This window comes from Barbus barbus (genome assembly GCF_936440315.1).
Source record: "Barbus barbus genome assembly, chromosome: 33".
Lineage (NCBI taxonomy): Eukaryota > Metazoa > Chordata > Actinopteri > Cypriniformes > Cyprinidae > Barbus > Barbus barbus.
The window spans coordinates 4,242,564-4,386,742 of record NC_136761.1 but is presented as its reverse complement, the minus strand read 5'-3'; the positions used below and the strand labels follow the sequence as shown (position 1 = coordinate 4,386,742).

Genomic DNA, 144,179 nt, shown 5'->3' with positions numbered 1-144,179 from the left:
GGGTGAAGGTTAACAGGTTAAGTCCCACGCCGTGCCCACTGCTGCTTTGCCCTTAACCTATTACTATACCTTAAAAAAAAAACAAAGTATACAAACAGACAAAAAAAAAGAAAGAAAAAAAAAAGACACGTCTCTGTAACGGTCCGGTGGTTGTGGAAAAAGGCGCTCGACAAAAGCATTAACAAAAGTAGGAATCCTTTAATAAACTGCATCAACACACCTTAGGCACATTGTTAACTCAAGATCGGACAAACATAATGGCAAAACTGAGGACTTATAAAGGGAGAGTAGCAAACAAGGAAACAAGGTAATTAATTAAACACAGGTGATGACGATCAATAATTAACAGAACTAGGTCAGAACCTAAAACAGGAAGAACCAAATAAGGACAAAAAGGAAACTAAAACAGTTCTGTTACAGATATCGCCCCCCTTCCGGAAGGTGTGTCCCGCACCGTAACATCGGGGAGGGGGGGGCGGGCGTCCTGAAGGCTGGAGCAGGACCAGGATAGGACAGGGAAGCCTCCAGGACGGATCAGGAGCCTTGGGAGACCATGTCAGGACTGGAGATTCGGGAGGCCATGGCGGATCTGGAGACTCGGGAGTCCATGGTGGATCCGGAGCCTTAGGAGGCCATGGCAGGACTGGAGATTCGGGAGACCATGGCGGATCTGGAGACTCGGGAGTCCATGGCGGATCAGGGGCCTTGGAAGGCCATGATGGATCTGGGTCCTTGGATGACCATGGCGGATCAGGGTCCTCGGGCGACCAAGGCGGATCTGTGTCCTCGGGCGGCCTTGGCGGATCGGGGTCCTTGGGCGGCCATGGCAGGTCGGGGTCCTCGGGAGGCCATGGCGGATCGGGGTCCTCGGGAGGTCTCGGCGGATCTGGATCCTTGGGCGGCCATGGCAGGTCGGGGTCCTCGGGAGGCCATGGCAGATCGGGGTCCTCGGGCGGCCTTGGCGGATCGGGGTCCTTGGGAGGCCATGATGGATCTGGGTCCTTTGTGGCCTTGGCCTTTGGCCTGGCCACATAAACTGCGGCTATATGGCCCCCCCCCCAAAATTTCTTTGGGAAAGTTCCCCTCTGGGGGCCACATTGGAGGAGCAGGTTCTTGGGGGCGCTCTGGAGGAGCGGGCGCTGGAGGGCGCTCTGGAGGAGCGGGCGCTGGAGGGCGCTCTGGAGGAGCGGGCGCTGGAGGGCGCTCTGGAGGAGCGGACTCTTGGGGGCGCTCGGGAGGAGCGGACTCTTGGGGGCGCTCTGGAGGAGCGGGCACTTGGGGGCGCTCTGGAGGAGCGGGCACTTGGGGGCGCTCTTGCAGCGCGAACACTTGAGGGCGCACGGGAGGCGCGAAGCTGGATAGACCCAGCGGAGACGAAGGAGAGCTGGACGGGACCAGCGGAGACGCAGGAGGGCGCTCTTGCAGCGCGGACACTTGGGGGCGCTCTTGCAGCGCGGATTCAAAGGGGCGCTCTTGTAGCGCGGACATTAGAGGGCGCTCTTGCAGCGCAGACATTAGAGGGCGCTCTTGCAGCGCGGATATTAGAGGGCGCTCTTGCAGCGCGGATATTAGAGGGCGCTCTTGCAGCACGGACATTAGAGGGCGCACGGGAGGCGCGGGGCTGGACGGGACCCGCGGGAACTCAGGTGGGCTGGACGGGACCAGCGGGGACTCAGGTGGGCTGGACGGGACCAGCGGGGACTCAGGTGGGCTGGACGGGACCAGCATCGCCGTCCTGGGCGGTGGGACCATCATCGCCGTCAATGGCGCAACGTTCATCGCCGGTTGCGGCGGTTTCCTCATCGCCGCGGGCGGAACATTCTTCGCCATGGGCGGCGCGATCATCCTCGCAGCGGACGGCGGATAAGTTCCGACTCGGGCCCGGACAGTTCCCAGACACTGGAAAATCCCCATTCTCCAACATAATCCTGTAGTGTCTGGGAGGTCCATGGGATAGAAGTAACTGGCCCCGAGCCGGAACAGGTGGAGGATGGCTTCATCGTGCAGGTCCACTGCCATTGCGAGCTTGCAGAACTCCTCAACATACCCATAGAAAGAGGGGTTCTGCTGAATTAATGAGATGAAGCGGTTGATAAACTCCATCTACCTCTGTGGTGGTCCGATCTTCTGTAACGGTCCGGTGGTTGTGGAAAAAGGCGCTCGACAAAAGCATAAACAAAAGTAGGAATCCTTTAATAAACTGCATCAACACACCTTAGGCACATTGTTAACTCAAGATCGGACAAACATAATGGCAAAACTGAGGACTTATAAAGGGAGAGTAGCAAACAAGGAAACAAGGTAATTAAACACAGGTGATGACGATCAATAATTAACAGAACTAGGTCAGAACCTAAAACAGGAAGAACCAAATAAGGACAAAAAGGAAACTAAACAAACAGTTCTGTTACAGTCTCTGTGTGCAAGAAATCCTGCCGACTACGCCACTTTGTGGCCTATGGGAACTTTGACCAGATCTAGGTTTAAAGGTTCTTGACTACGCCACCTGGTGCCTCTCACACCAGGATATACTTTGTACCTTAACTGCTAAATACCCAATCTAAGGCAAGCAGGTTCGCAGAAATACACCAAAGATGAACTAGACAGAGACGTGCTTTCAGTAGAAAAACAATAACAAAACTTTATTGTACAATGGTATAATTAAAAGAGACACACCGTCATACTAGAGGCACAGTACTAAAGCGAGGGACCAGACCTGGTATTGGCTGTTACAAGAGACAATACGATTAACAATTTAACTGTAAAATACTGATTCACAATCAAGGCAGGTTACCTGTCCGGGATAAGCGTGACATTCACCGCCCGTGCTCTGGAATCTGGCACCCACGATCACATGCAGTTACACACGCACGCACACACACACACACACACACAAACACTACAAACCAACGATTCAATCAATATTGTGAAGTGCAGTTTACCACTACAATACGTGATACAGTGCGCGGGGACGGAACCAGGAACCTCTCTTGTGAGCAGCTACTCTAGTATTCTAGAAAAAGGACAAAAAGGACAAGAAAGTTATCACTAGCAAAGTGGATAGAGAATGTAAAACTATACACTACTAGAACAGCCAATACCACATCAGTCAGACAGAACATTAGACGGAAGCTACGGCAAAATAACCACAATAAAAAGAAAAGATATATATAATTTAGGCAAGGCAGCAGGAGCAATCTGCCTGCAGACGCAGAATCATTAAGATTAGTGCTTGATATACACACATGCACAAATAGTCATGTAGCATCGCAAACATTTCATAAAACATTATTCTCTTTTATCTCAATGTTAACATACGAACTGACACAATGGAAAAACAGCCCGTTGCACCAGTCTTCACAATTCTACATAACAATTGTTACATGCATATGTCCCAACAATGACACCCACATTATAATTGACAGTAAAATGCACAAATAATACCTTCAGTAATACACCGCACGATTACCCGGAAGCGTCTGGCAATCAGTCAAACACCTATTTTCCAATAGCCCAATATTAGATTCACTATAAGTGCTCAGCTTGCTATCGTATAAACATTTACCATACCTTCGTTGCACAGGAAAACCGCATACCCCAGCAGTAACAAGGCTGAAAATGTATCTGGACACCAGAGAATCCAATTAGTTGTTTAGCCACTCACGGCTAGCTGGGTGACATCAGAGGGGTACCGTAGCTGCAGAGGAACAAACTTCAACCAGACAGACTACTCTGCCGGTTACATAAGTATTTTTCATTCTAGGTTTATGTTAAGTAATGTTATTAAATGAAATCTTATTTTGAAGTTTTACTGAAGCCATAAATGCATCAGTAACATAAAAAAGTAATTGCTCACTTCTGTTTAACAAGCCATGTGTTTGAGATAACAGAATAGAAATTTTCAGAAATAGTCAGAAATTCTAATATAAATTGTATAAATTGCATGTCTGTAGCACAGGTCAAATAAGTAAAGAAACATACAGAAAGATATATATAAATATATAAAGATATATAAGAAACGTGACCTGTGCTACGGACATGGAATTTATACAATTTATATTAGAATTTCTGACTATTTCTGAAAAATTATATTTTTTTATTATCTACTGTGAATAGTTAAGGGGGTTCACCTAAAAATGGGTTCTTTCAAATCATTAACTCCAAAGCAAAGTCCTACTGTGTTCTGCAAACAGCTCATGTTCAGTAAGGGCTCTGTTGGCCCCTTGTGGCCCTTGAGACAACAGCCAGAGTTGTAATAATCTTACCTTGATGCTTGACTCTTGCAACACCATGTTAATAATACCATGTAATACATTCTGATATCGCTTCAGTATGAAACCTGCTACATGGTATTAATTTCACTGGCTGTGGCATCCTGTGACCTGTGCCTGCAGTTATTGCATAGAAACCTACAGCAGCATGCTCACTGCAGACACTGTGGGCACAGGCACCATTACTTTAATAATGAATAGCTCTTAGATTTTGGTTTCAGCTCTGTGTTTTCACGTATCCAGTCAGTGTGTGTCAGTCTGTATAAATGTATTGCATGTGCATGCCACCATTTCAGAGGTCTCTCACATGACAGCGAGTGTGGAGGACTCAGGGTCAAGTGATTTGCCCCCGGGTCAATTGACTGCAGCTCTTCTAACTTCCAGCCATTAGCTGGAGTCTGCTGGCAGCAGGACCCTCCGCTTTGATGAGATTTAGCTGGACTCATTCTTAATGTGATATGAAGACCCTAAAATTTGTTTGTTATGAAAGCTCCTCCTTTAAAGTCAATTTATTAGCACACTAAGCAGGCTGGTTTTGGGCCTGTCTATTGAAAGACTGCATCTGCTGTTCTCCTGTATGGATTTTCTCTCATGTTGTGTTTTTCTCTGTAGACTCATAAATAGCACAAGGGTCGGTATTCTGTATTTTCTTCATTTCAGTAGCCTTAATACACAGAGAATAAATTAATTATTATATATATATATATATATATACTGAAATAAGTACATTGCATAAATATTCCCTCAACTCAGTACTTTGCTGAAGCACCTTTACAGCCTCAAGTACTTTTGGGAATGATACGACAAGATTTACACATCAGAATTTGTCAATTATCTGCCATTCTTTTCCTCACCTCTTCACCTCTGCTCTGTCAGTTTGGATGGGGGCAGACACACATTTTCAGGGTTCTCCAGAAATATTTGATCGTGTTCAATCCTAGGCTGTGGCTGGGCTACTCAAGGACTTTCACAGAGTTGTTTATAAGCCACTCTTGCTGTGTGCTTAGGGTCATTGTCCTGTTGGACGGTGAACCTTCTGTCCAGTTTGAGGTTCTGAATACTCTGGAAAACAGCCCCACGAGATGAGGCTGCTACAACCACAATTTACTTTTGGGATGTTACTCTGCAGGTGATGAGCAGTGCCTGGTTTCCTTCAAAGATTATGCTTGAAAATTAGGTTCATCAGACCAGAGTGTAACAGAACTGTTTGTTTAGTTTCCTTTTTTGTCCTTATTTGTTCTTCCTGTTTTAGTTTCTGACCTAGTTTTGTTAATTAGTTATATTCATCACCTGTGTTTGATTCAATTACCTTGTTTCCTCGTTTGTTCCAGCCCCTTTATAAGTCCTCAGTTTTGCCTTTGTGTTTGTCTGATCTTAAGTTAACTAATGTCTTACGTGTGTTGATGCCATTGATTAAAGAATATTCCTTTTTGTTTACTCCTTCGTATTGCGCCTCTATTGCTACAACCACCGACGCATAACAGAAGATCAGACCTCTAACTGAAGACGAGATCAACGCTCGGAATGCTGGAGCTGGTTCCCGTCGTTTGCGGGGGTTCTCGCCGCCGTTCGCGGCTCGCCCCTGCCCGTTCTGCGTGGGATGTTGGGCTGCCTGTCGCGGCTTGCCCAGGCCACCCGTTTTGGGGAGAACGGGTCGCCATTCGCCGCACACCCTTACCCACCGCCTCAATGAAATTCGCTCCGCCTGAGACGGCGAGGAATGTTCCGCCCGCGGCGAGGAGGATTCCGCCGCAAGGGGCGATGAACGTTGCGCCGTCGGCAACGAAGAGGATCCCGCCGTACACGGCGATGAATGTTCCGCCCGCGGCGAGGAGGATTCCGCCGCGAGGGGCGATGAACGTTGTGCCGTCCGCGGAGAAAAGGGATTCCGCCGCCAATAACGGTTCCCCCGAACCACCGAGGGGGGAAAAACAGGTGCCGGTGGGGATTTTAGTTGAGTTTGAGGGCATGTCATTCCCTCCAGTGCCTGCTCCTCGCCAGTGCCCTCCAGTGCCTGCCCCTCGCCAGTGCCATCCAGTGCCTGCTCCTCGCCAGTGCCATCCAGTACCTGCTCCTCGCAAGCGCCCTCCAGTGCCAGCTCCTCGCCAGTGCCTTCCTGTGCCTGCTCCTCGTCTGAGCCCACCAATTCCTGCACCTCGCAAGTGCCCACCTGAGTTCCCGCTGGTTCCGTCCAGCCCACCTGAGTTCCCGCTGGTTCCGTCCAGCCCACCTGAGTTCCCGCTGGTCCCGTCCAGCCCACCTGAGTTCCCGCTGGTCCCGTCCAGCCCACCTGAGTTCCCGCTGGTCCCGTCCAGCCCACCTGAGTTCCCGCTGGTCCCGTCCAGCCCACCTGAGTTCCCGCTGGTCCCGTCCAGCCCACCTTCGTCTCCGCTGGTTCTATCCAGCTTCGCGCCTCCCGTGCGCCCTCAAGTGTCCGCGCTGCAAGAGCGCCCTCAAGTGTCCGCGCTGCAAGAGCGCCCTCAAGTGTCCGCGCTGCAAGAGCGCCCTCAAGTGTCCGCGCTGCAAGAGCGCCCTCAAGTGTCCGCGCTGCAAGAGCGCCCTCAAGCGTCTCCGCTGGTCCCATCCAGCCCTCCTTCGTCTCCGCTGGTTCTATCCAGCTTCGCGCCTCCCGTGCGCCCTCAAGTGTCCGCGCTGCAAGAGCGCCCTCAAGTGTCCGCGCTGCAAGAGCGCCCTCCTGCACCTACGCTGGTCCCGTCCAGCTCTCCTTCGTCTCCGCTGGTTCCTTCCAGCTCCGCTCCTCCAGAGCGCCCTCAAGTGCCCGCTCCTCCAGAGCGCCCTCAAGTGCCCGCTCCTCCAGAGCGCCCTCAAGTGCCCGCTCCTCCAGAGCGCCCCCAGGAGTCCGTTCCTCCAGAGCGCCCTCAAGAACCCTCTCCTCCAATGTGGCCCCCAGAGGGGAGCTTTCCCAAAGAAATTTTGGGGGGGGGCCATATAGTCTCAGTCTGTGTGGCCAGGCCAAGGGCCAAGGCCACGGAGGACCCTGATCCGCCATGGCCGTCCGAGGATCCCGATCCACCGAGGCCTCCCGAGGATCCAGACCCGCCAGGGCCGCCCGAGGATCCAGATCCACCATGGTCGCCCGAGGACCCCGATCCGCCAAGGCCGCCCGAGGATCCAGATCCGCCATGGCCCCCCGAGGACCCTGATCCGCCATGGCCGTCCGAGGACCCCGATCCGCCGAGGCCGCCCAAGGACCCCGATCCGCCAAGGCCGCCCAAGGACCCCGATCCGCCAAGGCCGCCCAAGGACCCCGACCCGCCATGGCCGCCCGAGGATCCAGATCCGCCATGGTCGCCCGAGGACCCTGATCCACCATGGTCGTCCAAGGACCCGAGTCCATCTTGGCCTTCCAAGGCCCCAGATCCGCCATGGTCTCCCGAATCTCCAGTCCTGCCATGGCCTCCTAAGGCTCCGGATCCACCAGGGATTCCCAAGTCTCCAGTTCCGCCATGGCCTCCCGAATCTCCAGTCCTGACATGGTCTCCCAAGGCTCCTGATCCGTCCTGGAGGCTTCACTGTCCTAGCCTGGTTCTGCTCCAGCCTCCAGGACGCCCGCCGCCCCCTCCCTGATGTTACTGTTACGGTGCGGGACGCACCTTCCGGGAGGGGGGCGATATCTGTAACAGAACTGTTTGTTTAGTTTCCTTTTTTGTCCTTATTTGGTTCTTCCTGTTTTAGTTTCTGACCTAGTTTTGTTAATTAGTTATATTCATCACCTGTGTTTGATTCAATTACCTTGTTTCCTCGTTTGTTCCAGCCCCTTTATAAGTCCTCAGTTTTGCCTTTGTGTTTGTCTGATCTTAAGTTAACTAATGTCTTATGTGTGTTGATGCCATTGATTAAAGAATATTCCTTTTTGTTTACTCCTTCGTATTGCGCCTCTATTGCTACAACCACCGACGCATAACACAGAGAATCTTGTTCTTCTATGGCATTGTGAAGCAACTTTATTTTTAAGAGTGTAATGTGTTGAAGATCATTACTTTACACACACATATTAACATTCGCACAAACACAAAGATAGATGCAAACACGAACAGCACATAGCTGTATTACCAATACATAAATCATAATGTTTCAACAAAAGCTAAGGTTCATTTCCTCCACTGAGCTTTTATCTTGGTTTGATGGTATATAAGACACTTTGGCTGAGTCATTTATTACTTTTGCTGAATGGATAATAGCAGACTTAGTCTATTACCCATAACAAATGTGTGCGGCTTTCTTTCTTTTTCAAACCACAAAGTATGTTTTTCTATACATTGAATGTCTGGGGGGTCCAAAACAACACTGGACACCAGTTACTTTCCTTGTATGGACAAAAAAAATAAAACACACACACACACACACACACACACACTCTCTCACACACACACACACACGTTTACTTAGCTATCTAAATGGGGACATCCCATAGGCGTAATGGTTTTTATACTGTACAAACTGTATATGCTATTGCCCCTACACCAACCCTACACCTAAACTTAGCCCTCACAGGAGACTTTCTACATTTTTACAATTTCAAAAAAACTTTGTTTAGTTTATTTTTAAACCCGTTTTACAAATGAGGACGTCCTCAAAGGGAGGTTTTTGGAGATTTTGTCAGGTTTACCTCACTTTTGGGTACATGGTTAAGTAGGTACACACACAAACACTCTCACACACACACTCACACACACACACACACACATAAATGTGGGCATTAAAAGAGGTAATGACAATAAAAATTAAAATCTATCTAATATTTCCTTTGTGGTAAATGGAATATAAGGTTTACAGAACTTTATTGAGAAAGGTTTTAACAAAGCTTGTTCAATGAACCGTAAGCAGTTGTTGCACATGTACAATCATAAACAATTATTGCACAAGACACTTTACAGGCAGCAGACAATTAAGGTCACAGTTGCAATAACTTAGGACATTAAAGAGACCTTTTACTGACTCTGAAAAACACCAGAAGATGACCAATTAAGGTCCCTGCTCATCTACATGAACATGACATAGTCCTGCTCTGGCTTGAGGAATGCAGAATGGCCAGAGCATTAAACAGCAATGTCCGTAATGTAAGAAGCCTAGGATAGTGCTACAGAGAGACAGGAAGGACAGCTAATCATCCTTGTAGGCCATGAAGATGAGATGCACTTTAGTACTTAAAGCTGCTGGTGGCCGCACCAGATACTGGCTTCTACTTTTGATCCTTTTGTTCAGTCACATTATTCCATTTCTGCTTGTCAAATGCCTGTGTAAATTGTTAAGTTCACATTTCGGTGAATCCATTTATGTTACTGTAATACAAATATCTGCAGATGTTAGTTAAATGTGAGAGGACATTTATTTTTTTGCTAAATTTATTTCAAAATGTAATTGCATGCCTGTAATGGCATGGTTACATTTTCAATGCAATGGGACTGATTCTTGCCTTAGCAAACACTAACAATTATGTGATTAGATGAAACTTCTGCAGTCTTTATGACATTGTCACTTTGTTGGTTTGTGTGCATCTCTGGGGGGCCTGGCGGCAGCAGGGTTTGTTCAGCTTGAGAGACGAAGGTCATTCCGGGCCATCAACAGGACACAAGGTCCTCCTTCTGACCACTGACCACATCACTCCTGAGAAACTATCAGATTTCTCTCATGTTGCGCTTTCCAGTTCAGAAGCTGAACTAAAAGAAGGCAGCCAAGCATGCTCTTTTACAGCCATATCCAAGTAAATTTACTGCGAGATTAAAGTTTCAGTCTCTGAAAAAAAGAAAAGCTATTACACGGCTCTTCTTTTGTTGGTAATATCAATGCGACATGCTCGCTGTAGGCTTTTAAGTTCCTGGTGTGGCAAAGAAATCCTTTTAAATGCAGATATGTAATTAATTCTTCATGTTTAGGGAATTAAACATATCTTAGAATGCAGAGGCCGGTGTGTAAGCGCGGTAATTTTATTATGTGGCAGATAAAAGAATGCCATTGACCCCCACCTCCCTGCTACGCTGTATGCTAGCGCCATCACAAAACACTCTGCGCCACTACAAATTCATTTCAGACAGCGAAAATGCAAAGTCCATCCTATGATAATAGAGAACAATCACAATCAGGGGCGCTTATTCTCCAGGGTACAGTCTGCAGTCAGCATAATGCGCCCAGGCGGGCGCAGTGAACATAAAGTGGTTTTCAGAAACAAAGAGAAGGAGCAAGGGTGCATGCCAACACTTATACATCACAGACATATTATTAACCTTCACACAGCAAGGTGCTCAGAGAGAAACAGTCTACAGAGCATTCTGGCCTGTTGCGAACAGCTGTGTCATTCACTCAAGCAATATTCCACCTGAGCTAAATTGAACACTGAAGAAGAATGCAGTTGCGATAATTGTTGCATGTCTTATGCAGGTGTAGCTGGAGCTCAGTGTCTTTTTTTAATTAATAAAAACCAAATGAAAGGGTGAAGGTCCCCCCCCCCAATTGCTAGCTCCAGCTAATGTCTTGTAATTGACTCTGCAATTTTCTAATTGTGATTGCCATTTTAATTTTACTCTTGACTGTGCAACTGTATAATAATTAAAACGGATTGCATACGGTGTACCTGTATGATTCAGCCAGGCTTGAACTTAAACCATAAGTTAACTATTAGGAAACTAAGAGGCTGTGATCATTTTTCACAGAGTTAGAAACCTTTAGATGAACTGTAAATGGGTAGTTAAAAAGGATTTTAGGTTAAATTATACAAGGGAAAGTTTCTTCATTTTTCCCACTGTTTTTGCTTTCACAAATTTTTTAGATGACAAATGAATTTTTAGAAGTACAAATATTCTGTGTATTTCTGTGTATGTCTCTCAGATTATCGTGTGGTTATCATGCATGCATAATAATTATAAAATAATTTGCAAAGAGCTATTTAAAATAGTTTTAGATGAAGCAGAGTATTTTACACTGCAAGACAATATATCAATATACAGTATGTAGATTTGTTTATTTCAATATTAGTTATGCTAGCTATTTTAACACTATAAAACCTACTGTATTGTAATTTCATAGTTTTTGGATGACGTATTGTTGTTGTTTTTTCAAATATCTGGCTATATGCACTATATACACTATATCTTTCTTTTTTGTTGTGTTTTCCTCAGTGGCAAATACCTTTTTTCCTTGGATCCCCTTGGGATGTGTGCCTCTGTAATGAAAAAGGTTCCTGCTCAGATTTTTAAGTGTATGTTCCAAGTGAGGCAGACACTTTCTAATTTAGAGGAAATTTGGTAAAATGGCTAGATTCTTTTTTTTCACCACTCAGCTTGAAGCATCTCGTTGCGGTTTGTGTTTTCCACCCTCGAGTGCAGACAAATGTGGGTCGTTTCCAACCCAACTGTAGAAATTAGCTGATAGACATCAAGGCAGATAACTGAGACCTGCAGCATTAGAACGGGAAAGGACATTAATCTTTCCAAAATTAAAATCTGCGCTGCTGCATATAGGATTGAGGCCACCACCATACGCCAGCCGCCCGACCGCCAGTTTTGATAAAACTGTTTAAGGAGAGGAGAGATTTAGATAAATTGCCCATGGTGCTACTATAAGTGCAGTGGAACAGAGGAGGGGTCCCTGTTAACCACGAACACGTGGATATGAGCAGGCTGTTTACAGCAACCCCAGTGAGGCCGTCAAGACCACCAAACTGATAACCTGCTGTTATTGATGTCAGGGAGCCAAAAGCCAATACTATCTGCATGTGTTGCATACAATGTAGTGTTTGTGAATGATGGGGTGGGTGTATGTTTGTGCTTTGAAAGTGCATGGGGGATTCTTGGCTTTCTTGTTGGAGGTCAGCACTACTGGTATATGTTCCGGCACAGCCATGTATTGCTTCAGTTGCTTAGGGCTTCGGAGAACACAAAGTATTCCTTGCTTTGAATGATCCCTAAGAGCCCAGAACTCCAGCAGCGAGATCACAGGGGGCCGGACTGCTTCACGCTCCAGCAAACGCATGAAGAGTGTATATGTCAATGTAGCCAGCCATCGGGTTGTTTGGGATTAGAGATCTCTCATGCAGCTATCTGCAGCTAATGTGCCGAGGCTCGTATTGGTATGGTATCAGTGCTGAAATGAACAATTAGAAAATATACACAGTCACCATGTTTTATTCCTTGCTGCATATGTTTTTTTTTATGTTGGTTCCTAAATGGATGCCGATGAGCTGGTGTTCAAAATTTTTACTTGTCCTGTCAAAATGGTTACTGCATGGCCCCGGTACAAAAAAAGTTGTTGTTTTCATTGCTTACCATTGTTACCCATGAAACCTTGCATTCTAATATTAGATAAAGACAAATAAACAGTGCCAAATTGAGTTCACAAGTACAAAAAAAGTATAATTGCAGGGTATTTTTATTAAGGACATAAATATGTAAATGTATTTGTAGTATATATGTAATGTAGAATAGCATGATATGATAGCATAATATAAATGTATTTCAAATATATTTTAGTATATTTATTTTCTCTAGGTTAATAGCTCACATTTCAGTTTGTTTATCATACAAAGTTATTGTGTTACTTCAAAAGAAGTGTACAAATAATTTCTAATTCTAGAAATGACTAGAATAGACTAGCGTACTAACCACTAAGATTTCCTTGGTCTGCCAGCCTTTAGTATTATAACGATGAACTATAAACCACACTAATACTATATAGCTTTAACCATCCTAGACCAGCATGGAAATTTATAAGGTGTATATTTTCAGTAGGTTCGACTCAAAAAGTTGGAACTTACAACCTGGAAGCTTCTAAATTATCTTCTCTGTTGAAAACCGTGCTAGTATTACAGTTTCTTTGCACCTCATTTTCTGAGCATCAAATGCTTTTGTGATCCAATATCTGACCAAAAGATATTAATTATGAATTTCCCAATTTCCACTTTGGATGGACCGCAGTATAAGTGTCCTTGTCTAAAAACACCTAATTATCTAACTATCCTTGCTTATAGGCAGAAAAATACATGGATGCTTCGTCTATCTGCTCCCATGTAATCATAATCTCCCCAACAGACCTCCATGAAATTGGCATTTAGGAATAACTGGACAAGTGGAAAATAATGCAATTCTGCAAGGTATATTTCAGGTGTACAGACAGTATTTGTGGCCAGTGTTTGTCTGGATGTTAGGGGTGGGTTACGATGCCGATGGCAAAAACGGCAGATTACCAGACTTATGGCGGTGAGATAGAGCCACCAACCCAGCTGAGTGGCTTATCTCCGACGGCCAGCTCTGGTCTGGGACCTGTCTGCCAGCCCTCCACACCTGTCCCGCAGCCCACCGTTGACCGGCTCCCCTCTCCTCCAATAAACAAGCAATTACTGACCCAAACAACTGTCAGGGACTATGATCAAATAATTTAGCCAGAGTGAGAGGACCTTAATACAGGTCAATTTCACTCTGTTAGGCATGGTAGCTGAGGAAAACCGAGGGACAGTGTTTCCAGCCTGTCAGGGGAATGCTATTGCTGCTGCCGAATTTAAAGGTTACGATCTGCGGTCCTGAAATATTCTGTTCCACACTAGGGCTGGAAATTTCATCAGAACCAAAAGCCACTGCACCAGACCTTCATTATGTGGTTTTGTATATATAAATAACATTAATAGCTAACACAAGTATATAATATGAAGTTCATTGTTACAGTTATTGTTAAAATATTTAAAATATATTTTCTTGGGGAAACTTGTTTCAGTACGTCGTATTTACTATAGCAGTCTTGGACCAAAAGTCTTAGACCACTGAGAAACATGAATTTTAGGATTTCTTAGTTTTTATTGTCTTCTTGTTTTTTATTGTCTTGTTTTTTTATTGTCTCTCTTTAGCTTTAATAAAGCACAACCTTATGACATTGTTTTAAATCAAGCTTACATTTAGTGACCAATAGTGACCTATAGAAAATGCAGAATATTAAATTATTTCTTCTTTATTTCTGAACCAATATTTATTATTATTTTACATTTTTCAAAACTCTAAACCATTGCTTATAGAAAGATCTCAACATTTTTCTCAGACTTTTGGACTCTAAAACACTGTTTTTATTTTCACCCTCTAAATAAGACTGCCAAGCTGTTTATGATGCCCCATCAAATTTCTTTGTTTCTGCAGGTGTTGTGAGTGAGGAGGACAAACATTAGCTTTGTCCAGATTCAACTAATCTTGCTCAGCCTTCTCCAAAGTACAATCTCAGCTGCCATCTAACCTTGGTCCAGACTATTATCAGATCTGGATCTAATTGAACCTTCATGGAATAAACCTTGTCCAGTCACAGGGCACAGAAATCTTGATATACTCCGCAAGAGTCGTCCATGACATGGGGTCTCCAGCTCCTAACTTTATATCTTTACAGTTTACCACTTTCTCTGTGGTCTACACCAATGTTTGTGTGCACAATACCAAACACTGTAAAATGTTGTTGTGTGGTAAAAGGTACCAAACCAATTTTATAGGCTTAAAAAAAAGAAGAAATAAAAATATTTTGATAGTAAATAGTTTTGTAAGCTCTTGTTGATGGCTTTATCCTCCTCTTCCTCCTGGTGATTTCTCTTTAAATAGAAAAGACAAGGCCTGGAGACTTTCGCAAGCTTATTATGGTAATAATTAGGAGACTGATTTTATCTCAGCCTGTACAATCACAGTGAGAGGCAATGGCTAAATAAACAGCCAAAGTCCTTGTGTCCCCAAGGGCTGTTCAGTGTAATTAAAATCAATAGGTTCTTCCTCCCAGGGCCTCTTTAACCCAGCCAGCTAAGCCAAGGTTCTTTTATTGTTAAGCAGTTCTCATTCAGTTCTTCCACTATGACATAGAGCTTCCATTACATTAAATTGATGTATTAAGACTTAAAAATGAGAATGTTGTTGCAGATCCATGGTAGGCAACCATGGGATAAGTGAGATGGCTTTATCAACAATAATTGTCCAGTTACCTTGGTAAAGATGGACAAGGTTTGGTGACCTTGACTGGGAATCACCACTAATGCAAGGATTTGCTGTATCTTATTATTTTTAACCCAAGTTTGTAACTCCGGCTACAAACCTACACATATAATTCACTGCAAATGAACACCTGTGGCAGTAAACCAACAACTTTTGTTTATTTTCTTGCCAGTGTAAAGCATCCCGATCAGTATCACACCTTGGAGAAGGAGAACTGGTCCTCTGACTGAGCCTGGTTTTTCCCAAGGTTTTTTCCTCTCCATTTCTGTCATCTTATGAAGTATGGGGTTCTTGCCACAGTAGCCTTTGGCTTGCTTAGTTGGAATCTAAAAGAAACTTAATATTCAGTATTATCATCGATTTGACGATACTGACAATATCGGATGAGAACAAAACTTGTATTTATTTGAGCTGAAAGACACTATTGACTTCTGTTGAGCTGCTTTATAGCTGAATTCATTCATAATTTATTAATTTTGAAAAATCAACACTATTATTGAACCGAAATGCATCAACACTGAACTGACTTGAGCTGAAAAATGACACTGTTGTCTTGCTACAGCTAACTTTAAAACAATCTGTGTTGTTTAAAGCGTTATAAAGATCCAGGTGACTTGATTAATTATGATTACGGGGCAGATTATCAATTAATAAAGAACCATTTTCATGCAGTTTCTTGCACAATGCAACGTTAAGATCATTAAATGTCTTCAACCATTTTGATTTCTTAACATAAACTCCATACTGCCACAGTCACGTTTAACTGTTTCGGAGATTGTATATGCTTTTTAGCGGCAGTCACTGTCATAAAATACACTATAAGCAACGTAGTATTGTTTTACAGAATACCCACAAGCAGAGAACTGAGAACTGACTCTGTAGAACTGAGTCTCCTAAATGATGGTCCTTCTCCAAAAAATAGCTTTCACTGTTTTGGGCCGTACACATCGGTTACATGGGTTTTGTGAGCAGCACATTTCATCAAATGTCTTTAGACGATCATTTGCCATCGGTTAGCAGAAACGCTAGCGAGCGATTTTGGCGAAACGATTTCCTGCTTGACAAATGAGACATCATCAGTTGTATGAAGCTCAACGCGAGCCGTCCTTCCTGTTCTATGCACATCAGTCCGCTGATGCAGTTGTTGCACAGATGACAACATGGCACCCGAGCAGTGCCAGATCCTCTAATAGCCCTCTGCCTGACAGAATCTGTCGTGATGAATCGCACAGCTCTTCCCTGGCTTTTCAGACTTAATTTTCTGAAGATTGCTTGCCCATTCAAGAGGAGAGGGACCTGATTCGCACTCCTGTCCAGGAGCCTGGGGCCCTGATGAGATGTCACTATTGTTCAGCAGAGCTTTTGGCATGGAGGCTTAACTACAAGTGGCTGCTTTTAAGACATTGGCCCGAATTACTTGACTGGTGAAGCTAAATAGCAATTAGACAGTTCGCCCACCAAACGGAAATTAGAAATTTGCCAGTGGTCTTAAGATGGGACTGAGTTTTGCTGCCTGCACAAACACTTTCAGACCACCTACAGGAGCAACTATCGCCACCAAATGGCTTCATAGCTCTTTGTAACGTGCCATCCAAATGGTATTTCTTTCTCCCAAATCTACTCCGGAGCAGCTGAAATTTCTTTGTTAAATTCTCCAGTGGAGCATGTTTGCTGCCTATATTGGATCGCGCTGAAACATTTCCATCAACGTGCTAGGTTGTGTGTCACAATGCATGTCATAGATTGTCAATCAAACATTAGGTTATGATAGCCTCTCATCTCATTTGCACCGTCTTTATGACAGCATTCATGATTGTCTCAACACATGAGATTCTCATTTTAGGCTGAGGTAATATTTGATAAACAGATGCAATAGGACAAGAGCAGTTTAGTAAATCTCAATGGATTAGAAACAGAGCATCCTGTTGCCCACAGTGAATGAGATGAGACGCAAAGATAAGACCCAACAATATTGAACTCATTTTGGACTGACATATTTGCATGAACATTATTTTATCTACGTTTGATGCTTAACTTTTTACAGATTGTTGGGTTCAGTGTTTTTCATCCACGTTTGACGCTTAACATTTTATCGATTTTTGAGTTCCATGTTTTTCATCCAGGTTAAAATTAATAAAATGTGTAAAGGAAATTGTATTTTTTTTATATATATAATAAAATAGAAATATACTGGAAATAATTGATAACGGGTGTTTGAATTGATAACGGGTGTTTGAATACTGAAAATGAATATGGTATGTGGCCACAAGTTGTTACATTTGTGTCTTTGTCAGTTATTCCTGTGGTGTGTGCTGTAGATATAGTGAAGTCACGATGAAAAGGAAGCGGTGAAAGACTACTTTTCTTCCATTTTTATAGTATAACAGAATACTGAAAAAAGGAAAAATGTAGTGTTTCTGTATTGCTTGGATCTGTGCATCATTTGTTGATTGAATGTTGAATTGAATGGGTGTGTCACTCAAAAGTTGAAACAGATTCAAAACAACAAACTCAAGTCCTGTATACATCACAACAATGAAAGAAAACACGTTGAACATAAAACATTATGGAGCCAAAATATTCATTTAAAAAAGAAAGAAAAAGAAAAAGAAAAAGAAAAAGAAAAAGAAAAGAAAAGAAACATGATCCGATTAATAGTTCACAGTGAGATCTATAACCTGCATTCAGAAAATAGACAGCACAAATTTTCATTTCACGTTGACTTCAGGGAGAAGCTATGACTTGGAAATGTGTGACTTGTTCAAACAGCTATCAGACTCTCTGTTTCTCTTTTCATACTGAAGGTAGAGTGAAATGCAGTTGGAGAATGAATCAGATGGACGGAAAGAAATCCTGCCGTGAAAGACTAACAGATCTGTTCCTGAGAGCTCTAATCCACTTGTACTCACTTATCTTGTGTGACAATGAGGCTTCCTCTCAGACTACAGAACTTTCCTGTTGTACTTTGTCTTCCTAAAGCAAATTTGTCTTGTCTAAGTGTCTTATACCTCCAAGACAAACAGTTTACCTCTGGCAGATACAGATTTTGTCAATGCTTGAATGTTGACTGTCAGCTAATCTCCTCTTGCTGTTAAAAGAGAACAGACTTCCCCTGACAGATTTCTGCATGTCTGTCCTCAAATGCAGGAGACTCCATAAGTGATGACTACAACAGATACCATAAAAATCATTTGCCTAACGCCCTCAAGCATCAAATGACATTTCTGCACTATAAACGTGGTAACCTGCAACTGTGACCTTAAAGAGCTATTTGTACCTGATCTAACCCATAAAATTTGTTTTGTTGGTATACATTTGTTGGTATTTTTAGGTTTATTCAGCAATATAAATAATATTTTTGGCTTGATTAAAACCAGTTAATTTAAATGTTTCTGTTTTTAGATCACCATTTTTTCATGGCCAGTAGAGTATAAAGCAGTGGGTGGAGGGGGGTAGAATAAAACTTTTTGTTTCTTTGATCACACTTCTACAGAAACAATTCACCTGAAAATGACAACTCTGTCAATATTTAGTCACCCAAAAGTGTTTCCAAACTGGTATGCTGTTTTTTTTTTTTTCTGTGTAACACAAAATGAAAATATTTGAATAATCTTCATAAAATGGCAACTCTTCATAAAACATCAGTTTTATGCCAATTGCTTTGTGATCAGGGGTTTGGACGCTATGATCTTGGTAGGTTTTACAATTTACAATTTATGCTGTATGGTGGAAAGGATTTTTCACATGGTGTGCTGGGCATCTTAAAAGAAAGTGTCCTGGTTAGAAAGTGACAGGGAAAACATAGCCATGGCAGTCACTTGCATGCTTTTACAAAGTACAGCCATTATGCTAACGTGACAGTATTTCTCTGAGGGCAATTTCTAAAAATTATTTCAACAGTGTAACGAGTAAAATGTCACCACTTGCTAATTATGTTTATGCTAATTGTTAATTAGGCTCTCAATGAGCATTGTCTTAATTAACAATGCCTGTGAAAATATGTGCAGGGCAGTAGAACCATAAATGAATCCAGTAATTACCAGCCTCCAGTGATTAACACAGATATACTGGGATTTTACTGCTTCTGTTACAATTAAATTTTATTTTCATTTTTGATAATAATTCGCCTGTCTACTTAGGGTGTCGCTAGGGTTGGTAGAACAAAAGTTTTTAGCAAGCATTTTGGTTGCAAAGATAATGTAATCAACTTGATTCAAAGCATTTTAAAAATCATTACCCAATTCAGTCTTTTTTTTTTAAATCGATGCTGTTTTATTCTGTATGTAAGTGTCTATGAACCTTTTTTGACTAGCTTTTCCTTCTCAAATGCTTGACAGGGTCACATGAATAACATAATATTCCTCTCATCCAGTAGAATGAAATGAATTCATGCATTAATGAATTATGATGATACAGATGCTAATTTTAGACAATATTTTATAACTCTATTGTGCTTTGAGCTAGTGGACAACAGTTTAGTTCAGTATGTTTAACAGCATATTTTTCTTCAGAAGATCATTAAGTGTGGTACTGTTTTGGCTCAAGGTCTGCATATAAAGTCACACCAGAGGTGTTCAGCTGGGATTAGGACTTGGCTTTCTGCAGATCAGTCAAGTTCTTCCACACTGACTCAATCAATCATGTCTTTCTGAACCGTGCGTCATTCACAGAGGCACTGTCATGTTAGAATAGAAAAGAGTCCTGTCCAAACTGTTGCTATAAAAGTAGAAGCACACAATTCCCTAGAATATCATTATATGCTTTAACATTAAGATTTGTACACATAGAAATTACTAAAGTAGTCAAACCTGTTCATTAGAAGGGGGTGACCCAATACTTTTGGCAATATAGTGTATAATGCATTATAAATATATCAGCACATTGTAATGCATTAGGTTATGATGGGAGAAGAACAATGTGGATTTACTTTCAAATTGTAACATATTTAAGTTTAAAATGTGCAGGATGATAATGCATCAACCAATGTGTTATATTGGTTATAGATAATAGTATATAGATAAAAGGCCACTGGGGCACTGTAGTGATATAATGTATGTAAGGCTTATATAATAAAATGTTGGGAATATGTACTGTATGTAACTGTCTGTAAATTATTTATTTGCCAGAACGCCAGCAATTTTCTGTATATCTGTGCCAGTTAAGGAGGGATTCAGGTGAGCAGATTGATACTGGCTTTGGCACCTCTGTTACTTACAGTATGAATTGTCATTATTGTTCTGTGTTTTGAGTGGAATGTTGGCATGGGGGGTGATATCATGCAAGAAAAGGCAGAAAAATATACCAGATCTCAATTACCAAAAATCACATCTTATTTTATGCAAAACGATGATGAATCTTTGCAAAAAACAAAAATTCAGCCATTGTTCATGGGTGCAGTTGATAGATATTACAATCACCATTGTCATCATTTTTGCTTTCATGATCCCCATTGCCAGTTATTCTGCAATGCTTAATCAACTCATCCAAATGAGTTGATAACCATAGGAGCTACTATTGACTTGAGCCCATGTACAAGTTCAGAGTATTATACAGTTGCTCCAGAGTGGCTTGTCTTAATTATCAATACTGAGGCCATGGATAGAGCTATTCAGAAGCTTGATTGAATTTGACATGAACAGAGAGAGCATTTGTGAATGATTACAACAGTGCAATACTAATGACTATTCAAAAATATGAATTTCCATACTCTGGTTTTAACAGCCCATGCTCTGTATGTGTTGTACAGCGCAGAGGAACCCATTATTTAGTTCTGTATTCTCGTACACACATTTTATTTACTAGTCTCTCCTTACACCATAAGTTATACATCTGTTTCACTGGTTTTAAAGTAAACTGCACTTCAAATGTCATTTTGCTGACAACAGTAAATCTGTGCTTTACAGGTTGTAACACTGTAGCCAAATAAAAGGGGATTAATGGTAGTTGAAGCTGGCAGGGACAATAAAAGTGGAAACCAATTATTTGAAAGCAGAAAAGCTGTGAAGACAACTTATTTTTGTTGGCTGTTTTCCTTTGCAATAGTCCAGATTCCATCCACTGAAAATAATGTATATTTTTTTCCTCTGTCTTTGATGACTTTTAGATATCTCTAGAATTGGAGATAATGATAATATGCCTCTTTAAAGAGACAATCTGGAAATGTTTCACCTCTCCATGCATGGTCTGAAGATATTACAGTTCATCTGCCATGGTTTAACTGCTGTGTATTATAATATTCAAAAAATCAGCTAACAGTTTTAGTAAACTATACATGAACAGTGGCTGTACAGTATATATGTAGAAATTTAAGTTTAATTTATTAATGTGATTGGTTTTTGAAAGCCATAGAAAATAAAGAAAAGTCACAAATAATATCTAATAATTGTTTCTCCAATGAAATTAAATGGAAAGCAAATGACTATTAATTAATTCTCCTGCTTCTCACATTTTCTTCATGAGAAAAAGACCCCAATAATCTCACGTGTCTCCTCTGAAGTTTCAGATGAAATCTCAGTTTGCCCAGATCAAGATTATTATCATTAACTAAAACTAAAACCATAAAAATATTTCCATTACTTAAATTTTTTTATAAAATTAAATTAAATTATATTAGGTGGCAAGGCAACATTTCTCATTTCCATTTAGTTCAAGTTGAAGTGAAAAAAAAATAAAAATACACAGAACTACATATATATAAAAACTATAATATACAATAGTATGTCAAAGATACTAAAATTAGACTGGTCCAGATAGTAGTGTCTTCAATCAAAACTTACATTTAATTTATTGTTTTTTTTCTTCACTTAAGGCATTTTAGGAGAAAAATCTATGATGGTGTTTATATATAAATTTAGCATGACTTGAAATTGTGTCTTGTAGTTCTTGTAGTATGTTAGCTGTGTTCATGATGTGGTAGATATAGTGATGATTTGAAATGCACTCCTAATTTATGATTTGAAATGCACCCCTAAGGTTAGAAGTGTTAATAGGTTGCTAGTGTAAATCCTGCCCGTGTAAATCACACATTCAAATTTTCTTCTAGAGTACTTTTATAATTCTCATCTACAACCAGGGCCACAGAGGCCCCTGAATCACAGTCACTTGCAGTCCAGGCCCCCCTTAAGCCCCGGCCCAGGACAGAAGGTCCAGTTGTGTGTTTCTGCAGTTTCTGCTCTTTGAAACTGTGTGATCAAATGAATACTGATTGATTGACCAAGTGATCAAGAGAAGCCCCAGAATGCTGTCCTTTCACCTCTGTTTGGTGTATGTGTATGTATGCTTGATTTACAGCCAACATTCTGTGTGTTAATTTAGCTTATAGAACTCCTAGTTTCAATGCATTTAAACAGCTTCTGTCTGCTGTGATGCACAATTTAGAGCACCATCTGCAAGTGCAGCAGGAGATACCAGCCCACCCTTGCATAAATCCCCACAAACAGTCTCTCACCAAGTAGAGAAATAAGAGGCCTGCAAAGGTAAGAAAAATTCAGATGGCCATCAATATGTCCCCTTGCCTCACTCGCCAGGGAATGTTTATCAGTGAGTCAAACGGCTGTATTGCTTATTGACTGAGGCACTATAACCTCAACGTGACACAATAGCAGAGGCCTCTAACCTGAAACGATTGCCCCCAGCGTACGTTTTTCTCATGGTTTCAAAGTGTTCTTTATTTATAGATCCTAAATTTTTTTGCTAGTTGTGTCCTTTTTTTGGCCTCACAGTAGATATCAGTAAATGCACCTATTGGTTAAAAATAAAAAAGAAGAATGAACCATAATTATATAGAGAAAATGTATTATTGGCTAATGAAAATGAAGCACATTTTAGAAATATGACTTTTTGCATTGTGACATAATTTTTTTGTCACAATTAATCAAATAATCCCCAAATTCCCATTACCATAATTGCAAACATTTTACTTTTAATTATTATTATTTTTTTTTTGGTAATTCCAATTAATCTTGATTTTTCTTATTATTGTAAAAATGTTGTAACACAGTGGTTTTTTCATAATTTATAAACAAATAATTTGTTCTGCATTACAGAAATTATTTTATGTTTACATTAAGCTAATGAGAATTGTGTGGAAAACTTGAATAATTGTCAGAAATGTCATTGAAAATGTCATAATATATAATATTAATGGTAATTAAATTGGTCAAAACTGACGGTAAAGACTTGTATCACAAATATAATAATAAAAATAATAAAATAAAGAATCCTGAAAACCTTTTTTTTTTTAAGATTGATAATAATAAATGTTTCTTGAGCACAAAATCAGCATATGAGAATGACTTTTGAAGGATCAAGTGACACTGAGGCATGGAGTAATGGCTGCTAAAAAAGTCAGCTTTGCTGAATTACATTTTAAAATAGAAAACAGATATTTAAAAAATTGCAATAATATTTTACAATAGTACTGTATTTTTGATAAGTAAAAAAAATGCAGCCTTGGTGTGCATGAAAGACTTTAATTCAAAAACATTTAAAACAAATCTTACAGACCCCAAACTTCTGAACAGTGGCTTATTTTTCATCTTATTTTGGTGTAAATAAATTAGACTAATCATTTTGTTCCTTCAAATATAGGTCAAATTATTTGTAATGATCCAGGTAAAATATAATTCCAGCAATTTGATAAATAAAATGCTACAATTTCCAGTTTTGCTGGTAGATTCTCTTCTATGCATTTTGACTGTGAGTTGTGAGATTGAAGAGAAGCGCGCCCCCCTCTGCTCAGTTAACATATTGCATAGCAGCAGCTGCTTGCTACTTGCAGATGTCCCCATGTTTAATTATCATTAAGATTTTAGAATTTAAAAAAAAATGTAGAAATTATAACCACCCACCAAAGCATTTTTTTTTTATCACTAATATGGATTTTCACAATAAGAGTTAAAACAATACTTCACAAGATCATGGGAACTGCTTATAAAATTAGATTATGCACTCATTATACAAGACCCTGTCTGTATTGTAATGTTTCATTTTTTTTATGGGTGCAAAAAAACATCCCTCTACTTAAACATGAATGCACCACAATTTATAAGAGATGGTATTAAACCTCAGTTGTTATTTTTTCATTCTCTCCTAATTTCTCCTCTTGTTTCTCCTCTCTCGTTCCCTCCGCTGTGTTTGAAACAGTCGGGTGTATATTTGTCCGTTCACAAACCCTGGGCGCTAAGACTGGAATTCTCCTTTCTCATTACCAGTCTTAATAGACCCCCTCGACCTCATCCCAGACCGAGATACTATCTGATCCATAGAATTAATTAATTATAGCCCAAATATTATATATTATTAAAAATAGCATAAGTAATAGTGTAATATCTCAAGCTGTCGACTTTAATAGTCAACATTGTCTTGGCACCTCTTATCAGTGGGAGACACCCGGTCAGAATATTGATTTCTAGTCGTTTTAACCATCATCTGCTGTTGTGATGGAGAATTGTCAGGCTTTTACTACTCTGTGCTCATTTAAAATCATTAGATTGCTTCTGACGCTTTGACTAAAGCTGTCTTCCTCCCCAGAGCACTAGAACAGCACAATATTTTATATTGTGTAAACTGACTTGTGCTGTCTCAGCAGAAAAAAAATATATATATATTATTATTATTTATTTATTTTAAGAGGACTGTTATTTAGAGCTGAAAAACCCCCACATAATTTAGTGTCTTAAATATCACTCATCTACCCCAGCTTCCCTGAATCAGCAGTCATATTTGCATTAAATGATCTGTTTCTCAATATCATAGATTTTTCAACTTAGGATCTGTGGTTTCACGGATATTATTCTGGTCAGTTTTAGCTTTTGATGTTATTTCATGCATTCAAAACAATAGAGACCTGTGAATTTTGAATTATTGTCTGGTCAAATGATCTGGAATAGGTAACTGATTTGAGCTAACATGACAGAAAGGGTGTGCTCATGCACAATGGTTTGGGACGCTGTTGTAGGGGTGTCTTGGTTATTAAATTGTCAATAATGAATATGCTATTGTCAATGATTTTCTCACATGATCTAGGCTGAAATAATAAGGAAGATTGTTCGATCCGTGTCTTATGTGTAGACTTGGGGGTCTGTGAATAGGACAATTGTGACAACATGCAAATTATTGTGCATAATATGATTAAATTGACTAAATCATTCAGTGAGCTACTGGGAGAATTTTCTAATTACAGCAATTCCCCAATCAGCTAGCAAAACAGCCTGGCTGACTCAACAGCCAATTATGTGTTTTCATGGATAGACAAATTGTGCTTTCATGGATAACATATCTGAGGTCTACATCAAGGTGCAAATGCAAGGATTTGCACTGTAAAATGTACTTTATTTAATCAGCTTGTTAAAATTTGGATGATAGTCTATACAGACATATGCACAAATTTAGGCTACAAAATTGAGAAACACACATGGGAAAGCCTATTATAATGGCTATTATTTGGCCCCTCGATAGATCAGATTAAAAGTTGAATGTCATGGCCCATGATGCTGCAGTCTCTTTGCAGGGGCTTATATCGTGACTCCCATGGGACCGGTCTTGATGGGATAATCATGTTCATCCTTACAGCTGATTGTTTTACCCATTTTTGTGCAACTTTTAATTTCTTGCTTATAAAGGATCATTGCCTTTGGTAATTGCAAAGGACTGACCTTGTTTGTGTTGCCCATCTGAACCAAACAAAAGAAAATTCCATTTTGTTACACTTCTGTGGCGCTTTTTCATCTGAACTACACCATTAGGACTTTGCTCTCAAGGTTCTTATCAGTTTAAAATCTGCTTTTTGGTCACTTGTTTGTTGTAAACTAATAAATAGCAATCATTTTTCATTTCAGTTTTATTTTCATTAGGGTGATCATTTGTGATTAATATGGTGATGTGTATATATATATATATATATATATATATATATATATACATACAGCCAATTAACAATTAAAAATATGTGTTTCTGTTTTGTCGTCAAATGAAAAAGACTCACTGCTAACCACTCCAAGACATCATTGCTTTCAAGTGGCCCATTTTCTCACTAATTTCTCTGGAAACAATGATTATTGTAACCTTAACCCAGCGCGGGAGATGGGAGAGAGAAAGTAGGGAAAAATAAGCCTATTTAGTGTGTTTCCAGTCCAGTGCGCTCACGTTGGGTGTGAGTTGACAGCTGTGTATATCAGAGGCCACATCATCGCTCACTCTCCTGTGGTGCTTCTCATACTCAGACGGAGATAATAGGCTATTAGAGGCATGGGATTAATTTGTAGCCAATTACCACTCACAATGGTATATGAATGCATAAATAAGCCACGGCTTGTGTCTAAGTTTTGGAGATGATCAGAGCTGTGTAAAGGGGAGGGTAGCCAGCTGGGCGCGCGCGCGTGTGTGTGTATGTGACATAAACGACGGGGTGTCCTGAGGGGACGGTTCAAACCCAAAAAGGACCTGAGCAGGGGGACATCAGCATCACCATCCAGAGACCGGCTGGATCAACTCCTGACCAAAATCATCTTAAGTAGCAGACTGCACTTATTTGTTGTATTTTCACCAGTATGCGTCCTGTTGAATAAAGAACGGCAAAAGAGAACAGAAGTCAGACGGCTGTGCTGCTCTCTGGAGAGCTATGAACCGGGAAAAAGTGCAGGTTGGCGACTCCATCGTACCTGCCGCTGCCGGCGTGATCGTGGTCGCTCCGCAGGACGGCATGGACGACAAGCGCCTCGCTGCCGGGGAGTTGCCAGTGTTTAACTGCGCCGGAGGGAGAGACGCTTTACCGGCGGAGAGTCGAGAAACCTCACCGAGACACGAGCCCTCACCCGCGGGCGCGCCTCCTACCGTCCACCGGACAACCTCGTTCTCGGTTCTGGACATTTTGGACCCCAATAAATTTACTAGTAAGAGGCAAACACCTAACAGGACAGGTTGTGATTTCACGTTTGGTGCAGAAAACAGAAGCGATGACTCAAATCATACGATCGAGCACAAGTCTTATCAAGAGGACTACGACTGTAAAAAAACATCAGGGAGTTTAAGTAAGTTACCATTGTTTCTCCCTTGTCATTGTGTGTATGTTCAAAATGATGTTTAACATGACAGCGCGAAAGTACATACAAATAATATGGACAAGCATTTGTTTCAACATCGTGGCCTATAAATTAAAATTATATAATTGAAATGTGGGCACGTTTTTTTTTTTTCTGCAATAAAACATCTTAATGCAAAATGTACATGGAGGTATAAGGGAGTAAAAAGGTGCTGTGATTGGTCACCGTTTTGGAAAAAAAGTTTTTCACGATTATAATTCACTTTTCACTTAAAATGATACTGTGGTGTGTCAAATTAATTAATAAAAGTTCGAATATTCAATGTAGTCTCATAATTATTTAGGTCATAAAAATAAATGTAGAATAATGTTTAAAATACTTTTAAAACTTGTTTAAAATACAGGACACTGCTTGAATGCCCATATTTAGACCAGTTTTTTGTTTTGTTTTTGTGTTTGTTATAAGAAAAATCAAGTTTTATAACAAAATAATTTATTTATTGTTAAATGCAAGTAGACCTTAAATCACATTTTCTGCACCTGGAAGAGCCATAACGATGGATTTTAACTAAAGTTTATTTACAGAAGGAATTGTATTAGTTTTTTTTTTTTTTTATCATTAAAATCCTTGTAAATGGACATGTTAAATATTTTAATTGAGTGGTTGTGGAGTGAAATGAGGAATTATTAGGATTGCAATTAGATTTTACAGTTACTCTTGAGACTGGTGGAAACAAATTTTAAAATGTAGCCTATGACCCTTGGAATTTTTAATTGTCAAGTAAATACATTGAAACAAATCTTCAGATAATTCTTACGTTTAAGAATGATTTTGGAGCACTACAGTCGTGCTGTCCGACCACTTTTTGCACTTTTTTTTTTGAGACCCATGATCGATAACTGCTTTAATAAGTATAATAGGTTTTAATGTTGTAATTATCCGAATTTGGGTGCTATAATTTAAATGTTGAGAGAGTTTGCAAGCTGTCTGAAAGAGATATACTCATTTCTATAATAGGATATCGACCCAGTCTGGAACAGATCCTCCACATTATCAGCGTCTTTACGCAGAAAGTTGCGTTAAATTAAACGCAATCGAATGGGTTTAATTGTTTTTTTGTTTTTGTTGTTGTTGTTTTTCTTCAGATATATTAGTGCTTTGTATCGAGTCTAAACAGTGAAAACAGAAAGCGCGCTCTTCATGTGATCATCTTATCTTCTGTGCCGTCATTTGCAAGGACAAATATGTGTCAACCTCTATGATTGATTGGAGGCAGCGCGCGAAAGCAATTTTCAATAAACAGTAATTGTAGGCTGCAATAATTTGATAAGGTTTGTGTTGTTTTTAACAGCCGCTTTAAATGGATGAGTAAATTGAGAGTTATCGATTAGACGACCGTGCTGTGATTTAAGATGTCAAGATGAATTGACACGCCAAAAGAAGTGCCATCTACTCTGTCTCCACTTTATATAAAGAGGATAAAGAACGACTAGAACAGAAATTTCGGTTTAATTTCAAGTGTAAAAATGTTGTCATTCTCTGTTGTTGTTGTTGTTGAAATATTTAAACTTTAAACAAGTAAACAAAGTGCTATAACATAATTAGGCATCTGTGCTGAAGTTTATTTCAGACAATTAAAGTAGAAAACAATTTCTACTTTAGTCGAAATCACATAACAGGATGTGTTACATATTTAAATGAGAAAATTAAGGATATTATTTTAGAAAAAAAAGAAAAATAGATGAGAAAAATAGATAGAGTAAGAAACAACTGAATGTACTTACTGAAATGCTTTTCTTCCCTCCCGTTGGTGCTACCTCATATCAACGTGTGTTAAACTGTAAATTCACCTGTGCATTCAGGTAATTGGTGTCAAGCTGGTTTTTGACAACAGTGTTTTGTGTTTCCACAGAAGACGGATTTGTGTTCCGATCAGAGGAATGTGAGGCTGATTTTACCCGAGGGAATCAGTCGGACAGCGAGATGCAGGAGGATCTGTGCAGTGAGGAGAGCAGCGCCCTGCTTGGAAACAACGACGCCGAATTTGGGCAGCACGAGGACGACGACTCACTAAACAAAAGTCCAGAAGGACAGCAGACTCAACAGTCCTCATCAAACGGACAGAATCACCTGGTGAAACCCAAGCGTAAGCGCTCCGGTTCGGACTCGAAGTCTGGCAAACCCAGAAGGGCCCGGACTGCGTTCACGTACGAGCAGCTGGTGGCTCTGGAGAACAAATTTAAGTCGACGCGATACCTGTCCGTGTGCGAACGCCTCAACCTGGCGCTGTCTTTGAGCTTGACAGAGACTCAGGTGAAAATATGGTTTCAGAACCGCCGGACCAAGTGGAAGAAACAGAACCCGGGCGCGGACACGAGCGCGCCGACCAGCGGGAGCGGAGGTGGACCGAGCAACGGGCTGGGCAGCCTGAGTCCTCTGAGCCCGTCTCCTCCTATGAGCGGTCATCTGTCCATGCACACCAGCTATCCGGGTCACGCGCCAGGAGGACTCGTATGCACCGCTCAGTTACCCTTTCTGCCGGGTCACGCGGTACTGTCACCCTTCATGCTCGGCTCTCAGACTTACGGAGCTCCCACATTTTACGCGCCGCACTTATAAGAAGAAATCTTTAGGAGATGTCCTGGATCGGAAGAAACAGAGTGTCCGGTCAACTCTGCACAGGAACATTTTTTAACATGAAGCACTATGCTGTCTCACACACTTGCAAAGACATTTGATAGGTTTGTCTTAAAAACCGAGATGTAGCAACCATTCTGCACTGTGGCAAACCCAGAATTAAGTTTAGGAATCATTTTCCCCATGGTCGGGAATACATGCTAATATTAGATTTGATTTCAATTTGCTTAATTTTGATCAACTGTGAATATTTCTCAAGGTCAAACTGTATATATTTAGTTATTATGAAATGTGTTTAGACATTAACTTTGAATGCACATGTAGTAGGGAATTAAACAGTATGTACTGAAACAAAGAATGAGATTGGACTAAAATCGTGTAAACAAGCCTAATGAAAAGTTTTTAAAATTTTTATTTTTTACTGTGGGCCATATTATTTAATTCTGACGTTGCATAGACTACGCTATTATTTAATTGTTTGTCTCACAATTAAATGGTTGAAATAAAATGACAAAGATCAGTTGTCAAACATTTTGCTGGCTTTATGAACTAATTTTAAAACCAAGTTTTACATGATCTTGCACTATATGCTAATGCCTGATTTGAAATTGAATTGTATAAACTGAGAAACCGCTTTCTTGGACGAAAAGCTGGAATTAATCGCGGTCAATTTCGTTCAATGAAGCGCGAACAGGTTGGTAATCGTTTACTTTACTTTTTTAGGAATATAGAAAGGTTCCTCTCTTTGAAACCCTTGTGTTTAATGACTGAAATAGATTATTGCTGCGTTAATTTACTTGAACATTAGCCTACATATTTACCTATATCTACGAATATATCATGTAGAAAATGATCATTTTACATTTATAAATATTTAAAATAAGATAATTAATTTTCCTTTCAAATTTACTTATTGTTTTGCTAGTTGCTTAAATATTAATAACGTAAATGTCAGCTGAGGATTACAGAAAGGTAATTGAAAAGTAGGCTATTAGAATATTTCGATTGCAATTTAGTTTTGTTCGTTCAAAATATTTTTTGTCTATTATTGTTAGATTTCCGTTTGATACTGAAAGTAAAGACTGCGTCAGGACCTATCGTTTCTGAAATTTGCGTGCTTTAAGTACTATTAATATTAAGTAATACTAAGGAGTCCAACGCCTTAAAACGCATTAGTTGCTATAATGCTGCTAAAATTCGCACGGTTTTCTACCTTCCTGGTGCTATTGTTTTTGATGCATGCTTTGTATGCTGCTTAAACTTCGAATGGCATAAACTATTACATTAAACCTATATAGCCTAAGCAAACTTTTCTTTTACGCGATATTCAACGGGATAATGTTAGTGATTTATTTTTTTTTTGTATAAAATGGGGGTTTAAAACAATTAAAAACTAATATATTTTTAAACAATTGCTAAATTCGTTTCCTGCCTGCCAAAGTATGATCTTGTTTCGTGTCCAGACATATGAATACACAATAAAATGGGTGCAAAAGGTACATTTCACGTTTACAGCATTATTAACTACGTATTGTTATCATAATTGTTACAATTAGAATGTATTAAATACTTTAAATATTTTTCTCTAATTTTGCAAGTGAATAAAATATTTACGTATGGGGGACATTATAATCGTTATGTTGAACACGTGTGAAAAGACGGACCATGACGATCTTTTTTAATACATTATTATTGTCATATTCTTCGTCGTCCGTTCGAAATCATCATACTTATTTGCACATTTAGGGAAGTAGGTTTCTTTATTAGTTTTTAAAGTTTGCTTTCCAAGACTTGCTGCCAATAGCGTCCTATCAGTGTGAGGAATCCATATTCGTTACCAATGGATGGATGGATGGAGAGGGGAAAAAAAATAACTTTTTTATTTTTATTTTACATATTTATTTATTTGTTGGTGGAATAAGACCACGAGCTACACCAATGTTAATTAACACTAATTCTGTAACAGCGAAATCACTTTCCCAATTAACAGCTTTAGGCTGATTCAAAAGCATTGCTTCCTTATTAACAATGCCATAGTTTTCTGCAATATAGAGTCAACTTCATTTAGCTAGCCTCATATAAAATTGTAAGCCATTCTTCATTTGTTGTAATGAAAAGCTGTTTTTAATATAATTGATACAAAAAAATATATATTAATAAAAATGTGTACTTACTGTTTCAGCAGATCTAATCGATTAAGGTAAACTGCAAGCCTATCCTGGGACTATGTTACTTAAAGAACATGCAAACATTAATAAATCAGATTTTATGTAAAAGTCTTGAAATGAAAAAAATCCTGCCTTGCCTTTGCCTTCATGTTGCTGTGGTGTGTCTTTAATTTTGACAACAAAGAAACCCCTTAAATGACTAAAGACAAAGTCATGTCTTATAAAATCAGTAGAAAGTTGCTTAGTAATTTAATCAGTAGAGACTTACACCGACAACATATTTCTTCTGTTCATCTGTACTGTTATATTTTAAATTCTGGATCACAAATAGGTCTACTACAATGTAGCAAAGACAAAAGTTTTGAAATTACAATGTTGAAAATACAAAATTGAATAAAATTCCATTTTAAATTAAGATTTAAAAGGACTTAGCCTAACTTTTAGATATATACCACTCAGATTTTTTTTTTTTTTAATAAATTAAATTATTCAGGCATTACAAATGACAATACAAAGTTGACAATACAAAGATAATAGTTCATTTGAGGCACAGTATTAACGATGCACTTTTGTTCTGCATAATGTGTGGCAGTACGGCTGTATCCTTCAATTCAGTGCATAGTTAAATTGATTTGAAAATTTCTCATGTTTCCTCTTGTCCATCTTATTCATGACCTCCGTAACTCGTCTCATGGAGCTCCTATGAGGAAACAATGTGGTTGAGATTCAAATGATTAATTTACCCATCACTTGTAAAATATGTTCACCAGTATTCAATACAAATATACTTGACTTGAGTTATCTCCAAATATAGCCAAAAGTATGAGGCCAATTTAGTGAGTTTCTATTTAATATTGCACATCTATTATTACTTACTTGTTAAAGACTTTCTTCTCTAGTCTTGAACGAGATGTACTGGCATTTTGCTTTAAATCTGTAAGGTTTGGGTACTTTTTCTTTGACTTTCCTTTGTTGCCCTTCTTTCCCTTCCCGTACGTCTTTGAGGAGCCCAGATCTTCTCCAGTTGCAGCTTCGATCTCCCTCATGAGCTCTGGGTCTCGCCAATCTAAGCCAATAAGAGAAAGGTTGCCAGAATAGAGATCAATGCACCATACATTTATACACATTTTCACAACTTATTCAAATTTGAACAATGTTTCATCTATGTTAAATAATTTATCCCAATAGGGATAAATTGGGATGAATAGAAAGATCAAAAGAATAGCATTTAACAATGTTAAAGTTTTTACTGTCACTTCTGTTCAATTATTAATTTCTTTAAAAAAAATAACTGATCGTACACTTTGTACAGTAGTGCAGATAGATCAAAATCATCAACTTTTCATTAAGCATGTCCCCTACTGTTGATACATGCATATCTTGCAATGATAAAACGGTAGCTGTTAAATTATTTACAATCTCCAAAGTGTTTAATTGCACAGAGTACTGCGCTTCATCAGTCTGTAGTGAAACGCATGCATGCAACAAACAGCTTTTTCAAATGCCTTTTAAATGAATATGGAGGAGTTGGTCGTCCCTATAAGGATTTATGAAGGTGAAAGGCCCCCGTTACGAGTGCTACAATCCGTCCTCGCTTAAGTCAAGCCTTTAGGGGCTTCATCCCTGTGAGGATGATGGGGGGCCCTGCATTTAGCTTAAGCTGTGCAGCAGGACTGACTACTCTGTCAACAGCTCGCATCTGCATAAGTCAGGCACACATGAGCATCACAGGCAACAGCTGCAGTCAGCTTATTTGATTATCTATAGAAAACACATTTAAACACAAAAATTCCATGAAAAGATGGTTGTGAAGTGCACAGTAATATTGCTCTTTTGGGTTTGCACCAGTCCAGACTATTTTGGGTTAAATATAAGCTAAGATATAATTGACTGCAAAAAGGTTATGGTGAGGCAGAAATGTAAAGCTTATAATTTTATAAAAGACTTCACAATATTTTTTCCAGTTAAAATTTGTATTATTTCAGCTACAAATCTGTTCTCTGCAATTTTACAGCCATTTTATGGTTTATCACAGGGGTACCCAATCCTGTTCCTGCAGATCTATCAGAGCTCAGTGCAAACCTTGCTCCAACACACCTGTCTTTAATTATCAAGTGTCCCTGAGATCTTAATTAGCTGGTTCATATGTGTTTGATTAAGGTGTGAGTAGAGTTTTCATGTCATGAAATTGTCCCCATTCAATTTTAAGTGTCTCAGTATGACACATATTTTTGCTTTTTTTAATAGAAATGGAGGAAAATTGTTGTGTTATGCTGAATTATGCCACAAATACGGTGAACTGTTAACCTATTTTGAACCTGGAATATTCCTTAAAGACAACAGACAGCAGCTCTAAAGCCAGAAACAAATGCTTGGCCGATACTTTCCTTCAAAAGTATTTGCCACTGACATGGGATGTGTAATTGGTGACAGTTCAACTAACTTTCAAGTAGTTGATCTTAAAAGGCAAAACTGACCATAGCTGTAACATATTTTTAGTGCAAGGCTCCACAGTGCCCACTGTCATAATGATGAGAACACAACATATGTTTGTTTCCTTTTGTTAAAAGTGAGACTATATATTAAATGTTATATGTCCTATTGTTTAATACGGGGGAAAAAACATTTTGTCTTTATAGAAAGATTTCAAAGTAGTCAGTCATCCCATATTATCACTTTGAAGAACAAAATGTTTCACAGTTTTAATAAAGCATCCCCCTTCTTTTATAGCAATAATGCAACTTAAAGGTGCCATGAGCTGTCCACTTGTAATGTTAAGATTTTTACATCAAAAATCATCATAATTTAGAAGTAATAGGCTATCCTGTTTTGACCCCCCTCATCAGAACGCTCTGTTTGAAGTCGGCACAGCCTCCTCTTTTAGTTTCAATCTTTCTGAAAATCCTGCATCAAATTGTGTCTTGTTTGTAAATGAAACCACCGTAAAATGAAGTGAACAAAGGACATGGTTCTTACTGACATGGTCTGGCATTTCATTAAAAATAAAGTTCATCAAATAAAGTTTATCATTTGGTTTCAACATAGACCTGTGTTTGCTTCTTGTTATTTACACTACATGCGTGAATCGGTGGGCGGGGCTAAACTGGCAGCAATGTAGAAGCAAGCATTGATCTTCCTCAGCGGAGATGGTGTTTAGCCACACTATTACGTCATAGAGTGACATTCCACAACCTGTCGTTTGGCAAATTGGCTTCAATATAAAACTAACAAGAAAGTTTTAAGTTATGAAAATTACAGAATCTTTTTATAGCACAATGACCTCTTATATATCAATTAGATCAAGCAAATTTGGATTTCTCAGTCCATGACCCCTTTACACTGGGTGTTATGCAGGGGATGCCAGGGCATCACTATGCAGTTACTATAGAGTTCTGAATGGTTGTTAGTCTGTTGCTATGCTGTTGTTAGAGTCTTGCACCCTCACGCCTCTACACTCTCTGAAGACAAAAAAAAAAATAATGGTACAAAACTTGCCACAGGGTGGTACAATTTCCAAAACTACACCTTTGTACTTTATTTAGCCTTCATATTAGTATCTCAAACGTAATATTAGATAAATGGTCCCTTTTGAAACGGTACTGTCCCAGTGACATATTCCATTTGACAGTGTATGACATTCTTGTCTCTAGTTATGGATACGGCCCCTCCTTCATTGTAAATCAAAGGGAATTTTTTTCACTCGCTTTATCAAATTTCAAGTCTGAGCGCTAAGAAAAGCAACAGTACAGGTGTTAGATTTGACTTCACACTTAGAAGTATGAGCAGCATCATAATGACACAAATGACAGATTTACGTTAGACACACCGAAACACATACAGTGTTCAGAATCACGTGCGACTGAAATATTTTGGGAAGGCTGAAGCTTGAAGCAGAAATCAATGGCACAGCAGGGGAGCAAGTGTTCAGTCAGTGAACTGATGGACATCATGAGCACACCGGCAGCGCAGGAGAACAGGTGGGGTGTCCTGTGGTTACCCTGACAACCGGCATGTCGACGGGGAGAGGGCGTGATGGAGTCGCAAGGATCGATAGCTTACTTAGTTACAAAAGATGTTATTTCACAAGCCAGTGGTCAGCAGGCCCCCGAAGTCAGTTGCCTCAGATAACTGTTTGTTAACAAGTAAACTGTGGCCAAAGAAAGCACATCCGACGCTCCAGTGACAGCATGGAGGCGCTACTTAATTGGCTTTTAGCACCCGACTCCACAAGAAAAGAAACCAGAACGAGAAGGAGAAAAGTGAAAAGCTGAGAGGCAGAGTGAGATGCAGCCTGTCCTATTATCTGAGTATTGATGATGACTTGGATGGGATTCCATCAGTTCATCTCTTCCTAGAGTCTCACAACCACCTGATTGGACTGTTGTGTTATAAGGAAGGAAATGTGGGTAATGGAGGTCTAGTATTTCGCCTGGCTACCGGTTACTAAAGGGCTTTTGACAGTGTAGAAAAGGCCTTGGGGTCTTCAGCACTGGGTTGACAAAACATGAAAGAAGATTATCGAGCTTTCAGGTTGGTGTGCGATATTAATTTGGCAAGAGTGCATGATCCTAAACTTAAGAGTTTCAGAATTTACTCATTTTGTGTCCACAGATGTAAGTATTACACCTGCAAAAACATGAGATAGTTTGAAGAATTCTCATGCTGCTCTTTTCCATACAATTACATGCAGCCAAATAATCCATTTGCATTGGGATTGCTGGCTTAATTGGACTGAAAGACATGTAAACCTATCAGTTGATCATATCACATTCAAAAATATTACTGGCATGACTGTTGAGTTGAATATTGTTAAATAGGTTGCATGAATGATCTAACCTGGCTGCTCCTCCTCGCGCTTCCACTTTTCCTTCTCCAATCGCAGTGCATCTTCTGGGTTAACAGGCCTGCCCAGCTCATCCCGAGGGATAATACGCCCATGGAATGGGCACTGAAATTACATCTCATTTAATTCAGCTTAATTCAGCAGTTTATTCAATCAGTGTCCTGCTCATATCTATTTATTTACACAATGAAATAAGAATACATTTCTACCATTCTACCAAACACAGCTAAATATGGGCAAAAATATTCAGTATTACATCTCTTCTGTGTATTTTTTAGGGCATCATAATTGTTACTTTTCTGACCTTTACTCTATCTTGGCGTTCACACAAAGATCCATTTGGCATTGGTGTTTTGCACTTGTGCTCCACAGGTTTAAATTTCCCAGCAAAGGTGATATATCTAGACTTCATCTCTGCAGACAGTTCCTCATTTTCTACTTCCTCCTCCACCTCATGAGGCACCCAGAACTGGTGCTGTGATGTGTTCCTAAAAACCAGTGAGGACAGGGTCTTAGTAAAGGAACTGCACAAAATCTATCAATGTGTGATCTTTGACTATTTTTAAAAACCATCATATAGTGATTTTTTTGCTGGGGAAATATTTTAGGGGTGAGCATAACTTGTAAAATGTACTTTTAGTATAGAAATCATGGAATTTCTATAGCATAGAAAAGTATGGATTTTCTCAGGACTTTTGTAGAGTTCCATGACTTTTCCAGGCCTTAAAATTACAATTTACAGGTCTTCCATGACAGCAGAAAAACCTATATTGTATATCTTGTATTAGGATGTAAAAAAGTTAAACCTCCAGATCAACCTTTTCATCATTTAATTTTAAGGAATAGGAGTTGATCTGAAGTCAGTGAGCATACAATGGTGCTCTCTAGTGGCTACATCACATAACACAATCCATTTATACTTCAAAAAGAGACTGATAAATGTGTTATGTAAAACATTCTCAGTGTTTCTAATGAATGAGACTGTACTTGATGATTTTGCCAGCAGTGGGCTGCTCCTCTCCCCAGTAGTAAAGATCAACACCAAACGGAACAACAGGGGCCTTAACAGAGGCTTTGTCTTTGTTAATGTCCCCCTGGTCACTGCTGTACACTGCGACCTCAGTAGAGCCCCCAGACATACTGAAACAACCAGAACACACTTCAATCTCAAAAAACAACAATAATAATAATAAATAAATAAATATATATATATATATATATATTGTATTTGAAATACTATATGAAATATATTTCTTATGAATACTTCCATATTTCCATATAAAAATAAGAAAAACATTTAAAAATGTTTTGTTTTCTCAGATTTCTCTCACTATATTTGAAATATTTGAAAACATTTGATCATTTCCAAATATTTTAGTTCTTTTTCTGCTAACATTCCATTCCTTATTTTTTTTCAGCCCTAGTGTATACCAGTCTGTTACCTGATAAAATAGAGCATGGAAGTACAGATCACCTTGTTGAAGGAGTAGAATGAATCCTCTGTTTGAGCACATGCAGCGTTGCAGCAGCACAGGTGGGGTCCTGCTCTTCATCATACATCTTCCTCTTGAGTCGAGAGAGACTGGAGGACACAAGAGGAACAGGATGTTTGACCACAGGTTTTGATGGCTTGGCTTTGGCCCCAGAGGCTGATGTTGAGGGAGTTTCATCAAGTCCTATTAAAGACAAGAGGAAGAAGGAAACTATATGATGTTATGTAAGGTCAAATATTCAGAACACAACATTCAAACTTGTAGTCTAACGGACTGAGGGGGTTCCAGCAGGAGTGTGCAGGGGCTTAAGGTGGTTTTAGGAGTGACACTTAAGATCTAAGACTCACACTTAAGCTCTCTAGCTTCCAGAATGAGATTAAATTAAAAACACTCTGGTGAATTCCTCATAATTCCTCATAATAAGGGACACCTGACCACTTTTCAAAGACAAATGGCGATTGCGGGTATATGAGGAGCCTGGTCTGCTCTTATTTCTCGTCAACAAATATGGTTTTAAAACTAAAAAAAAAAAATCACTGCTCACTGACAAGGTATTTTTTAGATATGTTTATTTTTTTCATATTTTAAAGTCTTTGAAAAAAATCTAAATATAATTTATGCATTAAACACATTTAGGTTTGGTATTTGTTTATTTATTCAGAAAACATAAAATACATTGTGCCAAACAATCTGTTCATTAGGTTGCAGAAATTTCTTGCACAAAATGATATTCTTTATCTGACTGATGTTTTTTATATTTGAAACTAGAGATTCAATTAAAATTCCTTCATCAAAAAGATAAATTATGCTAATTTCATTCCACAATTTTCACAAAAATGAGTAAATACAGCTGTACATAATAATATTATGCCTTCAAGAACATTAAAACTTATTTTTCAGATATTATATATATCATAAATTTTGTACTTTACAACTGACCAACACTACTGAAAACAGTCTCTATAATCACACATGATCTGTGTTAAAAACGGTTTGTTTGTTTTTTCCAGAAACTATGGAGCTGAACATGGAGTCAATTCTGTCACAATCAGGTCAAAATTTCTGGTAAGTAAGATGTGATGGTTGATTTGATTGTTACAAAAATATATAAAGATATAAAATACTGTATTTGTATTTTTATAATAAATAATTGAGGTACTTTGTTTAATTTTAAATAATTTTCATGTATTTGTGCCCATCTCGGTTCATAAAATTAGTTTGCAGTTCAGAAAAAAAAAAACATACTTGCTTACTAAAGTCTAATATTCTGGTCTCTATATATGGTTCAGGGTGCGTGTTACAGAAAGTTTCTTATCTTAGGTCTTAACTTAAGATGTGATGTGTTAAATTAGGATTTTTCGCAAATTAGTATTACAGAAGCACATCTTAACTTGATTTGGGATTCTTATCCTATCTTACAAAATAGTATCTTATCTCTAGTTAGGAAATCTTAAATGGCATAATCAAGCTCGACAATCCACTCTCAGGTCTGTTACCAAGCAACCAACACTGAGCAAGCTGCTGATGAGGTAAACAAAAGCTACTTCACTTTGAAAATCGCCTTTTGCAAAAAAACGTAAGGCATTAGTCACTTGCACTACAACCAGTAATGCTCTGTGACTCTTTTGTTGGTCTCTATAATGCTGGTTGCAGTTCCTGTGCTAACTGTAATATGTTGTGCGGCAGTCTGTATCATCAAAATATAACACATCTTCAGGGTCCTCCAAGAGTCTTTCTACCATTAAACATCCTAGGTTTCATTTTCAACTATTAATAAATGTAATACCATTGTCGGACAGCACAGTTGTAAGCGTTTTTTTCCGTTAGCTTTCAAATAATTTTGAAGTTAGGAGAGCTATGGGGTTGTCGTAAAGTTAAGACAGTTTTTAGGGTTTTTTTGTCAAGTTAGGAGGTTTCTGTAATACCCCTTTCCTATCTGTAGTTAAGATAGGATAACGCACTTAGGAAATGCTGTTCTGTAATAGCTTTTGTCCTAAATGTGGTCCTAACTGAAATTACCATGGTTACCAAACAGATAAGATAAGATTTTAAAGTTAGGATCTTTCTGTAATACGCCCCCAGGTTCCTCCAATTCATAAACTTACAACTGATTGATTGATTTGCCTATTTTATTGTCCTCCTGCAAATTCAAGTCTGATCACTTATTTCTTTAGCACAATGGCAGGACTAGTTATGTGCTGATTACTTTATCAAATTACTAACCCTAAATATAAGCAAAAGCAACAGTGATGCCTTGGTAATACCAGCAGTTCAGTTCAACAGATGTAGTGGATTACAAAAGAAAATGAATTATGGTCTCAGGACAGGATGAGAATCCTGATTGTAATCGTCTGGTGTATACAGTTAATCCAGGTTCACTCCCTTTCAATGACTTACTGCATCATAGCAGCACTCGGGTGTGCAAAATCATGATATACAACCAAAAGCTTTCTTTTTCTGTTCAAATTGACCAAAATGGTAGCTATTTGTCTGAAGCAATAAAGTTGCAGGTGCTAAAGAGATAAATCAATAAGAGGAAATAGAGAGGCCCAGCAGTAGACATAGAGTTGAGCTGCCAATGGTGGCGTTATTGATTTTCCTGAGTTCAACAGGCCTTGTAATTAAAATGTAAATTTTGAGAGAGATAACGTCCTGACAGGAACGCTGGGATAAAGGAATAGATAAAAGCTCTGTAGTGAAAGGAACGGCGAGAGAGAAAGGAGGAGAGGAACAGACAAAATGCTTTTCAAATTAAAGTGTTTCTCTCTGGATGAGGGAGCCGATGTGATTTTGAAAAAAGAAAGGGAAGGATTAGCCAGGGATGAGCTCGAATCCTGTGACAGGTTGATGTTATATTAAATGAAACTGCTGATGGTAACTTGCACTGATTGATAAATTTGAAATGATGGAGTTAACTTGGCAGTAAATCAGAATTATTTTTTTCTGAGTCCTGTTTTAGGAGTATTATACTGCGAACGGTTGCACTTTCAGTGCACAATTTCCATTTTCAATCTATATTCCTCCACATGTAGAGTGCACCCAAAAATCTTTTCACATTTTTCAAAAGAAAAGAAATGACATGCACGTCTCCAAATGAGCCTCACATCTGATTTACTGTGGTACAACATTACTAGTTTAAGGTAAGCATCAATATTAATATTGCTCATATTTGGGGTTTAAGGACTAGAACAACCATACGTATTAAACTTCAGCACATCCTGCATTCGTTGTGCATATGAAGGATATTTCAGAATGTGCACTGTTAAAGAGAATTATTACTTTTCTAAGTGATCATAAAGACCTGGGCATGGGATCTTTAAAAAAATTTAATAAATAAACCTCACAACCACATAGTAATGCTGTAACAAAGTAAAACAAAATGTTAAACATCTAATTTTTATTGATATTTGTATGATATATGATTAAATTAAGCTCAGAATAATTTGGTTTTAGATGAATACACGGTTTTGTAGGTGAACAATTTAGCGCAAAGAGGCCTGTGAGATGAGCATTGTAAATTACCACTCCAAGCTAATGGGCGCTCATTAACACCATTGCATTGTTAATTTGGCATGGCCAGTGCACTGATCATTACATACTTTACTGCAGAAAGCAGCTTGGCTCTGTGAAGCTGCAGAAATGATATCCTAATGAATCAACAGTTAGCGCCTGTTTAGAGATGCTGAAAGGAAATAAATGAAGAAAGAGAACAGGAGAGTCTGGTGAAATCATATTGCATCTCATAATTACTGTGCGGCGCGGAGCTCATCATACATTACCAGGAAAATCTGGAAATTACTAAACTACTTCCAAAGTGCATGCTGTTCCTACAAGAACTGCATAAATCCCATTAGCCACTGAAATCGATTATTTTCATGACAGTAAATTTAAAATTGGACAGGATTTGAGGTCAAATATAATTGTGTTCTTTAGCTTGTGTCTGACCTATTGCTTGACCTCTGTCTTTTGCCTGTGGCTTCTTGTCAATAGAGCTGTCCTTGCCCAGATGGACAAGAATCTTCTGCATGTACAAATAGTCAGCTGTCAAAACAGATTTCTGTTGGCAGCCCCAGGTTATAATTGATTTAAACCAGGCTCCAAGCAATTTATTACCTTTCACAAAGATATCAGAGTTTTTAAATGAGCAGCTGTTTTTACACTGAATGTGATATTATTTTGCTCCCACATTTGACCCCAAATTATTCTCAAATGGAGATTCTTATTACTGTAATGAAGTAATTCTTTCTTACAATGATTTTTGTACCTATAAATAAATTAAAGGCAGTACAAAAAATACTACCGTGATGTATACATATTTTACAATTTATACTTTAAACAAAGAATCTAGGGGGAAAAAAGAGCTTAATTGTCATCAAATAATGTCACAATGCAAAAATAATAGATTTCATGGTCTTATTTTGTTCATTTTTTCCCCCATTTATTTTGTAGAAAATTGTGACCTAGCAATGTTCTTCCCAGAGTTGATGAGACTCACTTTTACAATAATGTGAATCTGTGATTTTTCCAATTAAATTCACTGTCAACATACCTATTTTTAAAGTAAAACTCATAGCTAAACAGCACAACTACCACAAGTTGTACAATGCTTTGAACACAAACGCTTAATGCTTTACACCTTAACTCTATGAACAAACTTTCCTTTGTGCTTTGAAGCTTTTCAACAGATAACCATTTCTAACTAAACTCACCACTGTGCGTTTAATTCCACATTTAAATATCCTGCTGCTTTAAGCCCAAAACTACAAACAAACTGGAATCCCCAGAGGACATTTCAGCTCATATCTACTTTGAAGCAGCCACTATAAGAGTGTGGCGATATCCTATGAGAGATTATTTGGATTAAGCAAGATCCTATAGAGAAAGCTAGTCCCTTTACTGATGAACAGGTCTGTCTTATTGCATTAGGTTTCAGATCTGCACCTGAACAAACTCACCATACTCTGCACGCAGATGTTCAGGAATGTGAGGTTCATAGCCCTCCTTTTCCGGCACGTCTACAAAATCGTCGTCGTCGTCTTCTCCGTCCTCAGGAGCTCTCATCTAGCTCGGGAAAAACAGAGTCGCTTTAAAGCCATGATAATAAATAACACCTAATAGAGATGGTAACATGTGAGGGAATTAAGTAACTATGAGCCTATTTTTCTTGATTTACTCAAACATTTGCATTTTACTTTGAAAATGCAATAAAAACTACTGTTGCAAAATATTTCCTATTTTTTTGTTATTCTCAAAACCACGCTTGTTTGCTGACAGTTTACAAAGAATGTCTGCAATTCTCTTCTGGCTGATTAACACTCAGATGAGATATTCACTGTGGCCTCAGGATATTCCAGAGATTTACAGCACTATGAACGGCAAACTCTGCAGTAACGTGGGACATCTTAACATTTTAATTCAAAGTCTTAATAGAATTTCCAGTTGACCAAATCCAATTTTTTTTCTAGTGGTAGTCTGAGCATTGTCCCAGCTAACTGTGACCGCATAAAATAATAGTTGTTATGTTAAACAGACTTTTTTCCAGCATCTGTCAGCACGCAAAGGAGACAATAATAATTATTTGCGATGGTTCAGAAAGTAGGGCTACATGGGACTGCTGACAAGCCAAAATAAACTAAAGCTGCTGGTGGATGCCCACTTAATATTGGGTGTCTTAGTCTTGGCTAGAGATGGTGAGGTTGAGTTGTTACTGATTACATCTTTGTGCAGGTTGTTCTACAAAAGAGCAGGGCGAACAAGGTGATACGATTTTTACTCTGAAGTCCCGTGTTCACCATGCAATCACTGTAAGGATATCAAGTCAGCACGAGGCACCGGATAAACCCATCTTAAATGTGATTCAAACCAGATCAAGGCTTTAAGAACCTTTGACAAGAAGAGAAGTTATTCTCTGATCTTATGTGTATCTATGATAAAGGTAAGCTGAAAAGCTTTCATAAATCTCAAGGTCTGGGGAAAGTATCAACAACAAATGCTCAAATTTTACCATGTCATATTATGTTAATGCTAAAACCAATTTTGCAATTTTAACATTTATATAACAGATTTGATTTTTACAAATGTATAATACTCTATGGGGGGATGTTTAACTTGTGTTTCAATGAAATAGTTGGGTATTACTGGATATAATTAAATTTTAAGTAACATTTTTGTAAGTATTATATCAGCCATCAGCCACAATATTCTCAGATACTGGTATTTGTATCAGCCTTTAAAAAACCTACAACTGATAGATCTGAAATATCATCAATGGCCATACCACAATGCAGGGCAGTTAACAACCAACCAAAGTTTAATATCTATAGTTACAAATGCCAAGTATGTTCAATAGTAAAAGTGATGATTAAGCAAACACAACTAATTAAAAAAAATAAAGCATAATCGCATTGTAGATGTCTTTAAGTGCTGAAGACGATGGTGACTGGCTCATGGTTTCAGGAGGCAGGTGAGCTTTATTCTGCTCTCCCTCCGAGCATCTACTGCTGCCATCTGCACCTGCTCATCCATCACGCGCGCTGTAAGTTTTGTTATCACTCTAACACTAATCAAAAGAGAAAACTGTCACCGCCACTGACCTGTGGAACCTCCCAATTATGCTCTTCAAGAGTGACAGCAGCACTTAACTTCCACTGCCGGGTAAATGACCACCATCAATCTAAACAGAATAGCAATGAACCACCGGGCTGCAAATGATTTTTTTTTTTTTTGGTACAGAAATCCCCAGCCTGGAATTTATGAAAGGTGAAAAGCAACTGAAGGCTATTTTACCCCCCTCCTCCTGGGCCCCACTCCTTAGCCGAGGGTGTTCAGACTCGCAGGCCTGGGGAGACGACGTCTGCATTAGTGCTAAACAGAATTTATGCCTTTTAATTTACTCAAAAGGTGCTTAAGCGGCCCGTGCGCTACAATGCATAACAGAATGCCAGTTTTTAAATATGGGGGTCGTTGGTATAAAATGGTATATATAATCTGCGTGCCCTTCCTTTTCGAGGGCAATGCTAAAGTGTACGGCTCTAGCGTGCCTTTCCATTTTTTCTGTCTAATTGTCTCCATGATTACCTCAATATAGCGTACTAAAGATTGTAGCTTGCTTTGCTTTCGTTCATTTTTTTTGTCTTTTTCATTATTGCAGGCAGGCTATGTTGACAATTCCATATTGAGGTATAAACTGTCTTTGCTTGCATGAGGTCTCAATTACGTGCACTGGTGGCGTTGGTTCAGAAATGAGCCCTCTATGGTGAACACAGAACACATCTGTGTGTTTTCAGTGGTTATGAAATTAAATAATCCCTTCATTTCATACTCAAGCCCTATAGTCTCCACCTAAAATTTGTAATGCAATGAAAATTGATACTTTAAATGTCTAAGTAAGTCTAATGTCATTTAAGCTAAATGCATTAAAGGTTTTTTTCACAACACACAAACTGTACTGTTCACCCACTTTCTGTACCACTGTCTACAAGCTACTTTTGACTACTTTTAACTTTAAACTAAGTCTTAGCAATGAATCCGGACCATCTTCAATTGAGACCACACCACCTGCGGGTGATGGATTTATAGATCGGAAACGTCTGAGCCAAGCATGTCTGAAACGTCATATTAGCACATATACAGTGTTTGATTAGCTAAATACATGCGTCTTTTGTAGAAAGAAACATAAACAATGTTCTAGATACTGTTCTCCACAACAACTGCGTATTTGCACGGTCCTCAATGTTTACTCTCCTTTGAACGAGAACTGACAGAGACACTTGATTATGAGATGATCTGCGTGTTTAACCCAAATGCCCGTTGTATATAGTATCAGACTGAGGTAATATTTTACAATAAACTTACTTTAGTTAACCTTAATTAAAGCATTATCTAACATTTGTTTCAAAGTTTATTAACCTTTATTAACATGAGTTAATAAAAATACTGTTCATTGTTATTTTGTGTTAGGTCAGTTACTAATGTTAACAGATACAACTTTTAATTTTAGGCATGTATTAGTAAATGTTAAATTAACATTATTCAATGCATTAGAAGTATCATGTAGAAGTATATTGTTAGTTTAACGTTAACAAATGAAAGCTTATTGTAAAGTGTTATAGGTAACTACAGACATTTTTCCAAACAATAATTCAAATAATGCTTATACTGTCATTATAGTCGTTTTATTGTTTATTTTTTTCAGAGTTGTATATGTTTTGTTATTTTCTGTTTTAAACCTTTGTGCTGCGTTATATTTTCTGTTGGAAATTTGACATGCAGTTTTCATACAGTACACTTTGCCCACCCTGTTTTATGTAGGCCCACCCACTTAAACATTTCTGGCTTTGCCCCTGGTCTGTACTTGAGTTTAATTAGTTACTTTCACATTTTTATAGTATTTAACACATGTAAACACCACTGCTAATAGCCGACAGAGTCCACTTCAGAAATAGAGAAACAGGAAAGTCCATCACCACATTAAAAAAAGGGAGGGTACATTTGATGTAAATTGAAACATTGAGCAGTCATTCTGCAATCTGCAACTAATTACAAACTTTAAACATAATTTCAATCTCACCTAAACCTTTTTTATGCATTGTTGCCACCAGCTGCAGAACAGATTGTCTATTCATCTTGTCTTTATTTAATCAAATGCAGTTACTACCTTGATAGATTAAAGTGCTTAAAAATACTTGCACAATAGACATTGCAGACCAAAAACTGTTATGTTTAAATCACTTGTGTTTTTATCACATCTGTTGTGATAAAATCAGCACTGTCAACTTGTAAAGGCAGTATTATAATTCTTTGACTGGAGTGTGTAGATACTAAGAATGAGTCTCCATATAAGGGTTTTTGCTGACGCAGGTGTTGCTGACATGTCAAGCACACTTCCAAGTGTCTCAAGGAAACCTAAACTCCTGACAATGTAAAGTAGCCCAGGAATGTTTCCAGAAAATAATACAAATTTAAACTAATTCAAAATATTAATAAAAAACTATGATAGTATCTCAATAATACTTAAAAAACACTGCTGCTAACCTCCATGATTTGTTTCATCAGCAGACAAGGACATATAAGAGTGATATTGAATATTTAGACGATGTGCTTCCACGAGTGGACTACTGGCAGACATTCGCAGTGAACTCTATTGATCATGCACTGGCCCCTGGCCTCTACCCTGAGAGGATAAGATAATGAGTTTCCGGTTAAATGTCCCCCACTTATGGGGAAAACACATTCCAGCAGTGCTCTTCGTGCCCTCCAATATATTTTGTATGGTCTAATTAACTCTGTAAGCAATCTCAATTACTTTGTGCCCAGGGAAGCATCGGCCAGGCACACTCCTTAAGCAGGTCTGTTATCCTTTTAAAAAATGAGCTGAGGAGGTAGCCTCGGACAACTGAGCCCTACACTTCATTTGTCTTTGGCCAAGTTTGATGGCTATGCGTTTAAAAACCCATTCAATCTTATAAACCAAAAATTAAATGTACTCAGCTGTGATGGTCCTCTGTGCATCTGCTATTTATATGCTAATCTCCTCTCTTACGGGGAAGGTCTTGCAAATTACCACGGCAAACCAATAACTCAGGTGTATGGACTAGCGGGCTAGCTGACCGCAGAAAAGAATGAAATGTGCTTTGTTACGAGAACACGTTCTAGGCAGCCTGGAGAGAGACTCTCGTGAAGTTTCCTGTCATATCTCAATTTGAAAGCTCACTTACACACATATACATACATGCAAACACACACACAGGGTTATTTCAGGATAATTGAGACATTTTTCCCAGTCATCTCAATGGCAAAAGTGTTCTAATTTACCCAAATTCACAATTTACCTGAATTTACTCAAATTCACCCTATACACGCTTTCTTTCTATCTATCTATTTATTTATTGAATAGGTTCACTGTAAAAAAAATAAAATGTAGTAATAAAACAAAGATTACTTATGATATAAAATACTATTTCAGTCTTTCTGCTTCAAAATCTTACACTTAATTCAATGTGTTACTTGCCATTTCTTTCTAATTATTTGTTAAAATTGTTTAGAAAGCAAATCCTACAGTAAATGTTTTTCAGAGTACATTTATTAATCAAATAGTTTTGTCTGCCGAAAACAAATATTGCCCAAAGTTTAACTGTAATTTTGAGTAACCAAAACGTATCTGTTCTTTCATGCTGAAGAACACACTGTGAGCTAGCGACCCCCAAAATGAATTTGATCACTTAATTCAGAGTTAAGTGCACAGCTGTCATTGAATTAGATACAGCACATCTAAGCAAGTTTCATCTCAAATGCCGCAGGAGCTGTAGGTCTTTTAACCAGCGGCTGTTAAAGTTATTTTTATTGGCTATACAAAGTCAGTTCTCCTCAAGTTCACGCAGATTTCCTAGCAGTATAATCACATGTTCAGAGGATCACAATAACTATCAACATGATCCACATTTCACAACCACAGTGTCACAATATACTTTGTCTTCATAATGACCGATATATATATATATATATAATTTTTTTTTTTTATGCTTTAAAATGTTATTTATCGCAACAACATTCATACATTTTTAAGTGTTATTTACTTCAAACTACTCTATATGAGATTAAGAAAAACAAACTAAATAGATATTATTGTCCTCAATTATTGCACTTCAGGACAAGCCATTAATTTGCCTTATCACAGTAAATAGTGTATATTCTCCCCCAGCCCTATAAATGTTTTTTTTCATTACATATTTTGTGTATAAGGAACCTCAGACCTCAGCCACAAATCCACATAAGGATCTTATATGAGGAAAAACATGGTGTGCTATTTATGCAACTAACTGATATTTTGGTATACTTTAGTAATTCATTTTCCTTATAATATATTTAAATTTCCAAGCTATTGGAGTTTTTGTTTAATCTAAAACTCATTATCATGTGATAAAGGCACACAGAAAAATTATAAATAGTCATTTTACATCTTTTTCTGTTCTTCAATCAGTAGGAGTTTAAGCTGAAAGCAATTCCACCCTGTGTCATTGCTATGGCATTAGCAATGACACAGGGAATAAAGTAATGGAATGTTTTTAGGGGGAAAAGGAAAAACTAATTATGATAAAGGCCTTTTAGTTGTTGCTTTATCACAAAGCACTGACTTTTTGCATTGAAAATCGTCACTGAGAGTGATAAACCTCTCTGGCGTGTAGTCAAGTGCTTTGTCAATGTCACACCCCTCCTTTTTCTCTACCCTGTCTGTTCTTTTCACCCAGTTAAAAATGGATAACGTGTCATAATGATGTGTCTCATTCCACCCTAGAGTGAGCAAATCTCCATTAGCACATGAGCTGTGCCTCCCTGTAGCAAAGATGCGCATTTGACCATACAATAAACAGCGTAATCGAAAAATGGCCACACTACTACACAAATATTCTGAACACCCTCGTCATGTGTTACATTTGGACATCTTTTGACAAGCAAACATTTTCCAGCACTCTATTTGACAAAATTCTATTATTTAATGTGTGGGGAAGGAGCGCCCTCCTCTGGGGATAACGCATTACGTGAAAGTGAAACGTGACCTGACATGTGGCCTAGTATGGTTACCCATACTCGGAATTTATGCTCTTCATTCAACCCATCCAAAGTGCAAGTGCAAGTGCAAACCTTTGAGTTATGAGTCCGACTCTCTAACCATTAGGCCATGACTTCCCCATTACTGAAGTTATTCCAAATCAAATTTGCACTGCTGAATTACTGTGATCACTGCTGCTTACAGCATGGTACATACTGCATGTATGTATACAGTATACTATATCTTACTCACTCAACACAGAAAAATCAGTTGTGAGTTGGATAATGTATCCAATCAATGGAAATTCATTGATATATAAATTAATGTATTATATTAGAACTATTAATATTATATATTAATAATAATCATTGTTATGCAAACATATTGTTAAGACCAGAAACATTATGATCTGGGGTCCCACTTTATATTAGGTGGCCTTAACTACTATGTACTTACATTTAAATTAATCACTTGGTACAATGCACTTATTGTGTACATACATGCTTTTACATTGTACTTATATTTTTTAAAAATACCTATATGTAATTACATCTGTAATTAATTTCTGTAAGTACATTTATAATTACTCGTTTAACCCACCCTTAAACCTACCCATACCACCAAACCTGTCCCTAAACTTACCCATATCCCACCTCAATAGCAGCAATAGTGTTTTGTAATGCAGTATGAACACAATAAGTACATTGTACTTATTTTTTGATGTAAGTACATAGTAGTTAAGGCCACCTAATATAAAGAGTGACCTGATCTGCTTTGATGTAACTGTGAAAAGTTAAATATATTGAATGCAATTGACAAAACAAATTCACACGATATTTATCATTGTAAAATCCTGGAACAGCCATGCAGCATGTCAAAAATAAAAACAGTTGTCAGTCAGAAAAGTGTAGGCCTATATCTGTTTGAAAAAACTCACCACTCTTCTTTCTCTGTTTTTGTAGTCTATATGAAGACGCTCGTGTTTTTTCAAGGCGTACTCCAGTGATTTCTTTAACTCAGTGGCTCTCCTCATCAGTTCTTCCTCAACACCCACCTTTGTAAAGACCTGTAAAAGACACATTTTACAGGTCGCTGTGAAAGATTATGGTTTATAAAGTTTAAAATATGGATTTTTGTGGAAAAGAGCAGCTCGGACATTGTGCTAAACATCTATTGTTGAATAATCAGTGACATGTTTTTCATTTGGGAATGAATGATTCCTTTCAGAGGTCAAAGGGTTTACCTGGATCCAGGACTGCACCAGAGGCAGGTGTCTGGTTGTGATGAGTCTATGGAGATCCCTCACAGTGTTTACTATTGCTTCATTCTCCTCTGTCTCCCTCAATTTTAAATCTGCAGACATGATTCAAATGGTTATTCACAAAATTTGAACTCCAAATTCCATGCCATGCTATGACATGACAGAGGATACGTATCATGAGAATGGCTGTGAACCCGATCAGTCAGATACACCTGTGGACACACTGAGCTCCAGCTGATATCCATAAGACATTAAACCAGTGCTGCGGAGAAAGACGTCCTCATCAGGAACTTCCTCTGTGTCACTCTCGTCACTACACTTGTCTGTTTGCCCTTCATCATTTGTCTTCTCTGTCATCTTTCCGCTCTGCTCATTGCTCAGGTCTTTACTGCAGCAGGGTTGGTCAGATATGTTCTCAGCTTCCGCAGAGGTTTTAGCAACTGTTGCTTCCTCATTAAACAGGTTTAAGTCATCGGTTGCAAGCAGTTTTATGCAGTTGTTCATCTCAGTCAAGGTTTCCTCAATCTCAGTCGTCATTTCTTAATGAAAGAGAGATCAAAACAAGCATTTTAGCATGGATAGAAATGGATGGGCACACTGTTTTTCTTATATTTAACTATGGATTAATGGCACTTAATGACATTTTTAAACAGAACAAAACTTGAACAAGAACTTGTCACTCTTTTTAAAACAAGATTGTTAAATGCAATGTTTTCTAGATATTTATTTTTATTTTTGACAAGATTTTGAAGATGTAAGATTTTAGTTCACTGAACAAATGAACTTATGTTTATATGTATATACTTAAAAAGTGCTAGGAGTTTTGAAAAATTTGCATTTTGTCAAGAATTTTGAAAAATTACATCAATGTTGTAATATTAGCGCCAAAGTGATTGTTAAAAAAAAATACAACTATGCTATTTCACCCATATCCTGTAAATGTATTGCCACCTTTTTCTTTTCCCAAGTCTTAAAGAATACTCTAGCAAGTCATTAACCACTTCTGACAAGGTTTTTGTATTCAAGGGGTTGTGAATTAAAATGATTGATTCATTGAAGTAAATATTTAGCCTGTTGATTTTTTTGTTTATTTACAGTATTATATCTAAGATTACCGATTCCAGTTGCTCATTTCATTTAAAGGTTGTCCTGGGAGCGATCACTCAGTGTTTAACCAGCATATAAAGTATTTGCTTAACATAGTTTCTCAGGAAATGTCGATTCTTGGTGGAGCTGTGAAATCTTAAACATGCTGTAATAAACTTAAAATACTTTACTGTAAACTTACCCTTACAGCAATACACATCTAGGAATTTCACATTTACACAAGCTTTACATGCAAATTGTTTAAATATTTTCTATCTGTGCATTTTAACAACAGCAATTTAGAATTAGTTCCACTTTCTGCACACAAATGACTGGATTGCTTATGGGACATGTGTGTAGCCACATTGCGTATGCAAACAGGGTGTCAATGACGAAAATACAATATCTTGAAGGTATCAGTCAAACAGGATAAGTTTTAATGTCTGTAAAGTACTTGTTACTGTGGATGTCAGTAATGATTATTGCCAATTTACACAGGATAAGCTATACAGACATTGTTGAGATAGGTGTGCCTATACTGTATACTGCATTATATCTATTATAAGATGAAAGTGATTTAATTCCAAAAAGTGGTACAACAAATACTATAATACAAGCCTGTAATAATAAATTGCTCTCATAAATGCATAAATCTGTTTCCAGAATGAACGCAATGGTATTTAATAAATATGTGTAGGTGCCTTGTACATCAGCTGATCTGATATTCAATGCTACAATTAAGAAGTACAGAGAACTATAGTTAAAAATGAACATAACTCACTCCCACTCTCAATAAGCAGTAATTCCAGAATCTAAATAATAATAAAAAAATGTGTAGAAATTCTGCTGTATAATGTAAGCTGACTTCAGATATAAAAACAGAGATTGGATGGGTAATCAGATGATGTCCTATCAAGAATGTGTGGAAATATAAACATGGCAATGCAGTAGCGTCTATGTTATGTCACCTGCAACCCAGTTCTTCATTACAGATCATTAGTTCCATTTTGAGAAATTAATGTTAATGTTAGTTTTCAGTAAAATAATTTGATAAAATTTCTGAAAACAAGCCAATAGTGCACTTGCACTCAACTGGCTCCATGACTGCATTATTGGCCTGTTTGCCACATTGCTAGCCCTTCAAGTTTAGAGGAGACATGATATAATGACGACAAAAAATTACATTTATATAAAATAAAAATGTGTGTAAATATATCAAGGAATAATCAAATTACTTGATTTTAGTGTCGACAACTGATTTTAGTGTAAAATGATTTTACTTTTATATTTTATTTTCATTTATTTTTGTTAATTCTCTTTTTTGCTCAAATGGTAACAAGTACTTATCTGTAGATTTTTTTTTTCTTCAGTGGAGTTACGGTTTGTGAACATAAAGGTGTTTACCTTCCATTTCCTGTTTGGCCTTTTCAAGCTTCTCTTTGTAAATTCTTTCCAATCTCTTCTGTTTCTCCTCTTGTCTTTTTCTCTCAGCCAATGTTCTTGCTTCAACATCATGAAAATCTACCTAAAAAAAGAAACAATGATTTCTTAAAGTGATAAATGAATAATCTGTTTGTGGGTTATCAAAGAGTTTCTGGTCCCCATTGACTTACATAGTATTTTTTCCATAAGACAGAAGTCAATGGAGACAAGCAACTATTTGGTTACCCTTACTCTTCAAAATATATTTGTTATGTTAAGGAGATAAAGCAATTTATACAGGTTTGGAACAACTTGAGAGTGAGTAAATCATGACAGAGAATTTTTAGTTGTTGGGTGAACTATCCCTTTAGGGAGACATTTCACTATGATAATGACGAATTCTATTCAAAATTAAAACCGCCCATAACATCAAGTGCATAAAAACCATATGTAGATAATAAACAATTTGAACATAATATTGGAAAATACAATGACACACAATTGTTTTTTTTTTTATTAATTGCTTGATTAATTCACATTTGATTACACAGCTAAATTTAGCTAGAACACAATAGTGTTTCCATAACAATCTTTATATAATTATATAACAATAGTGACGTGTCCCAGGGTGCAGACTGATGGTATTAAATACTATAATCACAGAACAGGCGCGTCCAGATAAATACCTTTTTAATCTGCTTAAGAAAGTGATATCCCAGAGACAGTTTCTTGTACGCCTCTCCATACGTGGCGTGCCAAGACTGCACAGTCTGAATGGCAAGTGTCCTTAGTTTTCTCGCCACCTCTTTGGGTGGAGGCAACGGTTGCTCAGCATCTGTTTCTACTGTAAGTTCCAGGAACTCCTGAAAATTTGTGATGAGAAGATCTCTGAAGTAATGCGACCGGCTGAAAATCTCATTGACCATTTGGAAGGCAGAGAGACGGATCTCTGCGTGCTCTTGGTTCAGCTGGGTCATAATCAAGTGGTAATAATGATCAACATAGTCAGTGGAAACTCTGTGGCCAGAAAAGGAAGAAGAGATTCAACTTAACAAGGAGCGTAAGGTTATATGTCCAGTGCTGCTTTGTGGCCACAAAAACAAACAAACATGAGCAAATACAGATTTATGCTTACTTGGCAAATCACCAAATGGACTTTGATTATGCTTCATAACTGACAACATTAATAAATAAACACTGGGTAAGACCAGTTTCCTCATTCTGTGACTAGATAATGAGATTGTAAGCACACTTTGGGCAGAGGTGGCAAAAGCTTTGGTGACTATGGCATTGCTGTCTGAAATCAAAATTTACGGAATCTTTTTTTTTTTTCTTACATTTTTTTGCCTCACCATCTGAGAGCACAAAATGCATGATGGTTAAACAAAAGACTGTCATTGGCTCCAGTTGTCGTTAAGTTCACTTCAAGGTAAAGTTCAATAGGCTCTAGGGTTCAACTGGTTCAATGGGCCTTTTACTAATACAGTGACCGCAATGGGGCAAAAACACTCACTAAGCAAATAAAGATGCCCTTAAAGAAGAGTGTTTTCGTTCCTATAAAATCGTTTCCAGAATGTTCAAATCTGTTCACATGACTCAAGTTTGGTCCACGTTGTTGTTGTTTTTACTTACTGTGTGTGAAGAAATCAACAACCTACGAAAAACATACTTGCATATTTTCTTCACTTCCTTCATTTTGTCTTGGTTTAACTGTGGTTCTCCTGAGGTAGTCAACTCCTCAACCAGTTGTGAGAGCTTATCACGCATCGTTTGGTCCATCTTGACATAACCCTAGAACAGAAGGAATAAAGAATGAAAGGAAAGGGTCAAAGCAACCATCACTGAAAAACAGTTACCCCCATATGCTACTATACTCATTATTATTTTTGTTATGCAGCTGCCGTTAAACACAGATATATAGATAGATTCACAAAGTCTACTAGTGACAGAAAGCTTCTCATTTTAGCAGACCGCATCCAAAATATTTAACGTAGTGGATATAATGTATGACACGTACCGCTTCCTCCACCTGCTGTAATTAAACTGGCTTTAATAATCACTTGTATTATATAAAATGTATGTATCCGTTCGGAAATGAAATTCACTCATCTCAGTATTTTAGTGCGATTGATCAGGGAATGTAAACAAAGACACACTCTGCAACCGTGAAGTGTGAGGAGGCCGCCATTTTCAAAATAAGAGTCGCTCTCAGGTGTAAATTCTTACTGAACTACAACCGAAACATAATCGTTAATACAATATTATTCAAATTATTTTAAATGTGTATGGCAGTATATGAGTGTGCGTACTTCTGTTACACCTGTGCCGCGCGCGTCTTCAGAAGCTATGAATATTTCATGATTATTCATTAGACGCTGCTGACGTTGCTTAGTGGGTGTTGTTACGTAACAAAATCAATATTCATTAGGCAAGACTTCCTTCCTTTCGTATTCGACAAGCTGACAACCGCCCACTCACACACGTCTGGCTGTCAGCCAATCAGCGAGGCGCATTGACCGAGCGTCGGGCAGCGGAATTCGTGGAATTCGAGTGACGCACTTTGTAAATTTGTAACCGTTCTGTGGGTGGGAGCAAAAATGCAATAAAAGGACTAACCACACCTGAGAGTGATAGATTACATAGTCAACACGTCGCTGTATACAAACAATCATGCTTACAAAGGTGGTTTTGGTACTCTGTTTGGCAGGTGAGTCTGTAACTGATTTAGGTAACAAGGAACGCAAAAGTCTGATGTTTTGAGAAAAAAAATCACGTAGCAGGCGCTTCATATAAGACTGTGAGTTATTTTTCTCTCTCTCTCTGACTCTGTGTTTCACTTTTCTTCTAAACAGCTTTGGCAAGTGCAGCTGTTATCCCTGATGGCTCTAAAGAGGTGGGTTAAAGATTATAACCAATTCGTGATGCTTTATTTAACCACTATATGTATCTAATGTATTCTGTGTGCTTTTGTTGGCAGCCAAGATGCTCTGAGTACTTCCTGCCCATATGTACCCGGGAATATAGCCCTGTGTGTGGCACTGATGGAGTCACATATGCCAACGAATGCATGCTGTGTTTGGGAAATATGTAAGTAAATCAAGTTTTTAATATTTAATTTTTATCCTCCATTTAAACGTTCTTACTCGTGTCCTTTTGAAAATTTGTTTGACTGTCTTGTCATAGGGAGGACAAGGTCAACACTTTAATCTCCAGGACGGGTGAATGCTGAGACAAATCTACTCCGTTATATTATCTGGATGTGACATGAAGGCTGGAACCACATGCAGTTTTTTAAAAATGGTTTTGTTTTAAGAAAGTGTTTTCCCCCTGTTTTGTGTCCTTTTTAAAACATTATAATCTCTTAATAAAACCTTGATATAGAAGTCACTGCTGTGTACTGTGCTGTCTTTAGTATAAATTGGCACTATTCATCACAACTCCAGTGATTCTCTTGATAAATCGGTCATAAACATAAAAAGACTTAAAGTTGTATTGGAATATAAGCTTTATGAGCTATAGTAGTTTATAATAACACGAAGACAACAACCAAAAGAAAAAGGTGGAAACTTTTGGGAAAATGTGATGTTAGAGAGTATGAGGTGATTGATCGGTGTTTGAACTGAGTGAACTTTTGTCCTGGGGCAGAAGTGACTATTTTTGGGCAACAGAATTCTGATATATAGCTGTAAAACATTGAAGTTCAGTCTGGCAATGAAAAAAAAAAAAAAAGATGCTTATGCTTAAGAATAAAACCAAAAATTAGTTATGTCCGTATTTAATTAAACAGTTTAAAATTTGAGTGCTAAGTTGTTGTTTTTTTACTTGAAGTAGCTTTCAAAATCAAACGGCACAAAAAAACCTTGAAATAATGCCTAGCAGTTACAACATCACTCTGCACTTAATTTAGACAACACCACCAGCAAACAAAGATTACACTGGATAAACTGTAAAACACAACATTACTCCCACTGGACGGGCCAATAGTCTTCTTGTACAGTGGTGTCATATATTTCTGGGTATATGAAGCTCATGTCCAAAGAACAAACTTTGAGCATAGTCTTCATGATTCATATTTCTTACAGAGTTACAGCAGACGTTTGACGGCCTATTTATACATGTTTAAAAAAAAAAAGAATATAGCAAATGACATATTGTATAGGCCTAGAACATTTTGTACTTTTTATTATGAGGAAAAGCAAATAGTTCCTTAGTTGAGTAGGAATTGAATGATTGATTACCCATGACGAACCTTTTACAGCACAAGTAATTATTCATTTTAAATTACACACACCTAACTACATCTATCAAACTAAAAGTGCTTAGTAAACAGACTTTGTTCCTGCCTTTGATGATGAATATGATCAATCAGTGTGTGGCTGCTATAAATATTTGATTGTATGATCAGTTCAGTTTTATATCAGTTGAATGAGTTGGCACTCAGTTCGGGAATAATGTTCGCACGAAGTGTCATTGTCCTCTGTTTTCTAGGTGAGTAATATAATGTTTATGATTATTTAAAAAAAAAAATGCGGTTATGTTGCGATTTTGTCACATCACTCAAATCTTTGTATTTTTGTGAATTATAATTCATACACTCTAAAAACTGCTGGGTTAAAAACAACCCAATTTGGGTTATTTGGCAACCCAGCGCTGGGTCAAAAAGGGACGAACCCAGCGCTGGGTTATTTTAACCCAGCAAGTTGGGTTATTATGTTTAACCCAGCATGCTGGGTTGCTTTTTTATGGTTTAAAATTACTACATTGCTAGGCTAAAATGATCCCAAATTAAACCTACAAATCTTGTTCATTTTAAAATCACACAAAGAATGACTTTCAAAAGGTAAATATTTATTAAAAACAAGAGAAAACAGTCAAAAAGTAACATGCATACTTTGCGATCAAATTCAAAACAGGAGGCCCTGTAAAGCATTTGGACATTTTGGACATTTTATGGGCCGTCGTGGCCTAATGGATAGAGAGTTGGACTTGTAACCCGAAGGTCGCGGGTTCGAGTCTCAGGTCCGGCAGGGATTGTAGGTGACGGGAGTGAATAACCAACACTCTTCTGCACCCTCAATACCACGACTGAGGTGAGACCCTTGAGCAAGGCACCGAACCCCCAACTGCTCCCTGGGCGCCGCAGCATTGGCTGCCCACTGCTCCGGGTGTATGTTCACTACTGTGAGTGCACTTGGATGGGTTAAATGCAGAGCGCAAATTATGAATATGGGTCACCATACTTGGCCACACACCCTTTCCCTTTAAGTCACATTCAGCCATTTTCAAGTGTGATTTAAGGGACTGTTCCTGTATGACTTTCTCTCGCTGAAACCAGATAAAATAAATAAAACACACACAGAGAGAGAGAGAAAGAGAGAGAGTGATTTTGAAATACAACATTGCACCACAATTTCACTGTATGTCCAAAACAAGTTAGCATTTGTTTTTTTGTTGCACAGAAGATTTCCTCTTGCCACATCATAATAACTGTTAAACTATTATCTTTGTTATCTTCTTGACACAAACAGTGGCCATATCTGATGGAGCAAGAGCGGTGAGTAAATAAAGGTTGTAGAATTGCTGTTCTTAGTTCCATCTTTTTTCCCTCCATGCAGAAGCAAATAGCTCATAATTTTTCCCTTTTTCTGTTACAAGCCTGATTGCAGGTTCTCTTATAACATTTGTCCATTGAACTACTCACCTGTGTGTGGAACCAATGGAATAACATACAGCAATGAATGTATGTTGTGTGCTGCAATCAAGCAAGTTTAATTATGCGTGCATTTAAACAAAGTATAAGTTTAAAAATAGATTGCTTAAATGCCTGTCACCTTTGACATCTGACTTTAATCTTTGATATAATCTCTGTCTTTTAAGGGATCAAAAACTAAAATCTTAATCCTGAAGCATGGCCGATGTTAAATCAAACATCTGCAGGCGTGGCACAAGAATTGTATCATAATTAAGCTTGACAGACATTTAGTCTTCAAGCTTTACATCTCATTCAATATGTCCTGAATGTGGAATGGTATAATTCATAAATCTTGCATACTGAAGCTGTTCTGTTTGGTTCTGTTTTTTCTGCTTCAAATCTCGGAAAGACAAGAACCTGTGACTTTATAGCAGTATACTAATTAATTGCAAGTCCCTGTTTGTGCTACAAACATAAGTTATACTTGATGAGGAGAGACGTGCTATTGTTTTTCTTGTGGAGGTTAAAAAAGGTGAAAAGCACCATATTTAAAAGAGGGACCCAAGCTATCTAGTAGATACCAGAATATCATAAAGGGCAGGCTCTTTTGACACCCCATGCAGGAAACAAGCGAAAAAAGGATAATTTACCCACCAGTCACTGTGCATCACTCCAGCACTTTAATAAGTTTGAATAAAACAAAGGTAATGAAAATAAGTTGATGCTCCGGCATTATTATTGATTTATATTAAGGTGTGGTTTGTATGCAGGTGATTGTGGGAAGAAATTGCATGAGATGCAGCAATTACATTGCAACCTGATTATGGTTAAATAAGATAAAATAATAAAAACATATCTAATGCCCAATTTACACTTCAAAGATGGCACAGAAGGGCTTATGAAGTCTTTTCCTAAATTGTTTGAATAGCTTATGCTTAAGAATAAAACCAAAAACTAGTTATGTCCGTATTTAATTAAATAGTTTAAAATTTGAGTGCTAAGTTGTTTTTTTACTTGAAGTAGCTTTCAAAATCAAACAGCACAAAAAAACCTTGAAATAATGCCTAGCAGTTACAACATCACTCTGCACTTAATTTAGACAACACCACCAGCAAACAAAGATTACACTGGATAAACTGTAAAACACAACATTACTCCCACTGGACGGGCCAATAGTCTTCTTGTACAGTGGTGTCATATCTAGTATTTCTGGGTATAGCAGGACATGATGAAGCTCATGTCCAAAGAACAAACTTTGAGCATAGTCTTCATGATTCATATTTCTTACAGAGTTACAGCAGACTTTTGACGGCCTATGCATGTAAATGCAAAAATCTCCAAATTCTTGTGTATTATTGTTAAACAAATTTAATACTTCTGTGTAAGTTCAAGGTGATCATATTCATCACTAAAGAACATTAAACGTGGCTGATGATGTGTTAGGGGTTGAAATTTAGAGCTTGCCTTCATAGTCAGTAATTACACTGCACTGTTGACTGTTTCAACTGCTTCTCTTCTTATGCAAATATAATTTATAGAACAGATGGTCTAAATATCATTTATTAAGAATTATGTAAAGTTTTCTTATATAAAAATCCTTTATTAAGTCGGGCAAGATGCAAAAATAATGCCCAAGTTCAATAAACCAAAATATTTTTCACATTCAAAAAAAATCCTCATGTCTACTATTGGATACATCTATACTGATGCTGTCGAACTCAGTCATTGGCTGTACTGCATGACTGTAGCTTTCAGCCAAGAGGAGATGTCGTCAGGTGGCGTCCAACTTTCACGGGGTGTTTCGACCCTGGACCACAACACCCTCCAGTTGGCGGGTCGGCAGTGGTGGCCAGTCACTGCCCACCTCCTCCTGGCCCCCAGCTCAACTCCTCCCTCCTACTCCAGAGCCAGCAAGACGCTCTCTCTGCTGCCTCACCCAACCTACGAACAGCTGCCTTCCTCTCCCTTCCTGCTATACCCAGAGCTGTGAGTGACTTCCACACAGACTGCGCCGGGAAACCCCTACACCCAACCTCAACCGGGAATAGCCAGGTCTGCCAACCTTTGGCCCTGCACTGCTCAACGAGGTCCTGATACTTGGTGGCTTTCCGCTCATAGGCCTCCTCGCACCCGTCTTCCCATGGGACCGTCAGTTCAATCAAGATTATCTTCCTTGCCTCCTCGGACCATAAGACCATGTCCGGCCTCAGCGATGTTTGCACCACCTGGGGGAAGACTAGCTTCCTTCCCAGGTCCACCCTCATCTCCCAGGATTGTGCTGCTTGCAAGAGGCTCTTTTTTATCTTCTTGGGGGCTGGTGGTTTCTCCCCTTCTCTAATGAACTGAATGGATGTCGCCGGCCTTGTACTGGTCTGGCGCTTTTTCTGCCTCTCCCGCTCCAAGATGTCAGCCAGTGCACTGAGAACCTTGTCATGGCGCCACCTGTATCTTCCTTGGCTAAGAGCTGTTTTGCACCCTGCCAGTATGTGCGCCATTGTTCCCCTCCCTCCGCATAACTTACACAATGGGTCCTCCCTCATTCCCCATCTGTGGAGGTTTGTTGGTGATGGAAGGGTGTCGTACACTGAACGGAGCAGGAAAGAGATGCGAAAGGGCTCCAGTCTCCAGATCTCAGGCCACGTGATCTTCCGCTTCGGTAGGTCCCACTTTGTCCAGGCACCTTGTGCTCCAAGTTCGACGGCCCTAGATCTGCGCCTTTCTTCCTCCAGGTGTCGGACCTCGGCTTGAATCATGTCCCTCCTCTGCCTTGGGTCTGCTTTTCCCCACTGCTGGAAGTGAGTGGAACCGAGTCCTTGCCTCCCTATGCATGGGTTCCCGATGATGTCCTTCAGCTTCAATGCGCTTTCAGCTTGCGCAACTGATGTGTCAGCCACCCATTTGCGTCCTGATCTCGTAGTGATGCCTGCTCTTCTGACTTTTTCATCACTGGAGTCTTGGTACATCATCACAACCCGGCACTTTGCCACCTTAAACTCTTCCACCACTGATGATAGGGGTAGTTGTACCTGACCAGACCTGGTGTATAACCCTACTGACGTGAAACTTGGTGGGATTCCGAGCCACTTGCGGAGATGTTTGTTCACTCGCCTCTCGACTCCTTACACTGCTGTCATAGGTACTTCATAGATTGTCAGTAGCCACATGAGTCGTGGTAGCAGACCGTGCTGGAAAAGCCAGGCCTTGAACTTTCCTGGCAGTCCTGACCCCTCGATCTTACTCAGCCATGCATCTGCCTGTTTCTCTGTCCTGGAAACGTTGCATCTGTCGGTCAGGGATGCGTCGTACCATTTCCCTAGGCACTTAATTGGGTTTTCCTCAATTGATGGTATCATCTCCCCCTGTACTCGCAACTGGAACTTGCTGGTCACTTTCCCACTTCTGATCACCATACTTCTTGATTTCCTTGGTTTTAACTTCATCCGAGCCCATGTTGCCACGTCCTCAAGAGCCTTCAGGATCCATCTTGCTTGCACATGGGTTGAAGTTGTTATGGTAAGGTCATCCATAAAGCCTCTTATTGGAGGTTGGCGAGTGCCAGACTCCATTGATGGCCCTCTGGATACCTTTCCTGCAGCTGTTATGAGCAGGTTCATTCCCATGACAAACAGGATGGGGGAGATGGTGCAGCCTGTCACGATTCCCTTTTCAAGGTCCTGCCACTGAGTTGTAAAGTGGGCAGTTTTGAACCGTAGTTTAAATCCTCCGAAGTAGCTGGTAATTATACCCCTGGTGTGGCAGGGGATATGGTAGTGTTCCATAGCCGTGTTGATGAGGCCATGCGGGATTGAACCGTATGCGTTAGCCAAGTCGAGCCAGACAACCGTTAGGTTTCCTTTGCTCTCCTTGGCCTCCCGGATCAGCTGGTTGAGGATGCCCATATGTTCCAAGCACCCGGAGAAACCTGGAATGCCGCCCTTCTGGACTGATGTGTCGACATATTTATTCTAAAATCTTGAGAACAGGAGTACGATTTTTATACTTTCAGATCAAATTTTGTAATTTATTGGTGAAAAGTGACTAATGCAACTAGTTGCAGATATTTATACATCATGTTTAAAAAAAAATAATAATATAGCAAATGACATATTGTATAGGCCTAGAACATTTTGTACTTTTTATTATGAGGAAAAGCAAATAGTTCCTTAGTTGAGTAGGATTTGAATGATTGATTACCCATGACGAACCTTTTACAGCACAAGTAATTATTCATTTTAAATTACACACACCTAACTAAATCTATCAAACTAAAAGTGCTTAGTAAACAGACTTTGTTCCTGCCTTTGATGATGAATATGATCAATCAGTGGGATGGACGGTCTGTGTGTGGCTGCTATAAATATTTGATTGTATGATCAGTTCAGTTTTATATCAGTTGAATGAGTTGGCTCTCAGTTCGGGAATAATGTTCGCACGAAGTGTCATTGTCCTCCTCTGTTTTCTGGGTGAGTAATATAATGTTTATGATTATTAAAAAAAAAAAAATGCTGTTACTATGTTGCGATTTTGTCACATCATTCAAATCTTTGTATTTTTGTGAATTCTAATTCATACTTTGCGATCAAATTCGAAGCAGGTGGCCCTGTAAAGCATTTGGACATTTAGGTCACATTCAGCCATTTTCAAGTGTGATTTAAGAGAATGTTCGTGTATGACTTTCTCTTGCTGAAAACACAGACACAGACAAAATAAATAAATAAATAAAACAGAGAGAGAGAGAGAGAGAGAGATTTTGAAATACAACATTGCACCACAATTTCACTGTATGGCCAAAACAAGTTAGCATTTGTTTTTTGTAGCACAGAAGATTTCCTCTTGCCACATCATAATAACTGTTAAACTATTATCTTTGTTATCTTCTTGACACAAACAGTGGCCATATCTGATGGAGCAAGAGCGGTGAGTAAATAAAGGTTGTAGAATTGCTGTTCTTAGTTCCATCTTTTTTCCCTCCATGCAGAAGCAAATAGCTCATAATTTTTCCCTTTTTCTGTTACAAGCCTGATTGCAGGTTCTCTTATAACATTTGTCCAATGAACTACTCACCTGTGTGTGGAACCAATGGAATAACATACGGCAATGAATGTATGCTGTGTGCTGCAATCAAGTAAGTTTAATTATGCATGCATTTAAACAAAGTATAAGTTTAAAAATAGATTGTTTAAATACCTGTCACCTTTGACATCTGACTTTAATCTTTGATATAATCTCTGTCTTTTTAGGGGATCAAAAACTAAAATCTTAATCCTGAAGCATGGCCGATGTTAAATCAAACATCTGCAGGCGTGGCACAAGAATTGTATCATAATTAAGCTTGACAGACATTTAGTCTTCAAGCTTTACGTCTCATTCAATATGTCCTGAATGTGGAATGGTATAATTCATAAATAAATCTTGCATACTGAAGCTGTTCTGTTTGGTTCTGTTTTTTCTGCTTCAAATCTCGGAAAGACAAGAACCTGTGACTTTATAGCAGTATACTAATTAATTGCAAGTCCCTGTTTGTGCTACAAACATAAGTTATGCTTGATGAGGAGAGACGTGCTATTGTTTTTCTTGTGGAGGATAATTAAAAAAGGATAATTTACCCACCAGTCACTGTGCATCACTCCAGCACTTTAATTAGTTTGAATAAAACAAAGGTAATGAAAATAAGTTGATGCTCCGGCATTATTATTGATTTATATTAAGGTGTGGTTTGTATGCAGGTGATTGTGGGAAGAAATTGCATGAGATGCAGCAATTACATTGCAACCTGATTATGGTTAAATAAGATAAAAAAATAAAAATAAATAAAAAACATATCTAATGCCCAATTTACACTTCAAAGATGGCACAGATGGGCTTAAGAAGTCTTTACCTAAATTGTTTAAAGCTTCTCTTAGGTGGGATAAATGCATTTACACACAATTGTATATTTTGGGGCTGAGGTGAGTCACAGCAGGCATTGTTTACTCTATTTAATGTATTGTTTAATCTGTTTAATGTATCCATATTACTTTTATTTCATTCAGTTGAATACTTTCAAATATGACAATTTATATAATTGAAATAATAATACATTAATATTTTTATACATGTATGTACAATGCCCTCTATTGGCAGCCTTGGTAAATATGAGCAAAGATTAACAAAAATTCATAAAAATTCTAACCTTTCATTGAAGTAAATAAAATTGAAAGTGGGGAGAAAATCTCATGATGAAATAAATGTTTTTCTCAAATGCATGTTATTATTGGCACTCCTAGAAATTCTTATGAGTAAAATATCTCTGAAGTATATTTTCATTCATATTTACATTTTTTTAGCACATCAGGGTAACTAGGAGCAGGATATTGTCCATCCATGACTGTTCCACGGGATTATAAATATGAACACAACAAAGGCCAAATTCCAAAAACCAAACAATATATTTCTGATGTGCAGAACAAGACTGTTGAGCTTCACAAAATAAACCTATCTAAACCTGACTGCCTCTGTTAGAAATCTTATAATGGGCCGTGGTTGGATCTTCCTTCTGGACAATAATCCAAAACAAACATCAAAATCAACACAAAAATGGGTCACAGAGCACAAAATGAAGCTCATGCCATGGCTGTCCTTGTCCTCTGACCTCTATAGAAAATGAGTGGGGTAAACTGAAGAGAAGAAGCACCAACATGGAGCTGTGAATCTGAAGGATCTGGAGAGATTCTGTATGAAGGAATGGTCTCTGAGCTCTTATCAGGTGTTCTCCAAACTCTTCAGGCCTTATAGGAGAAAACTCCGAGCTGTTATCTTGGGAAAAGGACATTGCAATAGTTGGGTGCCAATAATTGTGGCCAACATGAACTAGAGAAAGCATTTATTTCACAATGAGATTTCCCCCACACTTTCAATATTGTTTTACTTCAATGACAGGTTACAATATTGTGAATTTTTTGAAAGAATAAACAATGCCGATTTATTTTCACAGTCGCCTTTGCTGGTATTTACCAAGGGTGCCAATATTAGTGAAGGGCACTGTATTATATACAATGTATAGTGATTTACTAAAATATTTTATTAAACCAGAAGGATCTAATGATCCTTAAATGAAAACTGGGTGTTTTGCTTCAAGAGTACAACCATACATTTGTGTGTTTTATTTTCTTTCATTTATTCTTCATTCATTTATTTATCTATAATAATTTATAATTTAATCATTTAAACAATCATTATAGAAATTTCAATATTTATTTAATTGATTTATTCATTGATTAGTCATTTATATTACATCATTATTTTTATATTATTTTTCCATTGTTGTTTAGTCTTATGATGTGTGGTTTCAAGTGATGTGTTCATGAGTAAGAGTTATGAGGGAATGTTTATGGAAAATCAAGGTTTGTGGGAAGTTGTTGTGAAGCAGTTTGGTATAACGCTACTTGATTTGTATTCATCAGGCAAAGTCTGAGCATTGAAACATATGCAAGATTGTTCAATAAACTTTTTATCATCATAAAATTGTAATTTTGCTCCTTTTTTATCATCATTACTTCGTCTCCTGTGTCTGCTCTTCAGCGGGTTTGCTCAGTCAACTTCTTGGCTGATAGAAGACTGTATTGGACAACTTTGCTGGCTAGTTGTTCTGTTACCAGACAAAACAGATATTTTTTGACTGGATCTGGCATCCGGGGCTGGATTTGATATTTCTGGTGTGGAGGCATGATCTAACAAACTGTAAAATCCAAATACACGCAACTTAACTTTGCAGATTCTTACAAATTAATGATTTTTGTCAAGTGAAGTGAACGTCAGTTAACACTGCGTAGGGACCCAGAATGCAGCTCTAGTGTTTTTGTTGCTCTTGATGTGCAGAGATGTCTCAGATACAGAGTTTTGAACTATGTAGATTCTAAGTGTGCAGGTATCTTGCTAAGATATTTCAGATGGTGTGTTGTAAATGTGATGTGAATCAAATAAGTGAGTTATCACTTACTGTAAGTGCTTAATCAAATAAACAATTGTCACTCCTGTAAATAACTGACCTCTGTGCAAATGGAACATGATGAAACACTTGAAACAGGGGAGTTTTGCTCATAGACTGAATATAACAGTATATTTCAAAAAGAATGAACAGCTGCTGACCAATTTAGGAGTGTTTCTTAAACACCAATATTTACCTCCCAGAATCTTTTTTCAAAACCAGAACCCAAATTTACATCTTGCAGCGTTAGCTGTTTAAGGTCAGGTGCACATTACAAGACTGAAGTGGCTTGCCCTTTCACTAACCCTTTTACACCCTTAAACTCTTGAGTCGTGTGCGGAAATTTGCGTAAGAATAGATCTTCAAGTGAAGGGAGGAGAGTAATGTTGTAATTAATACACTCAGATTAGTTGGTTGGTGGGCACACCAGCATAATAGAAAACAAGAAAGTGTGAAACTTTAAATGTGAGCAATGAAGTAAGCATAGACTTAAATTCTTGACCTGCTCAATTTACATTCTTTTATTCCACAGATTTTGCAACTTGTTCAATAGCTCCAACTTGTGGGGTACTCGAGCGCACAACTTATCTGAGTGGAAAGACAATCGGAAATCTGAATTTGAAAATTAAAACAAGAACTAGGAGATTTAAGGACAGTTTCTTTCCTAGACCCATAAATATTATGAACTCCAATATGCACTGATCTCATATATATTCTTCAATTTGAATGTCAGTCTTAGTGTAATAGCTACATTGCATTTTCTACTCTGAATGCACATTTCAGTGCAATACAACTCTTTATTGTGCAATACAACCTTTTTCTTTTTTCCAAGAATACACAGAGTAAAAAAAAAAAAGTGGAAAAAGATCTGCACACTGTTATTCCCTTTATTCAAATTTTCTTTAAATAACAACGTTTCGGTCCAAAGACTTTCGTCAGGCAAACACATACAAGTAAAAGCAACAGCTCAATAAGTACTACACAACACAATATCTGGAAATATCCAAACCATCACAGAACAACACCCAAACAATCCCCCATCCTTTTTGTAATTTACAATGGCTTGTCCTAAAAATAGACAATGCATGGCCCTACAACACATATATTAGGGTACAAATGAGGCTGTATCAACAACATTCATCTTACAATACAAAGAATATCAATTAGAAACATGAGTTAAAATCAAGTTCTAAATTCAAACCCTTAGGAGAAAGAGTATTTAGTGTGTAAGTATAATAAGCTTTTCATTTTAGTAAAATCTTATTGACAAAAGCACTTCTAGCACAACTACCAAAACAACTTGAACAAGTTTTATTGCCGGTTTGAAAGATCACCCCACACCCGCCCTGAACACCTCTCCACACAACCATTCACACCTCCAGCAATCCCCCTCTCCCCCACACCTACAATTCAGATAAGCGAAGGAGATGTGCACCAGGTCTTCAGAATGAAAAAAAGAAGGAAAGCACCAGGCCCAGACAGTCTGTCACCAGTCTGCCTAAAAATCTGTGCTGACCAGCGGGCCCCCATCTTCACACAGATCTTCAACAGATCACTGGCGCTGTGTGAAGTCCCCTCATGCTTCAAACACTCCACCATCATCCCCGTCCCAAAGAAACTCAAAATTACTGGACTTAATGACTACAGACCTGTGGCTCTAATGTCTGTGGCCATGAAATCATTTGAAAGACTGGTTTTGGCTTATCTGAGGGACATCACTGGACCCTCACTGGACCACCTGCAGTTTGCCTACAGAGCAAACAGGTCTGTGGATGATGCAGTCAGCATGGGACTGCACTTCATCCTGCAGCATCTGGACAGACCAGGGACTTATGTGAGGATCCTGTTTGTGTATAAACTGACACAGCTCTCCGTCCCCACCTCCGTCTGTCAGTGGATCAACAGCTTCCTGACAGACAGACAGCAGTTAATAAAGCTTGGTAAATTCACATCCAACACCCATACATGCATCAGCACTGGAGCTCCTCAGGGCTGCGTTCTCTCCCCACTGCTCTTCTCCCTCTACACCAACGACTGCACATCTAAAGACCCCTCTGTCAAGCTCCTGAAGTTTGCAGACGACACCACACTGATCGGCCTCATTCAGGATGGTGACGAGTCTGCTTATAGACTGGAGGTCAAAGAGCTGGCTGTATGGTGCAGTCTTAACAACCTGGAGCTTAACACGCTCAAAACTGTGGAGATGATTGTGGACTTCAGGAGAAACCCCCTGCACTCCCCCCACTCACCATCATGAACAGCACTGTGACTGCAGTGGAGTCATTTAGATTCCTGGGTACCACAATTTCTCAGGACCTGAAGTGGGACAATCACATTGAGTCTATTGTCAAAAAGGCCCAGCAGAGGTTGTACTTCCTTCGCCAGCTGAGGAAGTTCAACCTGCCACAGGACTTACTGAAACAGTTTTACTCCGCCATCATTGAATCCATCCTCTGCACTTCAATAACTGTCTGGTTCAGCTCAGCTACCAAATCTGACCTCAAAAGACTACGGAGGGTAGTTCGGACTGCTGAGCGAATCATTGATACAACCCTCGCCATTCTCCAAGAACTGTACTTATCCAGAGTGAGCAAAAGGGCTGGTAAAATCACTCTGGACCCCTCACACCCAGCACACTCCCTCTTTGAAGTGTTACCATCTGGTCGACGCTACAGAGCTCTGAGCACCAGAACGACCAGACACAGGAACAGTTTCTTCCCTCAGGCAATCCATCTCATGAACACTTGACAATAAACGCGGAACACACACCGCTATTATACATTATTTATTCACCACACTTAAATTTTTTATTTATTTTTTTCATTTCAAATTTGCACATATCAGACCTGTACACACATAATTGTCTATATTATATATTGTGTTTTTGCTGTTTTGTACATTGCCTATTTGGATATTTGTATATTATTCTTTTATTATCTGTGTCCTGTCCTATTGCTGTCTTTCTGTTGCATTGTGGAGTGTCTGTCACTAAAACAAATTCCTCGTATGTGTAAAAATACTTGGCCAATAAAGCTCATTCTGATTCTGATTCTGATTCTGATCACCACCTCTCCTGGGTACTTTAACATGTTCAACTCCAATATACCTCAGTGTAGAAAGGTTAAGTCTTTTTAAATTAAAATATACTGCTACCGGGTTTTTTTGAGAGGCCATACTCGAACTCACTGCTTGCCATGTAAAGACCATGGAGGTCATCCCTGAACTCACAGCCTGTCCTGTTATGGCCACAGAGGGCATTTCTAACCTCTCTGTGCTCTGTTACAGTTCTGCCCAAACCACTGTGGTTTCCCAACTAAAGCAGACACTGACCTCGATAATAATAATTTCAAATGAAGGACAATAAAATGTCAACACCTAAACCTCTGTTAATTCTCAATAAGAGCTTCTCTAGACATCTGACAGAAATAAAGTCAGACTGGTTAGTAATGCGTGAAGCTGGTAACACCAGGTGGAGTTGTTTAACCCTCCTCTGCTGAAATCTTGATATTTAATGTCTTTTATTTGCAGTTGATTTCAGGCTGTGTGGCTTTAAGTTCACACTTACATTAAATAAATAGAATAAAGTTTATGTGTATTTGGCGTGCTGTCCGAGGGTAGGGCTCAGAGCGCAGAATTTTGGCCCGAGCCCAGAGTACCCCCCTACAGTTTAGGATAGGAATAGTTGTAAGTGCGGAGAAGGGGTGGCGGAGGGATGCTGGAAAGCTGTCAAGGAACAGAGGTAAGTCTGCTGTGTAAGCGACCTGAACATGCTCCTCCTGAATTTTGTTAATGAAACATCATTTGTTGTGTTGCACTGAGTGCAAGCATGATGTTGAAGCAACATCACATTGTAACATTGATTTAATGTCATTACTGTTGATTTTTTGATGAAATGCCTACATTTTTTCAACATTAATTGCGGGTGCAAAAGTAATGCTTTTGCTGAGCCCCAGCCTCCTGCACTGCCAGCTCCACCCTGTGTAGTTATAGTTTTATGATTATCTTTTTGAGGAAAGATTTTGAGGAAACAATGTTACATGGTTTATATAATAAAGGATTTTAGTTTCAGTTCTACAAAACATTGGACTTTAAAGTTTAAACTGTGCATAATCAAGCACAACACTTCACACAAATGCATAGTTTAAAAGGTTATAAAAGTCTTGCATATAATAGAAATAAATGATAAAAATAAAAATAGTGTCACATGTTCTGTGTAGGTTCCTTGTGTTTGTCTGTGGACTTTTATGTTGAAGTGTTTCCTGTGCCATATTTGTAGTCAGTTTGTAGTCTTTGAAAATGGTTTGTAGTAGAGGCAGTAGATTTAATATTCAGGCCATCCTCTTTGTGTGCTAAATTTCGTAACTTTTCTGCAAGAGGAAAGTTCTTCCATAGACTCAAGAAGGAGAAGAAAACAGATAAAATAGATGGCTACGCACAGTGTCTATATGCAACATTTTTGCTTGGCCCCTAAAAATAAGAAAACAAAGGTTCAGGCTGCAGGCAAATAATTTTTTTTTCTTAATTCAGATCTTTACAGGCAGACTGTCCACACTTTTAATTGCGAGAGCCCAGACATAACCAACCTATCTGCGAGGGTTGCTTGGGTTATGATGCAGGCATACCCACATATGTGACAAGGCTTTCAAAGCAGATGCAGGAAAAATAGAGGTGTATCATCTTGATCTCCAACTAAAAGTGCCATCAAGTTGTGGTGCAGAACTCTTCTGTCGCTCAAGAAAAACCCAGCGGAGGAGACTGGTATATATTGTGATGTTCTGTGCTGTCACAGCTGACTTCAGCGTCATTTGAACACTGAATATGTCTGTAATTTCTGTCACTGGTTTTGACGTTATTGTTGTTTGTCACATTAAAAGTTATACAAAATGCAAACTTAAATCTGATTTGAGCAGCCAGAGCATCTAGACTGAGACATAGAATGGCATTTTAAACCACCTCCATATGTTTCAATCAAATTTGAAAAAATCCTATTTTGTTTTTTTCTTTCTTTTCTTTTTTTCCCACCTTTTTTTTCTTTTGCTGTCCAGACTTTCAAAAACCCATCTGGATAATATCTGGATATGCAAAATTGGATTTTTGCTAACAGGCTTAACAGACAAAATAGGTGCCTATGCCCCTTTGGTGCTTGGCCCCTATATAAAAATCTTAAATAAAATAAAAATAACACCTTTATTAGTGAATGGATAGCCTATTAATAATAACAAACAAATTATTTAAACTTAATTTAGGCACAGGCACGAGACAGCCTCTCTATACAGTTGTAAATGAAGACAGATGCTTATTTCGGGTGAGTAAATTATGATTTTATTTCTGGAAGAACTATCCTTTTAAGGGCATCATTGAAGATTATGAAGATATTTCGCTGGAACTTGGTCTTCGTTACATTTTTTTTTTTTCTATTTATTCATCGATTTTCATTAATGTATTCAGCTAATAACTGTTGTTATTTGGGCCATTCAATAAATAGCAAAAATAAGCAAATGAACTGAGTCTGACTGACTCTCTGTAGTTATTAAAAGTCAAAGGGTGTTTATAATAACTGGCCTCTATCCATCATGGCTTCTGAATCAGAATGAAAGAAAGTCCTGACATATGCGAATGTCAGAGATTGTAGACTTCTATATAAAATATCTAATAAGATCACTCAAGACTTTTCAAATTTGCAATTAAAAAGGTAATATATTTTTTTCAGTTTATGTAAAAAAAAAAAAAAAAAAACATTACTGAGACCTTCAGTTAATATTCGCTTTCACAAGAAGACAAACGTTTTTCAAGCTTTACCTATCTGACTACTGTTACCACTTTCAAGCATCAGATGCAAACTTGTGAAACTGTGATGTGACATATATACTATGTGACTATTCTAATCTCTGAGTGTTTTTTTTTTTGTGAGTTGTTTATCATTTACTATTTTTAACTGATAAGCACCGGAGACCAAGCTTTAGATTTTCATTTATTTCTTTGTCTTTAATGTTAATGTTTTATGCATGAAGCTGTTGCATGACGATGTCTCAGAGAATCATTAATCTAAAGTATTAATCAAAACATGTTTATATATTTTATTAGCTTCTTAATATACAATTAGGAAAAGGTAATAGATTTATGAACTTTGACTTGAAAAAGAGGCTGTGGTATGTATAACCACTATTGAAATATATCTGTGTTAGCAATAGAGGGCAACAATGATTATGCAAATGGTCACAGAACATTAATTTCTGAATAAATTCAAAATAATTAATCTAAATGTGTTTGATATCTGAGAGGTCTGGATGAGGCTCTTCAACTCCAGTGCTGGAGGGTCAGTGTCCTACAGACTTTAGTTTCAACCCTAATTAATCACATCTGTCTGTAATTTGCAATTATCTTGTTAAAGTGTGTTTGGTTAGGGTTAGTGATCAACTCCGCAGGATAATGGCCCTCCACTTCCCTTTGTAGGGAATTTCCAGTTTCCCGTTGTAGGTAATGCAAAAGGAAATCAAAACTTCATTATTTATATTAACAAATATATTGGTTTATAACCTTCAGAACTGTGGCTGTTTTATTGACAATAATATGAAACTCAAACTCAACTGTAAAACCATATATTTTATCATAGGTTGGTGTCAACCAAGCTAAACAAATTTGTCTGGTCACTGGCATATTTTACATGATACATTTGGCATGTGGTCCATTACATGAGTACTTGAGTTTAAGCAAATAGTTCTTCATTTCTCCCATCATCACCACTGCCAAAGTAAAATGTACCCTGATGAACAGCTGTGATACTCATTGGATTGTATTTACATTGAGATTGATGGCAATTTCTACAGTGATTTTTCAACAGTATTCGTGTTTTTCTAGACTTTGTTTCATTCATAGTCAAAAAAGAAAACATATTACTGATAAAGAATAAATCTGTTGTTTGTGGTTTAATTTTATACTGCTAATTGGACAAAATGTCATGGTAAGAAGAAAATGACATTCTCCATGTCATAAATTCCAAAGCAAAAACAAACAAAAATCTCTGAAAAATAAAACATGAAATACAATACAATACCACATCACTCTATAAACTAAATATTTTCGTTCTTACTTAAAATGCAGTCTTCAAGATCCAGATCTGAAATCACTGCAGTAAGAGGGACAGATGTGTTTTTAGTGCCGAGTTTACCTCTAGTTATAAGTGCAAGAAATCTCCAAACAAATCTCAAATTGTCAAATCTTTCAATCCCAAACAATACCTTTTTACTCCTTTAAAATAACACATAAAATCATATTTGTAGCCCTGTGTATTATTCACTTACACAATAAAACATTCTTTCCTTCGCATCTGAGGTCCCTCTGAATGCTAATTCATACCTATGCAATACATCTCAGATATGATTGTCTAATTCATTAGGTGCTGCAACGTTAAAGGCACTAGAAATATCTGATCAAAAATTTGATTAATTCTCAAACCATAAATCATCTCCAGCTTCAGATTATCTGCATTTAACATATGAGGTGAGAGAAATATGGACAAGAGCTTAATGCTACACAAATCAAAGCTACATACACGGTCTTAAATACAAGTTTAGTCCAGATATTAAACCACAGCTACCAAAGTTTTTCACTGAATCATTTGATAGAAAATGTTTTAGTCCCTTCATGGTCTGTAGGTTTTTATGACGTCCTTTATGGGTCTCCGACAGATCGGACAGCACGCGTTGATCTGTCTCTTGAGCCTCAGTCCACAGTCATTACACAAACACATGTGTCCACACGTATAGATGACGGTGTCCACCTCCTGATCGAAGCACACTGTGCACTCACTGATCTTGCTGCTCAGGGCTGCGTCAGATGCAGGAAGAGTTGGTGAGACAGGTGGACTGAGAGGAGAGCTGGGAGCAGTCACTGAAAGATAGCACAAGAAACTGCATTATAAACCTGCTTCAGTGGGGGGGGGGGCTTTGGGGGGACTAATTCATCTGTAGTACAAGACAGTTCTTCTGAACGTTAAAACAATAAGTGATGCCACCATAACCCTGTAAAAACAATAGTAGTGCTTTAGCAAACACCATTACTAACACTTTACAGAATGTGATGCCTGCGACGTCTGGATGTCTTGATGTTTTCAAAATTTGCTTGCAAAACATGTTATGAAAACCTGAAATGTTAGCAGGGGGAAAAAAACAACTAGTACAGCTATATTAAGTTTGCAATGAAATGAAAAGTAGCGACAGATCTTTCCTTTTGTATTGTGTCATACATACAATACCATCGAGTTTAACAGATTATTGACAGATTTCACTGCAAGATTGAGCTATGGTATTTTGATTAAAAATGCAAAATGTCAACGCGCATGGATGAATGCACAGTGAGATCCGTAATGTGCGTTTTATTTCATGATATTAACATTAGTGTTTGGTTCTTCCAGCAGTTCAGAAATTAATTTAAGCTGATGAATGAGCTTTGTGAGACTCACCTAGAGAGGATTCAGATGCTGATGAGGATCTGTTGACAGTGAAAGCCAGATCAGAGTCACTGTCATCAGGCGTTGAAACCTGAGACACTGATGGGGAGGTGGGAGGGTTGGCCTGAACAGTTCCTTACGGACAAAAAGAACATAATTTACCACAATGGACCTGTGCCTTTCTTTCTTTATTTTTTACTTTCTTTGTCCGTGCCAACAATCACTGACAGTCACCTTCAGCTGACAATGACAATGATTTTCAACAAAATATTATAGAATGTATAAATAAACTACATTATATGTACGCTATGCTGTATTTGAACACAATTTGGATCCTGAATGCTGATTGGTCAATACAGCATTCCTGTTAAACTAAAAACCACAATATAACATCAGCTATGACATGATCTTTTTTTTTTTTTTTGCCACTCCCTATACTCACAACATAGCATGGCCTTATGATTTAAATAAATGTTGGCCACATATTCCATTTTACATTCCAGGCAGGAATACCACATTCTGTGTTTGATACAGGGATATTAAGAATGGTGTAGGTTTGAATGTTCACACATATAATGCTAGGAGTTCATCTGATATAATCATTTGAATTAAAACGAGAGGAACAGTAAAACTTGTTTCACTATTTTTTCAGTATGCCATGGCAGCCATGCTGCTCTGAATCATAATTGGACTCAAGGGGAATTATTTTGGAACACTGGCAAAAAAAGCATCATTTTGAAATATAGTTGACTGTGGGATCTGTTTGAATGTATTAGTTATGGGACAAGGAACTCTGGGAGAGAAACAGAATGGATAAAGAAGCATATATTAAATTGAACTCACTGCCGCTAACAAGGTCATTCTACAGTTGTACTAAAGATAGGAAAAAATTCAACTAAATGTAATATGTAAATGACCTTCCAAACAGTAATTTTATATGATCAGATATATAGCACCAGTCAAAGGTTTTGGACACTGAATTTGTTTCTCAGGATTTCATGAACTTTATGAGAGAAAATGGTTGCTTGAGAGAATGAACAGTGTGGGTAAAGCTGAAATCTAGACTGAAATCTTTTTTTTTTTTTTTTTTTTTTTTTTTTTTTTGTTTACTAGGATGAGAGTTGCTGAAATCGCGTTTGGTCTCGTACTGTATCGTGTATCTTGTCAGTGTGTGCACTTGCTTGGCCATTTGTAGTTGATAAACAGGAAAGTGGGTTCAAGCGCCAGCAGAAGGCAGTGTAATGGAAGTGGTCTTTAAGAGAAGCAGTCTATCAGCGGAAGTTTAAAATCAGCTCGTAAGTGTATTTACTTGTCTCAGTGTTTAGCGCATTTGCCGTTGCTAGGAAACGCTTATTTTGTTTACTAGGATGAGAGTTGCTGAAATCGCGTTTGGTCTCGTACTGTATCGTGTATCTTGTCAGTGTGTGCACTTGCTTGGCCATTTGTAGTTGATAAACAGGAAAGTGGGTCCAGCTGAATTGAAATGATCATTTGTTAGATTGGTATAATAAAGGTTATTATACCGCGGCAGCGGTCGCGGCAGTCGTCGTGTGAAGCCCTCTTAGTGTGAAGACCAAAGAGTGTAAAGACCATCGACTCTACCGTGCGACTCCACCGGGCAGGGACACCGGCAAGGGATAGTAGTAGCTTTTTATTTAATTTTTTCATTGATATGTTTATTATTGAAATGTTGTTGTTATATGCATGTGTTAATTTTATTTAATTTCTTTATTTTCTTAAATATGTGGGTAGATAGTATTTATAGAGTTGTAACTTTTTAGTTTTAGTTACTTTTTCTTATTTGTAAGTCGCTTTGGACAAAAGCGTCTGCTAAATGACAAAAGTAAAGTAAAAGTAAGTAGACGGTTTGAATGATTTAGGTTACTACATAATTTTCATACTTCCATGTGTTCATTCGTAATTTTGATGACTTTAAGTTAAAAAAATGAATGGATGTTTCCAAACTTTTTAACTGGTAGTGTAAAGAACATCTATACATATCATCCAATAACAATTAGTTCAATTCACTCATGTTTATCATCACTTTTTATTAAAACTTACCTAATATTCTGAGTCGGTTCACAGCTCCATGCAGTGTGAAGAAGGCCCACAGAACCTGAGAGGAGTCGACACACAGGAGACGACCGCGTGCCCCTCCGTTGACCCCATGATGCACCTCCCCATTGGCCAGAAAGGTAAAGCTGAGCACATCGCCCGCCACTGGTACAGGAAAACCCCTGTAGACCACCCAATACTCCTTACGGTCCAGAAGCACCTCTGGGTCAGCTGGCAGCTCTCCAGCATTGAGGGTGCCTGGATCACAGGAGGTCATACCAAAGAGAAGAGCCCCAAAGTAGGGCAAGCCCAGATGGCCCACCTCCATGTACAGCGTCTCGCCCACCCGGACGGGCCTGTCGCTGAACATCAATGTCCTGCTGCTGTCCAGGAAGTGCGTACATGCAACCGTGCGATCATTCGAGAGAACCACATCAGGGCCTCGCACTGGGTGAAAATGCAGGTCAGCGTCAAGGGGTGTGGGGAGCCCGCGGGTGGCCCTTTGTACATTGAAGGAGGTGGATGAAGAGGGTGTAGAGGAAGTGGAGCAGCAAGGGATGAGCTGGTTGTAGTTGCTGAGCTGTAGCGTGGCAAATTTTGCTGCAGCAGCCTGGTTGCTCTCTAGCTGGTTGTTGCTGTAGTTGGCCGAGTCATGGTTGCTCTGGGGAAGATAGGCACTGAGTCGAGCGCTACTCAGACAGCTCGTGCCCACGCTCTCAGCAAATGTGCTCTCTGTGAGAGGAAAGGAAGACCAGTGAGTTGTTATAAATAATAACCACATTTCTTCTGCTCTAATTACAATGCCTTTTTGCACTTCTCGAACTCTGGATCTGCAATTTGCCCCCTAACAGGAGCTGTAATGAACTCTTAATTTGTTTGTGAAGCTGCCGTGTTTGTTTTTGCCTACAGCAAAATAATTTACCCTTCATATATTGACCTTGGTGTGATGAATGAATGATGAATGAATAGCTCCCAGTAGGACAAAAGACCACCTTTACTTTTAGAGGGAACATATTATGCGTAAGGCGCTAAGCTAGTGTCCTGATCAGAATTCAGAAGCAGCACAAAGGCTGAATGATCTACAAAAAAAACGAAGCCTAATGCCAATATGTAATTACTACAATACTAATTTCTCACTAGAAATGACAACAAAAGTTTACAAAAGTCCTTCAGCAATGGAGAAATGGAGCGCGAAAGAAAGATAGAACAAGAAGCAGGTTCAGTTTACTGACTCCCATTCTCAGATTTAGGATGTTTAGTGTTAGTGTTTAATTATAAAATCTGTGATCTCATTAGTATTTATGCATAAAGGGTACTCCCAGCGCATAGACATTTTTTGTAACTAAGAACATACACTGATGTCCAGTATACTGAACATGTGGTTTGTATTTAGTCCTCTAATTCTGAGGCTGTTGAGACTCATCTGACTGGCACATTTCAGAGCTGTCAGACCGGGTGGGAAGTGAATTACAGCACCTCAGTTGAGACATTCCTTCTGTGCGCCTGTGCGGCCTCCTAGAAGTAGTTCCAGCAAAGCTGTAGGGCTGCAATCTAATCATGTTATAATGAGCTATTGATATGGCAGTTATCTAACTATATATCTGATGCTAGTTCTAAACCCAGGGTTTACACTGAACAACACTTTACCACAGATGTGCTTGTAATAGTCGTGGCTAGATGGTAACTATTGTTCTGTGTAAAAAGAGTTAATTAAATGACATTTGCACCCGGTGCTTTCATAAACTGTTCATAAACTTATATACAATGGCATAAATAATAATAAAATATTCATAATGCTTTCCCCCCACATATTTCCTTATTTTACTTTAGTAGTATGAGAATAAAATAATTAGTATATAGTATATTTTATTATTAGACATGGCCGTCTATAACTATCAGGGAAGAAATCTACATTTAGCTTCAGTTGAAGTAGAGCTTTAAGTGTCACAGCCAGAGTGACATGTCCCAGATGACCCTTCTCTGACCTACTTAGAGCTGCAAAAAAGTTTATGAAAACCAGTGGCATACCGCAAATCTGTGGGGCCTTCCCGCAGCAGTGATTTCATACGAACGCTTGAATAGGGCTGCTGATGGACGCAGTGTTATTTGGGGCAAATCTAATCTTCACTTTTATAGTTTTCTTTTTTTATGCATTTGGTTCTTTAATCTCTTTAATAATTTAGGAGTTTGTTGGGCCTATGTAGTTCATGTTAATATGCGTGTCAGTGTCAATTTTAGACATTTTTTTACTTTTTGGTACTACGTAGAGAATCATTGCTGTGGTAACAAACCCACTGATAGCTAGAATTCTCCCATACCAGCTGATGTTTCCAGCAACATTATTAAAGAAAGACTGAATTTTCAGAAGTGAGTTAGATTATCTGAACACCTACCCAGTAATGTAACTTCTTGTGTGATTCCATAGATGTCTATGATTGCCCAGAGCGGGCAGCCAACACTTAGACCACAGTGGAAGAGGATGGGCTCGCCATCATTGATGCTGTAGAAGACCCGGCCGTGTCGGTCAGCCCAGAGGGCCACAACATTTTCCCGCATGGCCAGCCTCTCAGGCAGGGCTTTGGCCCAATATCCTGGCCGAGTCACCAGGTCGGGGCAAGCATATTTGGGGATGTCAGCCAAGGCAAGCTCGCTGGGGTCTAAGCTGGTGAAACCAAAACGTAGAGCTCCACTCCAGCCTGTGTGGACACCTGAGAGGCGCAACCGCACCTTCTCATACAAACGCACAGGACGCTGGCTGAAGGTGATGCCATTGCAGAAACTATTCTTCCGGGTGGCCCGGCGCAGTTGTGCATCCAATCGGATATTTTTGCCTTTGGCGTGGGGGTGAAAACGAGGAGACTCAATACTGATTGGAGGGGCGGAGGTGCGACGCTCCACTCCACTGTTGGACACAGTGCAGTACTGCCGACTGGCCACTGGGCGATGCTGCAGGCTGCTGTCTGTTTGGATGAAAGCATTAGACACATTAGAAACGTAAAAAGCCACAACATACATGTAATACACACAAATGGTAAATATAATTTATGTATAAATTTATTTCTTATTAGACACCTATAATGACATAAAAATACTGTTATCATTCAAAAAAATATTAGCATTCTATAAATCTACCAAATGCACATATTCCTATTAAATAAATACTTTAAAAGACTATACTGAAAATGCAAGATTTTTTTTTTTACCCGGGAATAAACAGTTGTAGGCTTCTGAAAAATCACTTAGAAACTTCAAAATTCTAATTCCTTTTTTTAAATTATACTTTTACTCTCAAATTACTGAAATGATAGTTTGAAAAGACAATGTAATAATAAATAAGAACATTTGTACTAGTGGTATAAAATCTTGAATCCCATTGTATAACCTTCATTCTATTGTTGTTTAGTCTATGTAGTGAAATGTATAAGTGCACTGGTTTTCACTATAGGCATCTCTCAAGGGCACTGTTCCAGGAAACAATGGCATACAAACAGCAGCACTAAGGAGTATGATGATGACAGTGTTGAACGTACTCCCATAATTCACCGCACATACTTTTAAATCAAACTGGATGTGTCTTACATAGCACTTTACAAGTGCAAACTCAAATACTTAATCCAAGTTAAATCTGTGCCTAATAATGACATTTGACACCAGGTGGATTCTGCACACTGGTGGTGGTTGAGGAGATTCCCCCCTTGTATGTAAAGTGCTTTGAGTGCCTAGAAAAGCGCTATATAAAAATGTAACAAATTATTATTATTATTATTTGATGAATCTTTCACAGAAATGTGTGGGTTAGCTTATATTTCAGACTAAAATAAGATCAGGAAGTTATTTTTACATAAAGAAAATGAAGATCATTTTAGAAGCATAAAGATTTTTTTGCACAGTGACATGACAATTATGCATATCCTTTATATTTCCTTTATGCATATTTGGCTGAGATTCGAAAATCTGGAAGCTGGGGGTGCAAAAAAATTTAATATTGAGAAAATTGCCTTTGAAGATGTCCAAATGAAGTTCTTAGCAATGCATACTACTAATCAAAAATTGAGTTTTGATATAGGGTAGAGTGGGGTAAAACGCCCCCCTGTTTTTCCCAAAATAACCACAAGATAATGTCAAGATAAGTTTTTATTGTAACTATGGACTACGTTGACAAGAGTGATGTAGAAGCTTTCACCATGAAGCTTAAACTGGTAATGTACCAAAGAGAAAACATATTTCCTAGTAAATGATCTAATAGGTGGACCATAGGTGGGGTAAAACGCCCCCTTGGCACAAATTTATTTTTTGTAAAAAATCTAAATTACATGAAAACTCTGGACATTTTTCATACTTGGTTTATAATTTATGTCATTGTCACTAAAACAATAATAACTTTTCTGAACACATTGAATTTTTGTTTCACAGAAAAAAAAAACTGCATAATCCTTAAGGGGGACGTTTTCCCCCACCCTGCCGCTATTTATGGTAGGAAATTTACAAATTATCTTCATGGAACATGATCTTTACTTAATATCCTAATGATTTTTGGCATAAAAGAAAAATCGATCATTTTGACCCATACAATGTATTTTTGGCTATTGCTACAAATATACCCTGACTGGTTTTGTGGTCCAAATATATATTTTGATATAATTTGATTCACGGTACTTTGCTTTTAACTGTGCCTGAACTATACTGTTTAAGCACCGATTAGCTCTAATCTATGTACAAACAGTGAAATGTTCCATGCCACATTTACCAATTTAAGCATTATATCTAAATGCATTTAAAACATAATACTGCCATAAAACAAACCAGTGAAACATTTGTAGCATCTGTTGTTGTATTTTGTGAGGGTGTGTCAGTTATTGGAATTCTTCATGAAAATTGAGGATGTACGCAGCACACTGTCATTATTATGATTTTCATTGTCTTTCAGTAAAATATAAGCACTGCATTGAACAGATATGTTGCAAAAAAAAGACATTACATGCTTCATGTTTCTTGACAGAAATGACGAAATGTTGTGAGTGTGACAGAATACACATAAAATTATAGAAGTATATAAGTACTTTCCATTTAGTCTCCCCTTCCACCTTATATTCCATAGCGATAAGCTGCATTAAACTGCAGTTTATGGATGAGCTAAAATGGCAGGTTTGAAGTGTTTATCATCAACAGATCTAAGGCAGAGTCATAAAATACAAGTCACCTTCTCACAGGCTGTGATTAAAAGAGCTCTCCACTGATTTGCGTATAGGCTTAGGAGAGATGAGAGCCATAAACGCCACTTGTGAAGCAGAGCATGGTTTTCGTGACTTCCAAATATAGGCCTACACTATCCAATCAGAGCTGTGGCTAATGACAATGCCACTGTCCAGTCCCTTAACTCCTATCTCCTAGCGCACACACACACACGAGAGTCTATAGCTGTCTATGCTATAAATGTTACAATCAAACAGTTTATCACAGGCCTTCTGCCATACAGTGGAAATGACAAAAGATTTGAAGACAGATTATTTTTAAATGAAAAAAGGAGTGAAACACCTTCATAATGATTTGAATTGCATAAATAAAACCCCAAATGAATAAATCCCACATTGCCAATCCTTATTCCTCATTCAGTGGAAAAACATGCTTCTACCTACATTTCCTCAAAATTGTATTGTTTTTCTTCTGGCACATTTCATAACACTTTCAAAGTGAAATATCTGTGAGTGGCGCTAAAAGCATATTCAGTTTTATCCAAAATAGATGAATGTGAATCTGACAACATGACTGCGCGATGTGATATTGTGATGTTGATTTTATACAACAGTTCAATTAATGAATTAATATTGTGTTATCTAAAACCTAGATTTTAAAACCGATTAAAATCTACGAGTAAACTACGCAATTTTTAATTTTGTAATTTCATCTGAATATCAACATTTTAGTCAAAACCATTTTGAGGTTAAGTGAATAAATTTTTTGTCTCTGGAAAATAGTGATCAATGACATGTGTATGGCGTTTTGACAGCCTTTGATGTGTCATGACAGGTCGCTGTATAAACGCCTTGGAGAGCCGCTTCTGAGACGGTTCAGAAACGTGCTGGTATAAACCCAACACAAGCATTGACTCCGGTTCCCGTGTCTGAGCCGTGACGCGACGCAGACGCGTGCAGAGTGGAGCGTGAGTGAACGCCATCATTCCTTCCTCTGTACTTCTCGTTAGTTCACTAGAGAAATTAAGTCTAGAGAGGAGCATTTTGCTAAATATTTCACCATATAATAATATTATATTTTACTAAACCTGTTATTCTTAATTATTTAATGCATGTTCAAATTAATCTGTTATGAAACATGCCATTATGTGCAATTTACATGTTTGCATATAATGAATTTTTTTAAGTTGAGTGTTGATCATCTATTTAAAAATTTAAATTGTAATTAAATTTAAGTTTGGTTTAAGTTGTTAGGCCTAATTGTAACCTTATAATATAAAAGGGCTCCCTATAGTTTTAAGCAAAAGCTGAGGTAGATATTTATCACTAAGAAAATTAACTATAACTGAATTTATTTAAAGAAAGAGGAACTTGTTCAGTAAACCACTGTTTATAAAAAAAAAAAAAAAAAAAGGTTAGTTTTTTCCCCCCTGCTGTACTGAAATAATTTGTTAATGAGAGAAATTTGGACACAATGTTTTTAGATTTGTGATGGAAAAATAAATTGACAGAGAAGGCCCCAAGTGGAATGTTGTTATTAGTGTTATTATTTCTAAATTTAATACTAATTGTAATTTGTGGGTTTATTTAACATTTCATTAATTATTTCAGACATCTTTGCTTTCATTAAAACCCAACTTAGTGAAATCCTTACATTTGAACTCATAGTGCTGATATTATGACATAAATTCAATGGAAATATGGACAATTAAATCTGTAAATATTCTTATGCTTGTATACAAGTCATAGAATAATTTTACCTTTCAGATGAATCTTTCTGCTTTGTCATTGGTTATTCAATTATTCAACAAAATCATCTAAATTCTTTTAAAATAAAAGTTTATTTATTTTAGTATTTACATGAATGCCCCTTTAAAAATATATAAATGTTACTTTATATTATTTTACATTTTGTGTTTAAACAATATTAGCAAATGTTTCTATTTATTTCCTGTAGATACACTTTGGCTAATTCATCATTTTCATTGTGCACATTAATCTTTTATATAAATATATGTTGCAATTTGAAAGTTAATCCACATTTTTCTTAAGAGGGGCATCTTCGTGATTAGTTTGCAATGAATTTGATTCATCAACATCATATATTAAATTAAAATTATATTAAAAATTGTAATGGTTTGACAGCACTAATTTGTACATATTAGGGGCGTGCATTACCCAAGCCATGTGGCTACACTGACTTGCAAAATATTAACATTACCTTGTCATCTGAGGCGCAACATAAAGCTTGCATAAGTAAATGTTGGGAATACATATGTAACTGTCCTTAAATTCTTTTTCCCAAACAACTGTAATTTTCTGCAAATCTGTACCAGTTATTTAGGGGTTGGAGTGAGTGAATCTACAGCGGCTTTGGTGCCTACACTCTGTGAATCGTCATTATTGTTCTGTGTTCTCATTGGTTTGCTAGCATGTGATGCTTAAGAAAAACTGTCTGAGAACTACTCGCCTCATGTCTTTCATGTTTTCTCAGGCAAAGCAAACTTTTTAAAAATCCACTGAAAACATATATTCTTACATTTTTTGGCACAGACAAAGTCACTACTAGCACCTAATGGCTAGTGTCATTTTAGCTGGAAACTGCTGTAAATTGCATGTACAGGTTAAAAAAATGTAGGTGGAGACACATTTTTCCATTGAGCCTGGATTTTATGTTGCTGTTTTTCAATGCAGCCAAAGAGATACGTCAGGTCAATGAATCATTCATATATATATGGCTGATTCATTGACCTTAACTATCTCTAGATGGATAGATAAGAGGGGAAGAGGATCCGAATGTGTCACAGCGCTTGCCACAAGACTATTGGCTCCGACCTAAACATTTATTTTAAAACCCATATCGCTTGACTTTTGGTCTGCGTTGCAAAACAAATTAGCATCATGCAAAATTCATATAAGAATACTGTGATAAATGTTAAGAATGAAGTTTCAAAAAAATTAAAAAACTGAATTGTCTACATTAGCCATATCTTGCTACAAATTAGTATGACAGAACTGCATATGGGCTAATTTTTGTGTGTGTATAGATACATACATAGCTTGTACTATTTTCAAGCCAAATTGAACAACTTTACATTAGGTCGATTACAACTGCACCATCTCATAAATCTTATTTGTGATAAACATACAAATAATTAATCCATGCTGGGTAAAATGTCGGAAGGTTAAATCTCAAATTTCCTGTCTTCCATTTTCTAATATATGTTCACAAATACCAGTATGATTCAGCCAGTCAGGCAACAGCATCTAATATTGCAAAATTGCCAAAATTAAAAAAGTGATGAAAACACCAAGCTGAATACATTCATGTGTTTCCAAACTGTTCTAAAAATGTTCTACTGTGACCTGATCCAACATTGTGTTCCACACACCCAATCATGCTGCGTTTCAGAGTTAAATTGGAAATCAGCTTTGTACGGCATGCCAAGCCATTCAATCATATTTAAGACACAAGTTCACGTTTGACGAAGTAAATCATTCATCAACAGATGAACCCATTTTACAGTCAACATACAGTTCATTGTGGTGTGGGGGTGCAAAAGTTCTTCAGCGTTCCAGAGTTAAAGCAACTGCTCTAAGCAGAACTTACAAGAGGGTGGGGACTGAGCACACAATGAGAAATAATGGATACCAGATAGAGCTTTATTTGTGAAAATGGAAACAAAGAATATCCTTTTGGGGTCAATGAGCAGCAGAACTCCAGCAGTGCCACTGAAACAAATTGTGAGTCATTCCTAACCTTTTGATATACATGCACACTGTGAGCTTTTATGTGCTGGCCATGTGATTAACTTTACAGATAGTGTAGAATCGGCCAATTACATATCTCATTAAACCTATTTATGGTCAGGTCAGTGTCAAAACTTCCTACAGCAGGGTCCAAAATTCTGAGACCGTTCATGAAAATTATTTTTTATTCATTTACTGATACAACATTTTAATTATAAATTTGCACAACAAGATGAGTGAAAAATTAACACGAATGTTGGAATGTCTTAACATTTGGTTTGACAATGACCATCTTGTGCTTTAATGGACCAAGAACATCTTACAGTCTAACAAATCACTTCACATGATCAATGTCACTAATTTTCTTATTTGATTATTGAACTATAATCTGAAATATTTCTTTATTCAATTTACCTAAAAAAACCCCTTCGTTTTAAAAAGGTCAAAACTCTCAGACTTTAGAGTTTATTTCCAAGATAAAAAATATCTTCCAAATTGCCAATATGCCCTCAGACTTTTGACTGACCATATACTTTAACCAGAGACAGATAAAGCTCACTTTATATGCCATTAAATGCAATTATTTGAACTTATACTGATCTAGTAGGAAAAATCTAGGCTTTAAATAGAAACTGTGTCCATAAGGCATGCCTGAGGCACACTGTGTGTAAATTCAATGTAGGTGATGGAGGAGAGTGTAGAACATATTAGAATTCAGCTGAAAGAAACAGAGCTTTTCTAATGGATGGGGAATTCTCATCTTCTGCACAACTGTACAGTAACTCTTGTGGTCTCTTTAACAAGGCTCTTTAATACAGAATAATAATCATCCATCTGTTACTAGATAACATAATCATCTTTGTTTAACGTTTAAATACAGACAAATAAAAAATATCTATAACAAAAAGGTGAACAACATTCACCACCTTTCCAAATATTCACAATTTTGTATGAAACGCCATGCAACATCCACAAAAAAAGAAAGAAATGTAAAACATAAAGGGTGATGTTGCTTAATGAATTAGACAGCTTTAAGCAATGACACATTTGCAGGGTCTTTGAATAACTTGAACATCACCCGTCATCTTCTCACTCCTACGCAGGGCGTACTGTCATCCCAATATAGTTCAGAAGCTAGTAGCTATACATGTGTTATAGGCTATTTGCACAAGAAATCAAGACATTACACACCTCTATCCACATTAAAGCATACAAAAATGCTTCTGATTTCTGTCACAAGACATATCAACCAACGGCCAACCAAGCCAGCTCCTACCTATTAGTGGTTTGGGTGTTGTATTCCCCATTATTTCCAATAATTGCTCTCCCTTGGTGACAAGTGGATCGCGAATGCTTCTGCTCCTGGTCTGTCCATTTATTATCAGATATACGGAATATTTTCGTAATCGCAGCTGTGTGAAATCTCTACGCGTCTGAGACTCGCAGCGTCTTCATACTATCATGCACACAGAAGCGGCTTTTCAAGCCATCGGCGTCTATTGGCGCATTGGCCAGCCAAACCCTCCCCACGCCTGATCATCCTACAAGCCATCTACACTGGACGCGACGCGACCAACTACAACGCTGTCGTTATAATCAACAAAACTGGATGCACTGTAGCGCGTACGTCGATTCGTAAAGCTCGCGACAAAATGTAACAGTTAACGAGGGGAGCTCAAGAAGCGTTTTAAAAGCTAAACTATTTTTAACTAGACACGCGTCTTAAAACGCAACGCTGGTGGTGCAAAACCCTGATAAAACAGCAAACGCAACTCAACGGCGCATGTGTACATATCACAGATGCGTCCTGTGTGAACGACGCGACGCCGGTTCTTCCAGCTTGTAGAGAACATTCACACACGACGAGTTTTTGGGTTCAAGAACAGCTAGTCACGCGAGTCTTTTTTTTAAATAGGAATTATTTTTAACTTCATAAGCTGTCTTAAAACGCAACGCTCATGGCTCACAACGCGTTCCTCTTATTAAGTCTAGACTCAACACAACGCAACAAAATAATGTTACATATCTTGGTACTGATATGTTTATTATATTTCAGGAAATTTACATTATACTCCAAGGAAAGTCAGCGAACATGGTACTACCTTTGATTGGACATGTCCAAAAATCATAGTAGCATAGTGTCATGGTACTTTTTTAAAGTGTGGTGTATCTAACTCAGCTAATTTGAATTAAATATCTGTATTTGTGGGTCAAGCTAATTTCATTAATATTATATTAGCTGTATAAGCCTTAAGAAGGTTAAAAATTAAATATTACTAGATATCAGTTATTTTTGAAATACATCTTATTTTATATAAATTACCTCGCTCTAAATGAAATTTATTTTGTATCATTCCCTTTTTCAAATGGATATTCCAATGTAATATAAACTTTGTATTTTTCAATATACAATAGCAAACAGGCCAGCACATAGTAAAACACTTAAAAGACATAAAAAATATGAAAAACAGATTAGTACCTAAATGTTTCATGACGGCAGCATAGTTGTGGGTATTTTTGAAAATGACACAAACCCCTTACGAGGAAATCCCCTCTCTACCCCAACCCCCATCCTATCTCCTCACAACCTTGACCGCTGGGATCCAAGCAAGCTGCTTCCTGTCTTGTGAGCTGTAGCTGTCTCTGAGGAGCCTTGTCCAAACAGACCTAGCCCATGATTGCCGGCCGCAGGCCAACGGCTATTAAATCTGCCCCAGATCTTCTCAAGAGAGGTTATGTTCATATTATGCACAGTATGTCACCTAGAGTGACCATTCAGACAGTAACAAGGCCCATGATCATTCCATATCCATGCATATAAAACTAATTTCAAGATACCCAGAAAGTTCTACCTATGGTTGATAGGTTAAGAATTTTATGACATAGTCCATTTAGGACAAAAAAAAGTGCATTTGTGGACGTCAAAGACCTTCAGTGGGATTATTAATGCATTAAATGCTAGCAATTTTCAAGAAAAATAATGGTTTTAGATATACCCATATAACAAATAATTCTTGCGATATACTTTCATATTAAAGCCATTATATAGTAATATAACTCTAGCGGATTGTTGGTAAAGTGCATTTTAATATATTTATATCAATTTATTCCTCTGTACCAGATAGAAATGGTGACCCTCCTGTTATGCACAGTATATATAAACTAAGGCAGGGTCAATGCACAATGAAATTCTTCTGAAGCATTTGTAATGGTTCTAGAAGGAAAGGCGGTTAACACTGGAAGAATGTTTGAGGCGGAGACTTGCACTGTAAACAAACATCACATGAATAAAAGCATAAAAGCTCTTTGTTTGGGATAGAATGATATCTTGCAATGGGACGCATGCCATCAGCTCCTGTTGCAAATATATAACAAATACTATATCATGTGAAATTACATAATATATAAATATATAAATATATAAATGACAACTAGTAGGAAGATTAAGATTAAAAATAATAAATTAAGATTATTGTCAGGATATTTAACATTTCTTTCATTGTGTTGCCTACCCGATTTTTTAATTCTTATTATTCACAATTTTGATTGTCATTACCATAACTGTTTTTTTTTTCCCTAAAAAAAGTTATCTTGTTTAGTAGTTTCGTTTTGTCATTGTTTGTTTTTGTCATGTGATTACCCTAGTATTATCTATTGTAATTACTGATATTACGAGATACAAACTTGTAAAAAGTGTTCATGACCTTGTAGAACTTGTAATTACAACTTGTGAATTTTCTGAGAGCTACAACTTGTACCAGTTGACTACCTCAAATTATTTAGGTGCTATGTTTAGGCATTGATAGTGTGATAGATAGCTGTATTTCCACAATTCAAGCAGCTCATAAACCAATCGTCTTTTCAGATTTACTTAAAGCACAAAATAAATTAGCCTCTGGCTTGCTCAGTTGGGGACACTTGATTTCTAGCGATTATCGTCAATTTGAATTCACAGATACTATTATTGACACAATCTGTATTGTTAAAAGCGCTATATAAATAAAGGTGACTTGACTTAAACATGAATGAACATCAGAACATATTTTATTTCAACCATGGAAAGATGTCAATACAACATTTTTAAAGTTTAATTCCACAGAAGTTAATCTACTCTCCTGTCTGATTTGTTTGTCAAAAACAAGATCAAAATGCATAAAATTTGTGCTTTTACAAACTTATAGCAAATGTTTTATTGAAAGTATAATCTATCAAATGCAATCAACTAATCATCTGTTCTAATACTATTAAATATTAAGTGTCTGTGTCTGTATGTGGTCTTTTATCAATCAGAACTTGTTTTGTTTGTTCTATGGATGGCTGAGCTAAACAGGCCAATTAGAGACTATTAACTACTATTGTCCCTTTTAATTATACAAATGCCTCAATAAAATGTCTACAAATCTTTAAAAACAAACATAGTCATCAGGTAAAACAAAACAAAAAAACATATCAGCTAAGTGAAGTGACATAGTGCCAAGTATGGTGACCCATACTCGGAATTCATGCTCTGCATTTAACCCATCCAACGTGCACACACACACAGCAGTGAACACACATACATCAGTGAACACACACACACCGTGAACACACACCCGGAGCAGTGGGCAGACATTTATGCTTCGGCGCCCGGGAAGCAGTTGTGGGTTCGGTGCCTTTCAAAGTACTACTATCTCTTTGGAATAAACTGTTTGGTTTGATACACCATCGTCTTGTGTAAGGCTGGGGAAGGCCTTACAATAGGTCATAATTCAACGGAAGCTTGGGACAAAATGCCCCTGCACAGTTAAACTAAATCCATTACGGCTGTCACAAATAAAATGAAAATGAAATAAAAATTGTTGATTGCAGCATTAAATTTAGAGCTGCTCATGTTGCATCATATTGCTTTTCATGCATTTTACAGCGTTGCACATTATAACCAATCGCACACAACTCCGTTGAGTTTATGGATGAAGCGTTCAGTGAGAAGTGTTCAGAAGAGTCATCACTGAAATGCCAGAGTTTTGATCATTCTGCTGGCCCCACCATGGCCACCAGATCCTCCATGGTCTCATCCACTGCTTCATAGTCCAAGCCCATCTCTGCCCCACAGTCCATGGTCTTTTCCACTGCTCCAAGGTCCAGATCCACCACCATGCCATGATCCAGGCCTGCTTCCACTTCACAGGCCTGACCCTCCATCCCTCCCCCTTGTCCTCCTCCACTCCAGCACTCTCCTGGACAGTTTTGTTCTTTAGGACGTGTTGTTTTATTTGGGTGTTTGGAGCTGCCCTTTGAGGGGATATGTCTGTTTTAGGTTTTATCTGTTTTATTTTAAAGTTCCTGTCATTAGATTACTCATTTCCTTCATGTGATCTTGCCATGTTCATTGGTTCATTGTCTTATCTTCAGTGACAAAAAGGGGTTAGCAAGATGAGAAATTCAAAAACCTATTAAAAACTTATTTTAAAAGCATGCATCAGGTATTTTAAAATGTACACAGTGCGTTTTGTTAATTTTATGTAGCTAAAAATGACATATGTACCATTTTTCACAAAAGTTAAGACTGAATGTACATGAAAATGTCAAATGGTGTAACCGCCAAAAATGAGAAATATTAAATATTTTATGCATGTAAGCTTTTTCATAGAAATATATACTTCATTTTAAATTATCACACGAAACTAGATTTTATTAGAGTTATCTCCAAATGTAAATTTTAATGCGTGTTTGCAATATTTGGCAGGACATATGCTGAAAACACAAATTCTTTTCGAAATAATCTTTGACAAATTATGTAAAAAATTTTTTTAAATAATATTATTTTACTAAACTAGATGATTCCATTTTATTCCACATTAATTTCCCTGTATATAATTATATTTTCATGAAAAATACTGGTTACGCCAGTTGACATGACCTGACCATGTTGCTTCTACAGCCAAAGGCCATTGTTTGTTGAAGAAATTGACACTGAAAATCAAGCATGACTGTCAAGTTCAGCTGAAGTGTTTTTTTTTTTTTTTCAGTGCTAAAAAAAAATAATCTGGCAACACAAAATTATCATAGTGATGAACAGTGAACTCATGTCTCGTATTGTAATTTTGATTTTCATATTGTAATTTCGTATTGTATTGTGGCATCTATTGGGGAAAAAGGGGCTCTTATAGTATCTCAAAGAAGTGAGTACACCCCTCACATTTTTGTAAATATTTTATTATATCTTTTCATGTAACAACACTGAAGAAATGACACTTTGCTACAATGTAAAGTAGTGAGTGTACAGCTTGTATAACAGTGTAAATTTGCTGTCCCCTCAAAATAACTCAACACACAGCCATTAATGTCTAAACCGTTGGCCACAAAAGTGAGTACACCCCTAAGTGAAAATGTCCAAATTGGGCCCAAAGTGTCAATATTTTGTATAATTACGTGGCCACCATTATTTTCCAGCACTGCCTTAACCCTCTTGGGCATGGAGTTCACCAGAGCTTCACAGGTTGCCACTGGAGTCCTCTTCCACTCCTCCATGATGACATCACGGAGCTGGTGCATGTTAGAGACCTTGTGCTCCTCCACCTTCTGTTTGAGGATGCCCCACAGATGCTCAATAGGGTTTAGGTCTGGAGGATCTTAGAGATGCTTGGCCAGTCCATCACCTTTACCCTCAGCTTCTTTAGCAAGGCAGTGGTCATCTTGGAGGTGTGTTTGGGGTCGTTATCATGTTGGAATACTGCCCTGCTGCCCAGTCTCTGCTTCAGTAAGTCACAGTACATGTTGGCATTCATGGTTCCCTCAATGAACTGTAGCTCCCCGGTGCCGACAGCACTCATGCAGACCCAGACCATGACACTCCTACCACCACGCTTGACTGTAGGCAAGACACACTTGTCTTTGTACTCCTCACCTGGTTGCCGCCACACGCTTGACACCATCTGAACCAAATAAGTTTATCTTGGTCTCATCAGACCACAGGACATGGTTCCAGTAATCCATGTCCTTAGTCTGCTTGTCTTCAGCAAATTGTTTGCAGGCTTCCTTCTGGGACGACAACCATGCAGACCCATTTGATGCAGTGTGCGGCGTATGGTCTGAGCACTGACAGGCTGACCCCCCCATCCCTTCAACCTCTGCAGCAATGCTGGCAGCACTCATACGTCTATTTCCCAAACACAACCTCTGGATATGACGCTGAGCACGTGCACTCAACTTCTTTGGTCGACCATGGCGAGGCCTGTTCTGAGTGGAACCTGTCCTGTTAAACCGCTGTATGGTCTCGGCCACTCGGCAGCTCAGTTTCAGGGTCTTGACAATCTTCTTATAGCCTACGCCATCTTTATGTAGAGCAACAATTCTTTTTTTCAGATCCTCAGAGAGTTCTTTGTCATGAGGTGCCATGTTGAGAGAGTGAGAGTGATAACACCAAATTTAACACACCTGGTCCTCATTCACACCTAAGACCTTGTAACACTAACGAGTCACATGACACCGGGGAGAGAAAATGGCTAATTGGGCCCAATTTGGGCATTTTCACTTAGGGGTGTACTCACTTCTGTGAGACTGTATATCATATTGATTATAAAATGTCAGAAATTTAATTAATTGTATTTTACAAATGTAAATTGTAATCTTTGGTTAACATCTTTATCACAGAATGTTCAAATGTACTCACCCACTTCCTTCTGCTACATTATTAAATCATTTATGTATTTGACTTTCTTCTTTCAAATGAATACAATTGTTAGAAGTAAAATGCCACTGCGGGAAGCTTTGCAAGAACGCAAGGGGACTTAAAATACATCAATCCAAGACCCAATGTGGAAAAGGGAAGAAGCAGTTGCAGCGCATAGTGGAGACACTAAGTGAGACGCAGGAGGACTCCAGTCAGGAATCACCCCACAGCACAGGAGACCTCTCAGCACCTGCTCCATCCCAAAGCCACAGGAGGGACTCTCCTAACACTACCTCAGGCACCCAACCTATGGCAGAGAAAGTGAAATGGCCCCAAGCAAACAACAACATTGCATGGAACCAACTAGATGGGGACCTAGACAGAGTTCTTGGAGCCACATTAGCAGGAACAGCCGAGAAGAAAATCGACAGTATGACAACAATCATCATCACCATGGCCAGAGAGCGCTTTGGCACTGAAGAGAGAAAGGGTAGCAGCGGAACTCAGGTAAAGCAGCCAAACAGGAGGGCAAGAGAGATCTTGCAATTGAGGAGGGAGATCAAGACCCTCAACAAGCAGTTCAGAACAGCAAGTGCTGAAGAAAGGAAGGGCATAAAAGAGCTAACCAGTGGACTTCGAGGGCAACTTTGCAGACTGAGAAGGGCAGAAAGGACTCTGAAACTGAGGAAGGAGAAGGAGGTCAAGCGGGCTCAGTTCATTAAGGACCCATACAGGTTTACCAAAACCCTGCTGGGGGAAGCAAGGTCTGGAAGATTGACCAGCCCTAAGGAAGTTGTAGAGGAGTTCCTTAAGGAGAGCCACAGTGACGCCCTCAGGAACCAAGCCTGTGGTGCACACCCAAAGATCAGCAGAACTGCTGAAACTCCTGAGGAAGAGCTTGATACCAGTGAACCAACTTGGAGAGAAGTCCAGGACATTGTGCAGAAAGCCCGTTCAGCATCTGCCCCAGGTCTAAGCGGTATACCTTATAAAGTATACAAGAGATGCCCGATGCTCCTCCGCAGGTTATGGAAACTGTTGCGAAGGATATGGACAAAAGGTATCATTCCAGCATCCTGGAAAAGAGCAGAGGGGTGTTTTGTACCCAAGGAAATGGACTCCTCCGACATAAGTCAGTTCCGAACCATTTCTCTCCTAAGTGTCGAATGCAAGGTATTCTTTTCTGTCCTGGCAAAAAGGATGACTACCTACATGGTGAAGAATAAATATGTCGACACATCAGTCCAGAAGGGCGGCATTCCAGGTTTCTCCGGGTGCTTGGAACATACGGGCATCCTCAACCAGCTGATCCGGGAGGCCAAGGAGAGCAAAGGAAACCTAACGGTTGTCTGGCTCGACTTGGCTAACGCATACGGTTCAATCCCGCATGGCCTCATCAACACGGCTATGGAACACTACCATATCCCCTGCCACACCAGGGGTATAATTACCAGCTACTTCGGAGGATTCAAACTACGGTTCAAAACTGCCCACTTTACAACTCAGTGGCAGGACCTTGAAAAGGGAATCGTGACAGGCTGCACCATCTCCCCCATCCTGTTTGTCATGGGAATGAACCTGCTCATAACAGCTGCAGGAAAGGAATCCAGAGGGCCATCAATGGAGTCTGGCACTCGCCAACCTCCAATAAGAGGCTTTATGGATGACCTTACCATAACAACTTCAACCCATGTGCAAGCAAGATGGATCCTGAAGGCTCTTGAGGACGTGGCAACATGGGCTCGGATGAAGTTCAAACCAAGGAAATCAAGAAGTATGGTGATCAGAAGTGGGAAAGTGACCAGCAAGTTCCAGTTGCGAGTACAGGGGGAGATGATACCATCAATTGAGGAAAACCCAATTAAGTGCCTAGGGAAATGGTACGACGCATCCCTGACCGACAGATGCAATGTTTCCAGGACAGAGAAACAGGCAGATGCATGGCTGAGTAAGATCGAGGGGTCAGGACTGCCAGGAAAGTTCAAGGCCTGGCTTTTCCAACACGGTCTGCTACCACGACTCATGTGGCTACTGACAATTTATGAAGTACCTATGACAGCAGTGGAAGGAGTCGAGAGGCGAGTGAACAAACATCTCCGCAAGTGGCTCGGAATCCCACCAAGCTTCACATCAGTAGGGTTATACACCAGGTCTGGTCAGGTACAACTACCCCTATCATCAGTGGTGGAAGAGTTTAAGGTGGCAAAGTGCCGGGTTGTGATGATGTACCAAGACTCCAGGGATGAAAAAGTCAGAAGAGCAGGTGTCACTACGAGATCAGGACGCAAATGGGTGGCTGGCACATCAGTGGCGCAAGCTGAAAGCGCATTGAAGCTGAAGGACATCATCGGGAACCCATGCATAGGGAGGCAAGGACTCGGTTCCACTCACTTCCAGCAGTGGGGAAAAGCAGACCCAAGGCAGAGGAGGGACATGATTCAAGCCGAGGTCCGACACCTGGAGGAAGAAAGGCGCAGATCTAGGGCCGTCGAACTTGGAGCACAAGGTGCCTGGACAAAGTGGGACCTGCCGAAGCGGAAGATCACGTGGCCTGAGATCTGGAGACTGGAGCCCTTTCGTATCTCTTTCCTGCTCCGTTCAGTGTACGACACCCTTCCATCACCAACAAACCTCCACAGATGGGGAATGAGGGAGGACCCATTGTGTAGGCTATGCGGAGGGAGGGGAACAATGGCGCACATACTGGCAGGGTGCAAAACAGCTCTTAGCCAAGGAAGATACAGGTGGCGCCATGACAAGGTCCTCAGTGCACTGGCTGACATCTTGGAGCGGGAGAGGCAGAAAAAGCGCCAGACCAGTACAAGGCCGGCGACATCCATTCAGTTCATTAGAGAAGGGGAGAAACCACCAGCCCCCAAGAAGATAAAAAAGAGCCTCTTGCAAGCAGCACAATCCTGGGAGATGAGGGTGGACCTGGGAAGGAAGCTAGTCTTCCCCCAGGTTGTGCAAACATCGCTGAGGCCGGACGTGGTTTTATGGTCCGAGGAGGCAAGGAAGATAATCTTGATTGAACTGACGGTCCCGTGGGAAGACGGGTGCGAGCAGGCCTATGAGCGTAAAGCCACCAAGTATCAGGACCTTGTTGAGCAGTGCAGGGCCAAAGGGTGGCAGACCTGGCTATTTCCGGTTGAGGTTGGGTGTAGGGGTTTCCCGGCGCAGTCTGTGTGGAAGTCACTCACAGCTCTGGGTATAGCAGGAAGGGAGAGGAAGGCAGCTGTTCGTAGGTTGGGTGAGGCAGCAGAGAGAGCGTCTTGCTGGCTCTGGAGTAGGAGGGAGGAGTTGAGCTGGGGGCCAGGAGGAGGTGGGCAGTGACTGGCCACCACTGCCGACCCGCCAACTGGAGGGTGTTGTGGTCCAGGGTCGAAACACCCTGTGAAAGTTGGACGCCACCTGACGACATCTCCTCTTGGCTGAAAGCTACAGTTATGCAGTACAGCCAATAACTGAGTTAGACAGCATCAGTATAGATGTATCCAATAGTAGGAGTGACATTAAAATTGAATGCGTGATATTCAATAGTCCAATAAACTGCATCCATCCATCATAAAAAAAAGTGCTCCAGACAGCTCCAGGGTGTTAATAAAGGCCTCCTGAATCAATGCATATTTAAAACTTTATAAACCGTAATAGCTTCTGCTATCTATCATACTTGCGTTCACGAGAGTGACATTCCAAAGGATGATGAAGGACATAGCATAAGCACTGGTCAGAATATGCTTATCATACGAGAACCAAGTTTTGTTTACAGCAAAGGAAAACCAATCTCCTCTTGGCTTATATTGAAATCCTTCTACATTTTTCTTTACAAATCCTCATTTTGTACTTCTAATTCGTGACCAGTGCTTTGTTTTGCTCTCTCCTCTACGATTCCATGTTCGCCACTTCTCACCAGAGCTTATGCTACACCTATGTCATCCACTGGAATGCCACTCTCGTGAACATGTGTACGGTAGTTAGCAGAAGCTAGAAATGACAATTTTTTATTAATATATTTTGCTTACAAAAGCACATTGATTCACTTCATGAGGCCTTTATTAACTCCCAGAGCCATCTGGAGCACTTTTTATGATGGATAAATGCAGTTTATTGGACTTCTATTGGACTATTAAATATCACACATTCACTGCCATTATAATGTTTGGAAGAGCCAGGACTTTTTTTAGTAAGTCATTTAGTAAGTTTGTTTTAGAAAGTCATATGCACCTTGGATGGCTTGAAGGTGAGTAAATCAGGTGGTAAGTTTCGTTCTTGGGTGAACTGTCCCTTTAAATTGTTAAGTGAATGGAATAGAAATATGCATTAAAGCTAGCCCAAACTTTTCATAAACACAAATGTTGTGCAACATAATTATTTTATCCTAGACTTACAGAGTTTTAATAGTAAAGTTGTAGATTGTAGATACTATTTTCTCAAAAAAATATAACATTTAACACTTGAAAATATTTTCAAATAGTAGGTTAGTTTATATTACATCTTTAATCAGCATCATAAACTAGTGATATTTGACTAAATTGGCCAATAACAGAAAGGCTTGTAATAGGAGTCAAATGAGTAACCAGTTACACCACTTGACATTTCAATTTTAAAATCAAATTTGACATGCATTATCAGGGACACCAATGTAAGTACATGGCCTTGGTGGGAATATTTCAAATGTAATTTTTAAAGTTAATACTCATTTTCATAATAATGATGAATTATCAATGTATTTCTTAGGTCATACCATTTGACATGTATACCTAACAATACCTGTCCATACTTTAAATATGTCAAATTATTTCACATTTTAAAGAGAGTTACTAACCTTTGCATGCAGCAGTTAGTATCACCAGAGGTCCTTCTCTGTGATATAATTTCCTGTCACATGATCTTCTTGCAAACTATTAACAAAAAGGGATCCTTGAATGGTGGTTCCACCACCTTGACACTCAAGGAATTTGTCGACTCCCCTAATTCCCCAAATTAATTAATTAATTATATAATATTCAGAACAATGGTGCTCCATTTAATTTATTTACTATTGCACCGAGAGAGGCGGGCTAGTAACCCTATCCTCAAGTTTTCCAGGAGGAAGACACCCAAAGCTTACTACGAAGAAGAAACAAAGAAAACAACCCAAAGGCCCTCCGAGAGGCGGGATGAAAGAAGGGCCAACAAGGACGGACCATACGGTAAAGGACGCAAGGATATCGAGAGAAGATCCCAAAGGAGTGTGGGTGTGACTGGGGAAAAACAACAACTTTGAGAAGACTTCACATCCACATGGGAAAGAAGTGTGGTGGTGATAGCTTGATGCAACCTTGCACTGCCCCAGTATGGGCAGGTCAGACAAATGGGATCCAAGGACGGGTTTACAACCACAGTGCCACCGGGCCCAATGTTGCAGAAGCAGAGCAAGAGGAAAGGAAGGAGGAGGAAGAAAGGGATGCTGATGAACCCCAAAAAGTGAACTCAGTAGCACCCCTAAGAACGGAGTCGAGCCAAAGGGCCAGGAACCTGAAGAACCCACTCCGAAGGAACAAGATCAACAGTGCTTCTCGGCTGCTGGTCTGTATGGATGGAACTCACACCAGCTACCCTTGAAATCCATCACCTTGGGCTACAGGCAGGAGAAGGCAAGGCTGGTGATGGAATTAAGGGACTCCGACAGGGCAGTGGCTGATGCAAATGCCAGAGTTGAGACTGGAAGGAAATGGAGGGCTAAGGAGGAGGTGCAGAAGGTGATGGGAAGACTGCAACATCAACAAATCGTGGGCATGGTCCAGACAGGGCGGACAGGCCTCGGATGGAGCGAGCCACCCATCCTATGGGCCAAGGCAAGCAGGAAGGAGAGGAAGGACCTTGTTGTTGCAGAGGTCACCAGGATTGAGCAGGAGGAGCTCAGAGTGAAGTCAGTGATACTGATCGAGCTGACAGTGCCATGGGAGGAGGGACTGGAAGCTGCCTACGAGAGAAAGAAGGCGAAGTATGCAGACATGGTCGCGGAGTGCAGAGAAAGTGGATGGAGTTTGAGGCTGTACTCGGTGGAGGTGGGAGCCAGAGGCTTTGTGGGCAGATGAACATCATGCCTGCTCAAGGACCTGGGACTATGGGGAGCCACACTGAGCAGATCCACCAAAGAGCTCTCTTAGGAAGCGGAGAAAGCAAGCCACTGGCTCTGGCTGAAACGACGAGACAAGGCATGGGGAGTAACACCTAATTAGGTTTTGCTGCAGGGTGTGTCAGGGACCCCGCCACCAGTAGACGTTCTAGGTTAAGGGACGAAACGTCAATGAGCGGTGGTCCCCAGCTGAAGACCCTGCAGCAAAACTATGCGGAATGCGGTCAGGTTTAGGCCTGCCTCAGGGAAGAGGACGCCCCTGCCATGCACAGTCCACCACAGGCACCGTAGGAGGTGCGACAGGCCTAAGGTCCAGCAGAAAGACCATCTCGCTGTAATGAATAATATTAAATAGTACTAATGTACGGTTATGCCAAACTAGCTGATCTGGTGTTTTAACTGAGAATTTAACCTTTTTTAAACAAGATACATTTTTTGGTACAAGGTTTTTACGGTTACAGCACATTGACATTTTTGCAATAATTCCCCAAATATTCTCTCAAAATGAATTTAAACCAGAAAGTTTTGACTTGGTCCAATTTTCGACTTGGTTGCATCTTTATTTTGAAATTTTAACCCTTTTAAATTTAATTAAAGCATATGGACACAAAAAAAGTAGCGTCACGTCATTGACCCAATTCTGTTTTGTCAATAGGTGTGTTCGACTTCATGTGGCACTGAGCAGACTGATCGGCAGCTGACTTGAAGTAGTGCATGCCGGTTAGAAATTTTGTCAAGTTCATGTTATGATCATGTTTTGTTTCATGTTTTTGGTCTTAAAGGGGTCATATGATGCAATTTCAAGTTTTCCTTTCTCTTTCGAGTGTCACAAGCTGTTTGTGTATTGATAAAATCCCTGAAGTTGCAAAGACTAAAGTCTCAAAACCAAAGAGATATTCTTTATAAAAGTTAAGACTCGACCACGCCCACCTAAAACGGCTCATTCAAACATGCCCCCACATGTCTATGTCACGGTGTGGGAAGATTTGCATAACACTGACCAAATGTATACGCAAAGAAAGAGGGTGCGATTTTTATTCTCGCTGTAGTATTCTCGCTGTTGTTTGGGCTTCCAAAAGAGGACACAACTAGAAATCAGTGGTTAAGTTGTATTTACAACACTGTTTACAACACTGTTCCAGAACTATTTCCTGAACCTGGAAGAGTAGCCTACAATGCTGGCTTGCACAAAGGCTGTTTCTATAAAGTGGGGCAATTCCTTTGCAAGGACTGTCTGGCACTTCTGACTCACAACCTGTAAGTACATTTTCTTATTTAAAGAATTTGCCACTGACGATTCAAACGTGAGTTTTGAGCAGTGTAGATTAGTACTTGTTGTTTGTTGTTTCTCCGATCTCAAATGCAGACATGGTAATGTTTACGACACGTAAAAAGACAGTATAAGTCATTATAATCAGTAATTATGTCCCCACTGGATGCAACAAATGCCTAATTTATAATGGGTTTTATTGTTTTTGTGTCATCGCGCCAGGACACAGCATCACAATATGGTAAGGGGCGTAACATTTCCTTTAGAGCCCTGCACGGGCCTCAAATTTAGGCCCTAGCCCGGCCCTGGCCCGAGATGCTCAGGCCCTAGCCTGGCCCACATCCGACAGCTTATCAGAATTACCAGCCCGAGTCCGACCCGAGCCCGTCTTTTTTTCCCCCTTCTCCTAAAAGAGTTTATACTACTGTTTCGGCTATTAAAATAGTTCAGTTTTGTGTGTAATGGCAAAATTATTATATATATATATATTTTTTTTTTTTTTTTTTTTTTTTTTATTAAGTTAATTTAGAAAAACGTTTGGAGCATTTTTGTTCATTAAATAGCCTAAGTTTTTTTTTTTTTTTTAAGTAATGACCAAGCGGCCAGCGGCATGAGCTGATCATAGTCTATGTTTGATCAATTTAGCCTTCACATATCATCACGACTTGCCTAAAATAAAATCTATAGATATACTAAAACAGTTCAAGTATATAACAATGTTTAAACGTTAAACCTGCGCTATAATAATAATGTGCGCTATATCTAAGTTTGTGCGGAGAGTGGAAGCTAAAGCGCGCTCTGCAGGACCTGGAGGCACCAGCAAACACTTGCATTGTTTTCAGTGGAAACAAATTAAAATAGCCTACGCTGTCTTTTTTTTTTTTTTTGATAAAGGTAAGAGTAATACATCATTCAGACCTGTAAAGGGTCTACTTGTATTTGTGTGCACTCACAATACCAACAAAAGGTAGTTCTTTTATAAAACAAAGAAAACAAACATGATGCGCTTTCTGCCGTCTTTAACAGGAGTGCTTCACAAAAATGAACCGAAACTGAGCGAATACATGCCTCACAGACATGATAAATATATCTATAGAAAGCTTTAAATTATCACTTAACGAAATAAAAAAAATTGAAAACAAAAACTCTTTTATTATAATTATAATTTTAATCATAATCAATAAAGATGCATTTCTCTCTAAAGGCGCATCTAATGAGGAGACGGCGAATCAGGATCAGCAACTTCATCCTTGCGACACAGACTCAGAAAACATTAGTTTATTAGCAAATAATTCAAATATCTCCTTACTATTTCCCGCAGACACATTCATGGTTATGTTTGCTGTCGGTTTTTTCATCTGCGCTGAAGTCATTTGCGCACCCGCTGCGGGAAACTAAACACCATAGAGCTGCTCTCAGTCGCGGCAGCACGGTCTTGTTTCCAACAGCGCGGCAATTTTTTTCATCGCTAATCAATAGATGTCTACAATATAAAATAAGGAGAAACCCAAAACAGGCCCGATGCCCGGCCCGCGTTTGAACTATGACATGGAAATTGAACTATGACGCCCGGGCCGAAATGCAGGGCTCTAATTTCCGTCTCATGCTTGAGGTATTCGGCCGATCGCAACGCACTGGATAGCTGGCCAATCAGAACACGTATCGCTTCTCAGAACGATGAGCTTTGTAAAAACCGACGCGTTTCAGAAAGACGGAGCATATAGGAGCAACAATAATGTACAGCAGAGCCGGCCCAAGGCATAAGCGAACTAAGCGGCTGCTTAGGGCCCCGTGGCCACCAGAGGGCCCCCAAGAGTAGTCTACATTAAAAATTACCGTTTATTTTATCTTATATTCGTGATATATGTCAATGGACAGTGGTAATTATACAAAAGTTAAATATTAAATTAAATATTCTATGCATATCATTTGATTATTTCCATAGCGACGTGTCATGCAGGCACAATAATGAGCATTTGATAATATGCGCCGGACGCTGCCGTGTGGATCTGTCGGATTAACATCACGTAAATTTACCTATTTCTCCCGAAATACATGAAAGTATTTGATCAGTCAGCTGGGAGAAAAACAGAGTAAACTTTATGGAAAATGTGTAGCCTATTTGATAGGAATAAACCATGTCGTCCATTAATTGAAAGGATTATTATTGCTGCTTTCAACAGAATCATTTCAAAACACATCATTGTGTTGCCTATAGCCTATAACAAAATAAATGTCTTTTTTTTTTTTTTTTTTTTTTACTTAACTGAAGTGTATTTAAATGTCTGAAACCTAAAATAAACTGTATTTAGTTGAAAACACTGAACAGTTATGAAATATGAAAAGCACAGAGCGCGTCTTTTTATTTTTTTCGGAGCTCATCTTTCTCTGGCTCAAAGGGTTAAAATCAATGGTGTTTTGCGGGTGGAGGGGGACAAATTCAACATGGGGGTTTTGTGGCACAAATCAGAGGTGCGTTTCTCAAAACCATTGTTAGCCAACTATGGTCGTTATTTCCACTGAACTCTATTTGTAACGACAGAACTTGCGACCATAGTTGCTTTTTGGAAATGCACCCCTGGTCAGATCAGTAAAAATTGCCATAACTTTCCTGGGTATATATTTTTGTAATAAAAATAAGCTTTTCCTCAGCCTACATGTTGCGTTTTTGCTATTATATTCCAATATCATTATGCCTCAATTAGCAAGATATAAATTAAGAGTTGTTGTTTTATATAGATTCTCACCGTTGTGTTTAATATTTATTATAACAAAAGTATGACTTGTAATAAAAGTACAACTTCGATTAATATTTATGTTGTTAAAATAACATTCTGTTCTGTAAATGCATTGTCTGCTGGTTTATTTAGCTACTTTTCAGCACATTAAGTATGCCACTTAATACTTTAACCCCCGGTTTCTTGTTTCACAGACAAGGCTTAAGCCTAGTCCTAGACTAAAATGTAAATCTGAGCTATTTCAGCTGAAAGAAACTTGCACTGACTGATCTTAAAACATGTCAGTGCTTTTGTTTTGTCTTATGATGAACACCTGTAATGCTTTTTTTCTAAGGCATGTTAATAAAAAGTACTTAAATGTCCTAATTGAACTATGGCTTAATCCTGGCTTAGTCTAAACCCTGTCTGTGAAACCGAGCCAAAGACTTTGAATGTTAAAGTGAAAATTAACACCTGACCACTGTTGTAAGTTTGCAACTGTTGCAACTGTTATTCAAAACCACAGAAAGGTAAAAACATGCAGGCAGACAATGGTATTATGTAAGCAACACAAAACTGATAATGGGTGTGTTAGATTTATAGTGTGTGAATAATCAAGCTTTGACAATAAACAGTCATATTGGCGGCACCGAGGGGCCCCCAAATAAAATTCTGCTTAGGGCCCCATAAAGGCTTGGGCCGGCCCTGATGTACAGTATGTGGAAAATGTGTTTTTTGAACCTTAAACAGCATAAACACATTGCATTACACCAAATACACAAAATAATGTTCTTTTTAGCAACATCATGTGACCCCTTTCATTCATAGTTTGGTTTTGGATTTTCACTCTTTCGAATAAACTGCATTTGGGTTGATATACCATTTTTTTCATTTGCTTCATGTTTCAGTTACAATTACAATGATTTAAAAAATCTCAGCCGACATTTTAAGCAGAAGAAAAAACATCTTGGTTAATAAATACAATTTAAGTATAATACCACATTTTGCTGATGAGATTGAGGTTTTGGTAATAGTAATGAGAATATGGGAAAATGCATTAAAATGTTATGTAAATAAATATAAGTGCAAAATAGCCTGCTAAAAATAAGCTTAATTTCCTCTAAGCAAAATCTTTCAACATGGTCTTGGCAGGTTTATTGACGTTCACCTTCAGTCAAATTCATGCCCTCATTGATAAATTAATATCTCCAAGTACAAAAACCCCCAACAGATTAAACAAGAAAAAGGAATGAAGGACCAATGTGATCACATCGGTCTTAAAAGCACCTCAATCTACAAACCTTTTTCTGAACATTATTGTCAGTGTCCCCTCTCCTCTGGGAACAGCCAACACAAATCTGTCAGTCTGATTTCATGTAACGCTGGCAGCCACCGGCATGGTCAGGGATGGCAATCAGGACAATGCGACTTGACAAAAAGGATATGCATGAAAAAACTTGGACTATGGTATCAAAATCGCTACAATGCGGTTGAGTGACTAGTTCTTGGACTGCGAAGTGTTACATTACCAGTATTCTAATTCCCGTCAAGTTTCAAAGACACTGAAATGCTAAGCAGATGGCCAACTGGGAGGACTGCATGTGGTTGTCTGAGCAGCAGGGGAATCTTGTCCAAAGCCAAACTCACAGATCTAATAAAATGAGTCATAACCACTGTCTAAGTGGGCCTAATGCTTTCATTGAATCCATGTACAAAATACAATAGCCATGACTTTTTATTTTATGATTATTTCAGAAAATTTATTAAAGACCCAATGAAAAGGCTTGACAAGTAGTTTTCTTTCCAATGTTGTCATATTTCGTATTTAAACAGAAAATTGGGGATGGACATATCAAAGGACTCATCTGCTTCTTAAAAATCCAATAGCCTTTAATTTGCATCATAGCAATAATTTGTGATTTGCTACTTGCTATTGCTAGCTAGATGCAGGTTGTATTAGAGGAAAGGACTGTCTTAAAGAGCATTTTATTGAACAATAAATGGCAGGTCCAATGGTAGTCTCTGCAAGCATTGTGAAGCATGCAGAGCACGACAAGACACTGAAGATGTCCTGGTCATCCACTGCACCCAGGTACATCTCCAGTCATCTTGCCATCCAGATGGGAATTGGGAAGAGAGAGTGTGCCTGACGCTGTGCTGCTCTCCCTCACTTAAAGCGGTCATGAAATGGAGAATCGAAATATTCTCAGTGTTTACTTTAATACATTTATGCATTTAGCAGACGCTTTTATCCAAAGCGACTTACATTGCATTCAAGTTACAGTTTTACATTTTATCAGCTCTTGCTTTCCCTGGGAATCGAACCCATGATCTTGGCGTTGCTAGCGCCACGCTTTACCATTTGAGCTATAGGAAAGCCACAATTAAATATTACTTTAATTTGTAATATTCAATATTTTTAGAGATGCACTGATACCATTTTTTTCAGATCTAATCCGATCCAATACCAAAAATTCTGAGTATCAGCCGATACCGATACTGATCCGATACCAGCACTGTTTTTTTTAATCAATGTAGAATTTCTATACCTCGACCTGATCATCACTCTTTTGTGTGTTAAGTACAATCTACTAAATATAGACAACTTCATTTTAAAGAAAAATAAATTAAAAAAATATATAATCATGACTATGACAAAAATACTATTATAAACTAGGTTAGTGGATAATTCAGCAGTAAAAGTTATTCTAGAAAAATCATGAGTGCTCAATAATTTTATAAAATCTAAACATTTAGTGAAATAACATTATTTAGTGGGGAAAAAATAAAAGTGAATAAGTGTAGAACTGAATCTGGTAAAATGTTACACATTACACAGTGTTTTTTGTATTGTTGTAAAATACATTAATGAAAAACAAATAAATATATTTATATATAAATATATTATAGATTAAATATTAAATATGATCGATAGGACAGAACAAGAAAGGCTATTAATAATCTTTCATTGCGCAAAATTATTATAACACGAAAGGCTCCAATACAGAGTGGAAACAAAGAACACTTTTTGGTTTTTAAACAATTAAAAACAAAACCATTACAATATTATAGTAGGTATTTAATCGCGCACCCCTAGCTCATTTACTTTGCTGCCCAGTGCATCTCATAGTGTCATTTAATATTGCACACATTTACCACAGCCACGGGTTGTGATTAAACATCCCACTCGGCGTTGACCTCCCAGAACAATATCTTTCTTTCAATTTCTCCTTAAATATCCACTCTTCCTGGTCAAATTTCTTCTTTCGAACATGTTTGAAAAAAACAAGTAACTTACCACACAAGTATCATTACAACACAGTTATCATCACTTATGTGCTGCTCAAGATTCTGGCGCCACTTTATAATGTGCATGTGTGTTATGGTGTAACATCAATGTAAATAAATTAGCAATTTATTCCACTTTAAATTAAAAATAAAAGATGGTATCAAATAGACTTTAACTTTCTAAATAATATTTTATTTAATTTTGTTATATTTTTGTTCATATCATCCCACAGGCCGGATTGGATTTGTGGGCCGTATTCTGTATGTTTGACTCCCTTGTTCTATTTCAACACAGAATCTCAAAATATGCCCTTTAAATTAATCACAAGATATGTTGTTTTCTTAATTTTCAAAGGCATGAATTTTGCAGTCATTTTGAATGTACACATGACAGAGTATTAATTTATTTCCCCTGCTGAGGAAAAAAATTCAAATGAACATCAATTAATATTTAACATTATTTAAATAAACTCAGCAAAAACAAAGTTATGTCTTCTGCGTATTTCGTAGTCACGTTTGTCTGCTTATTTAGTTAATAGAGTTGATTTAACCCATCGCAACTTATTGGAACTGTGTGAACTAGGGTAACTACTCACCTAAAGGCTTATTACCTTCTTTTTTCGAAACACACACACACACAGATGAATGATGGTGCATTCAAGTCATGTCGGATAGATCGTATTTACGAGTTGACACACATGAACTAGAAATTTTCTTTAAGCCCTGAGTTTCCGAGTTGGGGCATGTCAGTGAGAAAACGTATCGGATGTAATGGATGCAGCAAAAGACTATAGATACGCAGCATCTGTATTGACGGTAAATACACTATATTGCCAAAAGTACTGGGACACCCCTTCTAATGAACATGTTTGACTACGTTAGTAATTTCCATGAGTACAAATCTTAATGTTTAAGCATATAATGATATTCTAGGGAATTGTGTGCTTCTACTTTTATAGCAACAGTTTGGACAGGACCCTTTTCTATTCTAACATGACAGTGTCTCTGTGTATGACGCACGGTTCAAAAAGACATGATTGATTGAGTCAGTGTGGAAGAACTTGACTGATCTGCAGAACGTCCTGATCCCAGCTGAACACCTCTGGTGTGACTTTATATGCAGACCTTGAGCCAAAAACTCATCACCAAACACCAATGACTTGTACATAAGGATACTGTCATTTTAGACACGTCCAAAACTGTTGCAACAGAGATGGAAATACAATGTTTAAACACATGAATTATGTTTCCATCTTTGTTGCCACAGTTTTGTTAGTGCCTTTTTCTGTTCTAAAGAAGGGGTTGTCCCAATACTTTTGTCCTTATAGTGTCTATACAAGTCATTGGTGTTTGGTGATGAGTTTTTGCATTAACTGGCAATTTCTTAAACTATCAGAATTCATTGTCCTGATAGCAACTGTCATTATTCTTGTACTCTGACTTTTAAGGTCTTCATGAGATATAGCAGCTGGATGCTAATCGCAAAATATGGCCTACTGTAGAAAAAGATCTAAAGTTTCAATGCCTTATTTACAAACAATTCAATTAAATATTCATATTAGCCAAATGTTGTTGTTTTTTAAAACAAATCAATATAATATTAGCAATACATTGTTAAATATTTGAGATGTATATAGAGGAAGGTAAGTGCTAGTGCAGATTAAGAAAGATAAGCAACTGACCTTTCTACCTCAGAAAAACATGATGCAATGGATTGTACATCCAATGGATATCCGTTGGTAAACCACCCTGCATATTCAGTCTGGTAAAAACTGTCCCAAATGTGTCCAAAATGTAGTCTTTGAGGTCTTAAATTTCAGCTTACAGGCTTCTAGAGTATCAGAGGTTCGTTTGACAAACAGTAGGAGGTTGCTCAGTGTCAAGTGCCGTAACACATAAACAAACACAGAGGTTGACCTGCCTGAGGTCAACAGGGGTCAAATACCAAAAGAATACTTTAATGACTGTCCTTAAGTAGTCTTTTTCCATCTAGAGGAACATATAACAGACCCAAACTTGGTAGAACAAGTGCGGCAGTCCACCTGGTGAAGTTTTACATAACTAACGTAAACTGGGACAATTATAAATGGACTATTTCAGGAACTGAAATCTGACTGGATAAGCCACATTTAAAGCTGTTGCTAAATAGCCAATACACACACACACCTGTGATGGCACATCAATGCAATTCTGCATTTAATTACTTTTTAATTTTAGCATTGCCTGACAAGTGTAAATAGCCATTCAGTTAAACCAATGAACTATAATAATTAACAGAAGGATTTATTCGTATGCTACAGGGATTTTACAACATGTATGGGGTATTTGTGGTACAAATCACAGTAATTCATGGTCTCTGAATTGTTTTAATGGGGGGCTACATGAGAGAGCTCTCAATGACTTCAAAATGTCATGAGTACAAGTGATCAGCATGCTGTAGTTAGTATGCACATATGGATCACAGACACAAATGTTTGACTACAGTGACCCTTTACAGAGAATTAAAAAAAACAACAAAAAAAAACCTTCTGTCGATCCAATTCCTACAAAGCAAAAATGTTGGATACATTGTTGACATGAAAAAAGAAAAAAGTTCCACAGCATGTCTCGGTCCTTGGATGTTTCCATTTGACTTGCTTTCTCAGTGTAACATGAACACCAACAAAAACAAGTCCAAACTGTGGCATCTCATATCTTGAGGTCAAAGGGTGGTTAAACGTGGGAACCAGCATGTGTTCCTCGGTAGAAAGCAGCTCACACACCTTACAATTTGTAATTTCTTTAAGGAATTTCCATATTTAGAAAGTTGTACTATATTGCTTTTACTTATGTAAAGTGCTACAAGTGAATGTCTAGTCATGACAAAGAGCTGGTACTGATAAAGCACAATGCTGTTATTCCAGAGTATTCCGTTTTTGAAAACCAATGGAATGTAGCCATGTGTTCTAAATAGGGCTTACACATCGTAAGATTTAATGGAAGCCATGTGAATTTGAGATTAATGAGAGGTGAATTTGATCTTTTAGTAATACTGATGGTTTAAGGGAATCCTTGTTACCATATCAGCAACATTACACATTACCGAAACTATTTGAAAATATTAAATTGAACCACTTTTTCTTAAAGGTGCCATAGAATGCATTGATACAGTATTTTAAATTGTTCTCTGATATCTACACAGAAGGTATGTGGCTTAGGTAAGGGCAAAAACTCTCCAGAAACGATTTTACATGTCCATTTACAACCCTAGGATTTCTCCCTAGAATGAAACGGTCTGTTATTGGCTTATTTGGCAGGGTCATGAATAATAATGAGCTCTGCTCTGATTGGCTGTTTCACAGTGCTGCTCAATGTTGAGCCCTGCTCTGATTGGCTGTTTCACAGTACGGCTCATAAGCAAGAAGGAAGCACAGGGAGGAAAATATATATTTAAATACTTTCTCTCGCAGTTATATCGTCGGGTAATTATACTGTATATAAAACGCGGGCATCAGGGAGCCGTTATTAATATGCGAGGCATTGAAACTGCTTTTGAACGATCCATCGATCGCGTTATAGTTTCACTTTCAAGAGACGCGATCACACAAACTATGTTTACATTATGGAGCAACAGTACTTACCACACATTTCACAAGATCAGATGCTTGTCAGTGGTGCTCAGGATCTGTAAGTCATTCGCCATCATCCTCATCTCTCCTTACTGAGAGTGAAATCTTATGTACTGTCACAGGCTACCGCTAGCAAGGAGCTAACCATGTCCTAACCATAGTGGCTCACGTTATTTGCTTTCTGTGCCTTTCTGAATACAGACACCAACCCATCCCTGCACTTCACACCCCCTGCACGGCCTGGAACATAACATTTATTTTGTTATTTTCGCTGTTGTCCGCGCTTGTTTATTTACAATACCTGCAGAGCTTCTGATGGTTCGGCCGGGTTAGAACAAGTGCGGGTTTATGCAAATGTTGGGGGCGTAGTGATCCCGACTGTTGCGTCACAGTCGGTGTTATGTTCTGATTCGCCTGTTTTTCAGTGGTCTTTTTTAATCACGAGATTTACATATGAAGGAGAAAACTATGGTGTTTGAGGCTCACTGTATGTCATTTCCATGTACAGAACTGTTATTATTTAAATATGCCAGGGTAAAGACTGTTTTTCATTCTATGGCACCTTTAAGAAAATGTAAGTGATGCTTCTCCGTTGAAAAGTCATTGTCATGGGGGTTGCCATGTCATTCTAGGGTGCTACATTTTACCTAAGTTTCTATGATAGTCTGCAGGGTCAGTTTTGTGCCACACTTTAATACCCAGGGGTTTTTACACATCTCTAACCTTTGATATGAGTAATACTAGTAGTGATGAATGGTCTCTGCATGGCTAAAAACTGAAAAAACATCCCTGTCAGAAAGATGGATATGTTCAAAAATGTCTTTACATTAATGTATGTGTCAACAGGCTCTTTATCATTACGTTATAACAGTAGAACAGCTTATCAAGGATACAAACATCTAATGTTGTATAAACAACGCCATCCACATCACAGTGATGTCATTAGTTATAGATGCACAGTATTTATTTCAGAAGCCTCAAGTACGACAGCTGTCCTGTCCTTTGAATGCTATTTTAATACCCTTTAAAGCAACTCCAAACTGGCCTGTAGGGCTTCGTGTCATCTCGCCTGCACAAGGTTAACAACACCCTGAAAGCTGTCACCAGAGCACAGGGGCCCTCTCGCCACCCTCAATACCACGACTGAGGTGCCCTTGAGCAAGGCACCGAACCCCCAACTGCTCCCCGGGCGCTGCAGCATAAAATGGCTGCCCACTGCTCCGGGTGTATGTTCACGGTGTGTGTGTGTTCACTGCTGTGTGTGTGTGCACTTTGGATGGGTTAAATGCAGAGCACGAATTCCGAGTATGGGTCACCATACTTGGCTGAATGTCACTTCACTTAAGGGAGGTGGGCCATACCACTCTCCATGGGAAAGAGACATTGCAGGGTATTTTTGGGCTAAAGCGCCCATTTGAATGTTGTTTGTTGACCTTGGGTCTCAGGCGTGAGGGATTTATAACTGGTAGTCTTGCTATCTTGTGTTTAATTTAAGTGTTGTGAAAAATCAAATTTTACTGATGGCTGACACAGTTCATATAACATTCACTGAAGCAGAGTGTGAGACATAACATGATTTACTGGCAGTTAATGTCTTATCTCAGTTTTTTTACAGCTAGGTTTCTCTTTATACAGGTGAAGTGTGTCTAGTTTTTTAATGTTAAAATTTCTTCTTAGTGGGTATAAAAAGTGCACGCCCCTGTTAAAAGTAAAGCTTTTTAAGATGTAAAAAGTGAATTTAATTAAAATTATTTAAGATCTTTTCTACCTGTAATTTAATTTTAAAACCAAGAAAAGGCATGTAAGAAACCAATAGATCCTTTTTATCTTTCATCTTTCAGCACAATAATACTCTCAAACACAAATCTAAATAAATAAAGGAATGGCTTCAGAAGAAGAAGAGAGTTTTTGAAAGTCCCAGTCTGAGGCCAGACCTAAATTCAATTTAAAAAAAAAAAATTAAATACTTGAACAGGCTGTAAACGGGAGATCTCCCAGCAATATGTTCAATCTGGAGCTCTTTCGCATCAATAAATGTAGAATAAGGTCTGACATGCAGCGCCATCGCAAGGGCTGGGCCAAGTGTGCAACCGCACTGGCCTCACGGCAAAATAAAGTGACAGCTGACTTGATGAATGTAAAGCCAATTAGATTTAAGGTTCATGTTTTTGTCCTTCGAAAGACTAATAGCTCAAAGTTAACGCTAATAGTGTGATTATGTGTATCATGAAGCTGTAATATTCTGCTTGTTAAAAAAAATGTGTTGCGCAGTAGTACTTAATCACTGTCGGGCAGAAACCTAGTAGCAAAAAAACTTGTGTTCAAAACCGCTACTTATCAGGAAATAGAAAAAAAAAAAAAAAACGGTTTACTGGAGCTATGTGGCGTCCAGTTTTTATTTTTTTGTCATTTAGCCAAAATGGCTTGATTTTAAAGACCAAGTTCTACGCACAGTCTATTTAAGACCAATTAGTACTTACAATGACTGACGACAAATGCTCAAGATGCTCAAACTAAAATAGAACCTTATAGAGAGAGAGAGAGAGATTATTGAGTAAAGAAAATGCTGCACATATTTCTTTATTTACCCTTGCATAGCAAACAAGCAGACAGACCAAAATGTGTTCAGCACTTCATTTAAGATAGAGTTAGGTCAAGGTCTTTTTAATACTTTTCATTGGTTAAATATTTGCAAAGCCCACAGAAAAATGGGTAACACTTTACAATAAGGTGTCATTTGTTAACATTAGTTAATGTACTAACTAACATGAACAAACAATGAACAATACATGCATTACAGTATTTATTCATCTTTGTTAACGTTAGTTAATAAAAATACAATCATTCATTGTTAGTTCATGTTAGCTCACAGTGCATTAACTAATGTTAACCAACACAAATTGTGATTTTAATAATGCATTAGTAAATGCTTAAATTAGCATTAACTAAGATTAATAAATGATGTAGAAGTATTGTTCATTCTTAGTTCATGTTAACTAATGAACCTTATTGTAAAGTGTTACCGAAAAATGTAAAGGGTGACCAACAGTAATGAATTATTAAATAAATAAATAAATAAATAAAGGAGCAGTGTGTGTGACCATGTTTCTTACGCATTCATGTCATTGGGCACATCAAGTTAAGGGAGGTTTACCCTTTTAAAGCTTTTACTGCATTTTAAACTCTAATTTTGGACTCTGAAATGGGTCAAACTAGGGATGCACGATATTGGAATTCTGCCGATATTCGATATGCCGATTTTTCCCAACTCATTTTGGCCGATATCGATGTCGATACCGATATATTTCCTTTTGTTTGGAAACAACACCAAGTCTCTCCTGTGCAGAAATTATAAGCAAAATATTATTAATTTTGGTTAGTTTTTAACAAGAACTTATTTATTAGAATTAAAAAAATAATAATAAAGGTTTTTTAACAGTACATTGAAGCTTTGAAAATAAATATAAATCAACTATATCAAATCGCTGCATTTTTCCCCCCAGAAAGATGCAGTGTTAACCCTAATATTTTATTTTAAGATTTAACATTTGTAGATGGTCTAAAACAAAAGAGTTGTAAAAATTCTGAAAATCTTTTAGAGCTCATGATTTGTTTAAAAAATAAAACGTTACACATTAATGAATAAATCAGTATATAGAAAATTATTTAATTTACAAGTGTCATGTTTGTGATTTTTTTTTTTCATGTAAGCTATAGCTTCTGACCATTAAATCAAAACATACTTATTTTGTTACATCAATTACTGCTTTATTTAATCAGAAACACAGTCTAAATGTTATTTGTGTAGGCTATTTTACTTTTAATTTAATTAGAAGTAGGCCAACTGCGCCCCTACTATTAAAACTACTTACCGAACGGGCATTAGGACCTGGGGGAGGCTGTCACTGCTGCCCCTGCTTGTGCTATAAATGTTTACTCTATCCCACACCGAACGCATCATTCTGTACATGCCTTCACACATTAAATGCAGCGATCCAAAACAGTCAATCTATTGATCATTCAGACAAAACTTTGCTTCAAGAATGAGCCACATTGCTGACGTGATCTAATCGCTAGCACACCCTGAGCACATGCGAGTTAACCCCTTCCCCTTATCGGCAAGACATATCGGCATAATTTTGCATGTCAGGCTGATGCCGATATTTACATTTAAAGTCATTGTCGGCCGATTTCGATATCAGTCCGATAATATCGTGCATCCCTAGGTCAAACCAAAAATATTACCTTAGAAGTTCAAGAAAATATGCTAGAAACTTTCAGGTTAAGTCTGAAATGGATGTGTAGGCTACCATTCAGTTGAATGATAACGTTTACCGTCTGTTTATGTGTCCATTAGATGCGCATGAAAGTTGTGTTCCTTCCTAAAACGACCCCCTCCCCCTCTTTGCAGAGGGCCTCACAACCCACTTGCGACAGCCCTGCTGACGTGATTAATTTTTTTACATTCCAGAAAGCTCCTTTACCAAGGGTGTGTAGACTGGCTTGATTTCCTACCTGTTTGTCCAAACAATGACACATAGAATAAAACAATTCACCTTAGCAACCTCCCACAACATCTTGGCTTTTGCAGAGGCAATCTGTCTGTCTAGTGTAGGTATACTGATTTTTGCAGATTTGTACTTGCTCACTTAACTGAGCACAACAGTAAATACAACCCAATCCCATTTTGCAAAACTTCACAAATGTACTTATACAGTACATACAATTCACTGCAGTTTCCAGCTGAAATGAACACTAGATGCAGCAAAACACCAATAATTTTTATTCCTGTTCACACAAACTATGAATACAGGGGCAGATTATCAATTTATAATGTGTGGTTCCTTGCACAATGCTATGTTATGTCCTCAAAACACTTTCACCATAGTGCATGCTAATAAAAATAATAATACCTTTTGACATTTGCATCACATAATCAACTCCTTTTGTATATTTGTATATCCTTTTGTATATTTTTTTTATGTAGTAAGCATGCTCGGTAGCCCACCTGGTACAGCAGTGCACTTGCAATGTGGAGTACTCGTCCTCTTATTTTCAAACGTGATGAAGCATTAACCTTTCAGCGCCACTCACTAGACATCTAATTTCATGAAATGCCGCAATACTTTTAACAACCTTCGTAATAAAACATTGACAGATTTCACATTCATCTGTTTCTGATAAAACTAAACATGCTATTAGCACCACTCACTGACATTTTGAAAGGGTTGCGCAACATTCAAGAAGCAGCGTAATACCTTTTAGCCGAAATTTCACCATAGGCACATTTTTCCAATGAGCCTGGGTTGGTAAAATAAGTCAGAAATCTTTGCCATTGATTATAATGTTTTATCTGATCGCTATTATGCAGATATAGTTTTATAGATTGCTTTTTATTAACATTTACAGTGCTACTTGATTTGAAACAGACAACTACAATACAAATATAAGACCTATTAGTAAAACAAGCCTCCTGGAGAGGGGAACACAATAGCTGTAGTGACCAACAATAGGACTGTGCATGTCAGCGTTACTGTTTTGGCGGTTTCCAAGGCACATCACTATCACATGACGCGCTGAAACAGCTGCAGCATGTGCAGCAGTGGAAGTCTGAAGATAGCTTGCTTGTTTTCTTGTGATTAAATCTGCTTATTTTGGCACTCTCTTGAAGTGTTCCTCCCTAACACAAAAGTGTTGTGAAGGGGACTTTTTCAAACACAAAAAAAGCAGAGGAAGGATCTATTCAGATACAGCACTCTGTTTTCCCCATTTCAGAACCTTGCTTCCAAGTCATGCTAGTCACGTAGATATTGCTCTGTTCAGAAGGACAATTCAACACCAACACCAACTTTCACTGTGAAATGACCAAAATCATAAATATTCATATCACATGGGGTGTCTCTCTTTCTCTGTGTGTGTGTGTGTATATATACAGGTCCTTCTCAAAAAATTAGCATATTGTGATAAAGTTCATTATTTTCTGTAATGTACTGATAAACATTAGACTTTCATATATTTTAGATTCATTACAACACAACTGAAGTAGTTCAAGCCTTTTATTGTTTTAATATTGATGATTTTGGCATACAGCTCATGAAAACCCAAAATTCCTATCTCAAAAAATTAGCATATCATGAAAAGGTTCTCTAAACGAGCTATTAACCTAATCATCTGAATCAACTAATTAACTCTAAACACCTGCAAAAGATTCCTGAGGCTTTTAAAAACTCCTAGCCTGGTTCATTACTCAAAACCGCAATCATGGGTAAGACTGCCGACCTGACTGCTGTCCAGAAGGCCATCATTGACACCCTCAAGCAAGAGGGTAAGACACAGAAAGAAATTTCTGAACGAATAGGCTGTTCCCAGAGTGCTGTATCAAGGCACCTCAGTGGGAAGTCTGTGGGAAGGAAAAAGTGTGGCAGAAAACGCAGCACAACGAGAAGAGGTGACCGGACCCTGAGGAAGATTGTGGAGAAGGACCGATTCCAGACCTTGGGGGACCTGCGGAAGCAGTGGACTGAGTCTGGAGTAGAAACATCCAGAGCCACCGTGTACAGGCGTGTGCAGGAAATGGGCTACAGGTGTCGCATTCCCCAGGTCAAGCCACTTTTGAACCAGAAACAGCGGCAGAAGCGCCTGACCTGGGCTACAGAGAAGCAGCACTGGACTGTTGCTCAGTGGATGAAAGCAAATTTTGCATGTCATTCGGAAATCAAGGTGCCAGAGTCTGGAGGAAGACTGGGGAGAGGGAAATGCCAAAATGCCTGAAGTCCAGTGTCAAGTACCCACAGTCAGTGATGCTGGTGTTGGTCCACTGTGTTTTATCAAGGGCAGGGTCAATGCAGCTAGCTATCAGGAGATTTTGGAGCACTTCATGCTTCCATCTGCTGAAAAGCTTTATGGAGATGAAGATTTCATTTTTCAGCACGACCTGGCACCTGCTCACAGTGCCAAAACCACTGGTAAATGGTTTACTGACCATGGTATTACTGTGCTCAATTGGCCTGCCAACTCTCCTGACCTGAACCCCATAGAGAATCTGTGGGATATTGTGAAGAGAAAGTTGAGAGACGCAAGACCCAACACTCTGGATGAGCTTAAGGCCGCTATCGAAGCATCCTGGGCCTCCATAACACCTCAGCAGTGCCACAGGCTGATTGCCTCCATGCCACGCCGCATTGAAGCAGTCATTTCTGCAAAAGGATTCCCGACCAAGTATTGAGTGCATAACTGAACATAATTATTTGAAGGTTGACTTTTTTTTGTATTAAAAAGACTTTTCTTTTATTGGTCGGATGAAATATGCTAATTTTTTGAGATAGGAATTTTGGGTTTTCATGAGCTGTATGCCAAAATCATCAATATTAAAACAATAAAAGGCTTGAACTACTTCAGTTGTGTTGTAATGAATCTAAAATATATGAAAGTCTAATGTTTATCAGTACATTACAGAAAATAATGAACTTTATCACAATATGCTAATTTTTTGAGAAGGACCTGTATGTACATACACACACACACACACTGCCCTCCATATGTATTGGGACAGTAATGACAAACTTGCTTTGTTTGCGGTGTAGTCAAGACATGAATATGACGCAAAACTACAGATTGTCAGATTTTATTATTAGCTGTTTCAACACATAAATGTTTTACCAAATATAAAGGACAGCACTTTTAGAATGCATCCCACTATTTGAAGTGAGCATAAGATTATTTACTATTATTTAGTTAGACATCATAGACAACACCAAACTCTTGGTCTTATCCTTTGAAATGCCTTTCCCAGCCTTTAATGCAGCCAATTCCAACTGTTGCTTGTTTTGGGGCGTTTCTGCCTGTAGTCTCCTCTGACACTACCTCCACCATGCTTTACAGATAAGGTTGTATGCTTAGGATCATTTGCAGTTCCCTTTTTTCTCCACACTTATGCTTTCCCATCACTTAGATAAAGGTTAATCTATGTCTCCTCTGTCCATAAAACTCAGTTCCACAACTCTTCTGGCTCACCTTTATGCTTTTTTGCAAACTGCAATCTTGCCTTTCTATTTTTGGTGCTGCTCAGAGGTTTGCATCTTGCTGTGTAGCATCTGTAATTCTGTGCCAAAGTTTCCTGCGGACAGTAGATTGTCAGAGCATCATCCCAGCATTCTGGAGGTTGTTGGTGGTTTTACACATATTTTAGCATTAATTTTTCCATTTCACAGCTTTTATGATTTGTCTGTCATCAACTGCTCTTGTTTTTCTCAGCCGATGAGGTTATTGTTGGTTGCTGATGTTGCTGGTGGTTTCCAAACTCTTGATTTCTCCATGCCCTTTGCTTTTGCTATAGCTCTGATTGACTTCCTCTTTTCTTCTACCATCCAAATTGCTTACTTTTCTCTCAGTCAGCTCCCTCATCTTCATCCTGTGTGTGTGTGTGTGTGTGTGTGTGTGTGTGTCATCATCGAATGCAATACTCAGAATGCAGAAGCAATGGATATAACTGATACGAGACATTCCCTGCTTTTAATATCTGAACAATTAATGCAACAGGACACAGCTGATCACTTAGAAAGACCTGTGAGGCAACTGCTGCAATACTTATGCTCAAATCAGATAGGGGGATTAAACTATAGAAGTGCTGATCTTCTTATTCTTAGCTGGTATATGTGTTGAATCACCCAATAATAAAATGTGACATTCTGTAGTTTTAATCATATTTACAGATTTCTTGACTCCACAGCAAACAGACCAATTTTGTCTTTACTGTCCCAATATTTATCAGTATATATATATATATATATATATATATATATATATATATACACACACACACTCTTTTGGACAGCTGGCCAGTGCATCACAGACTTTTGTTGGCAAAATTACCAAAATCATAACTATTCATGTCACAGTGATGGTGTGTGTGTGTGTATACAGATGGCCAGTCCATCACAGATGTTGTTTATATATATTGTAACATCTGTACATCCTCGTTACATCCCTTAGTAACATTCTTCCATATCTTGGCTTGTTTTGATATGTTCCTCACAGACATAAATAACATAAAGCAGTCCAGTTGCAGTAACATGAAATAGCAGCATTTCTACCAGGTGATAAATTTCTACTATCATACTGCCAAGCCCAATGTATTACAACACATGTAAGTGAAATATAGAGAATTAAAAAAAAAAAAAAAAAAAAAAGTACCATAGGGAGACTACATCAACAGGTATGAATGTGAATCCACCCACTGAGAAACAGCAACACAATTTTCCCCAACAAAACTGCAAAGATGAATGGCTGACTAGGTGTTAATAGCAGGTCACAGATACTTTAGCATTACATAATAGTTTCCCCAGCAGACTGGTAAAATGATGAAGGGAAATGAGCCTTTGGTTTCTCTTCTACCCAGGCCCAACATCCGTGCATACATGCCCTTTTTCCCTTCTTCCCTTCAGCTTTTCACTGCAAACCATGACATCGGTTTCATCCTTGTGTGGGAAAAAAAATCTGGGCCCTCGCTTCTGAAAGGGACACTGATACAAGCCAAGTGCTGTGTACAGGGGCTATTTTAAGAAGCTGTAAATATGGGAACTTCCTCTGTGTAAGGGTATCTCATATTCCAAATGATCGTTTTACATTATTAACAACAAGCTTCAAGCACAGTAAGCCGCGCTGCCATATGCTTGACTTTGTACTCACTAACTGGGACAAACCAGTTGCCCTGAATGATATTAAACTGAACATATAATTATGTTAATGCTATGATTGTTTTCTCGCACCGTTTTAGATGAGGATTGTGAGGACAGTTAAAAGTCAGTTAATGTCAACATAAATTTGACCCTATTTACTTTAATACATGTTTGAGACAGGCACTCCAAGAATGCGGACAGTCCCAAGCTCTTCACTGGAAACTATACATATATACACACACACGCTAAGTGGACCATTTCAAAAGGTCAAACATTGACCGTTTGAAATCATGTTAATGTAATATACTGTAGGTTGCAACAATAATAGCAACTGACAACAGATGTGTAAAAAAGAGCTACTATTGAATGGATTCAGATGGTCTTGAGGGTAAACTTGATCTTTAGTCTGTACGTCCTAGTCCCGGTCAATATGGCCTTATTAACAGAAATTATACCAACATTTAGGTCTGTCTCTATTCTGGTAAGGATCACCCACTTGTTTCACCAGAAATCTAATCCATTTCTCATGGATAAAAATCCCACCCATCCCATCCATAATTAAAACAGGCTGCATGTGTCATTTCATGTTCATTTTAAAGACAAGTTTAAATGCAATAATCTTTGACATTTAACTGACATTGAAACTTGGTCCTTTACTGTATAGCCACTGAATTAAGGTATTTTCTCTATATGTTTGTACATGCATACCTTTTTTTCAATAGCTATTCGACTACCTTTATTTACCGAGGTTTGTATCATCCTAAAATTGATTAACTGTTGATTTCAAACAGGCGTTCCTACTCCACTTCATGTCATACATCATCACAAATCTACTGTCTTCACTCCCACAATTTGCATCCCTTTGCATTTACATGAAGTTTCAAAATGACGTACTCAACTTTGTTGCACTAATGATGCTTGAAGTCACCAACCCTTTTGTTTGTTTTGCCCATGCAAATCGCTGTCAGTGTGAACTGAACTGTTTACAGCAACTTTCTTGTTTTGAACTGAAAAGAAATTTTCAGAAATTTGTAAAAAAAAAAAAAAAAAAAAAATTATTTCAAAGCCATGCTGAAAAGACCAGCATAATGGGTTAAATTTCTGTCAAGTCAGTAGTGCATGCAGGCAGGCACCTGACTTTTTAGTCTATAAATATAGATTATTATATGCTGCTAGCTGTCACTGCGTCGTTTCCTCTTTATGCGCATGTTTGTGTTGTCTACAACCAATGTCTGGTCTTTATCACTCACTGTATGACACTTTCATGACCCCTGCTCTAGGATGTGTTAATCCTCACTAAACTTTGTGCCTGTTTGCCTGGCTATCATAGAATAGCTGCTACAAACCAGGGCCAATAAAGGATAGCTGGCCTATCTCTTGGATTATTTGTTTGATTTGTTTATTTGAAGAATTAATATATATATCCTCCCTTAAATTATATTCTCTCCCTCTAAGGTATACAATAAATCTGATACTCTTTAAACATTTTTATTTTACAACACGCTTTTTGTTTTTTGCATTTGGCTGACTGGCCTGTGACTCAGTGGATGATGGAATGCAGACAAACTACTCATCTGACTTGAAGCCAAGCGCCTTAAACAATGTATGTATGTTCAAAGAGTTGTTACTCAGTTAAACAAATGAGAAACACACATAAAAACACATGTTAGAGCCCTGCATCTGTGGTTGTCAGCAGGAAAACTCTTTAAATGATGACTACTTAGAAAACTAAGTAAACATGAAATTATTTAATAAAGGCTACAATAGAGCTGCATTTGTTGTCACTCATTCAGATCACTAAAAAGATGTATAATGAAAATGTTTTAAATGAACAAAACAACACCATTTGTCTACTTTTATTTGAAACTGTTAATTGTTGCTATTAAATAAATAACATTATGTTATTATTGTTCTCATTACATTATATCCAACAAATAAAAAAATGAAAAAAATAGTTCATTATTCAGTTAGATATTAGCTGCCATCTGCTGGTACGATTATGCCATTAAGTGCAAACTGCCCTCTAATGGTTGTGTATAAGTAAGCTAAAAGAGCCACCAGGCCACCACCTTCACCATCTGAAGTTATTAGACAATTTATACTTAATTTCTGAGACTCTTTATTGAAAGACTTAATTCACATTTAATTTTATATAATGTTAGTCAGACCAAATGTTTCTCAGAGTCCTTATTTCTGTACTAGAAATAATTGCTCCCTCCCTACTGTTCTCATCAAGGTCCTGGGAAAGCCACAACCTTGCCAACTCTGCATAGCTCAGAAGCCACTGGCCACCCCTCTCTCATCGTGGGAGTTGCATTTCCTGTTTGACTCTGAAAATTACTGGCAAAGTGTCTTTTCTCATGGTATTTTCCAAAAATGTTGGCCTAATAAATGACAACCCAACAATATTATGAAGTATTATAACAGAATGACAGCATTATATTCTACAAATTAATAATTTGAAAGAGGTTATATATTAAAAAATAATGTCACAATTCTGCAGTAAAAACAAAGACCACTTTTGTAGTCCTTGACGTTGTAGATTTATAGTAAAGAATTATATAATTTCATAACTGAGTAATATCACGTATGCACAGTTGCAAATGTGATGTTTTTGTATACATCAAGAAGTTATGAATAAATACATCTTTCCAAAATAATTTTCCAACAACAAAAAATTAGAATCAACCCAAATTTTCAATGCACAAAGCATGTTTGTTTAAATCTGTTAACAAAAAATGGGAAGTGGTGTGTGGCCAAGTGGTGTTTGTGCTCTGCATTTAACCCATCCAATTAGTTACACACAGTAGTGAACATACACCGGGAGCAGTGGACAGCCATTACTGCGGTGCCCGGGGAGCAGTTGGGGGTTCAGTGCCTTGCTCAAGGGTCTCACCTCAGTCGTGGTATTGAGGATGGAGAGAGTGTTGGTTATTCACTCCCCCACCTACAATCCCTGCCGGACCTGAGACTCGAACCCACGACCTTCGGGTTACACTCTCTATCCATTAGGCCACGACTGCCTTGACAGTTAACATAGTTTGAGTGATTGATTCAATTACTCACTCATTAAGACAATCATTTGTCACCAACCACTGGTGGGACACGGCTGGAATGATGCACTGACTAATCAGCAGCCAGGACCACAACGGTTTTGTTTTGTTTTTTATATTTGAAATGATAAAAGCATTACAAGTAATGTGAGTTACGCAATCAGATTACTTTTTCAAGTTACTAGTAAAGTAACATTACTTTTAAATTTACAAGAAAATATCTGAGTGACTTTTTCAAATAAGTTAATCTGTTTTCCCATTTATTCACTGACACCTCTCTTGTCCCCAGTTGGGGGAGAGATTGGGAGTGAGGGGCTTATTCATTTACACCCTGAGGCTTATTAATTTCACTTTTGGTGTGCAAGGGCCTTTACAGTTGCCAAAAAAAAACTTTGGGGTTTTGTTTCATTAAAAAGTAATAAGTAAGCCCAGCTCAGGTGACAAAAAGTAATTACTTTTAAAAGCAACTTTCCCCAACATTGCCAAGAGATGTAGGCTGTGTCTGAAATGAGTAGATAAGACACTTCAATTGATTAAGTATTTTGCAACCATTAAAAATTATGTTCTACATGATGTTCAATATGAATATAATCCAGACATACTACATTCGTCATGTTGCCATTATCACATGGCCAGGTCATCCGGGTACTTATTTATGAATACTGTCAATTTGGACATACTTTCACCTACTATATAGTAGGGAATTAGACATATTCAGATGCAGCCCATAGTGTTTAAATTTGTTAAGCTTTGTGGAACCGAAACGTTAGTGGATCTTTTTTTTTCTCTTCATTTTTAGGTAGGCTAGTGTGATAATGAACTACACCCGTGGTTCCTCTGCTAGGATACCTGTGAGGGGAACTGACGTCACTAAAAAGCATTTGTTTAAAATGCCACCGGTTTTTAGGTTTTGTGTCTAATGCTGTAGCATTTTGAACTGTTAAAATACTTTACCATACACTACATTGCAGGGCTCGACAGTGCGAGCATTTCACTCGCATTTGCGACTAAAAATAGATGTGTGCGAACTGGAAAATGTATTTAGGAGCACAAGTGCGAATACAAAACAAAATACAAAACAGCCTAACTTACAGTAGCCTATAACAAACGTATTAATTTATTCTGTTTATTTATGGAAAAATTGCGATGCAGCCTCATATGATTACTTTAGAACTTTAAAAAGGCAACGGTTTGATTTAAATGAGCACAGATGAGAAGAAAAGCGGAGCGAGTTAAAGTGAAGACGCGCTGAATGACGCACATTCGCCACTAGAGGGCGCTGCCGCTCCCGTTACCCCGGTAACCCAGTAAACAAATCAGCTGCGCTACTTTCCTAAAACTGTAAATAATGTTTCACACTCACAGTCATTTAGATATTTATATTCGCTTTAGTCTTCACAATAGCATCAAATAATTCTTACTTAAAGACTTAATGAGCTATTTATTTTCAAACATTGTTTCTAAGCTAAAACATGGCCCATCCACTGATCTATAATAGAGAACAGCGGGCCTATCTATATATCAACGACTGATTCGTTATTATTGTTCAGTAACACAAGCTCCATTAGTTAACATGAAAAAAACAATGACTGCATTTATTAATAATGCTATCTTAATTACAACTTTTAATAATACATTATAAAATCAAAAGTTGTCTTAATATAATTCAATGGAGCTAACATTAACTAACATAGTTGTATTATTTTATTAATCAACATTAACAAAGAATATTAACTACTGCAACAATTAGCTATTGCACATTTTTAGTTAATGTTAACCTGCTTTAAATAATGTTAACAAATGGGACCTTACTTATATTGTTCTTTCGTTCATTTGAACAATCTTTTGCACTCTAATCTTGAAACACTTGTTTACTTTATATTTTTATGTATTTTTTATAAAAGTCTTTTAGTAAATTATATTTAATAAAGTTATTTAACCTGTTAGGAGGACAACACATTTTTTCACTTAGAAATTATATATTGTGATTTAAAAACAAAAACATATACCGTGACAAAAGCTTCAATGATTATTGTGAAAATTTTATACCGACACAGTTTAATAGGATTATAACTAATTACATAATTAGCCTATTAAATAGTGTCTGAAGTAAAATTATTTAAAAACCTTGTGTACTTTCTGTATTCTGATAAATTAAATAATTGTGCTTGTAAATGTCTCTTTGTATCCCCTTATTAAGCTAAAACACCTAATTTGAAAAATTTGCATTGCGCCCCTAAATTTTTTTAATGCGCTCCTAAATTTTTTGACTTAGGAGCACATGTGCTCCTTGGGGAAAAGGTAAGCGTCAAGCCCTGCATTGCTAGTCTGGTCAGAAAATAAGCGAGACACCCACCTTGCAGACTGCTGCTTTGCCACTGAACTCTTGTCTTGGGAATTGTCCCTTGAGCGGAAAACACCGCGGAAGATCCGTTATTCCCCATCAAAACACTGCCGTTTAACAGGTTACCAATATAATGCAACGGAATCATTCCCAAAAGCCGTCACAGAGCTGTCTGATCTCGAGAGAGGCTGAGGTGGATACTGCGGAGGAAAACCGAAAAACCCGCCTAAATTCAGTTTGAAAGCTAAACACAGCTCACACGTGCATGTGTGTATCTGTCGCGAGCTGTCCAATCGCTGTGTCCGGCGCCTCGCGTGAACGCCCCAACGGTCCGGTGCTGACTAATCACCGCCACTCCCGTCGACGCTCCACCGGGGAAGCTGCCGCTGCCTTTACTATTTTATGTATTTTAATTGTAGGGATTGGTTCTTTCCAATAGTGTGCAGCTCATTTTAAACCACAAACAATTACAGAGCAATTAATTTTTTATATTGCCTATATAAGACCTCGTCAGTGTGCTTGTCGAGGGCTTTCTGCAGCATCATGCAGTCTCCTGAGATGACTTAGCCTGGTAAGAACGGGCTTGATAAATATGGCTGTATGTAATGGATTAAAAGCACCAAAGCTAAATTTGGCTGTGTGTAATGGTTTAATATTATATTTATGGAATTTAGCTCAGAACAAGAAGATGCATCTGTGAGGCCTAAATATTATAGTTTTGTAGTATAATTATAGTTGCGTTGTTTCAGCCCCTGCTGATGCATCCTGATCATCAGGGAGGTACTGGATGAATATTCTGACAGTCTTGTTCTCTGGTAAGAGTGAGCTTGACATTTTCTCCTTTTCTGATCAGTGGAGCGACTGAGTTCAAATGTCTCTGAAATTGAAATTGAGACTGTATGCATTTAACCAGTATTTCCTCTGATGGCCTGTAAGAGCTCGTTAGATCTGGCCATGATTTCACCTAGATTTTTGTATTTATTTTTTTGGTTTCATGTTCTTTGTATATGGGAGTGCTAAGTACAAATGCCCTCTTAATTCCACTTTATGTAATGTATTGTAATTATAAAGGTAGGAGGTGCACAAACGTTTTCCACTTTCTTGATTTCTGTGGAGTGTAAGATTAAATTTTGGTGCTACGTCCTTAATATTACATTTCCTTTTCTGTAAGTATTGATAAACATGTGAATAAAATGTATCTGTTTAGCAGATTTAAAAGGTAATTTTGAAGCAGTGCTACACTTTTCACATTGGTAAAACTATACACGTGACATCAGCAAACACACTGTAGTTATATATTAATTTTGGTTCGAAACTTTGTCCACCTGTTGTCATTAAATCATATTGTGTTCTTAAGGACAAGTTATATGGATGTATAAACAAAATTCTGCAACTTTAAATAAGATACTGTACATTTGTCAACAATAGTTGACAGTTATGTAAAAATAAATGTTTAAATCTTTAATGAATGGTCAGATAGCCTATGCTATAACAACATTTAATGTCTTAAGTAGCCTATATGGAACAAATAGATAAGTTATGTGTTAAATGCTGAAAGTATATATATATATTAGTTTATACTTCAGTTTAGTCCAAAACTCTAGATCAGAGGTCTTTAACCCTGCTCCTGGGGATCCACTCTCCTGCAAAGTTTATTTCCAACCGGCTTCAGCAAACCTGCCTGCAATTTTCAAGCAGTCTTGAAGAGCTTGATTGTCTGCTTCAGGTGTGTTTGATTAGGGTTGTAGCTAAACTCTTCAGGATAGCGGGTCCGCAGGAACAGGGTTGAAGACCTCTGCTCTAAATATAGTATGCAGCAAGATAAATTTAACTTATTAACGCCAGAGGGCGCGCTTTAAACACTTTTGGATCTTTAGGGTACATTTATACAAAAGTGTATTTTTTTTTTTTTTTATCTTAAAGTGCCATCATTAACAGTCATGCCCTGTCTGGATTTTCACGAAATGTATAGACCTTAGCCAAAACTGTGTCCTACAGATTTGTCATCTTAACCAGTTCAGGCGAAATGAAAAACGTAAGAAATGTAAAATAATTGTTCAATTTGATATATTACAGCAATACATTCAATACACATTGAGAATATAGTACACAAATGTCAGAATATTTTGTTCCAAACAATAGACTGTAAACTGGCCTCTTCCAGCACACATGGCACACATTTCTGTACTCTTCTGGCTTCTTACAAACACAGAAACTACGTGTAACCAGGCGAGCAGTTTCCAAGGGCTATAAATTCTGACCTTTAGAGTTATATATGAAGCGTTCATTTGCAAAAACTCTTTAACAATTCTCAAAAATCATGTTTTTTCATTGTGCATTCCAAATAAACTCAATGAAACTACAGTTAAAAAATAACTTTAAAAAACAGCTAACTAACACAAAAAAACATAACATAATAAAAAACATGATTTTTGAAAAAAACTGAGTTATCTGTTTTTGCAAATAAACTATTCATATGTTGTTATATGTACAATTAGAATTAAATATCAAGTATTGTTTTCAAGGAAGAAAGACCAGGGACGCGTCAAGTGATCACACGCGAGACTATGGGTGCTCCAGAGCGGGAACAAAATGTCAAAAGCAAAAGTATTTCATTGCAAAACAAAAAATCCACATCCAGGCACTCACGAAGCAAGCTAAGTACAAAAACTTTGTATTATTAGACAGGGCTACATATTGTGGCGGGAGGAGCCAACGACAGACACAGTGGGCGTGGCGTCAAGCCTCGGAGAGGTTTTTATTAAACAATATTTCAAAATAAAGTGTCCAAAGGGGGAAAAGTGTCCAAAATAAACAGGGATCTGGTGTCCTCGTTGTGCTGCGGGGCTCGTGAAGGAAGGCAGTGTTCAGGAGGGAAGGGTCCAGGTAAGGGGCGGAGTCCGGCGGCCGCACGCGCTCCCGTCTGGAGGTCCCGGGGCGCGGGTGACGGCGGCTTCTGTGGCGGCTTCGTCCAACTCCTTCATCCCCGGGTGCTCGACGGGATTCCACGGCCCGGCGTCCTTGCCCGACGGCCGTATCGCGGGTGCAGTGTCGGCCGGACTGCGGGTCCGGCCGCTCGCGTCTCTGGCGGCGGCAGGTAGTTCCCTCTACGCTCCCTTTCCTGGACCCACGAGGACACCAGCGTGCATGCACGGGGAAGAGACCGGTCTCCCGAGGAGAGGCGCGTTCGGCATTTAACGGCGGCGGTGATGAGGCTCTATTCACGTCAGGTGCGCCTCATCACACGCCGCCAGCCCTGCGTGTTCAGCGCCCCTCCTCTCTCACACACCCACTCCCGTCGGGAGCCTGGTGAAGGGCGGCGAATACGGGACGGGGTGGTGATGATGGACAGGGGGGAGGCAGCCGACTCGTCACAATATTAAAAAACACCAACGCATATCAGCCCAAGCAGGCCTTCGTCAGGGTGTTTTCAAGCTTTAAAGTCTTTCATAGGATCAGTTTTAAGATCTTGCTCACTCTATACTCATTTTAGACTGATTATTACCATAACAAAATTAATTCTCAAATCTCCTTTGAGCCATGACATGACATCAGAGCAGCTCCTCAAGCTGCTTTATTATGACACACACAGACAGATTAACAGCAGCATTAGACAGAGCTGGATAAAGATCACCTACAAACAAAATGAAAACAACACGTCATTTATACCATCTGTGATTTATACTCATCCTTTAAGGAACAGATGCAAAACATTTTGCAATAAGTGACCTTTGCTCAGTTCCACTCAGTGTTTGACAACAAACCCCTCTCTTTGTCACTGTGCTTGTTAACGAAATAAAACGCATTTATGCAAAGACAGATATACCATTTAATTCTGTGAGTTTATTTATATTTAGACTTTCATTTGAGAATAACTTGCTGCATCATGTATGTCTACAAATCAAAATAGGTTTTTTTTCCATTTTGTGAAGAAAATCTTACCAAACTGCTTGGGTGGATGCCAGGCAATGCTTTGTGGTTTTGTATCGTTGCTAGGGTGTTTTGGCTAGTTGTTTACTGGCCCAAGTCAAAAGAGCCCACTCTCTGATATTTTGATCCCTAGATATTGCTTGGCTCCCCTCCTTTCATGTAACTCTGTAAATTTTTTTGTCTATGTATTTATTTGTTTGCTTGTTATTAGCTTAATAGAAATACAATAACACATCTCTCCTCAACCTACTGCACAATTCCAAGACAAACCGTACAGGATGAGTTGCACTCTTTAAAGTTTAAGGGTTAAAGAATTGTTCATATCAGTAACCATGAGCAAGAGTAATTAGCAGACAGAAAGTGCTTTCTGTTTTTTGGTTTGTTTGTTTGTTTATGCTGATGAGACTAAATTTAATTTGACCTCTTGTCAGGGATGGGTGGTTGGAAGTGGCTTTCTCTACACCTTCCCCCAAAGACTAATGAACAACAACAAGCAGGCCTCCCTTTCTTCACAAGCACAAAAGATCAGTCTGGGCAATGAAGAGAGCATATGCCACTGAAATCATCTGGATATAATTGGTAAACATTTAACCGCAGTCCCCTATATGACCAAATCATAAGTTTATCAGCATCTTTATGCTGCATGCGTTTTAAACTGATTTTACAGACATTTGGTCACCTACAAGCTAAATTTGGCTGTGTGTAAAGGTTTAATATTATATTTATAGCATTATATATTTAGATCAGAACATGAAGATGCATCTGTGAAGCCTAAATATTATAGTTTTGTAGTATAATTATGGTTGTGTTGTTTCAGCCCCACCAAACGCTGGCATGATGTATCCTGATCATCAAGGAGAAGGTGCTGGATGAATATTGTGAATAACAGCAGAATCCAGTCTAACTTGTGATGCAGCCTGGAATTAAACCACACCATGCTGGTTCGTCTGGCCGGTCCTTGACTGAGTCTGGTTTCTCCCAAGCTTTCTGTCACCGATGGAGTTTGGGTTCCTTCACCTTTTAGCTTGCATAGTTTGGGACACTTCATATTTGGCAATATTACTGATTTGATTACACATACATTATTGGATTAGAACTGAGCTGGATGATGACTGTTTACTATTTTCCTCTTTTTAGAGCTGCTTTATAGCAGAATTGAATTTGTTTGCCTCACTGAAACATTATTTTCCTGTTTAACTCTGTAAAGCTGCTTTGACACAATCTGTATTGTTATAGAAATAAAGGTGACTTGACTTGACTTTCGTTTTGTTGTTTTTAAATAGGCCGTCTACATGGCGTGTCAAGTACTCCATGCAGTGTACTGCAGTGCAGAGTTAGTATCATTAGATAAAACTAAAGCCATAAAAACATTTTCATATATACAAAATGAAATAAACATTAACTGAAATAAAATAAAACATAAAAATATGTAAACCTATTTTATTTCAGCTAGTTGACAAGGCCACATTTCTCATTTTCGTTTAAGTTCTAGATGCCATGTGGCCTGGCTAATTTCCCTTCATTGGCTCTTATCAATTATGGCCTCCTAATAATCTCTATCTTCACCCTCTCTCCTCTTGGATGCTGCACAATTGTTGGTGAATGAGACCTCCTGATATGACTGTGCGCTTTGGGTGTAAACTAGTACATGAGAAAAGTGCTATATAAATGCTTCATTCATTCAAGTAAATAACTAAATCTAAATAAACTAGAACTTAAGAAAAACTAGACTGACTTATTTAAATAATGGGTTATTAAAATAATTATGGGAATTATGGGAAGTCGTGGCCTAATGGTTAGAGAGCTGGACTTGTAATCCAAAGGTTGCGGGTTCGAGTCTCGGGCCGGCAGGGATTGTAGGTGGGGGGAGTGAATGTCCAGCGCTCTCTCCACCCTCAATACCACGACTGAGGTGCCCTTGAGCAAGGCACCGAACCCCCAACTGCTCCCCGGGCGCCGCAGCATAAATGGCTGCCCACTGCTCCGGGTGTATGTTCACTGCTGTGTGTGTGTGTGTGTGTGTGTGTGTGTGTGTGTGTGTGTGTGTGTGTGTGTGTGTGTGTGTGTGTGTGTGTTCACTGCTGTGTGTGTGCACGTTGGATGGGTTAAATGCAGAGCACGAATTCCGAGTATGGGTCACCATACTTGGCTGAATGTCACTTCACTTCACTTAAAGCAAACGTGAATAATATCACAAAAACATGACAAAACTACTAAAACTTTAAAATTAAAACAAAAAAAAAAAACATTAAAATAAAATCTCATTCTATCAGTGTATAACAACTTGTATATATTGTTGTATATCATACATTCAGTTTTATGGCCTTGTATTAATTAGGACACTATACAAAATTATTTTACTTTTTTTGAGCAATGTTTTTTATTCATTAACAGTAATAAAGATTTTTCAAATTACAGAAAAGGAATAAATAAACTATAAAATTTGTTCATAAAATAAATTATATATATATATACATATATACATATACTTTTTTTTTTTTTTTGGGGGACCTAAAAATTTAAATATAGTGTGTGTGTGTGTACAGCTTTATATATCCTGGTGGGGACTTAAACCTGAATACACACAGACTCCTAGGGACTCGTGTCAGGGTGGGGACCTAAATTGAGGTCCCCATGGGTACAAAAGCTTATAAATCATACAGAATGAGTTTTTTTTTTTTTTTTTGAGAAAGTAAAATTGAAAAATATTTCCTGTAAGGTTTAGGTGTATTGGCGATGGAAAATACAGTTTGCACAGTATAAAAACCATTACGCCTATGGAGAGTCCCTACAAGGATAGCTGACCAGACTCTGTGTGTGTGTGTGTGTGCTGTTTATCCTCCTGAGACCCAGCTATGGAGTTTTTGCCTCTGTAGTGGACATTCTATTTCAGTGAATTTCTCTGAGACCTCACATGTCACAGTTGTAAGTCTGGATGTCCTGTACAGAGCACATTCAGGGCTTTATAGAGATACTAAATGATTGGAAGTTTGACCATGACCATACCCTCTCCTCTGTCTTTAAAGATGACTAAATTTAATTTAGTGAAAAATGTAACATCCTTATGGATATATGATTATATTTTGTAATTGTCATTTAAATCTGAATAATTTTCAAATTGTTTGTCATAAAGCAACATCTCAGAAAAATGTTATGGGTTTTCAAATTCAAATATGACTTCCTGTTATGAAACAGGACATCATTTCATACATGTCCACTGTAGAGGACACCAGGACTAAAAGCATGTGTATTGTGCATTTTGGAAGACATAACAATTGAATAGGAAAATTCATTATTTATTAATTGTCTTATGAAATATTAGATATTATTATGAAAATCTGGTCATTTATTACTCCCATTATGACAATTCTTTGTTCAACATGCTGTCCCAACAGCAACACATTCATATGCAAATTAGATACATTGTAAAGATACACTGTGTTTAATGGGAAAACCAGTTTATGGACATTTTTACACATACTGCATAAAACAAAATGGTATATCAAATCATTTTGTTATATATTTTATAACATACTTGAGAATCATCCTTATACAAAGTTTAGTATAAAAAAATCCTGAAACCTAAAAATTGATTGGTGATTTAAAATTAAATCCCATTGTTTTTGCCTTTTTGATGTCTATTCATGCCATTTTATTTTTTAGAAAAACTGTGTCCTCTACAGAGGACATAGAAAAAAATATGAATAAAATATAATTTTTCAAAAATGTTATTTTTCAATTTTTTTTTTTTGTATGGTCTAAACAATGTAATGACATGAAAAAATACAAAATTCACAAAACTTTTTTTGGGGGGGTCTCATAACAGCATGAAACAGACACATTGAATACTACACTTTACAGTAAACGACACACTTCCATTACAAATATTTGTACAAAAAACACAAACAAACAAAAAAATTGGTCACCCCACAGAGCTATTGAACTTCAAAGTGGTTAAAAGCATTAAAAATTGTGAAAAACAAAAGAACCATATATAGAACTATATATATATATTAGGGGTGGCACGGTACACAGATGTCACGGTTCGGTACGTACCTCGGTTCGGGGGTCACGGTTCGATACAATTTCGGTACAACAGGGGAAAAAAAAGACATCTACTTTGCTCAGTTTCTTTTATTTTTATGTGAAAATGCTAAATATTATTACATGTTATATATATAAAATCTGTTTTGTTTTCATTGTGAGTGTACACAAATAAAAGCAGACATTTAACTACAAGCAACAGCACAAATAAAAATACAATAGAGTAAAGATACAAATAAAATAATCAGTGATTTTCAGGGGGTTTTTTAGGTACAGAAATTGAAGTACGATTAAAGTAATCAAAGGTAAAACAGCATTGCATATTTGACTGTATAAATTAAAGATTACTCTTTATTAAAGTTACAAAAGCGATTCAATCAAGAGCAGTGAGTGATTTCTTTGTTGTTGCTGTTTATTTAATATTAACTGTCACTTTAAGAGAAAGCACTGATACTGTACGCCCAGCCGGCTATGTCTGCTATAGGATACTTACCAAGACGGGCATTTCGACAGAATTTTGTGTGAATTTATCCATTAAAACACAATACTTCAGAGAGAGCTTCATATTTGCGCGCGTTCTGAGGCGCAGGTTTGTGCGCTTCTGATGAGCGCACGCACAAATCTTCTCACTGCTCGCGTCCTCTGGCTCTTAAATATTTGAGCTGGCAAAGCTTACATGACTTTAGTCTAAACACCGATATCAACGTGTGCTGTTCAGGTCTCACCTGTGCGCGCGCTATCAGCACCCGGGTGATGACGGAATAAATGCTCATATTCCAGCATACGGCACTCGCATTGAACAAGAGTGAATGATTTGTCCACTTATTTTTTTTTTTCTCTTTCTCATCGCTGTTGTTATAATGTACTGGGAAGCCAGAATGCGCATCCATTAACAGAAACATACATTAGCCGAACCCTATTTGTTTTACGTGTTATTTATAACAAACCACATGCGTTGTCAGAATTAAGTTGAACCGCGGTCCTAGCGCGTGCCGAACCGTGTGTGGAGAACCGTGCGGTTCGGGTTTTTTTCCGCGAACCGTGCCACCCCTAATATATATATATATATATATATATATATATATATATATATATATATATATATAGGCTTATATGCATTTATACATTTAAAATCTTTCATGAGAAAAGTTCATGCCCATGTTATTTCCCAGCTACCCAAATTCACTGGTACATTATAATCCAAATTGCCTTTTATTCAAGGCCCGTATCATTGCCAGTGTTGTGCTAATTACAAAGCCACCATAATTGAGGCTTGTGAAAACACTCCATGCTGCCATCTTACATGACACAAAGGATGAGGCACAGAACACCCTGTGCTTGGCCGAACACTGAGTGCGCTTTAGTCGTCACACTTTTCCCAAACGCCTTGCAGCTGCTCCTATTGTGGTCTTCGAAGGGCTTGAGCAGAGCCCATGCTCCTTTGACCACCCCTCCTGCTGTCTGACAGCCCTTAAATGAGCTCATTGAGACCCCCGTGCTGGAATAATTGCAAACACTGATTCTATGCAGTGTGACCACAAAGCCTTCCCAGTGCAGGATTCCAATGCACACGCGAACACAGGTCAGAATGCCCCAACATGTCATGGTCAGGGTGAAAGGGGATTGTTCAGATATTTTCCCAGCAATGTTTGAAACGTTCACACGGGCCTGAATTCCAGTTCAAACAATAAAGTCAGCTGCATTTGTTTGTCTAGTGACCCCTGTTTAAGAACAGAAGGTGCTCATCTGTCTGGATACTGAAACATGCAGTGGCTCCAAAGTATTTGGACACTTTAGTCACTTAAAGATGTTTTAATGTCACTGCACTGGATCACAATCTGCATCTGTAGATTATGGTTTGTATGATCCATTTGAACTTAAAAGCACCTCTTTGAAAGAGCTTTATCAGAATCAGAAAGAGCTTTATTGCCAAGTGTGTTTGCACACACAAGGAATTTGTCTTGGTGTTATGAGCTTCCAGTACAGAAAGTACAAACATAGTGCAGACAACATATAATTAAGGTGATAAAGAACACTAATGAAGAGAATATACAATAATTAAGGATAACAATAGTAATAAAAATAAAAATATACAGAAAAGAGACTTGGCCATAGACAGAACTGTGAATGTGCATGTGTCCTATGTACAGATGAAGGTTTGATGGGTTATTTATAGATGTACAGTACCGGGGTGTGTTATGTGTTGTTCAGGTGGGATACGGCCTGGGGGAAAAAACTGTTCTTGTGTCTGGCTGTTCTGGTGCTCAGTGATCTGTAGCGCCGGCCAGAGGGCAACAGTACAAAGAGAGAGTGAGCTGGGTGTGAGGGGTCCAGAGTGACTTTCTTAGCCCTTTTCCTCACTCTGGAGGTGTAAAGTTCTTGGAGGCTGGGCAGAGGGGCACCGATAATTCTCTCAGCAGTCCTAACTGTCCGTTGTAGTCTTCTGATGTCTGTTTTGGTAGCTGAACCAAACCAAACAGTTATAGAAGAACATAGGACAGACTCGATGATTGCAGAGTAGAACTGTTTCAGCAGCTCCTGAGGCAGGTTGAACTTCCTTAGCTGGCGGAGGAAATACAGCCTCTGCTGGGCCTTTTTCGCAATAGAGTCAATGTGATTGTCCCACTTCAGGTCCTGAGAGATGGTGGTGCCCAGGAATCTGAATGACTCTACTGAAGTCACAGTGCTGTTCATGATGGTGAGTGGGGGGAGAGCAGGGGGGTTTCTCCTGAAGTCCACTATCATCTCCACAGTTTTGAGCGTGTTCAGCTCCAGGTTAAGACTGCACCAGACAGCCAGCTGCTCAACTTCCTGTCTGTAAGCAGACTCGTCACCGTCCTTGATGAGGCCTATGACTGTAGTGTCGTCCGCAAACTTCAGGAGCTTGACAGAGGGGTCCTTTGATGTGCAGTCATTCGTGTAGAGAGAGAAGAGCAGTGGGGAGAGAACGCAACCCTGAGGGGCGCCAGTGCTGATGGTGAGAGTCCTGGATGTGAGTTTGCCCAGCCTCACTAGCTGCTGCCTGTCTGTCAGGAAGCTGGTGATCCACTGACAGATGGAGGAGGGCACAGAGAGCTGTCTCAGTTTGTCTGAGAGAAGGTCAGGTATGATGGTATTGAAGGCCGAGCTGAAGTCCACAAATAAGATCCTTGCATAATTCCCAGGTTTGTCGAGGTGTTGCAGGATGTAATGCAGTCCCATATTGACAGCGTCATCCACAGACCTGTTTGCTCTATAGGCAAACTGAAGAGGATCCAGCAAGGGTCTAGTGATGTCCTTCAGGTAGGCCAGGACCAGTCTCTCAAGTGACTTCATGACCACAGACGTGAGTGCGACAGGTCTGTAGTCATTAAGTCCAGTGATTTTGGGCTTTTTGGGGACGGGAATGATGGTGGAGCGTTTGAAGCAGCAGGGAACTTCACACAGCTCCAGAGATCTGTTGAAGATTTGTGTAAAGATGGGGGCCAATTGGTCAGCACAGACTTTTAGACAGGCAGGTGAAATACCGTCTGGTCCTGAAGCTTTCCTAGATTTCTGTTTTCTGAAGACCCGGTTCACATCCTCTACACAGACTTTAAACGCAGGTAGAATGGTGGGGGAGGGAGTAAGGGGGGTTGCAGGGGGGGAAGGTGAATGTGTGAAGTGCAGATCAGAGCGGGTGCTGGGTGTCAGTCTGGCCTTTTCAAATCTGCAGTAGAACACATTGAGATCGTCAGCCAGTTGTTGATTCTCCACAGACTGTGGGGGTGGTGTCTTGTACATGGTGATGTTCCTCAGACCAGTCCATACCGACGCCGGATCGTTGGCTGAAAGTTCTTTTTTCAACTTCTCAGAGTAGTTCTTTTTAGCCACTCTGATCTCCTTTGTTAGTCTGTTCCTGGCCTGGTTATACAAGATTTTATCCCCACTTCTGTAAGCGTCCTCTTTGGCCTGACGAAGTTGTTTGAGTTTCCCAGTAAACCACGGTTTATCATTATTGAATGATAAGAATGTCCTGGTGGGGATGCATATATCCTCACAGAAACTGATATATGATGTTACAGTCTCTGCGAGTTCATCCAGATCGGTGGCAGCGGCTTCAAAAACACTCCAATCAGTGAGGTCAAAACAAGCTTTTAAATCTTGCTCTGCTTCATTAGTCCATCTCTTAACAGTTCTTAATACAGGCTTAGAAGATCTGAGTTTTTGCCTATAGGTCGGTATGAGATGAACCAAACAGTGATCAGAGAGCCCCAGAGCTGCCCGTGGGACAGAGTGATATGCATCTTTAATTATTGTGTAACAATGATCCAATATATTACTGTCTCTGGTGGGACATGTAACGTGCTGTCTGTATTTTGGCAGTTCGCGGGAGAGATTTGCTTTATTAAAATCTCCAAGAATGATTAAAAAAGAGTCCGGGTACCTTTGCTCTGTTTCAGATATTTGTTCAGCCAGCTGTTGCATCGCGGCGCTCACGCACGCGTCCGGAGGCACATACACATTCACGAGAATGAAGGATGAAAACTCGCGGGGTGAATAGAACGGCTTCAAATTAGGAGAACACATCTTCTTCAGAGTTGTTACATCTGAACACCAACCTTCATTTATGTAGAAACATAGTCCACCACCTCTCGTTTTCCCCGTTAGCTCTGTGATGCGGTCTGATCTGAACAGCTGATATCCAGGCAAATGAAGCATGTTATCCGGGATGTTTTCACTCAGCCAGGTTTCAGTGAAGCACAATGCAGCAGAGTTTGTAAAGTCCTTATTTGTGTGGGTGAGGAGAAGTAGTTCATCCATTTTGTTAGGAAGGGATCGGAGATTCGCTAGATGAATGCTTGGGAGCGCAGTTCGGAAGGCGCGTTCGCGGAGTTTAACCAGCGCGCCGGCGCGCTTCCCTCTTTTCCGTCTGAGCGCGCGTTTGACTAGGACCGCTGCCCCTCCGACCAAAACATCCAACAAAGCGTCTGAATAATCAAAAACCGGAAAAAAAATGTCCGGTGTGTGTTGCCTTATGTCCAGTAGTTCGTCTCTGGTAAAACTGACAGTAGGAGAATGACTAAACACAGAACAAACAAACAAAAACAACAAAAGTACGGGAGCGTTCCACACCACAGCAGCCATACTCGGCGCCATCTTGAGATTCTTTGCAATTCTGTGTAAATCAAAATCTTATCAAGTCTAATTTTTTCTTAAGATCTATGCTAAAATATCAATGACAACCTTGTTTACTTGTCATATTAACATTGTCTCAGGTAGTATGATCAGTGGACAGCACTAAATATAAATGTAAAGTCCAATTTGCTTATGTTTTTTGTAATTTCAACCATTACACTAAAACAAGGGTTTTTAATTTTGTCACTTTAAAATATTATGAAAAGCCTAAACGCATGTGGTTTGCCTCATATAAACTGAAATGATGCAGAACATACATGCTCCAGGATAATGTTCTTTATTTTCTGTTTTTATGCCAGATTGTGCTGTTGTACTTGCTTGTACAGTCTACATTTGTGTAGTATTTTTTTGTGACTTTAGGGCGCAACAATAAGGAATAACATCGGTGCATAACATAAACTCAATATGTTTTTATACCTTCCAAATGTAAACATTTGATTTTCAATTATGTATTAAACATCTTTTTTTTAATTTTATTTGTAATGAATAATTTCCTTTGAAATAAAGGATTATGCTTGCTACCAAATACTGTAATGCTGGGAAAACCCCACTTGGACGCATTATTGTAAGTTTTACTGCCTTGACTATAACTGCAAGTTAAACATCTATGTAACACAACTTAAATTTGCAACTCCAGTATATATTGTCATGGAATTACTGCACATCAGACTGCATGTATGAAAAGAAATGTTTATTGTCAGCAACAAGTATCACAAATATATGAAAAAATATAGCATAAGAAATATATTAATTTAGTCAATAAATAGTCACACATATCAAAACAGCCTTGCAAGAGTCACTCCTGTTAGTAGTGCTTATGGGAGGACTCTTAACGGACTGACAACAGTACAGACACATGAGGTATTCGTGTGTTTATGGACAAACAAACATTTTGATGAATTGCATTGCATTCTAAAAAAGGCATGGCAGGCTCATTGTTTCAACTTCCATTGTCTTAAGGCAGAGCCTACACAGAACTACATTCACGGTTCAAAAACAATAAAAAAGTAGCAGTACACATTAGCACCTTCACGTCTAACAACTTCCCATCTCCCCAGACTACTCTGCTAATAAAAAATAAAAATAATAGTAATGTTGTCAACATAAAAAAGGAAAACGATCCCTGAGCAACCTGTAAGACATGGGGCTTCTTTCGATGCTAAGAGATAACCATAAACCTGATTATCAATAGTCAGTCTCATCAACAAATTAAAAAAAAATTAAAACAAAAAAGTAGAGATTCTCACGGAGGTGAAACGAGTGTTTCAAATTGGTTTGTCACATCAAATGTTCAAAGGTTAAGTCAAGTGTTAAACACTCTGGGGGAACTAGGCTTCATCAGCCATCGTCTTCAACATACAATTGTGAGCGATCATGGAATATTGGTGGCAACACAGGAACTAAAAGTTTCTGAGCCTTAATACTGGAAAGATCGCCTCAGGGATCATACAGTCATCATATAAATAGAACTCTCCCCTGTCAAGAGGTGAGAAAACGAATCAGACCACTTTAAAGAGTCCATCTCAGCAGGAGGGCGAGGTAGTGATGGGACTCTTCAGGAAGGAAAGAGGGCTGGCCGCTGTGTGGATGGGGAAATTGAACACTGTGCTGTTTTTGCTAATGGCGGGGCTTCCTGCCTCCGAGGAACACGTAGAGGAGGCAAGCACTTGGGATTCGAATTGCAGAAGCTGCCCCATGAAGCTGAAGTTGGGCGAGATGATGCTGCGGCGCTGTTTGACAAACTCAAAGGCCTCTTCAAGTCTGACGCGGTTGGTGCGCATCAAATAAGCCAAGCAGATGGTAGCCGAGCGCGAAATACCCGCTTGGCAGTGAACGAAGACGCGTCCACCTTTATTCCGTACAGAATCTGTGGGAAAAGAGAAAAATTGTGCATTGGTTAAAACTCAATTAAACCAGCTCTACCCTATCAGGAACCCAAAAGCAGTTTCAACAACTTCTCTAAACACACATTCAATTGCAAATTAGACTCTGTAGGTTTGCTAATCAAGGAAGCCATCTCATTAGAGAAACTGGAAAAGTGAAACCAAGCAGGGGTTCGATTAAGAACCCCCCACCCACCCCCGACAGGCCTGAATACACAATGGGGGGGTTGGGGCATCCCTGCTAAGTGCACTGATCTGATAGGAGGGCAACAGAAACCCAGAGACACTACCTTTTGTTCAGACTAAACAAAGGATGCAAAGCATTCAGACGGAGCCAGTTGCCCCATGAAAAGATCAGGTCACAGCCTGGTGTTATTTGAAAAGGGGGCACCTCTTTAAACAGGATGAGAGGATGATGTAAGCCTTAGTGGCTGTCAGGCCAGGGCCATACAGCTGGTCGAAATGGAGGGAACTTTTGAAAAATTCTATTCAGACTTCAGTTGAATGGGGGTTGGGCTGGGAGTCTGCCTGCCTGCCAAAGCTCCTCATATGGTGACATCTGTTCCCTATTTCGTAACAGAGGTTTTAATAGTATCAGCGAAAAATGATCCTCACCGATAAATTCGATAGCTTCATTGAACCAGGAACTGATGTTGGCTTTGTGGTTGTCTTCAACAGGAATACTCTTGTACTGATAGTGGTCTTCAAAGTGGTTGGGGCAGTTGGGAGAGACGTTAATGAGGGCTGTGATTCCCAACATATCCAGCATGTCTTTTCTGGAGGCATGATAAGCACTGCCTAAATATAGGAATGGCAAGATTTCGACAGGGCCACCCTAAAGAAAAAAACAAATGAAATTAGTGGAGAAGTTCACTTGCAAGGAGTCAAAATCGCTCTTATTTACAGCACAGATGCTTATTTAAAGAATATGTATAATTTACCTGATCATACAGAGGGGTTGTACAGGAGGAATCAGCAGGGTTTGAATGGCAGCTAGAGCTCAGAGGTAAACTCAAGCCTTGTGGGGGAACTGGCTTTGTACACATTTCAGGAAACTCAGAGGAAAATGTCTCGAATCCACCTAAAAACAGTTAAATAGAAACCATTACTTTTAACAAAAGTGGAATTTACAAGTGACTAGTCGACAACAGCTTAAGAAAACATTTGGTCGCACTTTTAAATACACAACCACTCACAGAGTTCACACCTTATATATGTAGCTAATGGTATTATAATAAAATAGCCCAAAGCATAGTTCAAAAATAATATTTTCTTACCTTTAAGAAGGAATACACTTGCTCCACATGGATTGCGACACAAAGCGTTCACGGCAAGCATTAAAGTCCCGTCTTTCTTCACTTCTCCCATCTCCAGACTGCGGTCATCCAGAAACACAACACTCTGGTAATCCCCGGACAGAAGCCTGTTCCTGGTGTCCTCGTTGGGTACAATGTGCTCCAGTCCCAGGCCCCCTCTGGCCCTCCGGCGTACTATAGTACTGAAGCGCACGTTACTGGAGCCCGATATATGAGACGAGCTGAAGGAGAAAAACGAGCGACAGTCCAGAACCAGACAGTCCGGATCATCTCCCTCCAGCAGTTCACGAAGCGAGGCCGAGTCGATGGTGGGCACTTCCATGATGACCATAGTAGAGAATGATATATCTAAATACATACAGCGAGATAAACGACCACAGACCAGACGGCGAGCTTGAAAAGTTCTCTCTAAAGTCCTTTGTTCGAGAGTTTGATCCAATAATAGTCCGTTGAGCGGGGCTGAAATTCGAATTTTGTTTTCAACTAAAAACCCGCTACTTTGTTTCTTCTCGTTCTTGTTCTGACTTGAACGGCGGTTATATATTGACCTCCCAGCTTTCGCTTGACGTCAAATGCCCCGCCTTTCTTGGCCCGAGGCCCGCGTGAATTCGCACGTACGTCAGTGTGATTGAGTTTGGCTAACCAAGCCCACATTATCTGATCCTGTCAACGACCAAGAGACTGGTAATCTAGTCCAGTTTCCGAGTGGTGTCGCTAAAATTGATTGTTAGTATTGATGGGGATGATTATTGATGTTGTTGTTGTTATTGTTGTTGGGATGGTGGTTTTGGGGTTTTGAGTGACAAAATAGTTTTCTTTAGAAGTTGATCTTCGATTTTAAACCCATTTATCAACCAGGTCGATGTTTGGCCATTTTGAGATTATCAGCATTGGCCAATGTTGCTGTTGTGGCAGATTAACACATTTGGTAGTTCCCTCTCATGTCAGTTCCAAACAGGGCATAGGACATATTTAAAGTGGGGTAGCCTACTATATGTAATGGTCTACATAAACTTGTTTTAAAATGGTTAGGATATATGCTATACACATATGCATGTTTAAAAGGATGGATATCGTTGTTGACTTTAGGGAAACAAGATATTGACTGAAGATCTCAATTATTTATTTATGTGAGTTTAGTAACGCTTCATCATGTATGAAATTCAATAACAATACAATAATGATTGTAAAAAATGAAGCAATGTTTAGGCTATAATATTTACATGATAGTATTGTTTTATGTGATTTTGTAAAACTTTTCCTGTCAGATAAATGAGATAAT

General features: G+C 38.6%; 5 protein-coding genes and 2 long non-coding RNA genes across 8 annotated transcripts; 4 read left to right on the top strand and 3 right to left on the bottom strand.

Moving 5' to 3' along the window:
* Window positions 1–26,855: 26,855 nt before the first annotated feature.
* LOC306853134 (NK1 transcription factor-related protein 1) lies at window positions 26,856–29,895 on the top strand (the record flags this gene model as incomplete). Its single annotated transcript, XM_079390333.1, has 2 exons — window positions 26,856–27,264; window positions 29,189–29,895. The coding sequence occupies 2 exons, from the start codon at window positions 26,856–26,858 to the stop codon at window positions 29,893–29,895; spliced, it is 1,116 nt and encodes a 371-aa protein (XP_079246459.1).
* Window positions 29,896–32,300: 2,405 nt separating this feature from the next.
* On the bottom strand, window positions 32,301–56,108 carry uvssa (UV-stimulated scaffold protein A). Its single transcript, XM_079391193.1, has 14 exons — window positions 55,752–56,108; window positions 55,404–55,525; window positions 54,421–54,751; window positions 53,717–53,837; window positions 51,439–51,765; window positions 51,209–51,318; window positions 50,903–51,031; window positions 43,373–43,478; window positions 38,399–38,600; window positions 37,912–38,064; window positions 37,229–37,412; window positions 36,918–37,029; window positions 32,958–33,147; window positions 32,301–32,781 (listed from the first exon to the last, which is right to left on the bottom strand). Exons 2-14 carry the CDS (start codon window positions 55,511–55,513, stop codon window positions 32,688–32,690), a joined length of 2,169 nt encoding a protein of 722 aa, XP_079247319.1. The 5' UTR covers window positions 55,514–55,525; window positions 55,752–56,108; the 3' UTR covers window positions 32,301–32,687.
* A 165-nt stretch (window positions 56,109–56,273) lies between these two features.
* On the top strand, window positions 56,274–57,121 carry LOC306852829 (trypsin inhibitor ClTI-1-like). The gene is made up of 4 exons (XM_079389925.1): window positions 56,274–56,441; window positions 56,587–56,627; window positions 56,712–56,821; window positions 56,918–57,121. Exons 1-4 carry the CDS (start codon window positions 56,405–56,407, stop codon window positions 56,961–56,963), a joined length of 234 nt encoding a protein of 77 aa, XP_079246051.1. The 5' UTR covers window positions 56,274–56,404; the 3' UTR covers window positions 56,964–57,121.
* A 6,645-nt stretch (window positions 57,122–63,766) lies between these two features.
* Window positions 63,767–64,551, top strand: LOC306853135. The gene is made up of 3 exons (XR_013782713.1): window positions 63,767–63,889; window positions 64,318–64,343; window positions 64,445–64,551. It is a non-coding gene; the product is annotated as an uncharacterized lncRNA (long non-coding RNA).
* Window positions 64,552–73,298: 8,747 nt separating this feature from the next.
* LOC306853039 (E3 ubiquitin-protein ligase NEURL1B-like) lies at window positions 73,299–126,857 on the bottom strand. Of its 2 annotated transcripts, none has more exons than XM_079390202.1 (5): window positions 88,115–89,254; window positions 80,290–80,856; window positions 77,903–78,628; window positions 75,854–75,976; window positions 73,299–75,282 (listed from the first exon to the last, which is right to left on the bottom strand). In XM_079390202.1, the coding sequence occupies exons 1-5, from the start codon at window positions 88,143–88,145 to the stop codon at window positions 75,035–75,037; spliced, it is 1,695 nt and encodes a 564-aa protein (XP_079246328.1). In that variant the 5' UTR covers window positions 88,146–89,254; the 3' UTR covers window positions 73,299–75,034. The 2 variants fall into 2 exon arrangements, with proteins under 2 accessions (XP_079246328.1, XP_079246327.1); XM_079390201.1 differs by lacking the exon at window positions 88,115–89,254 and adding an exon at window positions 126,580–126,857 and having other exon boundaries at window positions 73,977–75,282.
* A 38-nt stretch (window positions 126,858–126,895) lies between these two features.
* LOC306853040 lies at window positions 126,896–131,753 on the top strand. The gene is made up of 3 exons (XR_013782696.1): window positions 126,896–127,138; window positions 130,929–131,076; window positions 131,315–131,753. It is a non-coding gene; the product is annotated as an uncharacterized lncRNA (long non-coding RNA).
* Window positions 131,754–140,374: 8,621 nt separating this feature from the next.
* Window positions 140,375–143,403, bottom strand: LOC306852840 (dual specificity protein phosphatase 1-like). The gene is made up of 4 exons (XM_079389948.1): window positions 142,859–143,403; window positions 142,523–142,662; window positions 142,197–142,416; window positions 140,375–141,565 (listed from the first exon to the last, which is right to left on the bottom strand). Exons 1-4 carry the CDS (start codon window positions 143,253–143,255, stop codon window positions 141,222–141,224), a joined length of 1,101 nt encoding a protein of 366 aa, XP_079246074.1. The 5' UTR covers window positions 143,256–143,403; the 3' UTR covers window positions 140,375–141,221.
* Window positions 143,404–144,179: the final 776 nt, after the last annotated feature.

Coding starts and splice junctions, on each gene's coding strand:
- uvssa (XM_079391193.1), bottom strand. CDS start 55,513: ATGGACCAAACGATGCGTGATAAGCTCTCACAACTGGTTGAGGAGTTG. Junction 54,752..55,403: donor GAAGTGAAGAAAATATGCAA/GTATGTTTTTCG, acceptor TTCTGGCCACAG/AGTTTCCACTGACTATGTTG. Junction 51,319..51,438: donor GGAGCTCAGTGTGTCCACAG/GTGTATCTGACT, acceptor TCATGTCTGCAG/ATTTAAAATTGAGGGAGACA.
- LOC306852829 (XM_079389925.1), top strand. CDS start 56,405: ATGCTTACAAAGGTGGTTTTGGTACTCTGTTTGGCAG. Junction 56,442..56,586: donor TTTGGTACTCTGTTTGGCAG/GTGAGTCTGTAA, acceptor TCTTCTAAACAG/CTTTGGCAAGTGCAGCTGTT. Junction 56,628..56,711: donor TCCCTGATGGCTCTAAAGAG/GTGGGTTAAAGA, acceptor TTTTGTTGGCAG/CCAAGATGCTCTGAGTACTT.
- LOC306853039 (XM_079390201.1), bottom strand. CDS start 126,715: ATGATTCCGTTGCATTATATTGGTAACCTGTTAAACGGCAGTGTTTTG. Junction 78,629..80,289: donor ACAAGAAGTTACATTACTGG/GTAGGTGTTCAG, acceptor TTCCTCTCACAG/AGAGCACATTTGCTGAGAGC. Junction 75,977..77,902: donor GAACCGACTCAGAATATTAG/GTAAGTTTTAAT, acceptor TTTGTCCGTAAG/GAACTGTTCAGGCCAACCCT.
- LOC306852840 (XM_079389948.1), bottom strand. CDS start 143,255: ATGTATTTAGATATATCATTCTCTACTATGGTCATCATGGAAGTGCCC. Junction 142,663..142,858: donor AAGTGTATTCCTTCTTAAAG/GTAAGAAAATAT, acceptor AACTGTTTTTAG/GTGGATTCGAGACATTTTCC. Junction 141,566..142,196: donor TGAAGCTATCGAATTTATCG/GTGAGGATCATT, acceptor CTTTTCCCACAG/ATTCTGTACGGAATAAAGGT.